Here is a 144,179-nt window from a genome sequence, read left to right on the forward strand (position 1 = left end):
GTCATTTATGATCTGGTAAGTTACTTGAAAATGAGTTTTAGACTAGTTGGCTTCTAATGTCCTTTATAGCTCTCAATCAATGATCCCATGACCATATATAAAATAAAAGGGCCTGGTGCTTTCAGTTTTGATTGGTTCATCAAATTCTTTTGTAAAATGCCTTTAAATTCTGGTAAGAGACTCTGAAGAAATAACTTTAAGCTTTCCTAAGTACTTTCTTTACAAGTCAGGAGCCGGGTAATACACATATCATTAGCTCCATTTGACTGATGAGGAACAGGTACTCAGGAGTTAAATGATTGTTCTAGGGTCACACATCTGACAAATAGAAGATGGTTGTTCAGTCATTTCAGTCATGTCTGATTCTTTGTGACCCCATTTGGGGTTCTCTTGGCAAAGATACTAGAGTGGTTTGCCATTTCCTTCACCAGTTCATTTTACAGATGAAGAACTAAAGCAAACAAGGTTAAGTGACTTGTCCAACATCACACAGCTAAGTAAGTATTTGAGGCCAGATTTTGAACTCATGCAGATGTGTCTTTCTGATTCCAAGTCCAGTGCTCTATCAACTGTACCACCTAACTGTCCTGACAAGTGGCAGAATAGGAACTCAAATTTGAGTCATATGACTGTTCTTTTACTATACCAATCCACCTCTCAAGAGATACTAAATAATGTTATAAAATAAAAAATGCAGGCAAATATACTATGATGATTTTATTTATAAATTCTCTTTTTCTGGAGTTTTGCAAGTAAAATATTCCCTACAAATCAGTCCTTTACTTGCACCAAATCCCACCATACAGAAGCAGATCATATCAAAATTGCCTGATGCATGAGACAACTTAATAAATACTTTACAAAAATAATGCAGTGTTTTTCTTAAAACATTAAAAACAATTTAGGATCCCCAGCCCCAAGCCCTTTTTAAAACAACAATATTTACTGGCAAACTGCAAACTGGGAGCATATGAGGGTGGGGGGAGGAGAAAGGTGGTGATATAAAAACAAAACAATGAGCTTTATTTTCTATTCATTTTTTCCCTCTTCCAAAAAAGTGCTATTTCCTTCTGAATACTCAAAATTCCTGTGATTTCCAGACCCTGCTAAGGCATAAATGAGAACTCAAAGTTTCAGTGCCTTTATGGCTTTTTCTAGAATCATCCAAGTAAACAAATATTCGCCTTACACTCCAGATGCTTTTGATGGCATTGCAAAAAACGGACTCCAGATTTGCCATGAAATGCCAAACTCAGCACTAATTTGAAACAAGGGGCCTATGGAAACCTGAACCTCAAGAAGGTGCCTTAGGACTAAATAATATTTGGTTTGAGGTTGTTTTTCTTTTTTCATTTTTGGCATTTGTGTTTGGTTTTTTAAAAACATTAATATTCCCTTTCTCTTCTACTTCCCCAGGACAATTCCTTTCTCTATTCTTAGAGATGTGACTAAATATTTTTATGAATATAGCTCCAGAGAAAAGGTTATGCTTGTCACATTCATATTAAATAAGTTATATATAAAAACTGTCTATAATGTTTAAAACTTTTAACCTCTCTTCTCCCTTTCCCTCCCTATACTCTGAAATACTGGGTCAAAGCATGAGTTCAATCACACCAACTACTTATTCCTGCATATTTTCCTGGCTTATTTTTTTTTCTTTCCACATAGGTTTGATCACCATATACATTATTCTTGGTATGCATACAAAGGTGTGTATGACTTCAGAGAAAAAGTCCCATGGCTCTATGCATACCCACACCGTAACTTATGGAAAATACACATGTATTATATACAAATATACATATATACTATAAAGAAGATAAACCCCATTTCAAGCAGATCAGTGCAGAAAATGTGCATCACAGGTGCTAGGTATATAATTACCACCTTCCCCTTCAAGGCTGAATAGCCCCGCCCTATTAATATTCCCTAGCTTCCTGGAACTGCTTGAAATAGTCTTGATCAGAAGGGTTTTCTGTACATTTCTGACCATTGTTTGGAGGCCTGGCTTCATTATACCTGCTCCAGTCTCCCTTGCAAATTATCCAGGGCAAAATGTCTACTTTGTAATGGAGCTCTGCAGAGAACTCGATGCTAATCAGGTTTGGAGTCCCAGCGCCTTTTCCCCTGGTAATGAGTTGCATATTGTCATCATAACAACAGTGCTGGGCTGCCAGTGTTGTGCTTTCCAAGGAGAGCATGGATCTGATGCAATATCGGGCTGTAGGCTTATAGATGTCCAGTTTCTCCTTTGGTCCACTTGCATCCTTCCAGCGGAAGTCTTTCCGCTTATTACGGTCAAAGATCTCCGCTGTGCTATAGGCGACTTCAGTTGGGTAGGAGCAAGGGCAGCTAGGAAGGTCATTGATCACTTTGTGCATATACTTCTTTAAAAACTCACTCTTGCAGCTCATCCATCTCTCACAACTGTCAGTGTCTGAAAAAGGAAAAGGCCAAAGGAAAATCACCTGATCACATGCAGAACCACAGTGACATATTACATCCAGTCAAACTATTAGATGAATTTAGAACTAAGAATGGTCAAGAATACCTCTCCTATAATGAATGAAAAACTATAACTGGTCATTTGCAGGTTGTTGTCCTGCAAATCAAAAGATGTCTGGAAAATTCATCTCTATTACAGTGCTTTATTTAATTGGCTCTCTAAGGATTGAACATGGAGTGACTGAAAAGGGGAAGCCAGGAAACCCAAACTCTAGTGCTGATGCTCTCATTTGTTTAAGTGTGTTTAGCTTCTTTGGGGCTCATTCATACTGTGGAAATTTATTTTGATTTGGGGACCCTACCTTTAGGCTGAGATTAGAAAGCCTTAGACCCTCAGGGTCTCTTCCCCCTCCCCCTCTGCTTCAGCTGAGCCAAAAAGCCCCGTGGGCTGTACAAGATGCCAGGTCAGACAGCTGGGGGAAAAAAAAAAGCCCCCAGCTCCCTCCGACCTGAGCGGAGCTATCTGAAAGATCCTGGATAGCCTGTGCTGAGGCACAGGATGCCTAAGTGTGCCCCCAGCCCCAGCCCCAGCCCTGGCTGGGGGATTAGCTTGGTCTGTGGGGGCGCAGGAAGCCCCGAGATTTGAGTGGAGATAAGAAAGGTATATATAGACCTGGGAGTGAGATTAGAGGAGAGAGGTCAGACAAGGTATGGGGGCTGACAGGAGGACTGGAGGCCTGCGGACAAGACTCAGAGGTTCCGACGGAGGAGATGAGGCAGAGAAGAGGTCAAGCAGGACTAGAGACGGGGCTACAAGGACACAGGAGAAGACGAGAAGGACTAGGAGCAGGGAAAAGAGAGCCCGAAGGGCAGACTGGTGGAGCAGACAGACAGAAGGTCGGTGAGAGAGAAACAGCGGGTTCAGCGGTGGCAGTAAGGAGAGGAAAGTTAGAAGCAGGGGGATTTACAAAGTGAAAGGGGCTCGGAGTTAGAATAAAGTGTAACATGCCCTGAGGCCGGAGGCGGCTAAGGCCCTTATTGTATTCAAAAAGTTTGAAGCTCAGCAGTTGGGAAAGAGGCGCAATGGAAAGAGACCACAGGAACACAGTATTTCCCTGTATTCTTAATTTTAAATAGTATCTCATAAATAAACTCTACTTTGATTATTTAGTTAAGAGGCTTCTTAATCCTTTGCTTATCAATTTTGGGAGTGGAGCAGTATGGTGGAACTTTATAAATGTCCATGTTAAATTAATAGCAGTCAGATAGCCAAATAGTCAAAAGTCCCAGATTAAGTACCCCAGTCAGCTTTAGCCCCCAAATTAGGTCCAGCTATTCATTCAAAATATTCTTACATTTGAATGGTGACCACGAAGGGACTTATGGCCCAATTATAATTTCTCTAAACCTATAATTTTTCATATAATCATAATTTTTCATAAGTCCAAAATTATATCATTTTTCCAGGTTAGATATAGTTAATAATTTTTTTTACAATACATATGGCAAATATTTAGTGATACTATGACTAATACAAAGATAAATGCATATGATCCTTGATTGTGGGAGAGATAAAATATGTGTAGCAATAACTAAGGTACAATGTAGAATGTGAGATGTATATACCAAATGCTGTGGTAGTTCTGAGGAGAAAGAAATTGCTCCTAATTGGAAGTAATCAGGGAAGCCCTCATAAAAGAGGTGACATTTTGAGATGGCTCTTGAAGGATCGGTAGGATTTCATTAATGGCAGTGGGATGGGGGAAGGGTACTACAAGTTAAGGGACTGAATTATACACAAGTTGAAGGAATAATTAACAGTCTAGTTTGGAGCATGGGCACATAGGGACATAGAAAAGTACATTGCGGGTGGATTGTGGAAGGAGGGCTTTGAATGTTAACCTAAGGAATATGGATTTTATTTGGTGGTCAATAGGGAACCATTAAGATTTGATTGAGGAGTGACATAATTAGAACTTTGCATTGGGAAAAACAACCTGGCAGTAATGTATAGGATGGATTGGATTGGAGAGAGCTAGGAAGACTAGTTAGAAGGCTTGGGACAGAGCCTGCCATTTAATAAATACTAGTTAACTTGAAGGCTATTTTGTAGCAGTCAGTGAGAGGCAATAAATAAGAGCCTGGACTAATTACATGGGCAGTTGGAAGGGGAAAAGAAGGAAGGATGTGATAGACAGGGAGGTAAAATCGATAGGATTTGACATCCGATTGTAGGAGACAGGTCAGAAGGAGTCAAAGGTGATGCTAAAGCTTGGAGCCAACATAAAGGATAGAATATTAACACCTTGACATAAATATGGATGTCAGGAAGAAAGGGTCTGTTCCTTTACTTGTAAAGTGAATCGGACTGGATTAAATGACTCCTAAGGTTCCCTGTAGCTTCAAATTATGTGCCTTCTGTGGGTTCAGTTAGCTACATGAGTAATCAGAGTAGATGATAGATCCTGTGAATTACACATCTGGAATGCCACTGAACATTTTCCACTAAGAGTATACACATCAAAAGCAAAACTAAACTACATTCGAAACACCATCAGAAATGGAGGGGTTAGCTTTCCCTGCCCCAGAGTGAAATTTCTTGAAAGTATAATATCTGTGATTGTATACTTAGAACATGCATGGTTTATATTGATTTTCCTCTTCAATGAAACTAGGCCAATAGATTAAGATGTCCAAAGACATCTTAATAGTGAAATAGACTTTCAGGGTTGCTCCAACAAAGAATTTTAGAACTGATAGGTACCTTAGAGATCATTTAGTCTAGATGAGTTGGTATGATTTGAAATATATTAGAAGACGCTTTTCTCAAAATATTGCTTTTAAAATCCTACTGTAGTACCTTTAATTTTCATTAGAATCATTCCTTTGGAGTAAAACACTGTGCCTCCTTAGAGCCCCAGTTAAAAAGAAGTTTGTTATCTGGAGAAATAATGCATTAACATAATAGCACTAATGTATTAGCACAGAGTCCCAGAACAAATAAAGGGAAATAAATGTTCCTACTATGGGGTATTGCCTGTAGAAGGTATATGAGGCTATGCTGTGGAGTGCCCCCTGCCAAATGAGGAGCTTTCAACACTTGGGACAACAGGATGGTACTTTGTATGGAGAAGAGAACTGGGTCAGGCCTGTAGACAGTAAAAGGTTCTATATCCTTCATATATTTTCCTTCTCTCTTCCCAGTCCTGACTGTAATCTTTCACAGAGAAAGGAAAGTAGCATTTGATAGATTTTCAAGCCCTAGACATTTGACACCTAATTATAGTGTTTAGGCAATGATTATCAATTACGGAATAAACAATGCTGGGTAAATAATTAGGCCAATCAGGAAAAGGAGACTGTATAGAGAGGAAGTAAAGGAAGAAAATAGAACTAGTACATATACACAAAAATATCCCTCTCGTGGGATTGACGGTCTCATTATCCAGATAGCCTAAATCAACACAGACGTGCAAGAACACGGGAGTGCTTGATTTGACCTAAAGAACTATTGGACTGATTTTCTATTCTCAGACTCAATTAAATCCTCTCTGCTATCCATTGACCATAAATTTCATAAGATCATAAATGCAGGGCTGGAAAGGACCTACCGGTCAAGCTCCTTAGGCCACTGAGAACTCACATTTGGGAAGTCTGGTGATCTTTTCTAGCAAGAAAATTCTGATTTGGTAAGGACATGTCTAAAGAGCTGATGGGGAAAGATATAATGTTTTGGAGCGGGGCTTTCTGTCAGCTGGCAAAGTGATGAATGGAAATGGAAAACAACACTCTATTTCTGAAAACTGTCTATTTAAAGAATTAGAGGGTAATAAGAAAGGGCATTTTCTCCAGGCTAAATTGCATAGTGCACGTTCATGACAATATTTCAGATCTAGCTCTAAGACTAGTTTCCTTCTAGTCCTAGAACTATTATACTATGATAATCAATTTTCCCACCTTCAAGGAGTGAAAAGTGTGAGGTAAGAAATTTATTAGTTCCATTTTATGGAAAGGGAAAATATGGCACAGAGAGACATTCCATCTGGTAGAGCCAGGGCACCTGATTCTCACTCAGGTTACTGTTTTTTATATGCAGCCTGATTGGTATCTCAAATTCAGCAAACATTTGTTAGGGGATTAATATGCATAAGACATTGTGTTAGGTACTTGGGAATACAAAGATAAAATAAAAATCTTGACCTCAAGGAACCTTCTTCCTGGGAGATACAATGTTTACACAGGTAATCCTAAAAAGGAAAGTAAGGATTTGAAGGGGCAGAAGTGGAAAGGGTGTGCAATCTCATCAAAGGTGGGGTTGGGTATGGATCTAAGCAAAGATATGGAGGTTGAAAAGGGAACCACAAGAAGGTCAGTTTGGCTGAAATATAATATGTGAACAGGGAGTAATATAAAATAAGTCCATAAAGGTGAGTCTGGAACTAGACTGAGAAGAGATTTAATGCCAAGCTAAAATGTTTATATTTTATCCTGAAGTCAAGAGAGAAACACTGAAATTTCTTGAGCAGGGACTGACATGATCAGACCTTTCTTTAGGAAAATTATTTTGGAAGCTGTGCAGAGAATGCATTAAAGAAGATCCTGGAAACAGGGAGAGCAATTAGAAGGTCATTGCTATTGTACACATGAGAGATGATGAGATGCTGTATTAGGGTGGTAGACGTGTTAGTGGATAGAAGAGGTCAGAGATTCAGGAGCTATTGTAGAGAGAGAATGAATAAGACTTGGCAACTGGCAAAAAAAAAAAAAAGACTTGGCAACTGACATTACAGGGAGTGGGGGATGGTGAAAAGTTGTGGATAATTTCATGATTATCAACCAGGATGACCAGAAGAATGGTGATGTCCTTAACAAAAAAAGGGGAAGTGCAGGGGTGGGATAGATTTAGGGAAAAGATGATGAGCTCTACTTAATACATATTGAATTTGAGATGCCTATAGGATGGATATCAAAATGAGATGGCCAATATACAAAGGATGATGTGGCACTGGAGTGGCTCTGGAGAGAGTAGGGCTGGATATATTGATTTGAGAGTAATTCACACAGAGATCATTACTGAATCCATGAGAGCTGATGAGATCACCATAGAAGGTAGAGAAAGAGGAAAACCCAGGACAGAACCTTAGTGAGTAAGACAGAAATGATGATTCAGCAAAGAAGACCAAAGAGTATGAAGAACTCACCATTGAATAGAACTGCTTATTCTCTCAATTATAGTATTAAGGCTTATGTTCTTAGCTAGTTTGGGGAATTTCTGTGGTTGAAATCAATTTCCTATCAAAAGAATACCCATTAATTGGGGAATGGTTAAACAAGCTGTGGTATATGATTGTGATGAAACATTATTGTGCTATAATAAATAACAAGCAGGATAATTTCAGAAAGGCCTGGAAAAAACTTATATGAACTGATGTATACTGAGAAGAGAACAGAACCAGGAGAACGTACACAGTGACAGCAATATTGTTTTATGAAGAACTGTGAATGACTTAACTACTCTTAGAAATACAGTGATCCAAGACAACCCCATGGGACTAATGATAAAGTATACTACCTCCAAAGAAAGAGAAAATATTGATTGAACACAGACTTAAGCATGCTATTTTTCACTTTCACTTTTTTCTTTTACTCAGGTTTTCTTATGCAAAATGACTAATATGGTAATGTTTTACATAATTGCACATGTATAACCTATATCTGCTTGCCACCTCAGGGAGAGGGAAGTTAGGGAGTGAAGGAGGCATAGAATTTGGAACTCAAAACTTTAAATAAAAATGTTTATTATAAAAAAATAAATTTCCTTCTACCATAACTTTAACTGAAGTGATGGCATAGACTGAATATAGGATATAATAAGGAATATGCCTATAAAAACCATACCACACTATTGATGATTGTAACAGCTCCTCAATTAATTAGGAGCTAATTAATATGTACACAGTTCTAGCCCATTCATGCCTTTTCCTCCTACCTGTTACCTGGCTGTTGCTCATTTAAGGCATTCTAGCTAGAGGCAGGGAAAGTAACTTAAATTAAAAAATCAGTCAACATGGTGACTGATAATTAGTTCTTCAGATGTGGGGTAGGAGAAAAAGATGGAATAAGTGGCTGGAAGAATATTTCGTGCTATTTCTGTTACCAGTTATTAAGGCTAATTGAGAACCTGGGAATAAACATATTCCTGTGCCTCATTTTGTATGTTTTCTTATTTATTTCCTTGATTCCCTTTTTTGGGGAAGGAGAAAGTATTGCAGAGCTGGAGCAGCAAAATCTGGTGTCACCCTGACCCAGGCTTAGGAAGCTTCCTACCCCTACTTACCTCTCTACCACCCACCCCAGGCATGGAAATGGCTTGGGATAGGGGGCCAATAGTTTCTGGCTCAAGCCTGAACCCTGCGATTCTCTCTCAGGGAATGTGTGTGGAGAGAAAATAATGTTCTGGAAGAACTGGGCCCAGTGAAAGGAAAATGAGGCCTTAAGATGAATCCAAAGATGGCTTTGCAAAGGCAGAAAGAAGGAAAAAGTTAAATCAATATTGGGATAAAAATCTTACAGTAACTTACCAACTTCAAAGAGTTTGGTGGCATTAAACTCTTCACTTCCTGCAAGTAGGCTTACTTCTGTGGCAGCTGTCCGAAAGGTGTCTTCAATTCCTAAACACAGACAGAAGTTCATTTTTTTTTCCAGTTATATGAAAAAGAGAAACAGCTTTAAAAAAATAAAACAACCAAAAGTTTAAACAAAGATCTTTTTGTGCTCTACATTGCTTCATTGGCCAGAATTTGTGGACAGAGAAAAAAATTAAAGGCAGATAGAACATAAAATATACTAAAACCTAGGATATAGTTTACAGCAAAAATTGCAACATAACTCAAATAACTCTGAATCAGTCCCCAGGGAATTTCCATCCTGTTGGTTTTTTTCTGTAGTGTGGAGGGAGATCAGGTCAAGATGGTACCTGAGGGAGGGAGGGAGGGAGAGAGAGAGAGAGAGACACATGCATGCACACACACACCGAGCAGAGAGCTCCTAGAATTTTTATAGGGTAGTGAGTGCTGACAAATAGGCATATATTTATGTGTAAAAATAATTTTACCCTACTGGGGAAGAGGGGTAAGGATGGGGTGGCATGTCAGATATTGCCATTTTGAAGGAGAAATAGACGTTCAATTTGATTAAAAGAATGGCTCAAAGTTACACAACTAGTAAATGGTGGATGTGGGACTAGAACTACTTTCTTCAAACAAAACTGAAGAAATAGAATTCTTTTTTACTAGGCCTAATTAATTTTACTGCCCTAATTACTCTATATGCTATTACTCCAAAGGTAACAAGGAATACCTAATAAGGTTTCCAAAATAACTAACAAGGTTCTGAGCAAGATTCCTCTTCTGATTCTTTCTCTTCTAAAGACTGATGTAGCTTTGAAAATTATCTCTATTATTTTTTTGTGGGGTGAGGCAATTGGGGTTAAGTGACTTGCCCAGGGTCGCACAGCTAGTAAGGGTCAAGTGTCTGAGCACCACCTAGCTGCCTCTGAAAATTATTTTAAAATATTCCTGAACTGCAAAGCATCCCTTTGGCCTAAAAATCCTGTTGTGGCCTTCTCCATGTTAACCAGCACCAATCTGGTCCCTTGACCCGGTTTTGCCTACTTCAGCTATGGCTTCTATGACTGGGCTAAAGGAATCTTAGAATCTTAGAACTGGAAAAGACATTAAAGGTTTTCTAGTTCGACATTTACCCAAACTGTCAACCTACATAAGGTCCCTACCAAATAGTTTAGCTTCTGCTTGAACATGCCAGTGAAAGGGAACTCCCTACTTTAATAGGCAGCTCATTCTAGTTTTGAATACCTCTAATTATTAGGTGGTTCTTCTATATACTGAGCCTAAATCTGTCTCTCTACAACTTTTAATATCATCAATTCTTTGGATTTAACTACCATGTCTATGCAGATAACAAAAGTTTAGATAGATAGACAGAGAATGCCAGTTTATATTCTATCCAGTCTTTACCCTCAGTCCTGCTTTACCAACTTCTTAAAAGATATTTTAAGCTGAATGTCTTGGAGGAATCAGGTGGTGAAGGTCTAAATGCCAAATGAGATTTTCTATTTGGTCCTGGAGATTATAGGGAGCCACTGGAGTTTATAGAGGAGGGTGACAGATCAGAGAGACTTGAAGCAAGGAAACCTATTCTAAAAGTCTAGGCGTGATGTGATGAGGGCTAGCATGAGGTAGCAGCTATGTGAGTGGAGAGGAGGGGACATATAGGGTGTTGTAGAAAACAAATGCTGAGACTTGACAAGAGATTGGATTTATGGAGTGGGTGTAAATAAGGAATAGAGAATAAAACTTAGATTGTGAACCTGGGTGGCTAAGAGGATGGTGGTACACTTGACAATAATAGGGAAGTATGGAGGAGAGAAAGGTTTGGAGGTAAAAACAAATTATATTTTTAACATGTTGAGTTTGAGATGTACATGAGATAGATATGCAGTTTGATATGTCCAATAGACAGGAAATAAGAGTGGAGTTCAGAAAAAAATGTATAGATCTGAGAATAGTGGCATAGAGATAATAATTCAATTCATAGGAGCTGATAAGGTCACCAAGCAAGATGGAGAAAAGAAGAGAACCCAAGACAGACCTTTGGGGCACATCCACAATTAGTGGGGGTAATGTGGAAGAAGATCCAACAAAGGAGACTGAGTAGTCAGACAGTAGCTAACTAGGAGAGAACAGTGTCATGAAAACTTAGAGGAGAGAATATTCGGGAGAAGAGACAATTGACAGTATCAAAGTCCGCAGAAAGCAAGAAGGATGAGGGTAGAGAAAGGACTATTATGTTTGGCAAGCAAGAGATCATTGGTAACTTCGAAGAGAACAGTTTCATTTGAGCCCTGTATTTCTAACTCCCTGCACTCTGAAGGCAGACTGCGGATTATTTAGAAAAGGAGCAAATGAACATAGTAAATTTCTTTGAGGTATCTGGTCTGATTTTCATTTGACCTGATTTCTTTTTCAAAACCTTCTCTCTAATACAATGATAAGAGTTTATTTTAATAATGGGTAAAGGTTAATGTTTCTCAGTGAGCTCTCTTTTAGGGTTAGCCTTGTTGGGGTTCTGCTCTTGGTTCCTCTCCTACTTTATCATAAAAAGAAAAGGCACGGAAAAAAGAAAATAGGGGGCTGAAATTCAACAAACCAATGGAAAAAACATTGGTTTCATTAAGTTCTTATACTAGTTCTGTCACTAACAAGCAGGCAAGTCATTTAACATATCTAAGCCTCAGTTTTCTTTCCTATGTATTTTGGGGCTTGAATTACTTGATTTCTTTTTTTAATGCATTTTTTTTCCAATCAGCAAGCATCTTCTTTCTTTCCCGCCTAACTACTCCCCTCCCCCACTGAGACAATGAAAAACAAAACCCCCGTTACAAATGTGTAGTCAAGCAAAAGAAATGTCCACATTTGCCAGGTCCAACCAAAAGTAAGCCTCATTTTACCCTCTGAGTCTTTTACTTCTGTATTAGGATGAGGGTAGCATATTGCATCTTTCTTCTTGACTTGTGGTTGGTCATCACCTTGATGAGAGACCCTTTCTTTCTTTCTTTCTTTCTTTCTTTCTTTCTTTCTTTCTTTCTTTCTTTCTTTCTTTCTTTCTTTCTTTCTCTCTCTCTCTCTCTCTCTCTCTCTCTCTCTCTCTCTCTCTCTCTCTCTCTCTCTCTCTCTCTCTTTCTTTCTCCCTCCCTCCCTTCCTTCCTTTCTTTCTGCATGGGGCAATGAGGATTAAGTGACTTGCCCAGGGTCACATAGCTAGTTAGTGTCAAGTGTCTGAGGCTGGATTTGAACCCAAGTCCTCCTGAATCCAGGGCCTGTGCCTTATCCTCGGCACCACCTAGCTGCCCCCAAGACCCTGTCTTTCAAAGTTGTCTTTACAATATTGGTGTCAATGTATAAATTTTTCAATGGCTCTGTTCATTTCACTCTGCATCTGTCCATACAAGCCTTCCTAGGTTTCTCTTCATCATTTATTTGAGTAAAATAGTATTCCATAATATTTATATACCATACTTGTATAGCCATTCCTTAATTGATAGGCAATCTGACAGTTTCCATTTTTTCTAACCACAAAAAAGAGCTAGAAATATTTTTGTAATCCTTAGAATTTGTTTTGCTTAGAATTACTCCTTCCCTTAATCTACCTTCCTCTTACTTACCCCTTTTCCTCTCTCCCCATTTCCCTCCTATTTCACTGTCTAGTGAAAAGTATTTCTCTACTTCACTCTTGTGTGTGTGTGTGTGTGTGTGTGTGTGTGTGTGTTCTTTCCTCCTTTGATGAGTTCAGATGTGAGTGAAGGTGAAGTATCAGTCTTCTCCCCCTCCCCCATACCTTCCTCCTTCTTTGTATAGTCTTCTACTTCTATTCTTTATAACCCCACTTGGAGTTTTCTTGGCAAAGATACTGGAATGGTTTGCCAATTCCTTCTCTAACGCATTTTACAGATGAGGAAATGAGGCAAACAGGGTGAAGTGACTTGTCCAGGGTTACACAGCTATCAAGTGTTTGAGACTAGATTTGAACTCAGGAAGATAAGTCTTGACTCCAGGTTCAGCACTCTATCTATTGAATCACCTAGCTGCCTCTGTGCAGCCTGATTATATGAGATAATTTTCTCTAACATTCTCCTTTCCTGCTTCCCCTCTCCCCAATGTTTTCCTCTTCTCCTCCCTTTCCATTCTTCAAGACCATCACAATAGATCCTTTCCTGGCCTTCTATATAATTAGATTATCTTTCTCCCCCCCCCCCCCGTCATTATAAGGTTCAGAGGGTACATATCTTTGATCTATTCTAAGAGTTCTAAGATCTATTCTAGGAACACACACACAGAGTTGGATAGAGAAATTCTTCACTCAACAGAGAAATTTCATTCAACAGGGAAATAGGAGGGAAATGGGGAGAAAAAGGGGTAATTAAGAGGAAGGAAGATTAAGGGAGGGATTAATGCCAAGAAAAAAAAACCTCTAAGGATTACAAAAAATACTTATTGATTTTTTTGTGGTGGAAATGATTTGGAAACTGGGGGAGTTGCTTGGACAATGTTTTATACCTCTTTTGCCAAGCTGTTAATTCCCTTAACAGTTCTGTCTTCCATAGCTTTCATTTATTTTCCAATTGTTTTTTCCTTTAGCAGTCTTATTTCATTTATAAAAACATTTTAAACTCTTTTTTTAAAGCTCTGATTTCATATCTTTCAGGAATTCTATTTGATATGTGTCCAAGTTATGTTTTTCTTTGATGCTTTACTTGTAGTTGTTTTAGAATCATTCTCTTCTGGATTTATGTAGTGAGTGTCCCTTTCCCCACAATAGCCCTTTTTGGTGGGATCTTTCTTTGTTTGTTTATTTTGTTCATTCCTGAAGCCTACTTCCTGGTTTTGGACTTTATATTAGGGCTAGACTCTGAATACTTCTTGATGGAATATCTAGGTTGGCCCAGTTGTTCTTTCTTTAGGGTATAAAATACTGTCTTATTCTAGGATCTCAGGAATAGCTCAGCCTAGGTACCTATAAGCTCTCAGTACTCCCAAAGTGGTCTGATCCAGGGCAAAATCTGATTGTTGCCCCCCTGATTTGAGCTCCAAAAATTCCTGATGTATAATTGGTTTTGATCAATAGGCCCATGTACTTTCCTTCTTTAGAGGTCAAAGGCTGTATTCAGTCACTATCAATCAGCTGAAATGCTTTATTGGTTCAGAGGCTTCCCTTTGGTTTGGGAGTCCTGTTCCAGTTATTCTACTATAGGCTTCAGACTGGACTAGACATTGAACTGAGAGCCTGTTCAGCTCCTAAGGTCACAGTCTCACAGCAACTGTTTGCTTCTAAACTTGGTCGTAACTCAGCACACAACCTAGGGCTTATGACTACTCCTTAACCCTGAATGCTACTACGATCTAGAACTGGGTAGTGAGTGACAAAGCTGCCAGTTTGCACTTGTCCCCATCAATGTAATTTTTATGGGTCTGGGTGCCTTGTTAAGGGTACAAAACCTCTACTTGCCCTAGTGTACAGCCTCTCCCTGGGCACTGTAGTGCTACATGCTACTAGCCAGACCCTATTCCCTAGTGACTGGAGAATTTTCTTTCTTTCTCCTTGTACTGACCTGGTTTGGAAAAATACTGTGACTTTTTTTTTTTTTGGTGGGACAATGAGGGTTAAGTGACTTGCCCAGGAGTGTCTGAGGTCGGATTTGAACTCAGGTACTCTTGAATCCTGGGCTGGTGCTTTATCCACTGTGCCATCTAGCTGCCCCCAATACTATGACTTTTTAAAAAATCCTATCAAGATTCAGTTTGGTACATTGTCTAGATCTATTATGAGAAGTGTTATTGAGGAGAGCTCACTGTACTTCTTTCTGCTTCTCCATCATCTTGGCTTCACCCCTGGCTTAATTGATTTCTATGAACCTTTCCCATTCTGACATGCTATATCCACTGAATAGCTCTTCCAAATGGAAAATGATGGCATTTTGGGGATAAACAGAAAGCCCTAGGAGTAGAGAAGCTTAGAGCAGGTTATACCAGAAAAAAATATATATGTATATGAGAACAGGTAAGAAGAATTAGGACAAGATATCATTTCTACTAATGTCTTGATGAGGACATGGAAAGGAAAAGCTTGAAATAAACCAAATGGGAGTGGGAATTCTCATAATAGGACAACAATCCATCATCTTGTTCCCTGGAGTTGGTAAGGAAGAGAACAGTTACTGCCTTAACCAAAAACAAGAATCCCAATTAAAGAGGAATCACTTTTTTCATGTGGTTGATTTCACTTTTGAAGTATATTAAGGGTGACAATACAAAATGAGATAGTTGTCCTGATGTATATCTTGCCACAGGTCCTAGATGGCTTGGAAGGACAGAGTGAGGGTGGTGACTTTGCACAGCCCTCCCTCACTTAAATCCAATTCACTGAAAATCATGACATCACCTCCCAATGTCAGGGTCCTTCTGAAGAATGATGGACAAAAAAAACCAACTTCAGCACTCTCATTTTATAGATGAAGAAATAGGCTTGGAGACATGAAGTTACTTTCCCAAGGATATACAGGTAATAAGGGACACGTGTGGTTACCTTCAGTTTCAATTTTAAAGTTAGTGTTGTAACAATTGGAATGACGCCACCTGCTGGAGACTTACTGTAGAAAAGTTCCGCCATGAAAGGAAGGTCTTTGAGGGCAAGAACATGCGTCTTTTCTTTGGCGTCAGGAAGTGACGTTGGTTAGTGGGAGGAAGAAGGAAGAGACTGGCGCTCTGTCTCGCGCTTTTTCCTTTGGACTCTGGTGGAGAGCAGAGCAGAGCTAGAAATGTGCTCTCCCTTTAATAGATAGGAATCTAGGCCTTTTCTTCTCTCTTTACCAAATTCTTATTCTCCTTAATAAATGCTTAAAAGTCTAACTCTTACTAAAGCTTATAATTGGCGACCACTCATTAGATATTTTAGACAGACTAGCTAGAATTTTAGCCTGTAACAGTATATAACATTACAGCCTTCAACTGTGTCACTCTTATGCACAGTAGATGCAAAAGCTATCTTTTTAGGTTCAATATATTTTACATATATTGAGTACATTTGTTTCTGGACAGGAGATTCCCATATCTCTAATATAGCCCCAATCTTTCTCCTGAACTCTAGTCATTAATTACCAACTGTCTGCTGGACGGTTATTCCTGGTTACTCTGTCCACATCTCAAACTCAGCATGTACAAAATGGAACTCATTATCATCACCTTAAATCTACACTTTCTACAAACTTCCCTATTTCTTTTGAGGGTACCATTATCCTTTACTTACTAAGATTGATAACCTTGGAGTTATCCTTAATTCTTTCTTTTCCCTGTCCCTTCCCATATCAAATCACTTGCTACATCTGTCCTCATATCTTTCCCATCCATCCTATTTTCTCCACTTACATTGCCACCATTCTAATTCAGGGTCTCATCACCTTTTGCCTGAACTATAGTCATGGCATCCTAGCAATGAAATACTATTGTTCCACAAGAAATAATGAAAGAGATACTTTCAGAGAAACCTGGGAAGACTTGTATGAATTGATGCAGAGACAAATGAGCAGAACCAGGGGAACACTTGGTATGTGCTACCCACCTCCCATCAGAAAGCTGATGAACTTCATATTTTTGGACATGGCCAATGTGGAAATTCATTGGGCTTGACTGAATATTTGTTACAGTGGTTTTCCACATGTTTTTTTATGTTTGTTAGCAGGGGAAGATATGGGAGAGACAAAAAATTATTAATTGGAAAAATTTAAATTAAAATAAATTCTTCTCTCTACTTTGAATCCCTTCCATTTCAGTCTTCCCTTCACAAAGCTCTCAAAATAATCTAAGACCCAAGTCTAACCATTAGGTCATTTCTTTTATCAAAAACATCCAGTGCCTCACCAGAATTACCTACAAGATAGAATATAAATTTCATGGATTGGCATTTAAGGCCTGCTATTATTATACTCTCCTTTCCTCAGCCAAACTCTTTGACAAAGCTGTCTATACTCAGCAGCTCTATTTACTCTTTTCATTCTTTTCTTAACCTGTTGTTCTAGGCCTGAATTACCAAGTGCCTTTTAAGATACTTTGAATAAGATGTAAACACTGATAAGTAAGGCATCTAACACTGTGTTGGAAACCAAAGTCATTACTTCCCCCCCTCAAATCCTCTTCTCTTTTGAACATCCTAAGGCCCATTATTATGGAAGGCACCACCATCTTTTTTTTTTAACATAGTTTAAATATATTTTTATTTGTTAAATATTTTACAATTACATATAAAAATTATAACACTCATTTTTAACAATTTCAAATTCCAAATTTTCTTTCTCCTGTCTCTCCCTGATCTCTTGAGAAGACAAGCAATATGATATTGATTATACATATGAAGTCATGCAAAACACATTTTCATATTAGCCATGTTGCAAAAGAAAACACACACATACAAATAAGAATAAAGTTTTTTAAAAGGTATGCTTCAGTCTGTACTCAGAGTTCATCAGTTTTCTCTCTGGAGGTAGATAGCATTTTTTATTATAGGTTCTTTGGAATTATCTTAGATCATTATCTTGATCAGAGTAGCTAAGTTTTTCATATTTATTCATCCTTACAATACTGCTATTACTGTAGGGTACTAACATCTTAATAATAGCTAATATTTACATAGCATTTACTATGTGCCAGGCACCATGCTAAACACTTTATAATTAATTATTATTTAATTTGATTCTTACAACAGCCCTGGGAGGTATATACTATTAGTATTATTATCTTCCTTTTTTTTTTTAACAGAGGCTAAGTGACTTCCTCAAGTTCACACAGCTAGTAAGTGAGGCCAAATTTGAACTCAGGTTTTCTTGACTCCTAGCCCAATCCTCTACCCACCTAGATGCCCCATCTTTCCAGTCACTCAAGCTTACAACTTCACTTTCACTGGAGTTCTCACTCACACTCATCCTACACATCTACACATCTAATAGTTTGTTCGGTCTTCTCATCTCTTGTCTACATCCCCTTTTCTTCACTCAAATTACCTTGATTCAGGTTCTCCTACTCACTCTGCTGGTTGATGCAATGCAATAATAGCCTCCTTATTGGTCTCCCTGCTTCATGTCTATAAACAGTCCAATGAGTTTTCCATAGTGCTGCCTAAGGGATTTTTCTAAAGGATAGGGAAGTATTACTTCCTTCTTCCATTAAATATACTAGCTCCCTATTGCCTCCTGTATCAAATACAGAGTCCTCTATTGAGCATGTAAAGGTCATAACCTGTCTCTTTCTAGACTTCTTAATTTCATTCTCTCCATGAGCTGTTACAGAGCAGCTACATAGTAATATCCTGAACTAGATTCTCTACCTCTTGCCTCTATGTATTTTCACAAATTATTCTCCATACCTGGAAAATGCAGTTCCTTCTTACATTTGTTTCTCAGATGCCTTACTTATCAGTGTTTCCATATTTTTGAAATGCAAATGCTCACACTGAAAATTTAACAATCAGCTCTAGTGAGCCTGTATAGTCTCACTCCAGCACACCCCAGGGTCCCATTCCTTAACCAACCTGGACAGTTTGGACGATCACATGTTCGGGACTCTGTAGCTGTGCAGGCATAGCCACATGACCTGGTTCGCTTCTGATTGCCACTTCCACAGGTTACACTGCAGACAGACCATGGGCTCCAGTCTCCTTCACCATCAATGTAATCTGAATGGGATGAAAGGAGATAGCCTCTGAGGCTAGCTGTACATATTCTAGGACATTACCACAGGCACACATGTATATAGAACTGGCCTTGTACATAGATTCAAATTAGCCAGAAGATTCCTTGCTGACTAATTTCATACTTACCAGGGGCCACGGTTAAAATGCCACTGGATCAGCGGGAGCCAGAAATACAGTACCTGCCATTTTACTTTTCAAGAACAGAGTCACAGAACTTTGATGAACAGAGTCATAGAACTTTAAAAATAGCCCTTGAAATCATCTAATCCAATGTTCTTTTTTTTCTTTTTAAGAGATGAGGAAACTGAGGTTTAGAGTGGCAGAGACAGGACCAGGGTGCTGGGATTCCTACTCCAATAAGCTTTCTGTTCTGTCACATGTTTTCCTGATCTCTACTCAGATCATCCTATTTTTTTTTAAGCTTTGAGGTTCAGGGCCTCTGCTCATTTGAAAAGGTGATCTTAGTATACAGAGATGTTTGTGTGCCTTGATGAATAGATAATATAAGTATACAAAGCTAACAAATCATTGGGGTTGGTATTACGTAGAGTAAGAATGGAATCCACATGTTTCTACCTGAGATGTAGGCCTGGTGCCAGCCTCACAGCCTTCCAATGTTCCTAAGGGCAGTACTATTTTAAAAAAAAGTCTCTCATCTTGATTCTTGGCAGCTCAGAATCTTCACCATTGAGCAGGGTGAAGAGGCATTTTATGGCTATGTCCTGCTCTCTGCCCATGAGAAGAAAACAACCCTTTTGTGGGCTACCCCCCCATCTAAAGACCTCCCTATCCTAACCCTTCCCCACAACAAAAGGAATTTTTCCAATCTTTGATTTTTCTGTTATGTAGAATTAAATTTTATGGGGCAGAGCAGAGTCAAGAAGTTGCCTGAGCTCTCCCAAATTCCCTCAGAAACAACATTTAATCAAGCCTCTAAACAGAGTCTGGAGCTACAGAACCTATGAAAAGATGGAGTGAAACAATCTTCTGGCTTAAGATAATTTAGAAGGACTCCAGGAAAGGTCTCATTTGGGAAAAAGGGGAGTACAGCACAGCACGGAGGGTGTCTGGTCAAGCCAACAGGAAGCTCTTGGCCACAGCACAGATCAGCAGCTGAGGTCCCTCATTCCTGGCTCAGCAGGCTAGTGACACAGCAGGCCAGTTGCAAGGCCCCCAGTCCCAATACAGAAAGCAGTGCCAGGAGGGGTATTCCCTACACAACAGGTAAAACTAGGCCATGCCAACCCAGTGCAATGAATAAGTTGTGAGCTGCTGAGACCTCCAAGCAGAAAACCAATAATCAGGACCCTTGCCACCAGCAGAAGAAGCTTGGGACAGTGCATCCTGTGCCCAAGAAGCAGAGCTCAACTTTAAAAGTCGCAAAATAGGTTGAAATATAGTAAGAAACAGAAAAGAACCCTCAACATAGAAAGCTACTATGCAACAGGGAAAACCAAAACACAAACTCAGAAGAGGATAACACTGTCAAAATGTCCATGTGCATTGATGAATTGATCTCAAGATCAAAAAGCCTTCTTGAGGGGCAGCTAGGTGGCGTAGTGGATAGAGCACCAGCCCTGGATTCAGGAGTACCAGAGTTCAAATCCGGCCTCAGACACTTGACACTTGCTAGCTGTGTGACCCTGGGCAAGTCACTTGACCCCCATTGCCCCACCCCCCAAAAAAAAGTTCAAAAAAGCCTTCTTAGAAGAGCTCAAGAAGGATTTCATAAATCAAATAAGGGAGTTAGAACAAAAATTGGGGAAAGAAATGAAATTTATGCAAGAAAAAGTTAATATCTTGGAAAAAGGACAAAAATTGACAAGGAAAACAATTCCTTAAAAAATTCAATTGGTCAAAGGGGAAAAAATCCATTGAAGAAAACAACTCCTTAAAAATTATTGGCCAAATGGAAAAGGAGGTATAAAAGCTGACTGAAGAAAATAGAAATAAATTTTCTAATCACATAACCAAAGTAAGTTTTTAAAATATCTTGCTATATAATCAGGATATTTTGGTCATTCTTCTTTTCTCTATCCTATACTTATTTGTCTGTATTTACTTATTTACTATATTTTACTTACTAAAGTAAAAACAAAAGTAGAGGACAAGATGTATTCTGCAGAAACAGAATTAAGGATCCAATTTGATATAAAAGAGTAGACTGAGTTTGAACCCTGTACCTGATAGTTACCAGTTATGTGACCTTAGTCAAGACATTTAACCTGTGACAGTTAAGTGATCTTAATTTTAGATCTCTCCAACTTTAGATCTCAGAAGGAATGATATCTTTCTGAGCCTCAGTTTCTTTTTCTGTAAAATGAAGCTAATAATGCTTGTTCTTTCTTAGGGGCATTGTAAGGTAAATGTTGTGCTATAAAAATGTGAACTATGGTTAGTGAGTGATTTGTTTTACCTTTCAGATCATAGGCATTAGAATGAGAAAGGACTTTGAAGATCATCTATTCCAGCCCCTTCATTGTATAGGCCTAAAGAGATAAAGTCTAAGGTCAAGAGTGATGGCTCTGGAGTCAAGGAAGAACCCAGTTCGAATCCAGCCTGGGCAATCACTTAACCTCGTTTACCTCAGTTTCCTCATTTGTAAATGAAATTGTAAATGCCTCCAAGTAAAAGGAAATGGTAAACCGCTTCAGTATCTTTACCAAGAAGAATCCAAATGGGATCACGAAGAGTCAAACATGAATCTTCAGTCTTTTCTTTTTTCTGGTGAGGTAATTGAGGTTAAGTGACTTGCCCAGGGTCACACAGCTAGTAAGTGTTAAGTGTCTGAGGCTGAATTTGAACTCAGGTCCTCCTGACTCCAAGGCTAGTGCTCTATCCACTGTGCCCCTAGTCTTTTCGACTGAACAACAAAAACCAAGGTCACACAGTTAGTAAATAGAGTGAGCATTTGAACACAATTCTTCTTGCTCACCTTTTTGTTTTGTTTTGTTTTGTGTGGGGCAATGAGGCTTAAGTGACTTGCCCAAGGTCACACAGCTAGTAAATGTTGTGTCTGAGGCTGGATTGGAACTCAGGTCCTCCTGAATCCAGGGCCAGTGTTTTATCCACTGTGCCACCTAGCTGCCCTGTTGCTCACGTTCTTAACTAATAGGACCTACCCATGAACATCAGAGGCATCTGTGGGACATAAATATTGGCACAGCCCCTCCTGTGTTAGGCAGAATACCAAGGGGAATGCACCATATGCATATTTGTGTGCATGTACACAAATACATAAACCACACACACACACATTACCCACACGCTGCACAGTTTGAACTTTTTTAATAACAGATTTTTTAAGGGGAGAGCCACATTAAGTCTAACTTATAGCTATCATTTTTAAAACCCATAAAAATTGACAATTGGGAAAGTCAGAAAGTAGCCTAGTAAATGACCTCATTAGATATCAGTTGTATAATAGGTGCCAGGCTTGGGAATCCTGCATTGGGACACCTGTGGAAATTACAAGACCCTCAAGGGTATTTCAACTGGATGGTAGCGGCATTGAATACTCAATGCCCAACCAAACATATTCTTGGGCATTTGGTCATCCACAAGTGAGTCAACTTGTAATTTTTCTTCTCTATTATACTGAGTTAAATTTGTGTCTTAATCCCCAACCCAAGATTGGAATGAAATAGAATAAGTGTTTATATAGTGCCTACTATGTGCAAGGCACTATGCTAAGAACTTCATAAATATTATTTCATTTGATCCACACAACCACCCTGCAGGCAGGGGCCATTATTATCTTCATTTTATAGGTAAGGAAACTGAAGCAAAAATAATTTAGATAACTTTCACGGCGTCTTTCTTTCTAAACTCAGTGCTTTATCCACTGTTTCCTGTAGCTGCCTATAAAATTAAGGGTTTTTTGCTCTAAATTCTAAACCATTTTGAAAAATTACATTGGAACCTAAGCTCAAATTTTATTGCCTTTCCCCTCATTTATTATTCCTTGTGAATTCAGCTATTAAGTCTAATTTGTTTAGATTATAAAATTATTAAAACATCCTTCAAATTTTCCCTTCCCCTTGAGGGGTAGAAGACTAGAGAGCTATTTATCATACTGGTAAGTAGGTTTTTCCTTGTCCTAATTTTATAAGCATGGAAAATTTTTATAGTTATATGCATAATAATTTCCACCAATGATCAGCAATGTAACAGCCTCTTGAGGAATAAACTAGTTTAACAGCTCCCCATAATGAAGACCTCTGCAGCCTACCATTATATATGAATGTCAATGAAAATGTCTTTTTCTTGGATATCATGCTTGTCTAATGATTTGTAATACAGAATGGGAATTTCTGAATGTAGAAAAATCTAGAAGGGCAGCACTGACTTTATGATATTGTCACTATATATAAAATGAGACCTGCTCCATTCTCCTGCCTATCACAGATCTGTACTTAAAACAGGAAATTCACATAGGAATAATCTTTCATTTATATAGTGCTTTGTGCTTTTCAAAGACAACAATTGTCTCATTTAGGTAAAAATCAAAGAACACTGTAAAGGAAAAAATAGGCCACTTTAGAATGGGGTGTGACTTTTATTTCTTTAAATGCCTTTTGGAGATTTAAAAGATAGCTACCATATTTCAGGATATTTTAAGTACCGACTGGTTCTATAAGATGGTTTCAGTCTTAGTGATGGGCAACTGAAGTCACTTGATTCTCTTAACTCAGCTGATGGGGGGGAAAAATCACCCAAAAGGAAAAGCAGTTTGATATAGTAGAAAGCTCACTGACATTCAGGAGCTCTAGCTCTGTCACTTATTAGCTATATGAACCTGGAAAAGTTGCTTAACCTCTTTGGGTCTCAGTTTCCTCACAAGTAAAATTATCTTTACATTCCCTTCAAGCTTGAATTTTCTGTTATTCTATGAGTTCTAGATGGAGAATCCAAAGATCTGTCTCTTCCACTTACTAAATTTGTGACCTTGGACAATCTGCTTAACCTGGTTTGGATGTCAGGTTCTATATCTGTATAATGAAGATTTTAATACTTATGGTACCCAAATTACAGAATTTTTATGAGAATTGAATTAGATAATGTATGTAAAATTCTTTGTGAGCCTTTGAATGCCAAAGAAATGGGATAATAGTTGTAAAAGTTATGATTCTCACTAACAGGGAAAATGAGTTACAGAAGTGGAAATGAAGGGAACCCAGGAAGGATATCAACACCCCTCTTCAGGTTTCTGAAAGAGAAGAAGAATATAGTCAAGTGTCATGTGACATGCACCCTGAATCTGGGTGGGAGGAGCAGATTTTATCAGGTTCAAAGGAAGGTTGAATCATAAGAATTCAAAATTCTACAAGTGAAGTCAGCCCAGGAAGAAAAGGAAACTCAGGAATGAAATCATGAAAACACCTAGGGCAGACACCAAGACAAGAAGGAAAAATGAGAGCCTTCAAGCAGAGGCAAGATGAATACTTTCCAGGGACGTTTTAGTAGGAATTTATTTTTGTGTGGGGGCTGGCCTAGATGGCTGCAGAGGTCCTCTAAAATTCTGTGACTGTGAATTGTTTGAACTGACTAATGTAGATGGACACAGATCTCAACAGCCACCAAAACATTCTTATGTTTTGAAAAAGTAGATACAGAATGTGGAAGCAAGGGCAGTTAATAGAAGATGAATGTACAAATGTATCATGGATCTGTAAAAAATAGTGTCAGGAATAGTAAATCTAGAATGAGCTAAGGCTGGTAAGCAAAAGACAAAGAGAAGAGGGTGTTTTGTTTTTGTTGTGTTGAACAAAAGAAGAGATAGGACAGTGACTTGGGGGTGGGTGGGATGATAGCTGACAAGAGAAAGAAGGCAGAGGTGCTTAATTTTTTTTTTGCTTCTCTTTTTTTCTGTAAAGGAGAATGACCTTTGCCCTAGAAATGACATACAACAATGGTTAACAGGTAGCTGATAATATCCAAGACAAGTAAGGAGATTTATAGTAAAAGAACATCTAACTGCCTTTGATGAATATAAATCACCTGAGCAGGGTGAATTGTGTTGCCACCTATTAAAAGAACTGGCAGATGTGATTGATGAGCCACTGTCAGTGATAACTTTGAAGGTTGTGGAGAATGGAAGATGTACTATCAAACTGGAAAAGGGAAAATATCCTAATTTTCCTCCCAAAATTAGCCATGTTCTAATAACAAAAGAAAAATAAGACAAAAGAAAGAAAGAGGAAAAGTAATATGCTTCTATCTGTACCCTGAGTCCATCAGTTCTCTCTCTGAAGGTAAAGAGCATTTTTATCATGAGTCCTTTGGAACTGTGGTGGGTTATTGTATTGATCAGAGTTCCAATTTTCAAAAATATAGGAAAAGAAAGGAGTCAGTACAACTAAAGGCCAATGAATGAAACTTTGATTCCTGGGAAAATTCTAGGAGTGATCATTTTTTAAAAAGGTAATAGATGTCTATAAAAGGAAGTATGCATTGTAAAGAGCTTGCTAGTATGGGTTTATCAAGAACAAGTCATGTCAGAAAAACCCCATTTCCTTTACTGGGTTTAGGGTTCCTAAGTTGCAAAATATACAGCTTACCAAAATTTTTCCAATGCTAAATTTGCTTAAGTTTTTCATACAATTCTTATGGAAAAGATGGACAAGTGTGGGCTAGATTATAAATACAGTTAGTGAATCTGGATCTGGTTAAATGACTGGATTCAAAGGGTAATTATGAATGATTCAGTGCCAATTCAGCAGTAAACCTCCTTTGGTTTGCCCCCCCCCTCCCTGTCCAAGATTTGTGCATGGTTCTATAATGATTACTACAATGATTTGGATAAAGGCAGAGGTGAAATGTTTAACAAATTTATAGATGACACAAAGATGGTGGGAATAGTCCCACACTAGCTAAATGGAGTCAGTATCTAAAAAGATATTTATTTATAAGCAAGAACACTGGGCTCAATCTGAGAAGAAATTCAATGGGGATAAATATAAACTCAAACACTGGTTAAAAAAACTATGTCACAAATATAAGATGAGGAACATGGTTAGAAACAGTGTCTAAAAAACTTTGAGTTTTAGTGGATTTCAAGATCAATATCAGCAGTGTGATATGGAAACCAAGAAATCTATTAAAACCTTGGTTTTTATTAAGAAAGGTGTAGCTTTTAAGAATAAAGAGACCATCCCATTGAATTTTGCCCTGGTCAGACCACATCTGTATTACTGTGCTCTGGACAACACAATTTAGGAAGTTACATTGATAAACTAGAGAGTATCCAGAGGAAGGCACCCAAGGTGGTAAAGGGACTTTTTATTCCGTGCCATATGAAAATAGGTTGAATAGACTAGGCATGTTTAACCCAGAGAAGACTTGGAGTGACATGATGGCTTGCTTCAAGTATCTGAAGGGCTCTTATGTGAAAGAAGGTTTAGATCTGTTCAGTTTGCCTGCAGAGGACAGAAACAGGAGCAGTGGGCGGAAGTTTCAATGAGGCAAATTTAGCCAGATGTCAGGAAAAACTTCCTAACAATTAGATCTTTCCAAAAGTGGAATGAGTTTCCCAGAGAGGTGGATAGGTTCCTTCTCACTGGAGGTCTTCCAGCAGACTGGAAATGGCTATTTGTCAAGTATGTTATAGGAAGATTGCTCTTTAGGATTTGCATTGAATTAAAAAGACCCTGAGATCCCTTCTAACACTAGAATTACATGATTTCATTCTGTAACCTGCCAAATGCTATGCAATACATCTTATAACAATTATTACGTTATATAACTATGACTAGTCATAGAATGTCATATACACATATATCTTTGTTTTTGTTTTTTTGTTTGTTTGTTTTTTGTTTTTTTTAGGCAATGGGGGTTAAGTGACTCGCCCACGGTCACAGAGCTAGTAAGTGTCAAGTGTCCGAGGCCGGATTTGAACTCAGGTACTCCTGAATCCAGTCCTGGTGCTTTAACCACTGCACCATCTAGCTGCCCCACACATATATCTTTAAACATATTTATATTAGTGAAACCCTACTTTTTCTCTACAGCCCTAGACCCAAGGCTGCTTTGATGTAGGTGGAAGGATCTACTTAGAGTTTATGGTCATGTGTACATAACTAATTTTTTTTTTTTAAGTGAAGGTTATTGGGGCAGCTAGGTGGTGCAGTGGATAGAGCACAGGTCCTGGATTCAAGAGCACCTGAGTTCAAATTTGGCCTCAGACACTTGACACTTACTAGCTGTGTGACCCTGGGCGAGTCACTTAACCCCAATTGCCTCACCAAAAAAAATAAGAAATAAAAATGAAGGTTATCTTTCAGACCTTTTCAAAACTTTCAAAACAAAAATAATTATATGATGTTAATGCTAGATTCTGATCTATCATTAACTTAAAATTATTTCACTTTTATTGGCTATTTGCTCACCTCAAGCAGATACCATGATTCTCAGGTCAAAATCCCTACCTATAAATTTCCTCAAGGGCATACAGGTTATTTAAAAATAATTAGCAAATCACTTTACCTTGTCCATCTTTCCTTTCCTAACCTTAAGATAAGCCCAAGGTATTGAAACCATAATGAGTGCTATGGTTGATGATGAATTCAACACTACAGTCAGTAAGTCTAAAACGATTAAAATTCCAAGCTACATGATTTTCTTCATCTTTTTTTCTCTGTGTCTCTGGAAGGGTACTGGAAGTTCTTGGGGTTATTCTGATTAAGGACATTTTCAGAAGTATGTTAATGTCTGGCACAAACATTTGTGGCTTTTATACTGACTTCTTTGAAAACCTGAGGAGGTCATCTTTGATGCAGTGTTAGCTGACATGTTGATGCTTTGAAGTTGTGATACATAGTAATAATAATAATAGGATATGTGACAGGAGACAGCTTGGTGTAACAAAAAGAATATTGGGTTTGATGTCAGAGGGACTGAATGTGATTTATAATAAATCTATTATTTATGATTGCCTATATGCTTATAGAAATATTACTAAACTTCTTTGGACCTCAATTTCCTCATCTGTACAGTGAGGAGGTTGTACTAGATCATCTCTGGTTTCCCGTTCTACTTAGAGAAATCAACTTTAGAATCATGTTTTTATGCCTAGAAATTTTTGTTTCCTACTTTGCAAAGTATTCTTTTTAAAAATTGTTTTGATTTCTTTTAGCTTTATGTCACCTATAGCACCCCTCACAGAGAGCCATCTCTCTCTCTCTTTTTTTTTTTTTGGTGGGGAAATGAGGGTTAAGTGACTTGCCCAGGGTCACACAGCTAGTAAGTGTCTGAAGTCGGATTTGAACTCAGGTCCTCCTGAATTCAGGACCAGTGCTTTATCCACTGCACCACCTAGGGGCCCCCATACCACCTAGCTGCCCCCTATCTCTTTTTATAAGCACTGCATTTTAAGTTTTGCTTGAAAGTTCCTGCAACAATCTTTGGTTGAAGTGATTTGAGTTTTGACAACTAAAAATTCTACCCACCTTTCAAACACCAATTTAAGTCCCACATGTCAAACAAAGCCTTTCTATGATAACCATGCTCATTTTTCTCTCTCTTCTCTCTAAATGATAGTTTTAGCCTACACTGCTCAGGGAAACATTTGTAACATTCTGGTGTTGCTTTATATTTAAACAAGAAATTATGTTCTTTGAAGGAAGGTACTCTATCTGTAAATGCTTTTGTATGCCTTATAGTACCTTATATAATATCAGCTGAATAGTATGTGCTCTGTAAATGTTTACTGATGTGCCAGTAAGAATTAGGAATTACCCAGATGTCCTAGGCTGTATAATATGTGGCAAAAACAGAACTTTGGGATGAACTGTTATATATCCTGTACTCCTTAGCTGCCAATCTGAAAAGAAAAATTTTCTTTCCTTAAATATTTGAGTGCTATGTAGAAAGAAGTGTTCATGTATTGGGCAACAATGATACAGAAGGGCAATATTTTTTCCTTTCGATTTAGAAATCCACATTGTCTATTCTCATGGATGAGAAAAAAATAGTCAGAAGTGATATATGCTATTTTCTCTTTGGACCAATTTTCTCAGTAGGGATCGTTAACCCTGTGAAAGTTTTGTCCAAGAAACTTTATATAGAAATATTCTGGGACTAAGTATGATGCCAGTTGGGACTAAATTACAGAATTTTGACCACCCCTGTTTCCTACACACATACATCTCCTTTTGTATCCTCCACATGTATACCGTTGCCCCTGTGATTCTGAGTATTTGAGGGAGAGTATCAGGAAAATATTTTGTTACTGCTTTCAGACAGTACTAGGCAGCCAGTTTTCTAGTATATTTATCAAAAAACATGAAACAAATGGCCTAGCTTGTTGCCATGGGAAATCAGAATAAATTTGGTGTTCTCCAGCTTACTAAGGACCATTACTTGCCATGCTAACTTTAACTTGTAAGACACATACATACACAAAATTTTTTAATATTCATCTACTTGCAATGTAAATCATAGTATAGTATGGCCCAGACAAAGGAAGAAGTAGGATAAATTTTCTTTACTGGCTCTACTGTAACTAGATTATTTATAGCATGGGTTTTTACAGTAAGAAGCTGTCAACTTAGTCCTTCATCTTTAGATATGAAACTCAATTTTGCTTCAAAAAACAGAACAAAACAAAACAAAAACAACCCTAAAGACCCCTAGCTAAAAATGCTTCCCTCATGGGGTAATTGGTATATGTTTTAAAATTGAAGTCTTACCAGAGAAATGTGGCTTGCTAGTGTCTCACTGGGGCTCCTGTTAAGTTTAGTCTTTATGAGGTATGCTTCACAAATGAACAAAAGCCACATATTGTAAACTGTGTTTTACTTGGCTCTGTGTCAATAATGTCTCATCATTCTCATTTCCTCCCCTAAATAGTTGTATAACACTGAATGGCAACTCACCATATTCTGGCTGTTCTTTGGTTTCAAAAGTCCGATGGCTTGGGGCATGGCGATCCCATCCCCTGGGGGGGTTGAGGAAGTTGCTGTCTTCTGTGGTGCTATCAAACTTGTAGTCCTGGTCACCACTGTTTACCCTTGTCAAGGTGGAAGACCTCTGCCACCAATTACGCCAATCAGGTGATGGGATTGGCCAGCTGGGCTTGTTTTCTGGGTGCAAGTCTTTCTCTGACTCTGTGTCTGGACCATCAACAACCTCTATGGTAACCTGGGGGATTCAAAGCACGCAGGGAGTGAGGGTTCATTATCCCAACTCACATCTCTAGGGAGTTAGGGTCTTGGAAAATCACAACCTGTTGTAGTAGAAGGAACAACATTTTGGGAATCAAGACTTGGGGCTTAATCTTAGCTCCTAGCTGGTTGAACTTGGGCAAGTTACAATCATTTAAGACCTCAGTTTCCTCACCTGTATAAGGATGGATTAAATCTCTAAAGTCCTCTGGTAGTAAAAAAAAGTTTGACATTTCTATGATTAAAACTTGATATTACAAGGGAAATGATGAATACCTTATTAGTTAAGAGAGCAGTCTGATCTTAAGGCTATTAGATTCCTACACATCCAAAGACAGGTCTTGGTTTCATCACTAATGAAATTCAAACCTCGATGGAAGCCGAAACATGGGGCTAATGCAGGGTGAGGTAATCTATAATACTGGGTGTGCTGAAGTTAGCTACCTGCCCTGCTACTGGACCCTGAAAACTCCTGGGCATTGTCATCTGCCCTACCTAAAAATCCCTGTTCCTTACTTTCTTTAAAGATGTCCAAACCCTTCATCTCCATTTCGGTAGAACTCTCCTATATGTTGTCTGTCCCTCATCTACCAACTAGAACATGAATTTCTTGAGAGCAGGGATTGTATCATTTTTCTGTTTCCATCTCCAAGGTATAGCAGAGTGCTCGACACACAGCAAGCACTTAATCAATACTTTTTCATTCATTCATACCGAGTGGGAGACAGTTTATGCCCCCATACCATCCACAGACTTTAACTCCAGTGTCAGAATAGAGAGGTACAGGATGGCTGAACTCTAACTAAGCTTTAGAGCTAAAAGACCCAGGAAGTTAGATGTCTGGACCAAATTTGATAGGCGTTCAGGACTTCAGGGTGATGTCTCTTACTCTCCCTGCAGCTAAAGATCATCACAGATTAGTGATGCCAAATTCCAGAAAGAAGTCCCTGAAGCTAGGGCATGTAGAAGAAATGCTAAGGTTAGAACCTGCCCATAAGTTAAAGCTTCTCTGCCTTTTAAGCCCACTCTGCCACAGCCACAGGGCTGACAGAATGGAGTTTCTTGGCTCTGAGAGACAATCAGCTTAGTGAGGCTTGTTCAAAAGACTTGTCAAACTTCTTTGGACATCACACAGTTCTTGCAACATCTCTCTGGATGAGTTATGTGTAAATGAATAAGAAACATGCACTCCAAAATAATAAGGGCAAGCTGTGCTAGGCAGATGCCTTTTTGGTTTTGCCCTAACCCGACGTTTGAGGAAGGATTGGAGCTGTCCTGCCAAATCAAACTAGTATTTGCCCATCCATGAGACAAACAGCCCCTTCCCTTTCTGTTAGGAAGGAGGAAATGTATTGACCAGAACAGTCTTCATATTGCTTACTTTGAAATTCCCAGCTAAATTATCCAGATGTTCCTTGTCTATTTAAGAAACCTACAAGGCCTCTCACAAGTTGGGAAATTGTGGGTTCCCTGGGACCTGGGAGATAAAATGTCATCAGCCAGAAAATGTCTCCTTAATTCCTTTCCTTGTTCTACTGACTACAAACTTCTCCTCCTTGGGGCAGCTAGGTGGCGCAGTGGATAGAGCACTGGCCCTGGAGTCAGGAGTACCTGAGTTCAAATTCCGCTTCAGACACTTAACACTTACTAGCTGTGTGACCCTGGGCAAGTCACTTAACCCCAATTGCCTCACTAAAAAACAAACAAACAAACAAACAAAAAAACTTCTCTTCCTTTCTCCAAAAGCCTTCTTCTCATCCTGAAAGATCCTTCTACCCCTGAGGTCCTATCCTGTGATCAACAAGCTCCTCCCAGAACCCCCATTTTGAAGAAATGCGCAGGACAGCCCCATACTCACTCCTTCAATTCCCTCCCAGCTCCACACCTGACTCTAAACTTCTCCTCTATGATTTTGCAGAAATGCCTTCTCCCTTTTCTCCCCTTTCCTTTTCAGCATCCTTTCATGTTCAGTCTTTCCCCATTAGAATGTAAGTTTACTGAGGACAAGAATTGTCTTTCTTTTTGTTTCCATCTCTATTCCTAGCACATAGTATATATTAAGCACCTAATAATGCTTGTTGACATGTATTGAAGATGCAGTGTTTTCAACGTTGTAAGGCTTTTCACAAACAAATAAGGCCCCTGTCAGACTATCCAATTAGGCACTTCATTGTTTGTCTCTTATGTAGGTAAAGTGATCTAACCAAATAATGATGGTGAGAGCAATGGTAGTGGTGATGATGATAGTCTGAAGAACCTGTCAGTGAAGGCAGCGAAGGCCCAAGGCTTCTGACCCCTAATTCTCATACATACACACTCCCCCAGTGATTATACAAATGTAGAAGCATCTGCATCAAAATAATAATGAATCTTCTCCTTTTTAAGACCTAGCATAGGCAGAGATAGAGAGCAAGATATTTGTGCCAAAGAAATATGTCTAACCACATAAATATAATAAAAGACTATTTATTAGAAAACATTTCAGTAGCACAGCAATCCATGAATCTGTGTCATTGGTTAGACTGCTGTATAATGCTTCTTTCTCACTCTAATACAGAAAGTCTGTTAGTCAGGTGTTACGCTGGTACCCAAGAGGAGGGTAATGTCAGAACTCTGTTGCACTGCTTTGATGCCTAGCATATTTTATATACATTGGCCTTTAGACTCTTTTTCAGACTCCCCCAAAAAAGGGAAGAAAAAAAGAAAAATATTTCAGTACCTATTGTTTCTATCTGCAATTAGTGGTAGGGGGTGGAGAGGAGGTTTGGGGGTGGAGAACATAACCCAGGAAGTGGAAAAGGCTAGAGCTGAAGAATCGTTGCAGTTCAGTAGTGCAGAACCAAGTTGGGCAGTTACAGGACAATGCACATATTTCCTCTTTGGCGACATAAAACTTTGCATTTACAACCTCATTCCCCTTTGACTACAGATGGAACAATTGAGATGCAGTGACTGTGAGGCTATTAAGAGACTGCAACAGGCCTAGACAGCCAGAGCCGCACAAACCTACAATTGTGGTAATAAAAGAAGTCTCTGGGTAGGAGATAAGGTGGACTGTGCCCAACGGTTTGGTATTACATTTGTATGCAGACTGGAGTCAAAGTGATTACTTCAACAAAACAGGCCCTGCAATTTCTCCAAGTTGGGAATAAAAACAATTTCATGTTTAAAGCTATTACCGTCAATCCATGTGTTTAGAATTGTGACACAGATCCAAACAAAATAGGCTTGTTGGTTGGCTATGCAAGGAGTAGCAAAATAAGAGTTTACTCCAGTTGTTATATCAATGACTGAATCTCAGCAGTTTAGAGTTTTCTTTTTTCCCTGTAATTTATACCCTCTCTGCTCTTATTAAAATAATTTTAAAAAAAAATTGTTCTCCCCCTTTATTACATTACCAATAGGAAAATTTTCACAATAATATATTTTTTAAAAAGAGGCTGGTTTTTAATCTAAAATTCTGCTAGGTCATGAGTAGAGGTTCTTCATTAGCAAGATTATTAATTTTATTTATTTATTAAACCTTTTAAAAATGTAGGGTATCCCAAAAGTCTTAGTGTAGTTTTCAAGCTTTAATATCTTCAGAAGTATAAAAGCTACATACAAAAGCATCATATGAGAGATTGATTATTTATATTTCTCTTATACTTTTAAGTTTTGTCACTTTTGAATAATAATATTTTAATTTTAGCAAGATGGGGCATCTTGTCATTATGTATTACATGCATGATAAATGACAAGTTTCTAGGGGACACTTTCTCAGACCAGTGCATAAATAGTGGAAGTTCTCTTGTTTGGCCACCTTGATCACCCGATCTATCTCCATTGGACTTTTTCTTCTCTAGTCATGTCAAAACTGTCACATATGCATCAGAATTTCATTTTTTGATGCTCTTAAGGCTAGGCTTACAAATACAATCCCTTTTCAGTCACTAAACCTTAGTTGATGAAAGTTTTTTTTTTAACAGATTCTGAAATTTGACTAGAGTAATACATAACATGGGATAGAAGTTATATTGAATATTAATTTTTAAATAGCAATATTTAAAAATTTTAAATAATTTGTATTTCCAATACTATTTTTGTATAAGTGTGTAGAATTTATACTTCTTAAATAATTAAAGCTTTAAACTGCATTCAGATTTTTGGGACATGCTATAAGAAATGAGTCTTACACCTTCATTACAACAATAACTACTGGCATAGAGTGCTTTAAATTTCACAAAGAGTTTTAGATAAGTTATCTCATTTAAGCCTCACAAGAACTTTGTATAGAAGATACTTAGCACCATTTTACAGATGAGGAAACAAATTTAGAGTTGGCTAAGCAACTTGCCCAAGTTTCCCATAGCCAGTAAATGTCACGGGCATTTACTCTGGATCTGAATCCATGTCTCTTCTGAATTCCCAGGTTGAATACTACTTATTGTCACAGTTTACCTATTTCTTCAGTGTCAAAGAATCTTGTTACAGAGCTGAAACAATAAATGTAGGGTTCTTAATGTCTGTGTCAAAGTACAGCAGATTTCCAGCATTGATACAGGCATCCAGTGCTCCTAATCCTTATTCTTCTTCCCCCTTAATGCAATTATTTTTTGCATTACAAATACATCTTGCATTCATCTCCTCCATTACCACATGTGAAGGAAGCACAATAACCAAAGTTAGAGAACTCTCAAACAGTATAACTCTTGGCAGAATGTCTCCAACCCTTAAGGGAATTTGCCCACCTAGTGTGCTAGTCTGGACAATTCTGTCTGAGCCCTGCCTTCCAAAGCCAAGAGATGCATAGGAGAATCCCATGTCATCCTGTCTTCTTCCAACCTCTTGAATATGGAAGCCCTTTAGAAAGATACACTTTGCTTCCCTTCTTTTCAGAAAGGTATTCTGAAGGAAAAGGGTAACTTCCACTCATTGGGGGCTGTTTTCATCATTATTTCTCTCCTCTCTCTCTCTCTCTCTCTCTCTCTCTCTCTCACACACACACACACACACACACACACACACACACACACACTCTCTCTCTCTCTCTCTCTCTCTTTCTCTCTCTCCTTCAAAGAGGATAAATATCTATCATCTTGTTGATCATCTAAATCTATGTGAAGTGAGAAGACAGATCTCATTTTTAACGAATGAGGAAATGAATTCTTCCAGATCGCACAGTAATCATCAGTAGGACTGGGATTCCACTGTCTCCAGGTGTTGCATGTATTATTCTGTCCACAAGATGACAGCACCACTCTGAGGCCCATTTCTGGATGATCCTTGTAGAAAAATCACTGAACAGATTTTGGAAAGAGAACTGATTGTTTTCGACACAATGAGATTATCCCCAATCCTAATTTGTACACAATTGACAGCATATAGATTTCCCCATTAGATTGTGGGCTCCCCAAGAGCAGGGACTGTTTGGTATGCCCAGAGTTTAGCACAGTGTCTGGCACACAGTAGGTGCTAACTGACTGACAATGGAACTTCCTTCACTATACCAGAGATAAGAGTATTTGGGAGAGACGATAAAGGTTGAAGTTTGTTGCTCTGGATCTGGATCTTTTTTAACTGCTTCAGGAAAATTCCAGGCTCCTATTTAAGACCTATCGTCAATGTTGACACTCCAAAATAGAGTGGTTTTTGTGTTGGGTTTTTTTCCCCTCAAGGGAGAGAGGAAATCTGAAGCAAAAGTACCAAGAGTGTTGTAGTCTGACTCACCTGATTGTATGTTGTGGAGCTTAAGAGCCTTGTGGCTATGTAAATACATTTTAGCACCAAAAAAAAAAAAACAAAAACCCACGCCAGCCATCCAAATGCTTTAAAAGTCTTTTTCAATGGAGAGAATGGAAGAAAATATGTATATTAGTTTAAATGAATGTTAATCTCAGGTCATTCCAGAAAAGAGAAATTATTGGTGGTTAAAAGCTACTGTAGCAATGAATTGATGCCCTAAGCCTAATTAAAAGTTTATTTTAGGGATTTTGTCTTTTCAGCTGGGATTTGCTATCTGACAATCAGTTGTATACTTAAAGCCAAGTCAGTACCATGGTTCAAGTAACACTTGTCCCAGGTGATTTACTTTGCATTCTTAAACACTTTTTAAAAAAAATTAACTTCTATTATTATGCCAGATGTAATATTGAGATTCAATTCAGCACTTTGAAGCAATTTATCTTTATTTCTCACTTAGCTGGGTTTTGTCTCCAACCAACAACTTCTACTGCCTCAAGGCCTGATTTGGGACTATTAAAGAAAAGGCCTGATTAAAGCCTGAAAAAAAGACTGTTTGGTTTATTGGGGGGGGGGGGGAAGGACTATAAAGGGAGCTGAGGTTGGGTCCTACTCAGTATCACTCTTCCTAAAAACTAGAAGCAGAATGGACTGGGGGTATCCCCTTATCCTTCCTCTGTGTGCTAGTTTTATCTTGGAAAGGTGTAGGCAGCTTCTGAAGGCCAACAGATTTGGGAAAACAAACTCCTTGAAAGACCTATGTTTCCTTCCCCCACCCTCCAGCTCCATAGTAGTGAGCGTGGGAAACCTTTCTAGAAACTAGAGGGGCAGGGGAGTCAGCAAGTTTAGTTGAAAGTGGAGTATCAAGTTCCAAGCTTGGGCTCCCTATCAGAAGTGAGGAATAGGTGGGGGCAGGAAGAGAGGGGGCAGGTTGCCAGGGAAAGAGAGACAGAAAAGGGGGGCATTGGTAATGGAAGCGGATTCATTGATAAACCCCTTCACCTGGCTTCACTCTGCTTCACATAGGAAGGAAATGCTTTGACTAGGCCCTGAAGTCACCAGCAGGGCTGTCTGCCCTGCTGAATCAACCATGTGTCAAACCAGTGAATTTCAACAAAAGAGTGGAGCTGTGAGGAAGGGGAGCGTGTTGCCAACACGGAAACATATCACCCCCTTTCAAAATGCACCTCATATTTTAAAGGACCACCAGGGAATTGGTTTACTCAAGTGCAATGGTGCATTCGGCTGCAGCCGCCACCCCAGTGGTCAGGCCAGCTCCGAAGCAGCCCCAGCCCGCTGCATGTAGCTCCGTGCATAAGCAGCCTCGAGGCTGGTGAAACAGCAGCTGCTCCATTCTTTCTTGACTGACCAAGGCTCAACGTCTGTTCTTTTGTGGTCTTCCACAGACATGAGGCCAGAAACTGGGTTCCAAAAAAATTTAAGAGATGACAGGTCATCGGATCAACAAAACACTCACCTCTGACTGCCTGCAAAAGGCAGATAGACATCAGAACTGTCTCAGGGGAAATAGGATGGCGCAGCTGGGAAGGGTGGGAAAGGGGGATGTCCGCTGGCTCTTGCCCCTATTTTTAACTTTAATTGTATCTGGACAGCGATCACCTGCATTTCCAGTCCATTCCACCAAGTGCTTTTTTGTTTTGAAATGATGCCATTTTTAACTCTGCTAGCCTTGGGGCAACCAATATTCTTTTGGCAGCCTGATGATCTCAGTTGTCCCCAACAGTAACCTAAAATATGGCAGCACTCTTAAAAATGGCACATCCCATTCTCTGGTCATAGTCTCAAAAGCACTGCTTATGAAAGGATCACAGAAATGTAACCTCAAACATCTCTTTCCAGGTGGAATTTTCAGAGAATCATGAAGTATCCACTTCTTCCTCCCAGGGAATGGGAAAATGAGAATATAAGGATAGTCACTCAAAGCCATCATAGGTCTACATGAGACTGTTTAGGTATGCCTATAGAGTGGCACAGTGGATAGACCACTGGGCCTACAGTTGGGAAGACCCAAGTTCAAATCTGGCCTCAGTCACTTAACCTTTTTTTCTTTAGTTTCCTCATCTGTAAAATGGACTAGAGAAGGAAATGGTAAACCACTCCAATATCTTGGCCAAGAAAACTCCAAATGTGGTCACAAAGAGTCCAATAGGACTGAACAACAAACAAGAAGAGATTAATGCTAATTATTTCCATTTGTATCACATCAACAACTACACCTCCACAATTTGAGGAAAAAGCAAAAAGAAACTGAATTCTGAAAGAGACTGAAGCTAAATGAGTATGAACAGCTGAAACAAGCCCTCTCACACTCTATGCTATTTTTGAAATTTAGCCCCTACTCTTTTTTTTCTTTTTCCTTCTCTTTCTCCCTGACTGGCTCCCTCTCTCTCTCCCTAACTCTGTCTTTCTCCCTCCCCCTCCTTTTCTCCTTCTTTCCCTTTCTTCAATTATCCCATTACTCTTCTCCATATACCCTCCAACCTTTCTTCTTTCCTAATTCCACTCTGTTCCCCCACCTCCCATGAATAGGAATGTTTCCAAAGCATTCTTCACTTCATATTCAGCTAAACAAAACAGCTTATTATGATGAAAAATGAATTGTAATCTTGGCCACTTTGGATACTCTCCACACAGACAGATTAGGTGTGCAAAAATTAGGGTCCATTCTTGTTTGTTGTCTCCTGCTTTCTTTGGAGAAGAAAATTTCTCAGTAATGAACCCCAGAGCAAGTAAAGCTGTAACCACTTCATACTAAACAATCTAGATGTCATGTAAAATGTACCCAGTTAAGTTCTGGATAGGCTATATCAGTTCCTCGGCTCACTGATTTATCTGGAAGAGAGAGGAGGAAACCTGGGAAATTTTCTGCTTAAACTCAGTTCTTGGAAATTATTCTGTATATTTAATAACTTCTCAACAAAGGAATACTTCCCTTTCCTCTGACCCACTCTTGCTCCCACTTCCCTCTTTTTCAGTAGCTTTTATTCGTATCTGATAATTTTTTACCCTACCCTTGAAGTCACTCTGGGGCAAGTAGGTGGGACAATAGATGGAGATGTGGGCCCAGAGTCAGGAAAACTCTTCTTCCTGAAAATGGCAAACTATTTCAGTATCTTTGCCTAGAAGATCCCAAATGGGGTCACAAAGAATTGGACATAGCTGGAAAAAAATGATTGAAGTGAATCCCTAGTACCTGATACAAGGCCATTAGTCTATAATTTATAGTCTTTCAGTCTCCCTTAATGTTAATGCCTCCCCTCTGTTTTTTAAATTAAATTTCATTTTATAATTATCAAAAACTCATCTTCTCTCCCCCAACAACTAAGAAAAAATAAAACAAAAGCCCTCCTTCAAACATGTATAGTTAAGCAAAATAAATGTCCACATTGGATGTGCCATGTATGTATGTGTATATATATGTGTGTGTATTATATGTATATATGCACACATATGTTTGTATAGGCAGGTATGCATATGTCTATGTACACACAGGTATATAGCATGTTATATACACAGATGTATATGTGTATAGGTGATATATGTATGTATATATTGAATATATATAATGTGTACATGTTTTATATATATACATACATATATATATTCTCATTTTGCACTCTGAGGCTTTTACTTCTCAAGAGGTAGGTGGCATTTTTCATCATTAGTACTCTGAAATTTTTCATTGTTAGAATTCTTGAGTCTTTCAGAATTGTTTGGCTTTACAATATTTTTGTCAGTATATAAATTGTTCTATTGCTTCTGTTCACTCTATATAAGTTTATACAAATCTTCCTAGGTTTCTCTGAAACCATCTTCACCACTTCTTAGAATAGTGCAGTATTCTATCATATTTATATACCATAATGTGTTAAGTCATTCACCAATTGATGGGCAATGCCTCAGATTCCAATTCTTTGCCACTTCAAAAAGAACTATAAATATTTTTGTACTTTTGAGTTTGTTTTGTTTAAAACTAATCCTCCTTCCCTCTAACCTAGTCCTTACCTTCCCTCTAATTCCTCCTTCCCCCTTCTCTCCATTTCCCTCCTATTTCCCTCTTGAGTAAAATATATTTTTATACCCAAACCAGTTCAGATAAAAGTAGGATTCAAGTGTCAGATGCTTCCCCCTACCTCTTCCTCCTTGTTTGTATAGACTTCAATCTCTACACCCAGATTATGACATAATTTTTCCTAATTTTCCCTTTTTGTTCCCCACTTAGTATATTCCTTTTTGCCCTCCCTTTCCATTCTTCTTTTACAATCACTAAGGCATAAAGAAGCCCTCTAAAGCCTTTGGTCTAATCAGCTTTCATATATGATCCCTGATAATGATAGGGTTGAGAAGGGACACATTTACCATCTCCCCATCTCCTTTTTTTATAGTCCCTTGTGAATAAATATTCATTCTTGTTTATATTTTTATGTTACTGAACTCCTGTTTGTACTTCAGAGTTTCTGTGTAGCTCTGATCTTTTAATTAGAAATGCTTGGAAGTATTCATTCATTAAGGATCCCCTTTTTCTCATTTAACCCTCATTGCCCTGCAAAACAAAACAAAACAAAACAAAACATCCCCTTTGTCTATCTGTGTGAACCTAGGCAAGTCACTTAACCCCAATTGCCTCAAAAAAAAATTCCCTTGTTTTTTCTCCTGTAGGATTATTTGTTTTGCTGGGTAAATTTCTCCAGGTGGTAAGTCTATATCTTTTTCCTTCTGGAATATCATAGTCAAAACACTCCACTTCTTCTAGTACCTTCCCTATTTCAACTATTTTCTAATTATCCTGAATATAGCTTGTTTGTACATATTTGTTTGCTTGTCATCTCCCCCATTAGACTGTGAACTCCTGAAAGTCAGGGACAGTCTTTTACCTCTTATTGTGTCCCCAGTACTTGGCACAGAACCTGGCACACAGTAGGCACTTAATAAATGTTTATTGACTAACTTGCCTTTATAGTGGTGGCTACACAATCATAAGTGATTCTGACTGGTTCCTTGGTACATTAATTCTTTCTTTCTGGCTGCTTATAATATTTTTTACTTTGACTTGGAAGCTCTGGATTTTGGCGGTGATATTCCTGTGATTTTTTTTTGGAGTTTCTTTCATGAAGTAACTGCTGGATTCTTTTTATTTCCACTTTGCCCACTGATTCTAAAAGATCTGTGCAGTTTTCTTTTATTGTTTCTTGAAATATTATGTTTAGGTTTTTTTTTTTGTCATGGCTCTCAAGTAGTCCAATGATTCTTAAATTTGTTCTCATCGATCTATTTATCAGTTGCTTTTGCTATGAGATAACCTTACATTTTCTTCTATTGTTCTTCAGAATTTTGAGTTTTTTTTAATATTTCTTGTTTTGGGGGAAGCTAGGTGTTACAGTGGATAAAGCACCTGCCCTGGATTCAGGAGTACCTGAGTTCACATCTGGCTTCAGACACTTGACACGTACTAGCTGTGTGACCCTGGGCAAGTCACTTAACCCCCATAGCCCCGCAAAAAAAATTTTTTTTTTCTTGTTTTTTTTCATAGAGTTTTTGGCTTCTCTTTGGACCATTCTAATCTTCAGGGACTTTATTGCTTGGGCAAGGTACTTCTGGTGCTAGTTCTCATTTCTTTTCTATTTTTTCTTCTTACAATCTTATTTCATTTATAAATAATTCTTTAACTTTTTAAAAATTATTTCATCTCTTACAAGAATTTAATTTGTGCCTAATGTCTGCTTTTCTTTGAAGCTTTGCTTATAGATGTTTTGGAGTTATTCTTATCTCATGGGTTCAGGTCTTGAGCATCCCTCTTACCATAATTGCTTTTTATCAGATTTGATTTTGTTTTCTTATTCTTCCAGCCTATTTTCTGACTTTGGACGTTATGCTAGGGCCAGACTCTATGAACTTGTGGAGGAAATATCTGGTCCTGCTGTTGCTTTCTTGGGGTACTGTATTATGTTCTTGCAGGATCTCAGGGACAGTTCATGGTCTGATCCAGGGCAGATTCTGATCACAGACCCCCTGGTCTGAGCTAAGTTCCTGACCTGGGTTTGGGTCTGTGCAACAGGAGACGGCTGATGTATCTAGCCATTATCAGCAAGCAGGAAAGCTTTGCTGGTTCAGAGCCATAGGAACCATAGGCTTCCCTTTGATCTGGGATTCCTGCCCTGCTTATTCCTCTGCAAACTTCAGATTGGACTGGGGGCTGGAGCTAAGACCCTGCTATGCTTCTAGGGTCAGAGCCACACAGCTGCTGCTTTCTTTTCAACTTGTTTCTTGCTCAGAGCACAGCATAGGGCCAGCAACCAACCATTTCTCACCCAGCACTGCACTCCTAGGTGCAGGTCCCCTTTTCATTTAGCATGGGATCTATGACTTGGAACTGGATAATAAGCAACAGAGCTGCCATTTGTGTACCTAGCACAATGTTAGGACCCTCTATCCTTGGACTTTTTTTTTTCCTTGATGCACAGGTTCTCCTTTGTATAAAATGGCTAGTTTCCATTCCCAGTTTCCACAGACTTCTCTGTTTATCTCCCTATGTCTACCTTGGAAATGATAGAAAATTATTCACTATGAGTTCCTCCCCAGAATTTCCCAATCAGGATTGACCTGGTATATTTTTCTACATCTCTTTGGAGGGATTTTTTGTAGGGGAATTCACAGTACTTCTTTCTGCTACTCCACCATCTTGACTCTACCTCTGTGTCTACTCTGTGTTGATTATCTCCAATGTATCCTGTATATATCTTGTTTGTACACAGTTATTTGTGTGCTTTCTCTCCCATTCAACAATTAGCTTCTTGAGAGTAGGGATTATCTAAACTAAGTGCTGGGGATACAAAGAAAGGCAAAACACCATTCTTGACCTCAAGGAGTACATGTTCTAATGAAGGCCACACCATGCAAGCTACACACACACACACACACACACACACACACACACACACACACACACACACACATATATATATAAATGATATATATGATATATATAATGCAAATCAGAGGGGACAGGACAGGACTAGGAATGACCTCTTGCAGGGGGGTAGGATTTGAACTGACTTTTGAGGGAAGCTAGGAGGTGAAGGTGAGAAGGGAGAACATTTTAGGCATGAAAGATGGCTAGTAAAAAGGCATGGAGTCAGGAAATGGAGCTTCATTTTGAGGGAAGCAAGAAGACCAGTTTCATTAGGCTGTAAAATACACAGAGAGAAGTATGGAGTAAGAAGACTGGAAAGACAGGAAGAGGCCAGGTGGTGAAGAGCTTTAAATGCCAAACACAGGATTTTATATTCGATCCTAGATCTAATAGGGAGCTACTGGAATTAATTGAGTTGCAGGGAGGGGTAACATGGTCAGACCTGTGCTTTAGGAAGATAACCTTGGCAACTGAGTACAGGATAGACTGGAGTGGGAAGACACTTGAAGCAGGGAGACCAACGAGGAGGCTCTTGCAATAGTCCAGGAGTAAAATGATAATGCCATGCATAGGCTGGTAGTTATGTGAGTAGAGAGAAAGGGGTGTATAAGGAAAATGTTAAGAAACAACAAGACTGGGAAAAAGATTGAATGTATTGGATTAATGCAAGTGAGAATTCAAGGATGATACAAAAATTGTGAGCCTGGGTGACTGGGAGAATAGGGATGGCCTTATCAATAATAAAGAAGTTGGGCCCTAGATAAGTCACCTAACCCTCATTGCCTTGAAAAAAAAAGAAAAGAAGTTGGGAAGAAGGAAGGGTTTGGAGGGAAGTAGCATAACTTATGGTTTTTGTCCATGTTAAGTTCACCCCACAGAAATAAATCTTACTTTGTTTGAGGCTTTTCTGTTCAGAGATAGCCCAATAGGAAGAGTGGATACTAGAGAGACAATATTGTCTGGAAGGGCCTACACTTTGAATAATGCCCCTATTTTTGGTAAGTCAATACTGATTAGAAATAATATTTAGGGTAGATGGTGATTTCACTTTATTCTTTAAGAGTCCCAAACTGATTTGTTTAAAGTCTCCTGAACACCACCTCTGCTTTTCTTCATGACTGCTTCTTCTCTTCCTCTCCTTTCCATCTACTGAAATCTTATTTACTAATTCTTCAAGGTTCAGTTCAATACATGCCTCCTCCATGAGGCCTTCCATAATCAACCTATACCATAATCTCCAATAGCATTTATTGTCTTAATTACTCAAATGTTGCTAAATTATCACCCATATCTTTCCCCCTAGGCCTATGTGTGCCAGAGGGTTCTGTCTTTGCCCCTTTCCTTTTCTCTTTCTACACTGTGTCTCAGTGATCAGTGATTTAATCAGCTCTCAATGGTTCAATTACCATTTATATGCAGATGACCCCCATATAGATACAGCTTCCTCACCTCTCCAGTTCAAATTATAACAACAATAATCACACCTGGCATGTATACAGTACTTTAATATATGCAAAACTCTTTAAGATATCTTATTTCTTCCTCAGAACAACCCTGAGAGGTAGGAGTTATTATTACCTCCATTTTACAGATGATAAAACTGAGGCAGAGATTAAAGTGACTTGCCCAGAATCACACAGCAGGTATCTGAGACCACTTGTAAACTCAGGTCCAGTGCTCTATCCACTGTGCCACTTAGTTTAAACTGTCTGCTATACATCCCTAAATCAATGTCTCAAAGGTATCTCAATATCAACAAGTCCAATACAAAACTAATTATCTTTATCCCCAAACCTACCCTTTTCCCCAATTTCTCTAAGGCTGTTGGGGGGCTCCACTACCCTTCCAGTCTCCTAGTTTCATCACCTTAGCATTATATTCCACTCCTCACTCTCTTATCCCACATATCCAATCAGTTGCTGTCTTATCAACCTCCACCAATTCATCCAACTTCCCCTTGAGGTGCTACTCACCTCTTGCCTAGCCTATTTCAGCAATTTCTAAATTGGTCTCTCAGCTTTCATTTTCTTCATTCTCTTCTTCAAGGTTGAGTGTCTTACATACAGATACACAGTAAATAAATGTTTGATTTGAGTTCAGTTGTGATTCTGCTTAGAACTTAAGAAAAAGTCTTCAATCTCTTTTTCTCTTGTCGTTAGATTGTAAGCTTCTTGTAGGCAGGGACTGTCTTTGCCTCTTTTTATATCCCTATTGCTTAGCACAATTCCTAGCATTTATTGTCTTAATTACTCAAATGTTGCTAAATTATCACCCATATCTTTCCCCCTAGGCCTATGTGTGCCAGAGGGTTCTGTCTTTGCCCCTTTCCTTTTCTCTTTCTACACTGTGTCTCAGTGATCAGTGATTTAATCAGCTCTCAATGGTTCAATTACCATTTATATGCAGATGACCCCCATATAGATATAGCTTCCTCACCTCTCCAGTTCAAATTATAACAACAATAATCACACCTGGCATGTATACAGTACTTTAATATATGCAAAACTCTTTAAGATATCTTATTTCTTCCTCAGAACAACCCTGAGAGGTAGGAGTTATTATTACCTCCATTTTACAGATGATAAAACTGAGGCAGAGATTAAAGTGACTTGCCCAGAATCACACAGCAGGTATCTGAGACCACTTGTAAACTCAGGTCCAGTGCTCTATCCACTGTGCCACTTAGTTTAAACTGTCTGCTATACATCCCTAAATCAATGTCTCAAAGGTATCTCAATATCAACAAGTCCAATACAAAACTAATTATCTTTATCCCCAAACCTACCCTTTTCCCCAATTTCTCTAAGGCTGTTGGGGGGCTCCACTACCCTTCCAGTCTCCTAGTTTCATCACCTTAGCATTATATTCCACTCCTCACTCTCTTATCCCACATATCCAATCAGTTGCTGTCTTATCAACCTCCACCAATTCATCCAACTTCCCCTTGAGGTGCTACTCACCTCTTGCCTAGCCTATTTCAGCAATTTCTAAATTGGTCTCTCAGCTTTCATTTTCTTCATTCTCTTCTTCAAGGTTGAGTGTCTTACATACAGATACACAGTAAATAAATGTTTGATTTGAGTTCAGTTGTGATTCTGCTTAGAACTTAAGAAAAAGTCTTCAATCTCTTTTTCTCTTGTCGTTAGATTGTAAGCTTCTTGTAGGCAGGGACTGTCTTTGCCTCTTTTTATATCCCTATTGCTTAGCACAATTCCTAGCACTTAACAGGTACTTAATAAATGCTTATTGATTTTTTCTAACTGGCATCTTTTTTTTTTTTTTTTTGCAGGGCAATGAGGGTTAAGTGACTTGCCCAGGGTCACACAGCTAGTAAGTGTCAAGTGTCTGAGACCAGATTTGAATTCAGGTCCTCCTGAATCCAGGGTTGGTGCTTTATCCACTGCACCACCTAGCTGCCCCTCTAACTGGCATCTTAAACAAAATAGATCTAAGAAAGGATATTTGGACTCTTACTGTACCTGGCAGAAATTTTTTTTGAAGAAGGACTCAGAGCATGAGAACACTGCCACTAATTTAGAAGTGATCAATCATTCCAGTTTCCATTTCAATGCTCTCTCTGCCTTGACTTATTTCTGGCATTTGTTGATGAGAGAAAGAATAGGGAAAGGGTGGGCAAAGTTGCCCCCAGCTCAATGAAAGGAACTGAAAATAACTTTGAAAATTAAGAGAGCATGAAAGTGGAAACATCTGCTGGGGGTCAGGAAATTATTATTAGCCACTGAGCCAAAGCCCTGTTCTGTGCAATTAGACAAACTAGTGATGGAAGATCACAGTGGAGAACTGAGTTTCAAAGCTGGGCTGGGCCAGGGTAAAATTGTGAAGCTGATGAAGTCAGTGTTTTTGCCTTCCCACTCCCCTTTTTGGTCACAAGCTCCCTCCAGGTCACAAGTTCCCTCTACTCTTTTTACTTACCCTTCTTTTAAAATGGCTCTCCAGGAATTTCTGTCATTCATATCTCAGAATGAATGAGTTTAAGTCAATGTGTTGCCTTTCTCAGGGCTATTTTCACTTTAATATGCTACCCAGTACTATCCCTATAATTAACAATATGCCCCCACCTTTCTTCTTCTCCCTATACCTATATTACTAAATCAGGGGCCACAGAGAAGCAAAATATCCACCCCCCCATTCTCTCATTTCTATTCTCAACTTTTTCCAATCCAAAGTCCACTACAATCTTGTCCACCCTTCGACTTACCTTCTAGGACTCATATTCTATCTCCTCTTCATTCTGGACCTCCTTCTCTTAGATTCCTTCCATCTACTAGTCCTAACTAAGACCTGGCTTCCCTAAGCTGTGGCTGTATCCCATACTGCTAAATGGAGCTAAAGGAAGTCACATAATTAGGCTGTCTGAGGACATTATAAATTCATGGTAACCATCTCAAATGATCCCTCACATAGACAACTGAGGCCTTTGAATATAAGCCTCCTTTCCCCCTTCATTTCATTTCAGATTTGCCAGTCTCTCCTTTTCTCCAATCTCTGACAATGAAGTAGCCTTATTCTTTGCCAAAGCCAGCCCCTCTATATGTGCCCTTGATCCCATCCCCTTCCATCTTCTCCAGAAGATTGTGCCCTCAATCACTCTCTATAGATACACCATCCTAAATGTGCTTGGATAGGAAACAGCCATTATTCACGGGTTGCTTAGGCAGCTATGTGTCCTGGGCTTGGAGTCAGGAAGATCCGAGTTCAAATATTGCTACTTACTAGCTGTGTGATAGTAGCAAGTCACTTAACCTCTCTCTGTCTCATTTTCTTCATCTGTAACATGGGAATGGACTTAATGATGTCTAAGATTCCTTCTATTTCTGAATCTATGACCATATGATCCCCTCTCCATAATTACATAATTACTGATTTTTCTTCTATATGTATTTAATTATGCCCATTCTTTTTTTTTTTCCGGTGGGGCAATTAGGGTGAAGTGATTTGCCCAGGGTGACACAGCTAGTGTCAAGTGTCTGAGGCCACATTTGAACTCAGGTCCTTCTGAATCCAGGACTGGTGCTTTATCCATTGCGCCACCTAGCTGTCCTCCCCCCATTCTTCTTTTTATTATATATTTTTTTCAGGGCAATGAGGGTTAAGTGACTTGCCCAAGGTCACACAGCTAGTAAGTGTGAAGTGTCTGAGGCCAAATGTGAACTCAGGTCCTCCTGAATCCAAGACTGGTGCTTTATCCACTGCACCATCCCCATTCTTTAAAAATAAATAAATAAAAAACCTCCACTAGTTTTTGCCATCCCTTCAAGCTGTCATCATATATCACTCCTCCCTTTCTCTGCCAAACTCCTCATAAGAGCTCTCTGTACTCACTTCTATTTCTCTTCCTCTTCCTCCTCCTCAACTTTTTGTAATCTAACTTTTGTCCTTGAAAATGGAAGATAAAGACATAGTTATCTGGGAAGAGACTCAGAAGCAACTTGAGAAAACAATGGGATCACATACTCCATTTAACCCCCAACAGTCCCACCTTCTGGTTACAGCACTTTACCTGAATGTTTGGATTTTGTCCATTGATATCAGCTTTTGAGAGATCTGGAAAGTTTGGTAGATCTAAGAGGAAGGATCTGGGGCCATCTCTCTGTAATGATGTATGGCTATGCTCCTGCCTGAACCGTTGCTTGGGGAATGGTCTGTGTGCAGCTTGGCGGTCAGGATACTCCCTCTGCTCTTCCCTGGTGAGTGAGAAACTGGGCTCTGATAAAGAGTGGCTGTCCACATTGAGGTTGTTCTGGAGGGGGAAAAAAGGAAAGTATTAAGAAGTAATTAGAGAAATAACAAACCAAATGGGCCACCAAAGTCAATCACATGAGTCCATAGATAGAAATAACTTGCTAACTTCCTGGTCCTAACACTGTATAACTAACTTGTTTTCATTCAATCAATTAAGAAATGTTGCCTCTTCATGCAGCATTTGTTTTCCTGTCTTCAGATGCTGGATCATTATTGATTTCCCCAGTTTATTTGAGAATTTTGTTGAGGATTAATGAAATAGTGGTGATTGAATTAGTACTTGAGTTGAATGGGAAGGGAAAAGACCGCAAAACAAAAGTACCATATTGAACTATGGTGGAAGGGCTTCTAGAACTAAATTAAGTAAAGCCAATACAGTTCACCACCTAAAAAACCAGGAAAGACATTCCCCTTTCTTTTCTCTCTAACTCTGGTATCATCAGTGTGAGATACACACACACATACACATATATATAATACATGTATATATGATATTTATATGCATGTGTATATATACATGCATATATATTTATATACATACATATATCTATAAAAGGCAAAATGGTTTTCCATGATTTTAGTTCTGTTGACTTAGTAATTTTTATCACTTTATTTGTTTTTAAAAATCCAAATTCTCAACCAGGTTATAATTTCTACCTCCTCTCCCCTTTCATTTGTCATATTTTTCTTGCACCTGCAGAATCTTTTTTCACTCGGTTTTTTTTTCAATTTTCAAGAATTTTTTTCTTTTGCCCTCCACACTGAAAACATATACCTTATAACCATAGGGAAAAGACAAGTAAGAAAATTACATGGAGAATCTTTTTTTTCCTGTGAAACTATTTGATCACATTCAAGAGTACCATTATCCTCCCAGTCACTCAAGCTTGAAGTCTCAGTGTCATCCTTAAACTTCTCACTCTTCCTCACTTCACGTGTATCCAATCCATTATCAAACCTTATCATTTCTACTTTCATTGCATCTCATTGATACATGCCATATCTCCACTCATACCTTCATTACACTTGTTCAGGCCTTCCTTCATCACCCTCTCACCTGGACTATTGTGATAGCCTTGTAACCAGTCTTCCTGCTTTAAGTATCTCTCTGATCTAATCCATCCTCCATTCTTCATCTGCCAATGTGATTTTTAAAAAGTCCGTCCATGCCACCTCACTACTTGATGAACTCCAATACTCCCTATTGCCATCTGTTTCAAATATGAACTCTTTGACATCTCTTCCTATCTTTTCAGTCATCTTACACTCTGTTCCTCTCCATATATTTTATGATCCAGCTACACTGTCCTACCCACAGACTCTTGACAACAACATTCCATCTCCTATCTTGGTGCCTTTGCATTGACTGTCCTCCCGTTTTACAATGATTTGTCCCCTCACCTCTACCTCTTAGTTTTCCCCTATTTCCTTCAATATTTAGCTCAAATTCCCCCTTTTGGACTTACCATATCCCTCTCTGCTAATGCCTTCCCCTCACAGATTGCCTTCTGTCTACTCTATATATTTTTACATCTAGTTTCCATGTTGTCTACTCCATTAGGATGATCCTTGGAGGCATGAACTGTTTTTTCTCTTTCTTTGTGTTCTCAGCACTTAACCCAGTGGCTGATACACAATACATACTTAGGAAATACTTGTTGATTGACCATTGACAGTAGTTACTGCACAATCTCAAGAAACTAAAACCGAAAGAGACATGAACATTTCTCCATTGGTGAGAAGCAAATGAGATGTTTGACCAGAGAGTCAAATAGCAAGTCTCCACTAAAAGCCTAATAGGGATAAAAGGAAATATAAAGGACAACCCCAGCACTCCAGGAAATTTACAACATGAGCTTACCAATGGTAACTGAAATGAACATAAAACACTCCCTACAGGGCACTCCCTCAGGACGTACTGTCAGTTAAGGTCACCAGAGGGATGACAGCTACCTTGGGTTTTAGAGATAACCATGCAGGAAGTTACTCCTGTTTCTACTACTATAGCTCTCAAATTCCTGAATCCCATTAACAGTCAGTCAGAAGACTTAATTAACTCTTAGCAACATTTATTAAAGTTTCATAACAAGAATGGTAGTGATCAAATATAATCCTAGAATGCACTCTCCCCAAAATACACAGACAGTCCATGGAAAGACTAGACTCAAACTTAGAGAACGATGGTAGTGAGACATATTTATAGGATATGTAAGAGATGCAAGGGTGTCTTTTCATGGAGTCCTCACACAGCTCCCTGATAGGTTGGCATCTGTGCTGTTTACCCTCAGGATCTAGACTGAGGTTACCACCTCCCAGGCAGGGTCATCCAGGCAAGCAAAAACCCTGTAGGCTTAATGCTTTCTTTTAGACCACTCTTTCAGGTTCAGGGGTGGGCCTATAGGTAAAAGACCTTACACTAAATTATGGTGATTACCCAGTACCTTTCCCAAATCTTCATCTCTAAAAGCTAAGCCCTAACCATTAATTTGCCATTTTCCCCCAAAAGCTCAGGGGTCCAGGCTTCCTTAGTTTTGTTTTTTCCAATACAAATGTCCTCATTGGTAGGAGGTAAAGTGTACCTCAGAGAAAAGTTCATTTTCTCTGCTGGCCTTTTCATATGCAAATTAGATTTTTCAAAGCCTAACTTCCCTTACAAGGGGCAAATGAGTCCATGGAAAGTTGAAAAATGATCCACTCATGTGAAAGAGGCCCACCCTCTATCTATGAGGCCAGAACGTTCTTTGAGTTGGTTGCACTCAGATAGCTCATGCATGGAGCCAATTGTTTCCATTATCCATCCCTTATATCTTGCATATTTGTCTGGAAGGGGCATACCCTTACTAATAGTACTGACAATAAATATCACAGGAATTTAGAGAAGGGTTTAAAGATAATTTCCAACTGAGATAGTCAAGAAAGGTTTCAGAGAAGAAGCGAGACTTGAGTTGGATGTGTAGAGGGTAGAGATGAATAGGTGTGCCCATTGAAGAGAATTCATTCATTCATTCAACAGACATTTATTAAGCAACTACCATGTACAAGACACTGTGACAGGTGATAGGAATACAAAACAAATTAAATAGTCCCTTCCCTCAAGGAGCTTACATCTTCTTGGGAAAACTATTTGTACATGGTTAAGTCAACATAAACTATGTAGAAATTTCAGGGGATAGCACTAACAACCTAGGGGGTGGCAGGGGTGTGTGAAGAAAAAGATTCTTGTAGGAGGTACCACTTGAACAGAACATTTAAGGAAGCTATGGGCTCTTTTTGGGGGGGGCAAGGCAATGAGGGTTAAGTGACTTGCTCAGGGTCACACAGCTAGTACCTGTCAAGTGTCTGAGGCTGGATTTGAACTCAGGTCCTCCTGAATCCAGGGCTGGTGCTCTATCCACTGTGCCACCTAGCTGCCCCCAAAAGCTATGGACTCTTAAAGGTGGTGGTGACAGAGTGCATTCAGGTATAAAGGACAACCTGGGCAAGGGGATGGAGGCAGGAGTTGTCTAGAGAATGGCCAAAGCCAATTTTGCTTGAATATAGATTAAATGAAGGCACATAATGTGAAATTAGACTGGAAAGATAGGTTAGAGTCATACTGTGAAAGACTTTTAAAATGTCAAACAGATTAGTTTGTATCTTATCCTAGAAACAACAGGGAACCATTGAAGTTTCTCAAGCAATTGAGTAATATGGTTAAACCTATGCTCTAGGAATATCCATTTGGCAACTGTGTGGAGAATGAATTGGAAAATACACAGTGATTAGAAGCAAGGAGTTCAATTCGGAGACTATTGCAATAATTCAGGGGAAAAGTATGAGGGTCTGAACTAGGGTAGGGACTTATAAATGATGGAACCAAAGGAATGGAGGCAGAAAAACTAAAGCTATGGAGTGGGGCCATGAGTAAGCCACTTTGTCTAATGGAATATTCATATATGAAAGTAGTTTAAACACAATGGCAATGAGATGGTACCCAAATCCTTAAATTGTACTTTGGCCTTGTAGGGACCAAATTTAATTTGGGGAGAGTTAATTGGGTGGCTCACCGTAATATTAGGGTTCAGAAAATAATGAAGGACTTCTAGGTCCAAAGTTTCCTCTCCTCTGAACTGCCTTTTTTAGTTATTTTCCCCAGGCCAATAAGAAAGGAGCTTAACAGCCTCTTTTCCACAAACAAATCAGGTTTTATTTAATGGGAATAAAATACACAGCAAAGATGAAATTAATAAGGTCAAGGACAAGGAAATAGGGAAAAAAAGAAAATGGATAATCTCCCTGGCTCTAGCAAGGGCTGTCTCAAACCCAAACTCACTTTTAACTCAGCTAATTCAAAGGGCTGGATTTAACTCACCACCAGGGGTCTGTAATTTCTATAAGAGTCTCTAGTCTGTTCCGAATGCTCCTCCAAGGCCAGAGAGAGACCTAGAGTAAGTGAGTCACTTCCTGTTGGGGTCCCTTTTTCTACCTTTTTCTCACTCCCCCAAAGGGGAGGTCATTCAAGTAGTGTGGCTGAGACTGGTTCCCTGTTGATGAAGCAGTCCACAGCCTCTGAGGACACTCCTTCTCAGGGTTGGCCAAGTTTAAACTAGGTGGCTAAAAATCTCATTGTCTTAAGTGGGTACTTAGTAGTTTCTCATTCACACCCAATTCAAACACTACTAAGTCAAACAAGTTGGACCCCTGGGTGTCTGCCAAATTCCATTATTTTATCACAGCCTCATCATACAATAGCTAAAATATTGAGTTCCACTCAGGGCACCACCCTTTAGGAAGGACATTGATAAGACTGACAACCAGAGGAAGGCAATCAGAATGGGTCCATGCCGTATGAAACACTTATATGTCTGGTTAGCTGGGAAAAGAGAAGACTCCAGGAAGGACAGGATAACTGTCTTCAAGTACTTGCAGAGCTGCTACATAGAAAAGGCATGAGATCTTTGGTCTCATTGGGTCTCCCTCTTTGGTTTCAGAGAATAGAATTAGGAAGAACTAGCAAATTTAGGCTAAATGTTGGGAAAACCTTCCTGATAGGAGGATGACAAGTGGAGCTGTCCTGATCTGGATAGTCATGAGAGCTATTCAAAGTTGAATGAGATACTTTGGGAGGTAGTAAGTTGCCCCTCTTTTTGGTGGGGGAAGGGATGGGATGGGAAATGGCCAGTCTTCAGACCAGAGCTGGATGTCCACTTCTCAGGTATGACTACTAAGTTCTCTCCCAACTCTAATTCTGTGATTTTGGAAGTCCTCTCAATTTCTTCTTCACCTCTACTAATGATCATTTCTTTATACTGACAAAAATAAAATTCTGTGTGAGGTTAAAGATGTAGAAGGAAGTAGTGTGGAACTCACTGGCTTTTCTTTTTACCCATCCTAACCTTCTTTTCTTAACCCAGTTTCTTTGGTCTCTCTCATCTTTCTTGGGAAGATTCCTTTGGGAGGTCATTTTCATGTTTTCATAATGAAGATGGGGCAGGGGGAGGGGAGAAGATAGGATTTCACCAAGCTTTGGGTCCGAGGTTAATGCTTTTGTTTTTGTTGAATGTGTTTTGGGGTTTTGCAGTATACATTACGGCCAACTGTCTCCAGGAATGGCCCCCTCCTCACCCCAAGTAGGAGAGATGCCACTGCCCTTGACCCAGGCAAAGGGATACATTTAGTATCAAAACATTCACCACCCTCGGGCATGTCCAAGGTTAGCAACAGCCCAAAGACAAGAAGAATCCGGCAGATAATGATCTTCTTAGAGAGTTAAAAATGAAGAGATTTAGTAGATTTTAAGTGAACAGAGATGAGACTTCTTAAGAAAAGAATGAACTTGAAAATGCCCTTTTCAAATGAAGGGTTCTGAAGTTCAAATTCATTATAAAACATTTGTGTGTATGAAGAAACTTGCTTATTGAATCAAGGAGGCCGAGACAAAGTATGAAAGACCTACATTTCTGTCTCCTTTCACAAAATGCAGGCTGAGTGGGAGAAGGCTGGCTATCCTTCAACAAGTTTTGGCTTGCCTTTGCCTTGAAAGCTGGAGACGTGGCCAGGGGCATCATTTTTCGTTCACCTTTCAAGCCATCTCTCTGCTATGGTTTTTGTCTTTTGGCACATCTGCACTGAGTAAGCTCCCTTGGCATTCTTAGGCATTGCACAATAGAATTCAGGGCCCAGTGAGTTATTGAACCAAACTCCAGGGCGGCGAGGGAGAACAATCTTTCCTTCCAAAGAAGAAGAAAAAAAAATCTCTTTCTAAAGCTCAACAGGAACTAACTGGATTAAACTCTTTCTCCACTTTTTTCCTACATTTGCTTTCTGCTTGCCATCCCCCTCCTCCCAAACATATAACTTTTCCCCCTTCCAGGCCTCCAACAGGGCACATTCTCTTTAGACCTTGGGTGGTTGTATTCACATAGGTGTGTAGGAAGAGGTTAGTCTCAGAAGAGGCCACTGATTTGCTCTTCTCTATTTTGGAGGTTCTATAAATGAAGCCTGAGCTTGCTTCACTGAAGCAAGGTACAGCCACCTGGTTAAAAATGGCATTAAAAAGATAAAATGCATCTCTCATTGGCGACTTCTTGCCATTTTGATTAGTTGATTAAAAATATAATTTTATCTGATTAAAATTTTATTTTATTGTCTTTTTCTCTCGGTTACAGATAAAGAATCACATGGTGTAATCCCTGCTTAGCTACTGACTTCTGTGTGACCCTGAGCAGATCACTTAACCTCTCTCCAGTTCAATTACTTGTTTTGTAAAACAGAGCTGATAATACATACTAACCTCTCACCTTCCCAGCAGGACTGTGAAAATTACTTAGATTGTGTCTACACAGTGGAAAGGAGAGTGTAGAGTTAAGGCAATTAGCTGGGTAATTCAGGCCACAAGTACTTTTGCCCAGAATATTCAGATAATTGAGGTAGATGTATTTTTTGGCAGGGGTTAGACACACAATCGCTGCATTGCTCTATTTCTCCTCAACACTCCTCCCCACTCCCCCCATCATCCATTCTCCACCCCCAGCCTGATTCTCATGTTTGAAGAGCATTTGGAAGATGTGATATAATACAGAAACTCAAAACTCTGGGTCTATCACAAGGATCCTCATGCAACTCAAGAAGTGATTCTGGAGGTCTGCTGGTAATTGACATGGGATTTAGGATATATTGAGGAATTAAGAGTATTAAAGTTTAGCTCTGCCAACTAGATATCAGGAGGGACACACCTAAGAAGTCAGGGGAGATAAAATTCTATTGCAGGAAAGCAGGCATGGTGGGGCCAGGGGACAGAGAAAACTCCAGAAGTCAGGACCACCATTCCTAAACAATAATCCTCCTCAACTCAGAAATCTTTTCCCTACCCCCAGAAGGAACTTTCCAATTTCAGGTGGTCACCCCATCTATCCTCTAGAAAAGCTTTGGCCTCCCATTCTCAGAGAAGAATGTTTCTAAGTCATCTCCTATCCTTGAAGCTAAGTCTTAGATTTCCCTCTCAGTCAATTTCTCTAGCACCCAAATAAAAGACCATTTTATTCTAATCGGACTTATGCAAGAATTGTAATTCTTTACAGAGGAATACCTAAGGATTCCCACCACCTAATTTCCCCTATGACATAATGCTCTCCTGGGGACCTTGCTATAGGACTGCCCAATACTGTACGTTCTTTCTTTCCTTTCTCCCTTCCTCCTTGCCTTCCTCCCTCCCTTCCTTCTTTCCAACTTTCTTCCTTCCCTCCTTTCCTCCCTTCCTCACTCCCTCCTATCTTTCCTCTTCCCTCTCCCTTTTTCCTTTTTCCTCTCCCCTCCCTCTTTTCTCCTCTCCTTCTCTCCTCTTCCTCTCTTCCCCCCTCCTCCCTCCCTCCATTCCTTCCATCCAGCACAAATACACAAACTTACTCTCCCAACACATGGGAGGCACTCCACCCCGACCCCCTTGTACCATCTCAGTCCCTGAGGAAGGAAAGGGCATTACATTATTTTTCTGCTTCAGCAACTTGACTCTCCCATGAATGCATTCCAACACAAGATAAATTCTACTCTATACTATGTTCTAGCAAAGTTCCAGTATAGTCAAGCAAGGTAGGAAAACCTTTTCTCAAATTATGAAATGAAAAGCCTGGCAATCACATGCCAACCAGAATTTACTAAAGATGTAAAATGGGTCTTTATCTGTTCTCTGCACTGCACATCTTCCTTATAAAGCACTTTTTTTGAGGTAGCTAGGTGGCCCAGTGGATAGAGCACCAGCCCTGGATTCAGGAGGACCTGAGTTCAAATCCAACCTCAGACACTTAACACTTACTAGCTGTGTGACCCTTGACAAGTCACTTAACCCCAATTGCCTTGTAAAAATAAAATAAAATAAAAAATAAAGCACTTCTTTTATGCTGCTTTTTTGGTTGATAGAAATATATCATATATGAGCTGTATTCATTAATTTTGTGCATGCAGTCATTCCACAAGCAAGTGCCTACTGTATACAAGACACTGTAGATAAAAAACAAAATAATTCTTGCCCTCAAGGTGTTGGGGGAGGGACTAAGGAAAGGGAATATATAATAATTCTATAAGGACTATTATGTGCCAGGCACTGTGTTAAGCACTTTTTTAAAAAATTAATTAATTTTTTTTTTCTGGTGGATCAATGAGTGACTTGCCCAGGGTCACACAGCTAGCAAGTGTCAAGTGTCTGAAGCCAGATTTGAACTCAAGTCCTCCTGAATTCAGGGCTGGTGCTTTATCCATTGCTCCACCTAGCTGCCCCTCTGTTCAGCACTTTTAACAAATACCTCTTCTGAGCCTCACAACTACCCTTAGAGGTAAGTGTTGTTATTATTCACATTTTACACTTGAGGAAACTGAGGCAAGAAGTTATGTGACTTGCTCAGGGTCACACAGCTGGTAAATGTCTGAGGCTGAATTTGATCTCAGATGGGCTTTTTTTTTTTTTTTTTTTTGGTGGGGTAATGAGGGTTAAGTGACTTGCCCAGCATCACACGGCTAGTAAGTATTAAGTGTCTGAGGCTGGATTTGAACTCAGGTCCTCCTGAATCCAGGGCCAGTGCTTTATTTACTGTGCCACCTAGCTGCCCCTAAGCTCAGATGTTCTTGAATGTAGCCTCCTCTCCCCCATCTAGTGTGTCAACAGCTGCCTCTAGAGGGGGAGGTATACACACAGGTAAATAAATACTCTCTACAGTTATTTAAATATATTGTCTACACCTGGGATTCCATGGGTGTAACAAAACTGTGCCCATGTAAATGGGCACCTATTTTACAGGTTAGTTTTACAGAGTTCCCTGGGAACACTGAGAAGTTGTGACTTGCCATGGGCCAATTGGCCAATCAACAAGCATTGATTAAGCACCTGCTATGCACTAGCCACTGTGCTAAGTTTTAGGGAAATAAAAAAACCAAAAAACCCCAAAAAAGTCAAAAGACAGTGCCTGGATCTTAGCGTACAGTCAAATGTAGTCACATTGTTTGTGTCAGAAGTCAAATCTGAACCTGGCCTTCCTATCATGAAAGTTGGTCCTCTAGCCACTAAACCAAATACAGGCCTTTCTCCACTACTGCCTTACTTTTAAAAAGGGTATTTTGGGGACACACCAGATTTGGGAAAATGCTTTATATCAATAAGCCATACTTGCAACTGGGCATTAAACTGGGAAATAATGTCAGCATTGAGGCATCCTTACAGCAAAAATAAAAATATTCCCTCTTGTGGCTCTAAAGTTGTGACTATACAGACAAAGCACAGAATTAAAACAGTTCTACAGGTAGCATGTATGTACAAACACACTCTTTCTTAAGGTAAACAAGCTTTTCAGAAATTGTCTTAATTGACTCTCCACATTGACCAAGTTATCCAAATAAATTTTGTTTAAACTCATTGGTTAATATTGTGTTGGAGGAAAAAAATCCAACCCTAGTTTTAAAATTTCTTAAGAATACAATAATATAGCAAATTCTATGCTTCATTTGTAACAACGATGTCTAAGCCCAGTTTTCTGTCTTTGGCATCTAGAAAAATCTTATGTCCTCCTTAGTAGACTACCAAAAGTTAGTCAGTCATTCAATAATTATTATCACCTGCCTGCCGTGTCCCATGCACTATATGCTAAGCCCTGGGAATACAAAGAAAGGCAAAGGGCAAAAGTCCCTACTCTCTAGAAACTCATAATCTAATGGGGGAGATAACATGCAAACAACTATGTAAAAGGGATATGTGCAAGATAAATTGGAGATCAACAGAGGGAAGGTATTAAGGGGATTTGGAAAAGGATCTGGTGAGATTCAAGGGAAGCCTGAAAGCAGAGAAAAAGATGGAGAAAATTCCAGGCTTGAGGAACAGGTAGCAAAAATGCCCCAAGTTGGGAAAGGGAATTTCTTTTTCCAGGAATAGCAAGGAGGCCAGTGTCCTAGGATCATAGAATTTGTTGGGGGTTGTAGGTAAGATATTGGATCAAAGGAGATAGGAAAGGTAGGAGGGAGCCAGTTTATAAAGGGCTTTTAAAAAGCTAAATGGAGAAAAAAAAATTTTGATCCTGGAGGTGGTAAAAAAAAAAGCCACTTGAATTGATTGAGTAGTTTGTGATTGATGGGTTGAGATCTGAGCTTTAGGAAGATTAGATTGCTGAGTAGAGGGTGGACAGGAGCAGTGAGAGAGACCTGTGGCAGGGATACCAATGAGTATACTGTTATAAGAGCCCAGCTGTGAGGTGATGGAGAGTGCACCAAGTTGTGGCAGCATTAGAGGATAGGAGGTGATGGATGCGCCGGATGTTAAGATGAAGTTGACAGAATTTAAAGTACCATACAAATGTTGGTATTGTTATTTATTCTAGTCTTATCCTTTTTGCCTTTGTGATTTGTTAGAGCATATAGACATAGCCATATATCCTCTCAGCCTTCATCTCTGCATATTGGAATCTCAACTTGTAAATTTTTATCTCATGTTTTGGTGAGATGGGGAATGAAAGGTCAGAAGTGAAAGGCAAGAGGGTTATAGAATTAGAGCTAGAAGGAATCTCTATACCTGTCTCATTTTACAGATGAGGAAACTGAGACCCAGAGAGTTTTGTTAATTGTCCATCCTCACATAGACAGCAAGTGGTAGAGCCAGGATTCATAAGAGAAATAGGAGAATAAAGGAAAAGTTTAGGAGACTAAAGCACTTTTTCTTCTAACATACTGTGTCCCTTTTTATTGTTTAGTATTCCACATGAAGTCATGATTCCCTACCCTTATAATTCTAAAGGGTTAGTTGACCTCCTATTTCATAAAATATATTGAGATTTTCTGTGATGAGGTATTTCAGATGTATTCTTCCAAGCTTATTAGCATTACTCTCTACCCTCTTTTTCTTCCCATGTGTGACAGTGAGGAATAAAGATACCTTTTCCTTAAGGTTAATACTATTCTTGGTGCTCTTCATTTTACTTGCTCCCAGTCTTCTCTAGGACTTTCTTCCAAAAGTCATCTTTTCTCCCTTAGTTATTTTCAGTCCTTCCATCTCCAGTAGTTCTTTTCTAGCTACGTACAAACATGGTTAGGTCTATCCAATCCTTTAAAAGAACAAAAATCAGCCCTTGACACTTTTTTACCCTATTTAGTCACCGTTCTATCTCTTTATCCCATTTACTACCAAACTTCTGATAGTACTTCCACTTTCTCACCACTCATTCTGCCTCTTGCAATCTGGCTTTCTTCCCCATCATTCTATTCAAATGTCCCTGAGGACTATACATTGACTTATTTGTAAAATTTAATATTATCTATGTCTTATTGTATTTTTATTTTGTCAAGTATTTCTCATTTATATTTTAATTTGGTTTAGGCAGAACTTTGTAGTGTTCTGAGCATCATTCCACCTGTGAGCTAAGGGCTTAACACTTCTGGTCTAGCCCACAGGTCTTTTTTCATCCACAAGAATAGCATGTGATACTTTATAAAAACTGATAAAATCTAGTTAAATCCTATCTAAAAAATCCCTTTCATCTATCAGTTTAGCTATCCTATCAAAAAAAGAAAAAGAATAAGGTTAGTCTGCCTTGTTCTTGTCAACGTCATGCTGATTATTTGTGCGAGTCAATCTAATTCAAAAAGCATTTGCTGCACTGCACAAAGTCCGGGGGCTACAAAAGGAAGAATGAAATAACCCCTGCCCTACAGAAGCTTTCAGTCTTTTGGGAAAAAGGAGAAAACATTCACATAGAAAATAATAAAGGCTAGACAATTACTTGTCTATTATGATGTACTGGAGATTCTTTCTGTGAATGGATTGGACTAGATGGTTAACAAGATCCCTTTTAACTCTCAAATTCTCTGATACTGTCATTTCCCAAAGAAACTGGAAGGAATCAGCATAGGTTTCCTGTTGGAAGTGTCACTTGCCCTGAGTTTTGAAGGAAGTTGGGCATTCTAAAAGGAGTAAGTGAGAAAAGACAGTTTTCCAGGCATGGGCTGTCAGCCTGTGCAAAGAGATGGAACATCATGGATGGGAACACACATGTAGGATATGTGAAGAAGAGTAATGTGCAGGAAACTTGGGGAGGTAGAATGTGAAAGTCATTGCACAGAAGAGTTTGTATCTTCTCTGAGGAGCAAGATAGAACTACTGGAACTTCTTGAGCAGGGGAATGATGTAGGCAGAACCTGTGCTTTAGGAATAACAATTTTGCCAATGTTTACAAAAGGAATTGGAAAGCTGGACTTGAGGCAGAGAGACCAATTTAGAGATTATTACAATAAGTCTCAGAAAGATGTGATGAGGTCCAAGTTAGGGCGGTGGTTGTGTGAGCAGGAGGGGTGGGGTGTGATAAAAACAACGTATATTGTGGGGGCGGAATCAACAAGACTTTTCAGATATAAGAGAAGAAACAGAGGACAGAGGCAAAAAATGACTTTGAAATTATGATATTCAGAAACTGTAAGGAAGATAATGTCCTAAGTAGAAATAAAGACATAAAAAGAAAGAAGGGGAGGCAAGGAATATAAAGTATTCTATTAGAGACATGGAATTTCAAGATGCATTTGTGATATCCAGTTGTGGCTACTCAATAAGCAGTTGGCAATGTGAGACTAGAATTCAGGTGAAAGGTAAGGGTTGGAAAAATAGATCTAGGAATCAGTTGCATAGATATAATTGAAAAGAATAGCTTCTCTTTCTAGATGTTCACTAGCTGTCCCATTAATAATATATCCTTTCATTTTGCCAGAAAGTTTGAATATTGGTATTTAAAATGTGGCCCTTTTTTAGAGAGAAGTTATTGCCACTGTTTTTTATAATATTTACATGTTTATTTAGAATAGACTTGGGATTTCATTTGTTTAGAGAGGGAATGTAGGTAAAACTATGCTATAACTTCCAGTCTTAGAGATTTGCCTGGGTTCCCTGAAATATCTTAAGTGATCACAAGGCAGTATGTGATTGCTGTAGGATTTGAACCCATCTTTCTGATTTCTTTGCTTGCTCTCTATGACACCATGTAGGTTCTTATATTATAATGTTATAACTTATATTGATAATTTATAATAATGATGAAATGGCAGTAAGGAAGAAGGCTGCAGAGCTGTGTGTCTTTGTGTTCTAAAGCCCTGTGAACACAGATCTGAAATAGGATGCATCACATAATATTCAGGTGAGAAGGAACTGAGGAGAGAACTATTTCAGGTTTTCCAGAGCTTGCTCACCTGTCCCATACCCCCTAGTGCTCTCTGTCAGTTCCACAGAGGGAAAAGTTTCCTTTCTCTGCACCTAGAAAATAATTATTAGTGCTCTTGCAGGTACTGGCCTTGGTCCTATTCTCTGTACTCCCTATACTATCTACCTTGGCAATCTTTTTTTACTCCCATGGCTTTAACTATTGCCTTAGCTCTTCCATAATCTTCATCCCTAGTCCTGATCTCTCTTTTGGGCTTCAAATATACATTTCCAACTGCTCACAGGGTATTTCTACCTGGATACCCCCACTGGAGCCTCAAATTCAATATGTCTAAAATTGAGTTCATCAACTAAGTCAAGACTGTTAAGTTCCATGGGGTTGTGAACTGTCTTATCTCAGCTCTCCTGAAATCTAGGACAGAGCTTTTCCATTATTCCTGATTGTAACTCCCTCATTGTGTATCCTTTTTCACTTATTACATGTCTCTAGTCCTTTGGAGAGTTTTTGAAAATGAGTTCTTTATAAGAAGTTCTTCTCTGTTGTTAAACTTGATCTGAAAAGGTTCTGAAATGCTGGTGGGCCAAGGTAAAAGCGGGTAAGAAAAACAAAGACATTGTAGGAAAAGACAAAGAAGTACAGGGTTCTAAAGTTTTTCTACTTGTGTCCATTTCCCCAAGCATATCACTAGTTAGAGATCAAAGATATGTAGCCACTGAATCAGACCACAGTTTGGCTGATCCTACTCATTTTGGTCATCTTCATGAATAACTTGGTTCACCACAGCCTCATCAAATATGAAGACATCCAGAATGGCCTAGTCTGGTAATTCTGTTCAGGCAAGCCCAAATGAAGTTGCCATATTAACTAGGCAGAAAAGTAGAAAACCATGCCAGAAAGTACAGGGTGTATATAGTATAGCTGGAAGACCAAGATATAGAAGCAATGGGCAGCTTTAGCCATATCTGGAAAAGACAATCTTGTGCAAATAGCTCCTTGCTCTTTGAAGCAAACAACAACGAATACCAGGCAAGTAGAAAAGAATTCTGAGTTTACTACCTCCAAACCTCATCAGGGAAAGACAAGCTGGTAAAAATCTGCTGTGAGCTAGGAACATTTGGTGCTTGGTTTTCCAAACTATTATAACTATTCCCAGATTAGCACAATCTGGCATACGTCCTGAAGCTACACAGGATTGTAAATTCCTAGAAGGCAAGGACCATGCCTAATCTATAGTCTATAAACCCCACACATCCCAGTAGAGAATATGATGAACACAGTGGGCACACAATAAATGTTAGCTGATGATATGATGAACGTGGGCCAAATTATATTTTATTTTAAATTAGTCTCAGCCTACAAGCCTCATGAACCCTAATTTAGCTTTTATGTGGCATTTTAAAGAAAAAAATCCAGGAATTTTCAATTGACAATATTAGAGAAGATATTATTAGAAATGTTTATGGTCTTATGACTTTGAACAATAAATAGCCACAACTGCCATTAGAGCTCTAGCCTTTCTCCTTGAAACATACTAATTATATAGCTAATTAATTGTCTGTCCTAATTTTTTGAGGGAGGCGAACATCTGCATGTTATTATGGTCAATGTTTATTTCATTGTTGGGGGGTAAAGGGAGTCATATTGTAAACTTGCTAATGGTTTGAGTCACTTCCATACGAAGATTCTGCATTTTCTTCTTCCCCTTACATGTGATAAACACACAAGACTTTATCTGTGGTGGCATCTATTATGTCTGGAAGGCTTCCACACATCTAAAAATAAGTTCAAGAACATAATTGGTGGCATTTCAAAGAGAAGAACAAAAGTTTCTCCTCTTAAGAAGATAAAAGAATAAAAGGGCATATGATTATCTTTATGCATGAGTGAGAAGAGAGCACTCCCAGGAATAGAGAGGATGGGGGGGTGGGGGAGAGAAATTAAATCAGTTTCAGACTGTACACTCCTTTTTCCTAAGGGGGAAGGGCTGACCTGTTCTTATTGCTCAGGAAAGTGGCACAAGGCAGATTGTCATGAATGTGGCAGGCTCAGAAGATTGTCAGTCACCACTGTAATTACCAAAGGGAAGTAAACAGGATATGGCAGGCAAAAAGAAAGAATGCAATTTTAATAAAAGGATGGGATGACAGAGGCTAACCACCTTCTGGTATTGCATGACCCCTGCATATGCGTGAGATAATTCATTTTAATCACTGTGCCTGAGGCAGTGGGAATGTAACTGATACCCAAAGCCATGATCCTCAGAGAACATGAAAACATAGTGTACTTTTAGGAATCACTCCTGGAGAAAAAGAAAGCAATCAGTAGTTTGCTTCACTTTGGGTTTGGGTGCTATGGGACCCTTAAGACTAGATATTAAGCTACTTGAACAAATAATATGCCAAAGGACTGGTGTGAACAGAGACTCATAGATAGAACGGTTGGCTCTATCCTAGGGAAGTACATCCCCTCACTGTAAAAGAAAACAATCCTTGTTTTTGGTTTGTTTTTTTTTAATGTTTTCATTCTTCTCCAGTGTGGTTGAAAGTGGAGTGTTGGAGTGTTACTTCACTAGGTGTAGGTAGATACTGAATTCTTGATTCCTAAGTTTCAAGTGTGAAGTCCCTTTTAAGAGCATTAAAGCTTAGGTCCTAAGAAGATAAACATTTCATTTCAATTTTATACAGAACAACATTTGGTCTTTAGGAGCAATGAATTCCCATCCATTCTCATTTATGTAGGAAATGACTATTCAGTTTATAGATTATGTAGGTCCAAGATTTTTCTACCCCCTTCCTGCTCCTCCTATGTTGTTTAAGCTTTATTAGTAAGTCCTCAAAAAGCAACATGAAAAAAGTGAAAACTCAAATAGGCTAATTTTGTTTGTGGGTTTTTTTTCACAGGGCAATGAGGGTTAAGTGACTTGCCCAGGGTCACACAGCTAGTGTCAAGTGTCTGAAGCGGGATTTGAACTCAGGTCCTCCTGAATCCATGGCTGGTGCTTTATCCCCTGTGCCACCATAGGCTAATTTTTAAAACATTTATTTTTAAATATATTTTATTCATTTTGTTAAATATTTCCCTATTCCATATAACATTTTTCAACTTTCTTTTTTTTTTAATTTTGACTTTTTAAAAAATTTGTACAACTGCTGACTGGATGCCTCCAAACAGATGTCTCTTAAGTATCTCAAACTAAATGTGAACAAAATGGAACTCATCTTTTCCCCCAAACCCACCCCTCTTCCATCATCTTTCCAGACATCCAGGTTCACAACCTCATATTCATCCTCAACTCTTCACTTTCCTTCACTCCCTATATCTAATCAGTTGACTAGTACTGTCAGTTCTATCTCCACCTGGCTTTTGTCTGTTCATTTTTCACAACTCAAATAGCAACCATTCTAGTTCAGGCCCTCATCACCTCCCATATGGACTACTGCAGTTGCCAATTAATTGGTCTTCCTGCCACCAGTCTCTCCCTTCTGCAATTCATCTTCCACAGAGCTCCCAAATATATATGTTTAAAGCACAGGTCCGATCATATTACTGCCCCACTCAAGAAGTTTTGGCTCCCTAGTATCTTTGGGATAAAATGGAAACTTTTCTCTTTGTCATTTATTCCTCCAAATCTAGCTCCAAGCCTATCTTTCCTTTACTCTCCCTCATGCAAATGCCATTATAACCAAATTGGCTTATTTGCTGTTTTGCACACACAACACGGTGTTCAGTGGCCAAGCTTGGAATGCTCTCCTTCCTCACTTCTACCTCTGAGTGGCTAGCTACATTTCAGTTCTCCTCCTACATGAGGCTTTTGCTCATCCTCTAAATTATTAGTGATCTGTGTGTGGGAGTTGGGGGTGGGAGGGGGGCTCCTCCCACACCACTATTTTGTTTCCTTATCTGTATACTTGTTCTTTCCTCCTCCTCTCCCTGATAATCTCTGGGATGTAAGCTCCTAAAGTGCAAGGGCTATTTAATTTTTGTTATTGTATCCTCAATGCTTAGCATTGTACCTGTGCTTAATAAGTGTTTGTGGAATCAAACTGAAATGACTATTTCTTTCTTTCTTTTTTGCGGGGGCTGGGCAATGAGGGTTAAGTGACTTGCCCAAGGTCACACAGCTAGTAAATGTCAAGTGCCTGAGGCTGGATTTGAACTCAGGTCCTCCTGAATCCAGGGCCAGTGCTTTATCCACTGTGGCACCTAACTGCCCCCCTGAAATGACTATTTCTAAAAACAATTTGAGTAAACACCATTGAATTTTGTTCTTATAGCTGACAAGTCATACTGAGGAAGCAGCAAGTTGAAACTAATGACTAAAATGAACTCTCAGTTAATTTAATCTATTCTCTCTTCCCTGTTGTCCTTGATAATTAAGAGTTAGCTTGAAGTTCTGTCAGATTTAGGATGTTACAGAATCACAGAATCTTCAAGTCTTCAAGGGACCACAGAAGACACTAGCTCAACCTATAATTGAATAAAAATCTCCACAAAAAAGCATCCCTAATGTTCCCCAGCCCTGAGTCATGGCAGCCTAATCCACTTTTATATAGTTCAGATTAATAGGAAGTTTGTCCCTCCACTGAGTCTCAGTTGACCTCTCTGCAACTTCTACTCACTACAGCTAGTTCTAATGCTTATGGCCAAATAGAACAAGTCTGATGGATGGGTCTTCCATATGGCAACTCTTCAAATATCTTAAGTTAGCTGTACTATCTCATCTCAAAGTTGTTCTTTCAATCAACTAAAAGGTATCCTGTTTCTTCAGTGAATTTGCAAATGCCATTAGCCCTTCACCATCCTGGACAACCTCCTCTGGATACTCTGGCTTTTCAATATCTCTCCTAAAAGGTGATACCAGAAAACCAAACCCAGTCCTTCAGATGTGGTCTGATCAAAATTAAGTACTTTGGATATCATCACTTCCTGGGAACTACACTGCTCTTAATTCAGTCAAAGATTGTATTAGCCTTCTTGGCCACCATATCATACTCATTGAATAGATTGGAGGAATGAATTATCATTTCAGATCTAAAGATATTGTACATTACTAGCTGTGTGACCCTGGGCAAGTCACTTAACCCTCATTTCCCTGCAAAAAAAAAAAGGTATTGTACAGAATAAGGTAGGGTAGGGAGTAAGTATTTGTATAGCACCTACTATACAAATAGATGTGGGACAATGTTAAGAAAACTCAAGGATTATTCAGTGTTTCATATCTAGCTACCTAGTGCCATTAATATAATTAGAGTCAAAGAAAAAGATGTGTGGATTTGTGATTTAAGAGGGGGTTTGTTATAACATAAAGAAAAAGGGGTTGACCTCGGATTGAATCTCATCTTGGTTGCTGACTACATGAGCTATGAGGCCCTTTCAGCTCACTCCTATGATGTGTTCAGTTTGGGTATGTTGATTTTTGAGGAGGTTGATGAGACACCCTAGTGGAAATAGCCAATAAGTAATTTAAAAATGTGAAGTTGGAGCTTGGAAGAGAAGTCCAGGAATAAATGTCTCAGAAAGATGTGGATTACATAGGAAAACCCAAAGTTCTAGAAACATCAATTGGAGACATTTAAAAATACATTAACACCGTGGATATTAAAGCTTATGACATACTATCAGGCTGTACATTGTAAGTGTTCAATAAATATTTATTGAATAGGATCCTCCCTACTTCTCATCATATTCCCCATCCTCCCCCCCTCCCCCCACTCTCTGCCTTCCTTCTACTTCCAATATCCAGGGTGGATACAATCCCAAGGGAAATTCAAACCCACTACACCCAATTTTATTCATTTATTTTAACTCCTTTGTTAAAATCACATCACCAGTTATTTCAAAGTTCTTGAACTGAAACTTAACAGTTAACTATTACACTTTCATGATGCACCTGTATAGCACCTTGGGCCGCCAGAAACCAGTAATGCTCGTTTATTAGGAAACCTCTACTGACACCATAAAAAGATTATATAGCTATCAGAGACCTAACATAGCCTTAGGCTAAGAAGAGAGAGCTTTGTACCACTGGGGCCAGTTCCATTCCCCACCTGCCTACACAGATTGTTCTGATTTGGTCCTGCTACATGTTACCTTCCACGGCTATTGTTTGATCCCTACCTTAAAAGCTAACAGCACCAAGAAGCAGCAAGTCCTGTGGATTAGCCTTTTTGCTTTTGCTAACCCTTGTTGTAAATGACTGAGGCTCTCATGCTGATGCTGACTTACACTTTTAAAGGTACCACCCAACATAGTGATGGTGATTGGACCTAGGTGAAGACATTAGCTTAGCCAGATCCTCATTTAGTTTTTTTCAGCTCCAGATTTACACAGCACTGGATCCTCCCTCATTTGGTAATTATTTGGCTCCTTCATTATTTAGCCTATACTTGAATAAGAATAACTCCAATAACACTATTTACAAATGTTGATCTGCTCTCCACTAGAAGACCTTCAGGGAGGGAAAACCCATTACAGCCCATTCCAAATTTGGATAGCTCTAATTGTTAGGAAATTTTTCCTAACATTGAGTTTAAATTGGCCTCTTTGCAATAGGACCCACTACTCCTACTTCTCACTTTTGGAGCCAAAAAGATGTTTGTGCCCCTTCTTCTCATGACAATCTTTCAAATACTTGAAGACAACTATCATGCCCCACCTAAATTTTCTTTTCTAAGAACTAAATTGCACTAGAGTGCTGGAGCTGCAATTAGGGAGACATAATTATCCTCCATTGAAGATCATGCCTCTATTTTGGTTCTGTAGTCACTAGAAGCACTGATCTCATCAAGTTGAATCAAATGAGAGTTCTCTGAACTAGCTACTATTCCTCATTTGGAGGAGAGCTTTGAAGTTAAATTTTCACCGATCTTCTCACAAGGGGGTGGGGGTGGGGGGCAGACCAGAACCATTATAAGGATGGGGACCAAGAACTGTAGGAGAAAGTAGCACAGAGAATAAGAGGGGGAGTGGGTAGTGCCTTGCTACCTACTTAGAGCTAGGTAGGGAACAGGCAATAATAAAAGTGGTTCTGAGTCTTCAAGTGTTTTATTGACTTCTCTTGTATAGACAGTTCATAACTTTAGAGAGGTGAATTCCTATGGCAGGGAATCAGGGCCTTACTCCTTCACAGTCTATTTATTAGGTTATAAGTGGCCACTGATTCAGTAGAGATCAGTGGTATTTCTTGATTATTTATGGAAAGGGCTCCACTAGGAGATTTTTGTACTTACCTTCCTAAAAGGAAGCACTATGATCATATTAAGTACTGTGATGTAAGAATCTATCACTTCCTGGGGAAACTAGGTAACCTGGAGCAAAGAAACCTTGAAGTGAGGACTGGGATGGGGTTAGCAACTGGTTGGAGGGCTATAATGAAGTACTAAAAGGGCTGTCACGTGGAGGAAAGATGACTTGGTTTAAGAGAAGGGTAGTTCTTAACCTAGAATTCATGGAAAATGGTCCCTAGATAGATTTCAGGGGATCTGTGAACTTGGATGGAAAAAAAAAGTTATATCTTCATTTTCACTAGCCTCTGATATTATTTTTAAATTCTTTCCATTATTAAAGACCTCTACAATACAAAAAAAGTTAAGAATTCTTTGCTTCAGAGGGAAAGAGTAGGAGCAATGGGTAAAAACTGAAGCAAATTTATACTTAATAACAACAATTGTAATGATTGGAAAGACGCCACCTGCTGGAGACTTACTGTAGAAAAGCTCCACCATGAGGTGAAGGTCTCTGAGGGCAAGACCATGCATCTTTTCTTTGGCATCAGGAACTGACATTTGCTGGTGGGAGAAAGAAGGGGGAGGCTGGCGCTCTGGCACCCTCTCTTTCGTGTGGACTCTGGCAGAGAGTGGAGCAAGAAATGTGCTCTCCCTTTAATAGATAGATGAATGTAGGCCTTTCTCTCTCTCTTTACCAAATTCTTATTCTCTATAATAAATGCTTAAAAGTCTAACTCTTGCTAAAGCTTATAAGTTATTAGCAATGACTCATTGGATATTTTAGACAGTATAGCTAGAATTTTAGCCCTTAGACAGCTAACACTTTATAGTGCTTACTGTGTACCAGACACTGTGCTAAGTGGTTGTTTAGTTTCTGTTTTGTTTTATTTGGGGGGGGGGGCAGGGCAATAAGGCTTAAGTGACTTGCCCAGAGTCACACAGCTAGTAAGTGTCAAGTGTCTGAGGCCGGATTTGAACTCAGGTCCTCCTGACTCCAGGGCTGGTGCTTTATCCACTGCACCACCTAGCTGCCCCCTGTGCTGTGTTTTATAATTATCTCATTTTACCCTCACAACCCTGAAAAGAAGGTGCTATTATAACCTCCATTTTACAGATGAAGAAACCGAAGCAGGCAGAGGCTAGATGACTTGCCTGGGGTCACACAGCTAGTCAATATATGAGGCCAAATTTGAAGTCCTGCCTCCTGGTCCTGAGCTCTATCCAGCTAAACAAAGAGGACCCCCCAAACAAGGTGAATAGACTCTTTCAGGAACTAGTGGGTTCTCACTCATGTGCGACGAAGGAGCAAAAGCTGAACCACTTGTCCAGTACACAAGAGAAGAGATCTTTGTTGTTATAAATTGATTTGGATGGTGTCTGAATTCTCTTCCAGTTCTGCGAAATCATGATATTTGGGAGGTTGGAAAGCTATAGAGAAATCTGTGTCTTCTCTGCCCCTCTCACCTTTAGCCCCAATCATTCCAGGACCTTCTCCTTGAACCTGATTTGCAGAACTATATCTAGGATAATTGTCTAGACCCCACCTTGCCCCAGTTATGTTCCTTTTGAGAACCTTCTGTGATATCTTCAAACTAACTTTTCTTCTCATTTTCTCCCTCAAGAAATACCATTTAAACTTGAATTCCAATCTCAGGTCTCTTCATAACTAGCTATGCAACCTGGAGAAAAGTCATCTATCCATCTGGACATCACCTTCCTCCTCTGAAAAATGAGATGATCAGACTAGATGATCTTTAAGGTTCCTTCCAAGCTTTAAATCCTGTGCTTCTACAATCCAATGAAATGTTGGTCCAGTCTGACCTTGCTTAACTTATGCAATTCAGTGAGATCATAGACTTAGAAATGACTCTCCAACAAAAACAACAAACATAATTAGGATGAAATTAAAAGGATGTGGTGACTAATGCATGAAGGAAGAAGACAGGAATGAAATGGCATGCATGATTTTGTGTATCTGTTATGAAAGTTATTTGCTTAAGGAGATTTAACAAGGCCCTTCCATCAACCTGCTTCCATTAAAAGTCAGAATCAAGTGGGCAACACAGAAAACTGAACCAGCAGTGGAGAGAAAGCAGAGTTAAGAACAAAGGGTTGCATATCCTCAAATATCAGTATTGCACATTTGGGAGAACTATTAAAGGACAGTATCATTGAGATTGCTAGAGACAAAACCTTCTTCTCTACCAGAAAACAAACAAACAAAACAAAAACACCTTCCTTAACTGGAGTCACTGGAGACCAAGAGAGAATGGCCTTGTTCTCATTCTTGGGATTAGGAAAGGAAACCAAGAAATAAAGGCAAAGTAGCAGGGGTTGGCAACATATCCAAACTGACCCTCCAGCCAAAAGCTCATTTATTCTTTCGGTCTGGAGTAGGAGGTACGTTTGGGGGTGGGAGTGGCAAGAAGAATGCCACCAGTAGGGGAGAGGTGAGTGCTTCATTGCTTAGTCTTAAAGGCTTTTCTGTCTTCAAGCTCAGCTATTAAAATGCAAATACCCCTGGGAGAGGTCACACCTTTGGGGCAGGGGTGGGGTTAGAATAAATGGGATACAAGATAGGCCCCTGGGGGGGAGGGGAAGGAGAATGCCAAGAGGGAGGAAAGTGGAGGAGGAGATGATAGGAGAGGCTGGAGGGTGCCAAAGGCAGGCTTGCTCAATTCTCAGTCTTTTTTAGGGCGGAGCCCACATTAAGGCCCTATCCCTAAAGAGGTGTTTGGTTCACCTTAAAACAGATTCTGAATGTTATCAGGATCTAGAAAAGGAGTTTTTTGCCTATATTCACTCTTAAGTAAGGATTCAAGGATATGTGCAACTTCTTTCTCTAGTGACCTAAGCAGTTCACCTCTTCCAACTGAAGCAAATAGAAAAGTTACTAATAAATCTGAAATATCTCAGGACTTGGAAGAATATGCCCCACCATAGAAGAAGGCCTGGGTAATTCTCAGGGACCTATTGTACTTACTGTAGAAAGTCTTTCCATGGGAATTTTGAAATTTTCTTCTAACCACAATGCATCTCCTAGTTTAGGCCATCTTGTTTGTTTATTTAGTTTATTTTGGCAGCATCGGGGGCAGGAGGAGAGTCCAGACCTGTAATTTCATTGGTACTTCTTCTAAGGCTATGCATTTAACTCTGAGGTTCCCTCTTAAACCTCTTTCACCTCTCCCTTCCCCCAGCATCCCCCAAGTGCCCAAGCAGGGATAGTTTATTCTCCACCCAGTCTCCACATACAATAGGACTTATTAAAGGAAAGGAACCACCACCATATTTTAAAACTAAGAGACATTGAAAAGTATTTAGTAGTCAGATTCTTCCCCACCTCTCCCTCCCACTTCATAGATGAAGAACTTGAGAACTAGAGAGGAAAAGTGACTTGATCCAAGTCATACAACTATTTGGGAGAACAGAGCTGAGAATGGTACCCAGGATTTCTGCTACAAAGATAGCAGGCTGGACTGGAGTTAGGAAGAACTGGGATTTGAGTCCTTACTGACACACATACTAGCTGTGTAATCATGGGCAAAGCACTTATTCTCTCTGGCCCTCAGTTTTCTCACCTGTAAAAGAGAGATAATAATACCTATATGAACTATCTCCCTACTAAAGTCCTACTTTGATGCCTGTGAAGCACAGGTAACCCTGGGTTCTTCAAGGCTATACCAATGGACCCCAAGCTCTGGAAGGTCCTACTAAACTGGAAAGGCTTTGAATACAGACTCAGGGTCTATTGTCTATTGTCTCAGAACCAGCCTAGCCTACTTTTAGAGAAAACCACCACCAGGTTGCCCATAGGGTAATTTATTTTTTGGCCATAGCAATCCTTGAAGACCATCTATTAGGTTATTAGGGAGTGATTATGATCTGCTTCAGTGCAGGAAATACACACACTGATGAAATTACAGATCTCTGAAACATTACCTGTCTTATAAGGTTAGTCCTGAGAAAAGCACTTTGTAAAATTGGAAGTGCTGTATAATGTAAGCACCATCTTGCCTTCAACTGGGGTCATCCTATCAGGCTCTAGAGTACTTGCCATGATTTAAAAAAACCTATTAAATCCACCAGAGTACTGGGTGGTTGTTTTTTTGTTTGTTTCTTTGTTTCCCATAAAAGAAATGATACCCTTGCTAAATATCATTAAATTGGCAAGTGCGGCCTCTGGTCCTGAATAAATAACCAAATGATTCATAATTATTTTCTCCCATCCAGGATTTCACTGTGTAGAGAGGATCAGCTTTGTTTTTTTTTCATGAAAGAAGACAGTAGTTTCTTTAGTCCTAAGGCTCATCAGTGTAGCCAGGCAATGCCTATGGGTACCACTGGGTGTCACTGGCAGACCTATAGCAGGTGAGGGGGAAAGAGTTCCCTTAAGTTAAAAAAATAAAAATAAAGGATGAAAGGAAAAGAAGAGGAAAACGAAGAAAAAAAAATTATAAGTGGAGGTGGTGGTGGGAAGGGGAGATCCGGAGAGTACCATTAACTTTTGTTGCTAATATTTTAGGGAATTAAACTTATAATTAAAACATCAGACCAATCACAGTTGAAAGAGTCATCCCCTGGGCTCCCTGGGCACTCTGTAGTGTCCAAACTAGTCCCATTAGCTAGTGAAAGGTATAACACCATAATATGGTACAACATCTAGTTTGCATTTTTATAGAACTGTTTTAATAATAATTTTTAATAAATAACAATTTTATAGAATAATAAAAATTAAGTTCATGAAGTCAAAGGAGAAAATGTCATTTATTATCATTAAATCACATGTGAACTTTTTTTCCCTATAATTTTTACTGACATTTAGCAGTATCTGGCACATGGTTGTTGTTGTTGTTCGGTCATGTCTTATTCTCTGTGACCCCATTTGGGGTTTTCTTGGCAAAGACACTGGAGTGCTTAACACTTCCTTCTCTAGCTCATTTTACAGATGATGAAACTGAGGCAAGCGGGGTAAAGTGACTCACTCAGGGTCACACAGGTAGTAAGTATTTGAGGCTGGATTTGAGCTCAGGATAATGAGTCTTCCTGATTCCAAGCACAGTATTCTATCTACTGTACCACCTAGTTAGCACATAGCCGGTGCTGTATAAATGCCTTTCTCTTCCCTACTTTATAGTTTACCAAGCCCTTCACTTACATTATTTCATTTGAGCTTCACAATCGCCTTTTACTCAGCTAATATAGTTATTGTTATCCCCATAGTACAAATGAAGAAGCTGAAACTCAGAGATATATAGTAACTCCACCATAGCCACACAGCCATGGCCACTATTAAGTATCTGAGGCAGAATTTAAACACAGGCCTTTTCCTGCACTCTATTCACTAGACTCCACTGCCTCTCTTTATATAAATAGAAACTATAGCAATGATAAACCCTTCTTAATTTAAAAGTTATCACTGGGCAGTGGTTCCTGACTCCTAGTCTAATCATAAAATTGGTCATTACTTCTCTAGGAAAGTTTTTCCCCTACTATTGATACAGATGAATTCATTAACATCTGTATACCATTCTACAATCTAGGCAGACAAACTGTACCTTACTGGAATCCAAACTACAAAACGCTTATTTTAAAGAATATTTTTAATTTCATTTTTTCATAATTACATGTAAAAGCAATTTTTAACATTCGGTTTTAATAATTTTTTAATTCCAAATTTCCTTCTCTTTCCCTTTCCTTCCCCCATCCCTGAGAAGGCAAACACTTTGATAGAGATTATACATATGCAGTCAGGAAAAACATATCTCCATATTAGCCGTGTTTCAGAAGAGAACACAGACCAAAAAAACAAAACAAGAAAAATAAAGAAAGCAAAAAAAAGTATACTTCAATCTGCATTTAGACTCAATCAGTTCTTTCTCCTTAAATCCTTTGGAATGGTCTCCTATAATTGTATTTGCTGAGAAGAACTAAGTCATTCACAGTTGATCATCATACAGTATTGCTATTGCTATGTAAGTTTTCTTGGCTTTGCTCAATTCACTCTATCAGTTCATATAAATCTTCCCAAGTTTTTCTGAAACCATCCTCAACATTTCTTATAGCACAGTAGTATTCAATCACAGTCATTTACCATTACTTTTTCCACCATTTCCCAATTGATGGTCAAATCTTCAATTTCCAATTCTTTGTCACCACAAAAAGAGCTGCTATAGATATTTGTATACATAGGGGACCTTTTCATTCTTCTTTGATCTCTTTGGGATAGAAACCTTATAATGGTATTGCTGGGTCAAAGGACATGCACAGTTTTATAGCCCTTTGGGCATAGTTCCAAATTGTTCTCCAAAATGGTTAGCTCAGTTCACAACTCCACCAAGAGTACATTAGTGTCCAAATTTCTCCACATTCCCTACATTTGTCCTTTTTCTTTTCTGTCATATTAGCCAATCTGGTAGGTAGGAGGTGATACCTCAGAATTCTTTGTTTTAATTTGCATTTCTCTAATCGATAGTGACTTAGAACATGTTTTCACATGACTATTGATAGCTTGGATTTCTTCTTCTGAAAACTGATCATTTATCTACTGGGGAAAATGATTCATATTCTTATAAATTTGACTTGTTATATATTTGAGAAATGAGGCCTTTATCAGAGAAATTTGCTGCAAATGTTCTCGGTTTGGTTTTGTTTGTACAAACCCTTTTAAATTAATGTCATTAAAATTATCCATTTTGCATCCTGTAATGCTCTTTATCTCTTGTTTGTTCATAAATTCTTACTTTATCCAAATATCTGACAGGTAAAGTATTCCTTGTTCCCCTAATTTGCTTATGATATCACCCTTTATTTCTAAACCATGTATCTATTTTGGCCTTAAATTGGTATATGGTATGAGATGTTGGTCTATACCTAGTTTCTGCCAAACTGCTTTCCAGCTTTCCCAGTAATTTCTGTCAAATAGTGAATTCAAAAAGCTCACTGTGGAAAAGTTACACAGGCTGAAACAACAAGGACTCAAGTTAGCAACTGGAATTTTTGCTTCCCCTCAAGTGAATTATAATTCTGACCTCTGAAATGATCATTTGCTTTTTTTATTCTATGCAGTCCCTATAGCTGTAGACAGAAAATAAGGTCTTTTTGAAAAATACTTTGAAAATATTCAATGTAGATCTGATAGTGCTAGTTACAAATAATAATATTTATTTATTCCTTCAAATTCCAGTCTTCCCCTCTTCTGTCACGCCCTCAAAATTTAGAGGGGGAGAACATTCCCCCCCAAAAAAACCCATCCTTCCAATATGCAAAAGTTCTTGGAATAAGATGAGTTTTATAAATTTCTGAATAATTTATTTAAAAATGTTAAGTTTACTTACCTATAAGCTAAAGAAGGTTACAGATAAAACATAAATGGTTTCTCCTGCTTATTGATTAAATTAGTTAGGCTGCTTGTTATTCAAAAAGGAAGAAAAGAGGCCTTTGCAATCTGCCCCTCCTTCATCAAACTTACATTTGCTGCCCTTTCTCCCTACTCCCTCTGTCCCTTTTAGAAAAAATTAACTCTCTTTGGTTTGGGGTCCTATAACAGATAATAATATTCCCCTGAACTCATGCCCTCTTCAAACTTGGAAATTCTCTTTTCATAAGTTTTGAGCAGAGATTCCATAATACATGTTTGATCTCTTCACGCTCCATTTTTATTCATCTTTCACACTCTCTATCAGTTGGGAAAATACAAACAGTATGGTTCAGTCTTAAGATTAAGAACTTACAGTATCCATAAACATTTTCACAATAAAAACTGATGTATCTGTTGCCAAAGCTCAGTGTCCATTGGAGTGGGGGGGAGGGGTGGTAAAGGTTTGGAAGGAGTGGGAAGTCTTCGATTTCCTAACAAGTTTTCTAATGCAGTAGACATGGTGAGAAAACCAACCCACAAACTGATGAAACTATTAATAAAGAATTGGGTTTATCTACTCCAATAATTGAGGCATTTCAGGGGGATACACACAACCTGAGAGAAATAAATGAGTATATAGAAGGATGGATCACTAACAAAGGAATGAAGAAAGCAGTCATCAGTTGTAAGCTATGAAACTGCCAGGTAATAATTATTTTTAAATGGTCACTCCCTTTTCTGAAAAGGTCATGGAATCATTCCGAAGCACCTATTGTAAAGGGCTTTTCTGAAGGCAGCCTAAAATGTGGCAGAGTCTCTGAGAGACAGGAGAGGAAAAGGACCCTCAGTGGATGGCAGTAGAAGAGAAACCTTCCAACTTAAAAACCATAATAGTTAAACATTCCTATTGTGCTTTAAAGTTTGCTTGATTGCAATTCAGCCTCAAAATGACCCTGTGAGCTAGGTTCTAGAGGCATTTCACAGATGAGGAAACAGAGGCTCATTCAGGTCAATAAGTTGTTCATGGTCACCTAACTAATAAAATGTATCTACAGGGGCAGCTAGGTGGTGCAGTGTACCAGCCCTGGAGTCAGGAGGACCTGAGTTCAAATCCAGCCTCGGACACTTGGCAACTTACTGGCTGTGTGACCCTGGGCAAGTCACTTAACCCCAATTGCCTCATCAAAAAAAAAAAAAAGAAAAGAAAAAATTTTTTAAAAGTATCTACCAAGGAAGAGCCAGGTGGTGAAATGAGTCATTTAGAACAGAATATGGACAGACAGGCACAGGTGCTTCATAAATGACTATTGAATGAATGAATGCCTCACCTTCTATTAAAATGGGGGGAAGAATTTTCTTTTTGATCATAACAATATACAGTACATTTCTCTTCTTTTGGACTGGTGGACCTGGGGGCTTCTCGCCTTTATTGTAAAGCAACCTTTGGAAGTAAGTTTCCCAGCTCTCATTCCATGAATGGAAAAATGTTAACTAACCCATCATTTCTAGGACATTTTTCAGCATTTCTCATTCAATTTTGAAAGGAGAGAACATGTTAAAACTCTTTCTCTAACTAGCATCAGGAATTTTCAAGTATGACCATACTGGAGAAGAGAGTAATTCTTCTTTGAAGTTGGAATGAGTATGCCAGAAAGAGCAATAAATACTGAAAAAAAAAAAGTACAAGAAGAGCCTCCCTTTGCTTTCCATCATGTGTTACAAAGGATGAAGTGGCTCTCTTCAAATAGTAGGAATCTGCCAATTGGCCAAACCAGAGGCATTCCATTACAGAGATTAAAACCAACTTTATGATTGTGGTGCAAATAATAAAGGGCCTGGCAGGATTTCCTTCCAAAATAAAAGCTCATTTATTTTCTGAGGTGTATAATTTGGTTGTAAATGTTTCCTTTGGGCCAAAATATCCTAGATTGGGTTTTAACCTGGAACACATCACTACTTTGCTTGAGAAGAATGGAGTCCGTGTGGTCCATCCACATTTATCCACTTGGGACATGTAGGGTTTCAAGTCTAGCTTACTCTTCTTCATGAGCCTTTCTGGCTGGACTTAGTGTGGTCTAGTGGGTAGAGCAGGAGTCTAACAGGCAGGAGGCTGTAGGTCTAGACTGAGTTCACTGAGCTGCTGCATGAACTTGGGCAACATTAAAATTCTTTGGCTCTGACTTTCTTCTCCATCTGAAAAATGGGTATTCCATCACTTGCTCTTTACTCACAATTATGTTGTGAGTCTTTCCTTCTTGGGAACAAGGAGAAGATGCTATGACCACCTTGATCACTATATTAGCCTGATCTTTCCAGTACTTTTGTGTTTGCGTTTTATTGATTTTTTAAAAGTCATCCAGCAATGACTAATATTTGTATAAAACCACAGCCAAATTCTGCCTTGGGTTGTGTGGGTGGCTTTCTGTGACTTCAGTGGGGGTTGACCACACACATTTGGGGTAGAATTTGGCCTATAATATTTAACCAATCTCACCCAGACATAAACAAATCTTTCTATTTCTCTAAGTAGCTCAAGAAAATAATAGCTTTTTCTACCATATCATGTTTGCCGATTGTCCTGACTTCCTATCATATGCTTTTTTTTAACCTCCTAAAGTCTCCACTTGTACATTTGTGTTATAGGTAGCCAAGAGAGCAAGATACTCATCTGTGTGTATACACACATATATATAAGTATAACTGCATATATATGTATATATAGATACCCACTGACTCTTCCAAATAACTACTAATGCAGACTTAAACTGAGCACAATGGTTAATGCCATTAGAAATAATAAAACAAATCTCCTTTAGAGTCATCAAAAACTGTCACCCCATAGTGGGCCTGAGAAAAAGTTCCAGAAAGGGATAGGTCAGTGAGGATAGTGGAAGGAGGAGAATTTCCAGTTAACCAAAGTGTCAGTGAAAGCCAAGTGGAAATGAGACTGTTAGCTTCCTAGAGCTCTGAATCTCTGCTCACAGAAAAACTCTCAGAGTTTCATTTATTGTATAATCACCTGCTGGGAGATGACAGGGGAGTGGTCTCTCTAGAATTGAGCTCCTCCAAGGCCTGACCCCAGAGCAGTATGTCAAGCAAAATGTTACATTAAAAACTAGCTCCCTGAGGAGCATGGAGGTCTCACTGCTGAGATTAATGGTCAAAACAAAGTTGACAAGATTCTATCATTTTCCAATCAATCATGGTCTAATAAGGACTATTCAAGCACTAACCACTTCATTGGCAATCAGCTTTTAGGATAATCACCTACTTTAGATGAGTAACTGGAGTTCTATAGCTAAAAATTCAAATGTAGCCATGGTAAATAATATAAAAAAGGAAACGGAGTGAGGACGTACTTAAAAAATAAAGGATCACCAGGGTGAGTTCACAAAAAATTTTGTTATCACCCAAACAAACAGTGCTGGCCTCTGTCTTCAAGCAAACTAATGACTGGAATCATTTGGGATTTAAATTCCTTGGGAGTTAAATTCAGCTGTGAAATTCCCCCCATGAATGCTGAAGTCACTTCCATTTATCCCACCTGGTGCTTAGGTATAGCAAGGAAGATGGAATGTAAGATCTCTCCATATTGGGAAACCACAATGCTGATGCATCATGAATAACTCATAGTGGGAGTATTAGCTTTAACTCAGACTCAAACCCACAAGAGCAAAGAATTCAGACCATGAGTGTTTGAAATGTCATTTTGTTTGTGGTTGTAGGGTTTTAGTCTAAGAGTCAATAGTCCGCTGAGATAAAAGTGATTAAGAAACAAACTGGAAAGTCTTCTTTTTCAAGAGGACACAAATCTGCCCCTATTTAATGCTAATGCTCAAACTACCTTTCATAATTCTGAAGTTTTTATCTCAGTGAGGTGCTTTTTTTTTAAGCCTTCTTATACCTCCCAGTTGAAAAAGTGAGTGCATATTGGAAACTTATTTGCTGTTGTTTTCAACAGTGTGGATTGTAGTTTCCAAGAAACAAGCATTTTCTTGCATCCAGGTAATCTTTTAAGTGCTTTAAAAAAAGAAAGAAAGAAAGAAGAGCTCTACTGCTACCCAAAACAACACTGCTTATAGAAGTGTCCATGGTTCTGTTTATGCTAGCCAGCAAATTCATCCGAGATGATTGCAAAATGTATAGCCCAGGTGAAACACAAGCTATATGATGATTTTGTCACATAATCAAATGTTAATAATAGAACAAAAAATGCAATTTAAATCACAATTTTCATGGGCTTTTGGATATTTTTTCCAGGTAAATTAAAAGGATAATTAATAAGAAACACAAAAATCAAATGTCCATGAAGTTGCTTCATCTGTTGCCTGTCCCACTCCCTCCTTTCCCCAAGAACAAGTGATCCTCTAGTGTCTTCCAAAGAACAAGTCACTTTTATGTTTCAATATAAATTGAAGTGGTTTGAGACATATTAGGAACAAAAGTATGAGAGACTGGGCCTGTAATTTCATTGATGGGAAGCTCCCAGGTAAAGGAACTCTCCTAATGCAGGTCATCACCCTTCCTGCAATTTCTAATCTCAAAGAGATGCCTTAAATGCCAATACTCATCTTTAGGGGCAGCTAGGTGGCACAGTGGATAGAGTACTGACTCCTAGAGTCAGGAGCATCTGAGTTCAAATCTCACCTCAGATAATTTGTAGCTGTGTGACCCTGAGCAAGTTGTAAGTCACTTAACCCCAGTTGCCTTTAAAAAAAAATCTGGGGCCATCTCTAGTCGTCCTGAGATATATATATATATCTTGCCACTGGACTCAGATGGCTGTGAAGGAGAGAGTGAGGTTGGTAACCTTGCGTTGCCTTCCCTCACTTAAATACACATCAGTGCAAGTCATGATATCACCCCGATGTCATGGTCCTCTTCAAGAATAAAAAACAAACAACGATTCCTCTTTAACAACCAGGCAACCTGCCTACTGACAGACAGAATTTCAAGATACACAGGTAGTGGATGACCAGATCTATGATTCCATCAATAGGAACTTCCACTGGAAGAATCCTTCTACCACTGTAGGCTGGCATATTGTCTAGGACACTGAAAAGTGAAATGACTTACCATGAGTCACACAACTAGTATCTGTCAGAGGAAGAACCTGAATACTTGGAATCAGGCCTTTCTGACTCCAAGATTGGCTTTCTGTCTACTGTGCCATATTGCTCTAGACATTATAATTACGAATTTTAATCTTGATCATTGTTAATGCTGTGATCATCACCTCAAGGTGTTGAAATAGAAACCATAATAAAGAGATTCCTCACAAGAGTGGTGGTAGTACAGGCATTAAATGACATAGGGACAAGGCAATGAGAGATTTTTGGAATGTTAAGTATGAAAATACAAGCATCATTATTTAGAACTGTGATTTTTCACTCCAAGTTTCAAAACACAGTCTCATTTTGTTTTGTTTTGTTTGGGGGGAACTTTTCACAAAAAGAGACTCACTTCTACCACCACTACCATCCCTGCTTCTTTTAATGCTTCCTAGGATTGATTAAAGAAGCATGACTTGATTTTCAATTTTAAACGTCTGGCAGGGAGGGATTCCAATTGACTACAGACAGGAAATGAATACCATACACATACCTAACAAAGCAGATGCTTTTGAATGTGACACTTAGGTAAAAGAGAACTATCTTTTATACTTTCCTTCTCCCCCTCCCCCTTTGTAGTTATTTCTTTGGGAAATGTATTTTGGGGATAACAATTTATTCTTCAAATTAATTAGCATCACTAACTATTTGGAACTACCTGGATGAGGACTAAATTTTAAACAGATTTTTTTTTTGGTGAGGCAATTGGGGTGAAGTGACTTGCTCAGGGTCACACAGCTAGTAAGTGTCAAGTGTCTGAGGCCGGATTTGAACTCAGGTCCTCCTGAATCCAGGGCCAGTGCTTTATCCACTGCGCCACCTAGCTGCCCCTAAAAAGATTTTTAAAAAAGAAAATAGGACAATTCATTTGCCTCAGAGCTATGGAATTATGAAACAAAGCAACATGTTTGTCAGTAGTATAAACTGCCATTTTATATTTTTAATATATTTCCCTAAGTATGGTATTTAGCAATCCTTTCTCTTGTTCTTATCTCTGAAGAAATCTGTATGCCAAAATTATTCTACCAACCAAAATGTGCCCCCAAAAAACAGCTTATAAAATGTATAGATCAGTTCTTTCTTTTTTTTACAATAAGCCATTATAAATTTGCATTATGCAGTATCTATTGAGTTCTATATTTTTGTGACAATTGTATAATATCTATATCTATCATAGGCACATCTGCTTTCCTCCCCAAGTTGTTGGTCCACCAAAGATCAACTATTTGTGTTGAAGCCTATTTGAAGTCTTTTTTTAAAGAATAAATTTAACATCTAAATTTTCTAAAATTCAGTTTGCTTTATTATTGGCTCTATTGTTCCTTTTAATTGAAGTATAGAGGTTACAAGCAAATTTCTAAGGGTTTTTTTTTTCATGAGATGCTTTACAACTAGTTAGATTGGACAAAGGTTCCTTCTAAACTATAGGTGAGCTATTACCCTAGAGCATTACAATTGTGGGAATGGATAGTGACACACTCACCATGCTGACATCACTTTGGGGTTCTGTTTATTGGCCCACTAAAGTTACTAAATCCCTACTTGTTATCTGGATATTTTTAAGAACTATGCCATGGGCTTCTCTAATGGATATAAGAAGCACTGGCTTAAATGTGAACTTCTTTTTTCCCCTTTATCTACTCTACAATCCACTCCTTGTTTTTCTCTTAGCTCCATAGATTTTCACTGGCTTTAAACACCTCTGCCTTTTGGCTCCCCAGCTTCCTTCAAGTCTCCCCTAGAATCCCAGCTTCTCCAAGAAGCTCTTCCCAGTCACCCTTAAAGCTAGTGCCTTCCCTCTGTGATTATCTACAGTTTATCCTGTATACATATTTTTGTACACAGTTATTTGTATGTTGTCTCTGCCATGAGACTATGAGATTCTTGAGTACTGCAGCTGCTTTTTGCTTTTCTCTGTATCTCCAGCACTTTAGCCCAGTGCTTGGCACACAACTGAAGCACAATAAATACTTCTTGACTTGAGTTGATTTGTTAAACTGGACTGTAAACCAGAGTTCCTCTTTTGGAAAAAGTTTGCACTAGGGAAATGATGAGAGGGGAATAGAAATGTACCATGTGGGCCTAAGACAAGAGATGGCTTTGATAGGAAATAGGATCAATGAGACTGAAAGTCACATGAAATTTTCAATGACTCTAACAATCCAGTAATAGAAAAACAATAAGAGGATAATAAATGCACCTCAATATCACCTAGATAGATACTAACAAGTTACCATGACCAAAAAATAACTATATAAATAGTTCAGTGAATGTAGCTTTTGACCTCAATTATCTGAATTATGTGTGTAGGTGGATCCAGCCAGACCATGGCTGAATTGGCACTGGTAGATTTAGCCAAGGGGCTACATTTCATACATAAAAATGAGATGAATGGAATGTCCAATTTGGATGCACCCAAATAAAGAAGATATATAAATCCCAAGGAATCCAGTCTTTTGGTTAAGGTGATGTGGTATAGAGGAAAGATCTAGTCTAGTTCATTAACTAACTATATGATCTAAGGCAAGTTACTTTATTACTCTAGGCCTCAGTTTACTTATTCATAAAATGGGGGATAGGTATTAAGGTACCTTCTAATAACAAAATCATATGGTTCTATGGTTTGATATAGGGAAGATTTCATTGCCCTGGTTTAAATGGGTTCTAATAAACACCAGCTATAATAATTGTATATGCTTTGTATTCTAAAAATCTTGTGAATCTATTAGTATTGTATTGATTTAGTATTAAATAAGGCTTAATGAATCTAGCTCACAATTATATAGTACTTTTTGGTTTGTAAAGGGTTTTCTCACAACAACCCTGTGAGGTAGTGTGATACTTTCATTTTACAGATGAAGAAACTGAGGGACTGAGATTTAGTGAGTTGGTCAGTGTCAGAAAATTAGTAAAGGTTAGAGCCGAAGATTCTTGGTTCTGAATCTAGCACTCACTCCACTGTACCATGAATATTTCCTTCTGTACAAACCATTTCAGGGGCAGCTAGGTGGCCCAGTAGATAGAGTGCTGACCCTGGAGTCAGAAAACACTCATCTTCCTGAGTTGAAATGTGACCTTAGACACTTACTAGCTGTGTGACCCTGGGCAAGTCATTTAACCCTGTTTGCCTCAGTTTCCTCATCTCTAAAATGAGCTACAGAAGGAAATGGCAAACTATTCCAGTATATTTGCCAAGAAAATCCAAATGGGGTCACAAAGTCAGACACAACTAGAAGAAAAAAAAAGGTGAACAAACTATTTCATGCCCATTAGCACTTAGGGAAATACTTTGTGAGAGTTAAAAGGGGGTATGGGGGCGTGGGGGGGGAGGCAGAAACAGAGTGTTGATGGTAGTTTGAAATTCTAGGCTCTCTAAACTACTTCCCCAGCTGTCAGAGCGGAGAAGGGTATGCTTCTTGACATGTACTCTGAGCCTGAATGGGGTCATATGTGAACGACCTCGGGGTCTTCCAAACTCACCCCATCATACTACATGGTATGGTTTTAGTAGGCAGAGTCCTATATCAGCAGGACAACAGGGTCAGGAGGTAAGTAGACAAACACAGCTGTGTGCAGATGTTTGAGCAGGACTTGATAAGAAATAAGAACCAAGCCATGAGTCTTTGTAATGAACATAATTGACACAGAATCCTAGCTCAAACTGGACTGTACCCAAGGATTCCCTACTGGAAAAACTACACTACATAAACTATTAGTGGGGGAGGAGGGGATGCAGAAGTGTATCATCTAAAGTAAAAGCTGGCTTTGATAAGAGAAATGACACTAAAAGTCTCATGATACTTTCAATTCTTGTAACAGTCCAGTCATAACCATCTGAACCCATCTGGATAGGACTGTGTAAATTATTCTTTAAAAATTTCAAGGGTGATGACAAAACATGCTACCTAGCTCCTAACAGAGAGGTGGTTAATTTAGGGAGAAGACTGAGCCTTATTTTTTTGCATATAGCCAATGTGGGAATTTGTTTTACTTGACTTCACATATATTTTTCTTTACAAGGGATCTGTTTTCCATTTCCCTCCCCCTCCAGTGGCAGGGATTGGTAGAAAGGAGAGAAAAAATATTTTTGTTAATTAAAAAACAAATTTACTTGTAAAATTTTCAAGGTGGTGGGGTAAGCAGTATAGCACTATGGAAAGAGCACTGGCCTGGCAATCCAAAGCCCTGGGTTTTAGTGATGGTACTTCTATGGACCAGCTAATAAGTCCTTTGGTGAATGGTTTCATCTTTTGTTCCTCATTTTTCTTATCTCTAAATAAGGGGGTTGAGCAAAATTCTCTCTAAGGACGTTATGAGGTCCAGGAGCCTGTGAGATTCTGTAACCTCTCTTGGTAAACAAGGTGTTAGATTTAGGATCTTATCTAAGAAACAGAGCAGGATTTCAACTCAGTAGGCCAAGACATAGATTCCATACAGTGGTGTGGCTATCTTGGCCAAGAACACTTAGGCCATCCAGTGCTAAAAGACTATCAAATTTGGGGTTATAGGGTTGGAACAGATCCTCTTGTGAAATAAAGTTACCAAGGAAGTGCTCTCCCTGGACTAAAAAGGAGGACCTCAGGTGGCCAATGATGTCACTTTTGGCTGACCTCTTCCTTTAAAAAAAAAGTCTGTGTGTTCCCTGTGTCTGTTCCTCCCATCCCAGCAGCCAGCTCTATCTTATTGGCAGGTTACCACAATGTTTCTATTTGCATGGTGCTCTAAATAGCATGAAAAACCCAAACCAGAAGGAGCCACTCCTGTCTAAAAAAGCAACAAAAAAGGTAAAGATGCCAACAAACTAAAGTATCTCAAGCTTCCCTGAACAATGGACATAATGATTCATCAAAAAAGAAAAAATAAATTAGAAAAGGAGGGATAGGGGAGATTTCTTATTAGCAACTCTGGGGCTTGAACATTTTTTCCCCTGTTCAGTGATTATAAGAATAATAGCTGTATAAACAAAAGTTGAGAACTATCTTTACATGTAACGGAAAAAATAAAATATCTCATAAAAAAAAGAATAATAGCTAACAACTATATTCATTTTAAGATGTTTTTGGTTTGATCCTCACAACAACCTTGTGCTGTGGTTATCTCCCTTTTACAGATGAGGAATCATTTACAGAGGCTCAGAGAAATGAACCAGTTTGCTTATAGTCACTCAGGAAGCATCAGGGCCAGGATTAGAATAGAGGCTCTCCCAGTTTCAAATCCAGTGGGCTTTTCACCATAGCACATTATCTCCTCAGCCTAGCTCTTACTAACATTACAAAGGTAAGGGCAAATTTTCTTTTAAAAGAACTATCAGAGCAGAGTCTCTACTAAGCATTAGAAAACTTTGGTCCACCATTGCAACTTAACACACTGTGTGACTTTGGTCAATCACTTTAGCTGTCTATACCTTAATTTCCTTGTCTATAAAACAAGGAGTTCAGGACAGATACTCTCTAAGGACCCTTCCAGATCAGCAGTGATAAGATTCTCTGACCTTTGCCCTGAAAAGTACTAAGCTTTGATGTCTATTTGTTTTGAACTGTATTTCTATAGGAAAATGAAAAGACACAAATTCCATTCCTATTGGCAGTGTGAGAATGCATATGGAAAGACATAAATTCTACCTCATTGCAATCAGTGCATCTTCTAAAAAAGGGTATGTGTCTCCCCATGTAATAAGAAAAGAAAGAGGGGGATGGGAAGTAGCCCGAAAGAAGACATGATGAAGCAGCATGCCATCTGGTTAAATGGAATCTCCTCCATCTGGAACCCAGCATGTTGCAAACACTAAGAAAACAGATGCCCGATGGATGTGCCGAACATTTCCAATGAGAATGGATAGTCTTAACAGGTCTCTTGGGTTGAGAGACCCATCTCCTCTCAAGGGCCTGAATCAGGCAGAGTAAAGGGGCAAAGTTTGAACAGCCCAGCACCTTAAAAATTAGAGATAGAAATGAGTTCAAGAGGCATCTTCCTCAAAATGCAGGATTAGTCTCCACCACAGATTGTGACTGAGCCAGGGGACACACACACACACACACACACACACACACACACTCCTCTTTCTATCTTCCTACCCAATATTTTCTATTGTACAGTTTCACTTCTGTTTCAGGGGACAGAATGGCTTTAAGAATGTGATGCTCTGCTAAGAATGGAATTGTGCCCAGAATCACAGTTTGCATACTTTTAGGATGACAGACCCAAGATCATAAGCATTTTCCCCTGGGAGTGAATTTCCTCTCATTGCTGATCCTCACTTCCTAGGAAAGGGAAAAATAAGAGAAATGAGGGAGGCATACTGAAGGAGGCCATGAGGGACAATGGAAAGTGTACTGGCTCTGGTGGCAAATCTTGTTCAGAGCTTGTTTCTGATGCTTACTAGCCCTGTGACTTTGGGCAAATCCCTAAATCTCCTTGAGCCTCAATGCTAATGCTCAAACTACCTTTCATAATTCTGAAGTTTTTATCTCAGTGAGGTGCACAGCTTTTCTTGTTAGTCATATTTCATTGTCCCTTGATTAAGTAATGCTGCTTTCTGGAAGTTCTTTCCATTTCTACCTAAACATTTTTACCTTGTCTGTAATTTGCAATTCAGTCTACTTCCTGTTGGCTTTCTATGGAGAAGGAAAATACCTGGTTGGAATTTAAAATAACTTTCTGTATTTTTGTATTTTTAAGGGCAGTTATCAGTTTGCTTTTTAAATAAATGAATTGTATTGACCATATCTAATTAGACTGTGATCCATCATGTGCCACAGACCTTTTTCTGCTATACTTGCAATTGGCTAGTCTTTTCCCTTTTCTGCAGCTTTGCTTGTTGTGTTTTGTTCTTACATCAACTACCTCACTCTCATTCCAATTGAACTTTATTATATTTTAAAGGAAAAAACAGACTGTTCCTTTAATTTAGCCAGGCCAATTGGTATTATAATCTTCAAAGTGTTAACAAACTTAGAACTTCATCTCTATTCTCCCTGGTTCCTTACCCCACCACCCAGTGCCCATAAATGACTGAGGCCTGACCAGTCTTATCATTTCAGTTGTCCCACTGACTGATGGGAATCATTACAAGATCAATTTGGCTGTAGTGATAGAAACTGATTGCAAGAATGGCCAAAACCATCAACTTAGCTATTATCTGTTTTGGCTTGGAGACTGTTTAGAGCCATCATTTGGGCATCATCTATTGTCAGAAGGGATGTCAAGATCTCTGGGTCCATATTTGACTGTGTTGTTAGATGTGACCTTGAGGAAGCCATGTACTCGGTGATTCAGTTTCTCCAACTGCATATAAATAAAGGATGCTCAATTATTTGTAAATGGTGGATTTCAAATCATATGCAGGATAGCAGAAGGAAGGGAAAGATAAATTAAAAAAATAAAATAGACAAGCATAAAGATGAGAAGGTCTTAGTTGCAAGGAAAGAGAAAGGGAGGTTTAGGGATCTTCTTCCTGGGATCAGTGTGCCTGCTATGCTGGAAATTATTCTCTCTCCAATTTTTAATGAATGCAGACTTGTTGTTCCTGTGTTATGGGGGTCCTAATCTGCCTCTGTGCCCAAGTTCTATTGTTAAAACATCAAAGACCAACTGCTGGCTGAGATACAGTCCATATGAAAAGAGTGACCAGTGAATTTACTGCTTGACTTCATTCCCTTTAAATGGAACAGGCCCCATGGTCCTCTTTCAAAGCCCAATCATGGACATATATCTTCTTTATAGGACATCATGTACAATAAAGTGAAGCAATAACTTCTTTTTGTTAAAATAAAGAATACCTTTGAGAGTCCTATGAGATGAACATTCCATTTAATAAACATCACTGTGGTTACACATTCTCAAACTCTCCTAGTATTCTAACCAGAAGGCCTAGTGTGCCTTCCACTCTATGGGATCATTTTCCTTTACTAATTAAGTTATATTTTAGAACTTCAACCCTATGCCTCAGACTTACCTTGTTTAAGGAAAGAAACAATTGAATGATTTCAAGGGCAGCATCATTGAAATAAAAGCAAACTGAGTTCATACCCCACTAATTATTAACTGACTTCTGACTACCCTATTTGTGAAGCAAACATTTTTATTGAGAGCCAAGTCCATATTAAGTGCTGGGATCAGTTACACAGAGTACCACCAATGTCCACGAGAACATTGTTTCTTCATTTAAGACCCTTGAATTCTGAAATCCCAGGAGATCTTTTAAGTATTTACAGATGCTAGAATTGTGAGCAATCATAATTGGTTTTAGTATTGAGGGGAAACAGAAGAACTTCAGTCCTGTCTTAAAGGAAAGGGAAAGTTGATTGTATACAAGTGAGAATTCACTGTAACATGAAGGATTACTTCAGCATGGCATGGTGGCCCCCAATGCAGGCTGATAATGGAGGCATCTGCAATAAAAACCACTCAGCTGGTTACCACTTCCCTGCCCTAGGACTACTTTTTTGGTGACTGAATCACACATCAGCACAGAGGGAACATAATATTTAAAATACTAGCAAATTCATCCAACCTCATCTGGCTTTGCCTTCTGCTCAGTTCATTATTCCAGAAAAAGTTCAGTTCTGCATACCTTGCTTTAAATAGGCTAAATAATGATCGGATATTTTCTTTTCCTCTCCCGTCAGAAACCACATACTGTCTGAAAACCTAGCCTCAGAGCCGAGTCTAGACTTTCATGGGGTAAAGCCCTATATTAGAAAAACACCTGTTAAAAAGAAGTCGTTCTGGTGATCCAAAAATCCAACAACAAGAAGGGATCTCTTCATTTCATTTGGAAAAGCAACAAAATCACAGGAAGATAATAGTAATAACAACAATTTCTGAATAACAGGTGATGAAATGCTGGGTGAAAATTTCTATATCATAGACTGTTTATGCATACTCTAGTGAACCTATAATTTAAAGTGGGGGGGAGAAGAAAGGCAAGAAAGAAGGAAAAGAAAGAAATCTCTCTAGAAATTATTCACCATGCTTTTTACACACTTAGCAAATGCCCTGTTAAGACATATTTGGTTTCAGCAAGCACCTAACAAATTAGAGTTCTAGTACTGTAGGTTGCATTTTCTATTTTAATTTTAGTTTTTTCTATACCTGTAGCTTATCTTCTGGTCTTTTAAATTGTCTTTGGGTCTAGAGCCTACAGTTGGTATTGATAGCTCCCAGGACATTCCCTAATAGGCTTAATGCTAGTTTCCCAGTGCAAAATTGGGATTCCCCTGACACCATCACAAATTTGGGTTTATGGTGGCCTTGGGGCAGGCTTGAATATTAAACCTGAAAGTGCACTGCTCCAGCAAACCCCCTCCTTACCTTAAAAAAAAACCTCTCTGTGGGTTTATTAATAATAATAGCTACCATTTATACAATGCTCCTTTGGGGGAGGGGAAGGGAACAGGCATTTGTTAAGCACCTACAACGTACCAGGCACTATGCTAAACACTTAGCAAATACTATCTCACATGAGTCTCACAAACAACCTCTCTCCACACTGTACCACTGAGCTGCCACTAAGCTTTATGGATATTATCTCATGTGATCTTAATAGATAGAATTTATATAGCACCTCGAGGTTTACTAAGTGTTTTACAAATATTATCTCATTTTATCCTCACTACAGCCCTGGGAGGTAGGTGCTATTATTGCCCCCATTTTACAGTTGAGAAAACTGAGGCAGACAGAATTTATGTGACTTGTGTGGTGTCATACAACTATTAAGTGCCTGGGGCAGGATTTGAACTCAATTCTTCCTGACTCCAGACCCAGCACCAGTGTGTAGATGGCTGGGGCAGCAAATATAAATATGACACATGTCCTATATGATTGTAAGCTCCTTTCCTACTAAACTCTATGTGTTAGGGAGGGAGGGAGTGTTCTACTTTGTAGTTTCCTCACAACAATCCTGTGCATTAGCTGCTATTATTATCACTGTTTCATGGATAAAGAAGCTGGAGCCCAAGAGCTTAAGTGACTTATTCAGGGTTATAGAGGCGGGATTGAATTTAGCTCTTCCTAATTCTATGTCCACCAAAGTCCACATTTATAGCGACATATTCTTTCCTTCGAGTGTGTGTGTGTCTGTGTGTACTAGAAACTGACTGAATAATATTTTATAAACATGTGACTATCAAATGGTTATTTCTATCTTTTTTTTTTTTTTGGTGAGGCAGTTGGGGTTGAGTGACTTGCCTAGGGTCATACAACTAGTAAGTGTCAAGTGTCTGAGGTCAAATTTGAACTCAGGTCCTCCTGAATCCAGAGCTGGTGCTTTATCTACTGCACCACCTAGCTGACCCCTCTATCTATTTTATTCAATAAATAACTGTATGCAAATATTTGATGGCAATCATTATAATATCAATTTGGTCGTGGTGAAAGGAATTGATTGTGAAGATGGCTGGGATTGTAAAGATGGATAAGACACAGACCTTACATGATTTTATGATCCTTCCTATTAAACTCTAAGTGCTAGGAATGGAGAAGATGGGTATTTTGTAGTTTCCCATAATGCCTAGCACAGTGCCTCACATAGGCTATGGCTAGACATTCAATAAACATCTATTGAATGAAACTTACCTGTCTCCAGGACTTGTTATATTTTGGCTTGTCAGGTTAATAAAACATTCCCCTTATCTCATGGGAAATGTATCTACTTATACATATCAGTTTTCATTATTAAACATTTTGAGAAATCATAGAATTTTATCCACAAACTTATCTCCAAATTTATTTTGGTGTTCTTAACCTACTTTCAACTTGCTAGGCCATAAGGTACAGGGTGGGCCAATAGTCATGATGCTTTAATAAATTTTTGAAAAATATTTTTTCTTTATTTTTTACCATTTTTGAGATTTGATTTTTCACATATAATCATCATCCATTTCATATATCTATATCTATATACTGTATGTGATGCTATGGAATTATAAATTAAAAACAAAAACTAAAAGTGTTATTAAATACTGAAACACCTTCATGACTTTTGGCCCACTCTCTACATGGTGGTTTAGAAGACTGAGGTTCTGTTTCTTATCCTTTTCACTGGTACTCCGGAAGGAGGATGCCAGCAGTTATTTCATCAATTAATGGAGAGGGATGGGGAAGAGGAGCAACAGTTCTCCATGTGGATGGTTTTCTGGGCCAGTACTTTTGTTAAATGCCTTTCTCCTTCTAGCATATAAACAACTATATATGGAAATTAAATAACTAGAGAATTGAGCCCTATGAGATTATTCAGATTTAGAAATTCCTTTGGGCTGTAGTTTTTAGATTTTGAAAGATTTAGATTTTGATCTAGATTTTGATAAATTAAAAAGTACTTGACCTCTGAATCATCCCAAGTGTTATTGAATCATACATTTAGAACTGGAAGGGCCCTTAGAAGCCCTTGGGTCCAACCCACTTATTTTACATATAACGAAGTTGAGGTACAGAGAGGCTAAGTAATTTGTCCAAAGTTACAGTCTTTAATTGCCTGAGGCAGGATTTGAAATCAAGTCTTCCCAATGCCATAGTCGGTGCTCTGTTGCTGTTTCCCATCTCTGTGTGTTCTCTTCTTTCCAGGCTCACCTTACATGTTACTTTCTCCATAGTCTTCACTGATTCCCAACTGCAAGTATGTGCTGCCTTTATCTGGATCTCACTTTTTCTTACAACCTTCCGTTATAATCATCTCTACCCAGCATACCCTTCCTAGGAGACCATAAATTTCCTGAGAGCAGAAACATCATTTTTTTGTTTGTGTATATCCAATACCTTGAACAGTGTTTCATATATACAGGTGTTTAATCAATGTTTCAAATGAAACATTATATTCTGTAAAAAGTATGTCTATTATATCTGAGCTTGTTTCTTTTTAATCTATAAAATTGGTATATTTGTGCCACTTATCAGACAATGCTGCTGTGAGGAAAATGCTTAGTAAATTACATATCATATTAATGTGAGCTATCATAATTAATAACTCATCAAATAGAAATAGCAGATCATATTTACATAGTACTTTCCCACTCTCATCCCTTTGAGGTTGGTAATAAGAGTATCAACATTTTGCAGATGAAAAAACTGATGATTAGCCTCCAAATTTTGTGGATTCTACCACATCGAATTCATCCACCCCCTTTCTCTTCATCCATATGACCACTAACCAAGTCGAGAACTTCCTCACCTCTCACCTGGACTATTACAATAACCTCCTAATTGGTCTCCCAGCATCATTTCTCTCTTCCCCTAATCCATTCTCCACTAAACTGCCAAATTAATATTTTTAGTCTAACCATGTCACTTCTCTGTTCAGTGGTTTTATTGGTTCTTTAACGTCTCTAATTTAAATGTCTACCTAAGTCTAATTGCCTCTAATATAAAACACAAACATCCACTGAACATTCAAAGCCCATCACAGCCTTTCCCCTTCCTATCTTTCCAGAATGATTACATTTAACTTTCTTCAAAAACTAGGTGGTCCCCCGAGACTGACGTAGTTATAGTTCCTCACATCTGATAGTCCATTTTTTGTCTCCATGACTCTTCCCAGGCTGTCCCCTATGCCTAGAATGAATCCACTTCTTCCTTTTCTCTTCTTGGAATCTCTGACTTCCTTCAAAGCTCAGCTCAGTGTGACCTCCCTCACTAGGCAGTTTGTTATTCACCCAGTTGCTCCTTAATTCCTCTAAATAACTTTGTATCTACTTATCTGTATACATATCGAAATTGCTTCCTGTCAATTGGAAACTCCAGAAAGAGTAGAGGGATTCTTTGTAACTGCATTTATGGATTAGTAACTAGCCCTCAGAAGATGCTTACAACTGCCTGTTGAATTGAATTGAAAGATGTGACTGAAGTCAGACAGGTAAAAAGCGCAAGTAGCAGAAATTGAACCCAGTTCTTCCTATTCTGAGTCTCGCAACCTTTTTGTTACACTGTGAGAAAGTACAAAATAATCTGTTGTCTTCACAGATATTTCTTACACAAGCCAATCCCACTGAAAGAGAGTAGGAAGATGTCTAAAACTATGTTAAATTAAGCTCCAGTGTTGTGCTCATCATCATTGCTGTTCAATGTCCTACCTTAATGTAGGGCATTGAGGTTGCATAGTAGGCTTGGAGTCAAGAAGATATCTTCCTGAGTTCAAATCTGACCTCAGATACTTACTAGCTATGTGACCTCAGGCAAGTCATTTAACCCTATTTGTCTGAGTTCCTCCTCGGTAAAATGAGCAGGAAAAGGAACAGGCAAACCACTCCAATATTTCTGCCCCAAAAAACCAAACAAACAAACAAACCAGATGAGGTCAGGAAGAGTTGGACTCAATGGAGGTAATTTAACCACAACACCTCAGTGTAGCTAATGCAATGGGCTGGTCAAAGGTAGTCATTTTAAAAAGTATGTTAAGAAAGTAGAACTGTTCTATTCTCTATAGACCCTACAGTGTCCTTTCCTTCATGGGTGGTATTGCCCACTGCTGCATAGACAACATAGGATTAACAACAATAGAAAGAGTACTGTGGAAGTTGTTTGGGGGTAACAGAATGCATGGAAGGGAATATGCCAGAAGTGTTTCCAAGACTAGAAAGAAGTAGTTAATACTGCTGGCTTGTTTTTCCTTCTTGCTAGTTCACAAATGACGCACACAAGTCTGTGTTTGGGGAATTGATGCTGTGCTATATTTGTCAAGGAACCCTGGGCTGTCTTTTTCTGCAAATAGCAAATGTTCCCACTCACAGTCGGGGACTCCCCACCACTACCCATCCTGTCAACCAAAAACAACTGACCACATTTGGGTTTCTCCAAAGATAAATGACTCATCACCTCCTAAAATGGGACTATATTAAGGCTCCCCAAATTGCAGGTGTCATCCCTGACACTTGAAATTTGGGAATTCTCTTCACAACAGTTCTGGTAGGGATTATGACATCTCACCTCAGATATAGTCTGAAGTATCTTTCCACTCAAATCACACTAATTTTACCCTTGTTCCTAGCAACCTACAATTCTGCCATAGTTTTGGATGACCCATCAAGGACTGAGTTGAAACTCTGCCATTATTTCTATTCCTAGAGCTTTCTCTATAACTTCACCACGATACAGGCACAACTATCACCAAGTACCATCAGTCTCACATAAAGACAAATGGAATCAACCAACATTACCAGCACATTTTCATTGAGTTGTTTTTACTGGAGTGGGGAAGATCTCACCACATTTATCATCTTTTGGTAGGTATTCCGAAAAATAACTGGTTAGTTTAAGCTAGAAGAAGAGAACCAGATCATGGAAAGTGATGAAGGGAATCAGTAGAATCACACTCTAACCTCTTAAATTAACAGGTATCATGGTAAAATAAACCAGTTTTATCCCTTATATGTTCACTGTTATTTATAGAATACTTATAGAAAGAGGAAGACCAAGATATAATGAGAAGGGAAATAAAACAACCAAATTAAACAACCTCCCTTTCTTTGCATACAAATCAAGTTTAGGACTTTTAAACTGACACCCCTCTTTCCTTCCCCCAAACAAGCTCATGTCTTTTTAGGGATTGATTATGGTAGAAGTAAATAAGGAAAAAGCATCCTTGGCTGCCACTGGATGAGGGAATTTTAATACCAGACTTTTCTGTATATAGTATTCAAACCTGGAACAAGGCCTTGCAAAAGATCTCTCAAGTAGAGACAGAAATGAAAGAACCACAAAGATGATCAAAGGATTATAAAGTAAGCCCACTGTTTATTTTTTTAATCCACAAAAGGGGAAGATTTGCACTACCTATATCACAATGGTGCTGTGAAAATAACTGGGAGAAGGCAGAAGGGCTATTCATGATTTTCAGGTAGTGTATAAGAAAGTCTTCAAGAGAGGCTAGTATACTGTTTTCCCCCATGTCTCACTGCAGACAGGGGGAAAAAAAGCCAAAATGACTAATTTGTAACATTAGGTATTTAAGTTAGATGTATGAAGGGGGAAAATTGTCAAAGCATGCTGCTGAAAATACTGGGAGTAAATCAGAAGTGATAAAGCTTATATTTGTAAGATATAATGCTCAGATTTGTTTTAGATTCCAAGCTAAAACAATACAATTTAGAAATTAAATTGTGCTACTAAATTTGGGAAAACTTGTGATCACTTAAGAAATACTGGTTGAATTAAGGTTCTGTAAAAATCAAGGAGGATGGAGTTCCCTGAAATACCATGGGGGGGCATCTAGGTGGTGCAGAGGATAACGTACCAGCCCTGGATTCAGGAGGACCTGAGTTCAAATCTGGCCTTAGACACTTGACACTTACTAGTTGTGTGACCCTGGGCAAGTCACTTAACCTTCATTGCCCCATCCCCATCCCCGCCCCCCCCCTCCAAATACTATGGCAAATCAAGCCATAGAAGTTGTCCATATTGTACTTGTCATTGGTGATTGTACACACCCATGCCCTTGACAATCTGGGGGGAAAAGATTAAAAAGCCTGACAACATGGTATATTCTGGCAAGAAGAAACAGAGCCACACTTTTAGCTTAGGAGCAGAGTGAAACTTGTTTATTTTCTTTTTGAAGTGTCCTGTCATAGAGGATGTGGTCCCTTTAAACTTTCTAAGGCAGTTTGTAAAACAAGCAAGTTGTTAAGGGGTTACTATGGAAAATCAGACCAGATCTGAAAATTGGCATCAGTATTGCATGCAAATGAAAGTCAAATAAACAACCTCAAACCTGAAGAAGAGAAGGGAGAGAGTTCCTCAATAGTTAAGGAGAAAAGTGGAAAAAATAGATGCTTGAGATTGGAGTTCTATACTTAGGCAGGACAGTCTTTTGTCTTCCATGTGTGAATAAAGGAGAAGAGCAGCTCTTGGAGCAGGAAGTCAGAAGGACAGACAGTACCTCTTTCTCATCCTCCCTGGCAGCATTTTTTGTCTGAGAAAGGGAGAGAATGTAAAAGAAGAGACTTTGGACTTGGAGAATTGCTGAGGGGATTTTAATGATGACCAAGTTTTAAACCTAGAAAATTGAGTATAAAAAAGCTGGGAGAAGCTTTTTCCACAAAATTTTTAGCAAGTGAATGAAAGAAGCCAATACTTTCTTATGACAGCCAAGTAACTGAGATTATTTTTAGAGGGGGAAAGGATAAGGAATGACAGTAAAGAGGTAAAGAGCTTTAACTGTTACTCTAAACAGTATTTCTGTACTGCTTTTTAAAAAATGTTTTCTCAAGTTTAGTTTATTTGTAAATGTGAATGAAGTTTAGGAGGAAGCAACCTCCTGGGATCTTGATGATGGGCAGAACATCCTTACTGCTCCCTAGTGAGAGCATAGCTGAGGCAAAAAACATCATTTCAAGTGTTAAAAGTGCAACAGCAGGGGCAGCTAGGTGGTGCAGTGGATAAAGCACCGGCCCTGGATTCAGGAGGACCTGAGTTCAAATCAGCCTCAGACACTTGACACTTACTAGCTGTGTGACCCTGGGCAAGTCACTTAACCCCCATGGTCCCGGGGGAAAAAAAGTGCAACAGCAACAACAGAATCAGTAGCTTTTATCTTTTAAGCTTTCAACTCTAGATCAAAAGGTAAATTTTTTAAAAGATGGGGTAAAGATTTTTTTTAATGAAGCAAAATATCTCCATAGGATCATAGAGATAGGGAGATTTTACATACATACATATATGTATGTATATGTATATATACATAAATACACACACATACACATATAGACTTATGAGAGAGAGGAGGGAGGGAGGGAGAGAGAGAGAGAGAGAGAGAGAGAGACTGAGAGTTGGAAAGGATCTCAGAGGCCATTTAGTCTAACCTCATTTTAAAGATGATGAAACTGAGTCCCAGGGAGATTTAACACTCTTGACCAAGGGAAATATAAGTAGCAAGTGTCAGAGGAGGAAAGAAATACTATAGATTTACTCCAGAATTCATTTAGTCTGCCAATATATAGTCCATCTATAAACATTTATTAAGCACTTTCTATGAGCCAGACACAAGGAATACAACGAAAAGTAAGACAGTCCCTGATCTCAAGGAGCTCACAGTCCAAAGGGGGAGGGAACATGTAAACAACTACATAAGGTTTTTTTTTTAAATCATAACTATACAGCACGTACATAATATGTTCTCATTATTCAAAATCCAATTTCTCCAATAATTGCAAATGGTTCTTTTCTCAATATAAGCCACTAAGGGTGATTGTTTTTTCAAAAGGTGAATGGTTAATGGGATTAATGTTCCTTGCCTTGTGTCAAAGGTAGAAAAATGACCAGATTAAACATTTTACAACACTGGAATACAAAAACACTTCAGATGACACAAAAACAAACTAAGCAACTGTATAAATAATCTTGACTACTGTTAGATCAGTTGCAAGTCTCAATTGCCAAAAACAACAGACCTTATATAGAAGTAGGCTTTAGAAGCAATGGCTACTTTACCACCATTTATGTAAATAGAGATCCTTTGGTATAGTTGGTTCTGGCTTCTACCCTCATGGTTCTGTTTTTATTTTTTTTTAAACAGTGAAAACAAAACAAAAAAGTAGATATATGCTTTCTAGCTTGCCACTATGCAGGATTTGAAACAAAGTTTATGATACCTAAGAGATGATTCACTGAGTCTACCTATCTAGGAATAATTGACATTATTTTATTAATAATGAATAGAAAACTGAAATAATAAAAATGCAAAGTACAAAGTCATTTGTTTGACATTTAAAGCCCTTCAAAATTTGGCTTCAAGCTATCTCTAGATTGATTTCGCCAGGGATTGATAATAATATCCTTTATACTTTCTGTATTCCAGCCAAACTAGCCAATTTGCACTTTCCAGTTTCCATCTCCTGCCCTTATGCCTTCAAATAAGCTGTCCTCCATGATTAGAATACTCTCCCCTTACCTCTACCTCCTGGAGCTCCTAGCTGTATTCAAAGCTCAGCTCAATTTCCACTTTCTATAGGAAGCCTTTCTGATCCCCCTATTTACTTTCTTTTAACTATTTGTATAAAGTTAATATGAACATAAACACACACATATATACACACACACATGTATGTACATATTGTCCTCCCTTGACTCCCATGCCCCCAGCAGAATGTATGCTCTTTGAGAGCCTGAACTGTTTGTTTGTTTTTTTACTTTGTTGATCTATTGCCTACAAGTGCCAAGTATATAGAAAGTACTTAATAAATGCTGCTTTTTGTGGTTGTCATAAGGGTGAGTCTCCCTCTGGTTCAGTTTTTAAATACACCTGCTACTCCAGAATTTACATTTTTTTTATCCTGTCTGTTGCTATGAAAGCAACAAATAAATTCCTTTTTTGGGGGGGGGGGGCGGGGTCAGGATCCTTCCATGTGGCCTGCCACTATTCTTCATGCCTTTATAGGGTAAGATAGCCAAGTAAATTGCTATATAATAACATTTCAGTCAGGAAGAATATAAAAATTTTATAACAAAGGACAAAATGAGGGGAAATGTGAACCAAGCTGCTAAACTCATCATGTTGCTTAGGAGAAGACTTTGTATTTAGCACACAACATAATAAAACATGGTTATAATACTTCTCAAAAAATTCAATGTATTGGTTTTTAGCAATCACTTTGTATCCAAGATATTCAGGAAAGCATGCCTCCTAAATTCTATCTCTTTTCCCCTTTAGTGTAGCACTTTAATTCCCACTCCTCCTCCTTGGAGAATAACATCCTTGCTGCACCCCCCCCCCCACCTTTCCCATTCCTCAGCTGTTTCTCTCATTATGTTACTGGCCTGTCAGAAAAAGCAAACTCAAGGTTATTCTAATGATAGCAAACACCTCATAAAGAAACCCGCCAAATTTACTTTTCCACAGAACATCATTTTTATGGCTTTTCATGAGTCTATGAGGAAAGAAAGCATCATGTAGAAAATATGATTACCAGAAATCTTGAAGATATTAAAAATTGTTCCAATAATGTTAAACTAGTAGACATTTCAGCCTATAAGTCTGTCTACATTATATTCTTACCTACCTCACAAGGACTCTCTCGAAGATCAATTGTGGTTCCATCCTTGGAAGACCTTAAAGTGCTTTATAAATGTCAGCTCTTATTAATGTTATCATCCTAGATTTTATTACATGAATTGTGTTGTCAGATGAACTGATAGTGAACAGTGAAACTGTTGACCAGAATGAAAGGATAAAAGGGTAAAATAAGTCATTATAATTTCAGAAATACCTAAATTCTAAAGGACTTTTAGGTTTAGGGTATATTTTCATTTTTTTTAAAACCTTTGTGGTTTTAAGGATAATCCGTATATTGCTGATTATCTGGAAAGTTACCCTTACTGATCATCCTCCCTTTAAAATTTTCTTTTTATACATAAAGATATTAAAACTGCTTTTAGAAGGGGGCAGGTTAGGGGTGCAGTAAAGATTTCTCCCATCTGAATAGTATTTAATCTTAACCATCCCCAAGTGACCTGAGAACTGGAAGTCAGAAAAGCCAGGTAGGGTTATCCCTAGACAACTGAAAAGAGGTTGGCCTGAGAGAAAATGCCCAGTGGCTTCTTAGACATCATCGAACGTGTTTTTCCACCCAGGGCTCTGATTTGTCAAGTGTTGTAAACTAGCCAAAAAGAAATAATTGCTTATTGAAATTATAAGGGCAAGAGGGAAAAGACAAAGTCATGTCAGAAAGTCTTGACATGTGCATTTAGTTTGAAATGGGAACTTCCACACATTACATTCAATATTTTCCCCCAAACCCATTCTTTCCCCATATAACACTCCTCACCTTTATACCCACCTCCCATCGTTGTCAGGGGAAGAAGAAAGTCCAAATTATTGCAATTACTGGGAAGGTGATGCTCTGGGAAAACTAATTTATGTAGGTCAAAGAGAGTCCCAGAGGATGAATCTGACCGAAGATAATCAGGCAAGATGGGGATGACAGGTGCAGCAAGGAGCTTCCCAGCTTCCTTACTTCCAAAATTGGCTTTCTCACTCTTTCTTCCCCTCAGAAAACAGGAAACGGTGGACGTTGCACATACCCAGGGCAATTAGAAGGGGGCGGGGCGGGATGAGGAGCGCAGTAAATTTGGTATCAAGAAGACCTGAGTTGCCACATTCTGAGATTTTGTTACCTGTGTGCCCTGGGCAAATCACACCCCCCCCCCCTCAGTTTCCACATCAGTAACACAAGAAGTTAAACTAGATAATCTCTAAAGTTCCTTGCAGTTCCAAAGTCTAAATACCGCCTTCAGAACCAGTCACTTTCACCTAGTGGCCAATTTCCCCAGGCCTGGGATCCAAACACAGTGAACAGCAACAGGCACTGGAGATTGCAGGGTCAGTGAAGAACTCAATAACACTGTGTTCTTAGAGTGGCAGTCGGGTTCTTTGCTGGCGCCCGAGTATCCAAGAGAGCCAGTTGGTCGTGTCATACTTACAGCTCCACCATGCCCAGGTTTGGCATCCTTCCTCCCCCCCAATTAAAGTTGCCTTTTCCTCCTCACTTGCCTCTCCTTTAGGCCTGAGAACCTAGAATGGATGAAACCCCTAAACTGTGAAAATCCACTATCCATTAAGCCCTTCTCTCCTGGGGTCTGACCCGTGGGCTCATGCTGCTTCTCCATCCCCTTCTATCCATTCCAATGCCCACTCTCTTAACGGTCTCACCTAGCACGCTAGCCCTAATCCACCACCTTGGCACTCTCCCTACTGACTTCTGTGGTTTGGGGGCTCAACTTTGTCCATTTCACGCCTCAAATCTAGTCGGAGTAACGGGGAGTCCTACCTCCCAGCACAGATCCTGCTCCAGCCTAGCCCAGCTCAATTTACCTGCTCACCTAGGCCAGAATAATTGCAAGCGACGCACCTTCCCTAGGGGTAACTTCGTCCCTCTCCCCCAAGCGCACATGGCACCTTGCTCTGCTCGATCTCGGCGGAAGCTGCAATCTTCACGCCTGGCAGCTCTCTCCGACCTCAACCGCCAAGGCTTCAAGCATCTTCCCCTCTATGCTGCGTTCCTCCTCCACTACAGCAGCCACTCCTCTGCATCCTTCCCGCCCCCCTCCCCAGCCCCCAGCACTTCTCCGGGGTGGGGGGCCCGCCCAGGACTCACTCACCTGCAGTTGTCCCCGGCTAGCGTTGCTGGGGGCTGCGTCTGGACCGTCCGCGCCGTTACCCCGTAGTACAGTGATGTGCAAGGTGAGCAGCAAAAGTCCCAGAAGCAGCAGCAGCTCGGCAGCCAGTCGGACCATCCTCTTCAGCCGAGCGGCTTTAGGACCCCGCGGGGCGGGCGGTGGTAGAGGCGGCGGGGGCGGAGGAGGTGGCGGGGGTGGAGCCGGGGCCGGGGCTGCTCCGGGGGCTGCTGCTGCTGCCGCCGCCGCCGCTGCCGCCGCCGCTACCGCCGCCTCCTCCGCCGCCAGCGCCGCCCCCGCGGGACCCGCACGCTCCGGATCCGCCGCGCTAGGGGAGGCGCAGGCGGTGGCGGGTGCAGCCGGGGCTGGGGAGGAGGAGGACGGGGTGGAGGAGCAGGAGGAGCCGCCGCCGCCGCCGCCACACCACGGCGGAGCCACTGCGGGGCAGGGAGCGTCCAAGCCGGCGGAGAAAACCCCGGCGCTGCCCGACGGGGATGGGGTAGGGGGCGGGGGGCTGCCGAGAGCCCGCGCTGGGGAACTGGACACGGTGGCCACCCTGCGGCCAGCAGGCTGCGGAGGCGACTTTGCAGAAGCACTGGAGACCCCGAGTCCACATGGGCGCTGCGAGTGTGGCAGCGGCTGCAGCAGTGGCAGGGAGAGGAGGAGGAAGAGGAGGAGGAGGAGGGCTTCAGCAACTAGTTACCTTCACTCCCCCCCAATCCCCCTCGCCGCCCCAAACCACTCACCCGACAAACCACCTCCCTCCTCCGTCTCTCCCTCGTCTCCTTTCCCTCCCACCCAGGAGAGGGGGGAGGGAGTGAGAGGAAAGTTTCTCGTTGGAGCCCACGCCACTCCAAAGTCTGTCCAGGTGGCCAAAGGCAGTGCTCAGCCCGGGAAGTTCAATCCACCTCTAGGGAAGAAATGAGCTAGTTGCTGGAGGATGATTAGAGTTGGGGGAGCGGTAAGGGAGATTAACTTTGACCGGTGGTGGTAGTGTTCGTGGGGGGTTCCCTCCAGCTGCTGCTTCAAGGGCTTTAAACGCTTTCAAATCCTGCCGAGCTCTGTGCCCGTGGTATGGGTATGTGTGTGCTGGGGTAGGGAGGTGAGCAGATGGGGTTTGTTTAGAAACTTTTATTTGCAAACGGTGGTTGGAGTCTTGGGGAGCACACCACCAAGTGTCTAATTCCAACCCCTCCCCCTGAAGGTCAAAGTGCCTTTTAGAGGTGTCTTGACACTTGCTTATTATGCAGCCCTGATCCACGCGTCTCGATGCTCCTTCTAGGTCTCCGTGGCACTGTCTTCTCTGAGAGGACAGTCCAGCCGGGGCAGGTGTAGCTGCCCCTCGGGGACTTGCCCTTCCTGGCCCGCGGCTCAGCTCCTCTTCCTGCTCCTCCGGAGGTTCGAGGGGGGCAGACTCAGCAGACAAGAGCGGGTGGGATGGCCGCGGGGCTCCTCGCTTTCTTCTGAATCTCCGTGGGATCTGTAGCCTCCGAAGCTCTCATCCTGGGTACCCGGGGGCAGAAAGCGCAGGCAGCCGAAGCAGCAGCTCCTCTAGCTAAACCTCATTTCTCCGAAGACCCCGACCCAGGTTTCACTAGACCACTCGTAGCCCGGCAATGCCGGTAAGAGAGCGTCAGTGTAGCGTTCTCTCCTGGAATGCAGGAACACTGTCCTCGAGGGCGGGTAGAGGCAATCGTCCGCAGCAGCTAGAGATTAGGCTGTGCCCAATGTCCTTCTCCGGGTTTCTGCTGTGCTCCCTTCACGCCCTACTCCTCTAGTCACCTCTTCAACACGGCTTTCCTGCCTTTTCTTTTTTTCTTTCTGCTACTGGGGTTCCTTCTGGTTACTTTCTTCCTCTTCGGACTACCTCTCCTGCTGCTGCCTTCAACTCGCAGGGGCTTTAGAGACGTGAACGCACGTTGGTCTAAAGCTTTTATACCACTCTCCCTCCTCTGGTTTGCTGTCCTTCCCACTCCCCCCCTTCCCTCGTCTTCCTATTGCAGGCCGATCACTTCCCCTCCCCCTAGTCGCTTTCTCCCTCTGCTTCCCGGCCACCTCCCCATACTAGTCCACTCGCAAACTCCCTACACAGTCTGAATAGTGCCCCCTACGCAGACTAGGAACGCGATCCCAAGACGTATCAGGGCCCCGAGGCTTTTTTCCAAGTTCGACCCTCAAACCACCTATACCTTCTACCTCGACACCTCCATCTCCATGCCTCCAATTTTCCTTCCTACCCCTAATTCATCTTATCTAGAAGTTTATCTACAATTCTAATTACCCTGGCTTGTGAAAGCAAGCTCAGAACTTTCAACCCGAAGAGGCATTAAGACAAAGTATAATCACAGTTCCAAAAATGTCCTAGATCAACACGGCATTTGTAAATATTCACTTAACCGTTAACTTTTTCCGCAATCTACCTGATAATTTTAGGTCCAGGTACATAAGCATCTTTAAATCTCAATCATCTTACTAAAAGATTGAAAGTATGTTTACCGAGCCAGCGCTGGGATGCCCTTTTCTTTTTCAGTAAAATTTTGTGGGGTTGTTACTTTATTTTTAAAGGCAGAGGGAACTCTCAGGCAGGCAGTCTTTTGCCATCTAAATTTGAGACTCAAAGCCCTAAATTGTCAATAATTGTCAGATGGCTCGCTGGAGGAATACTCTGAAACAATAGTGTGCCCTGGTTCAGCTGGTAGATCAAAGGATGAACCACAATAGTGTCTCATATCCTTCCACTAAGACCCCCTTCTATGTTTTCTAATTAGGATCACTTTAAAGAAGAGGAAAAAAACAATCAAACACAAGGCATGAACACACAAAATAAGCTATTAAAATAGTAAACGATGATTCTATAGTAGCTAAGGAAATCAGAGACAGTTTCAAGGGTTCCTCTAACCAGCAACCCGGGGTCAAGTAATGTTGTGACACAATAGAACAAATGGTTTTCTGTTGCCTTGAGCAGGTCAATTTAAATCAGATTTTTTCATTCTCTTTTATCCCCTATTTTCATAACATTCGGTTCCCATGTACTAATGAACCTTCTCAAAGACATCATCATTTATTTTAGTGTCAAACTCTTGGATTATAAGGAAAATAATTTTTTAAATGTATCAGCAGTTTAAAATGTAGACTTGGAGAAGGGAGTTGTAATTATGATTCAGCTGGGAGACTGGATTAACAACATGAGTATACCCAGCTGGAGAAGTCTGTTTCTTTGAACTTTACCTACTTCCTGATTTTAACTCTATCTAGCTTCATTTAATCATGGTCATCATTGTCATTTATCCCTGCCTCAAAGCTGTGAAATCCAAATGTCCCATTTTCATTTTACACCCAGCACACAAAACTAGAATTGCTAAACTCAGCCACCATGTAATCTTTGGATGAAGGGAAGGGAATTGGCTCACACTTGTTGAGATCAAATTTTTATTTTAAAAATCCAAATAAATTAACGACTTATTACTTGCTTTTTCCTGCTTAAAAGTTCAAATTTGAAATCATTTTGAATAGTTAGGCAAAGCTTTAAAAATCCCAATGCTATATACCTTTTGTATTGTATTTGTCCTTCATGGCATCTCATGTTTCACAAAACCTTAAGTCATACTGAATCACTAACTTCGGCAGCATTATCTTAAATCCATCTTCCAGATGAGACTTTTCAACATCGATAAAAATGCAAGGATAACCAGACTTAGAATAGTATCTCAAACAGGAAAGAAAAAAATGGCCTAAATTCCACTTTACATGAAGAAAAAAATGGTTCTTGTTAAATTTTACCTTTCTGAAATTCCTTTTTAAACCATCCTTTGCTTAGGAAACATTTTAATTTAGAAAATATGTGTGTATATGTAATTTGGAGGTATGGTGAAATGTTTAAAACTAGTATAATGTTCTACATGAACTCTTTTATTTTTTCTTCAAGGTTGAGGGTTAAGTGACTTGCCCAGGGTCATATAGCTATTAAATGTCAAGTGTGAGGCTGGATTTGAACTCAGGTCCTGAATCCAGGACCAATGCTTTATCCACTATACCACCTAGCTGCCCCTAACACTAGCCTAATGTTAACCTGTAGAGATGGGTTGGGCAGGAGAGTGAAGAGTATTTTTGACAGATGATATAATTTGAAAGAGAAGGACCTCACCAATAATTTAGGAGCCCCTCAAGTATGACACCAATGCATGAGTACTCTTCCCAATGATGGTATGTATGTTTGAAGGGGAGTGTGCTCTTCATTTATGGGAGACTTCTTGTATTGCAAATCTTTAATACTTTTGGCATGTGTGACCTTGGGCAAGTCCCTCAGCCTTGGTTTCCTGAGCTGTGAAATGAGATTGGACCAGATAACCTCTAAAGTCTCTTTCCATTCTAAATCTGTGTTCTTCTTACTCTTCTATTTTAAATGTTAGCTATATGACTCTAGGCAAGGCAGTTCAGTTCTCTGAGCCTGTTTCCTCATGTGTAAATTGGAATTATAATAGCACTCTTATGAAGGACTCTTATGAAGACCAAGTGAGACCACATAGATTATATACTCTATGGACCCTTGGAAGGACTTGGACAAAAGTCACCAAGGGTGGATAGTCATGGATGTGTTGCTATCTGCATCATGAGATCACATATTCCCCTCAATATTTCAGTGACATGCTATCAACGTGCTAATAATGAAATAAGAAAAGAGTGATTTCTTGTAATAACAACAATAGTTAGCATTTGCATAACACCTTAAGGTTTGCAAAGCACTTGACATATGTTATTTCATTTGCCCTTTACCACAACCATGTAAGGTAGGTGCCATTATTATCCTCATTTTACAGGTGAAGAAACTGAGGCTGTCATGGAAATTATTCGTTCAGGGTCATCCAGCTAATAAAGGGCCTGAGGCAGGATTTGAACTCAGTTTTGGCCAGAAACTGAGGTCTTCATTTCCCAGATTGATTCTTCTTTTTTTTTAATTTTATTGCAGGGCAATGAGGGTTAAGTGACTTGCCCAGGGTCCCACAGCTAGTAAGTGTCAAGTGTCTGAGGCTGGATTTGAACTCAGGCCCTGCTGAATCCAGGGCCAGTGCTTTATCCACTGTGCCACCTAGCTGCCCTGATTCATTCTTTTATGAAGGCAAAGTAGGGCATCTTTTGCCTTTATTCTTACCTAGCCTTTAATTATTGAATGGGCTTTGCCTCAGACCAACTGAGACCTGGGAAAGACCTTACCTTAAAAAGCCCAGGGTTCCCACCCTGCAACTGCATCCAGGGCCATCACCAATCTTGGCCTATGTCTTGCCACTGGACTCCAATGATTCTGGAGGAGAGGGTGGGACTGATGACTTTTCAGAGCTCTGCCCTACTTTAATCCAAGTCATTTGCAAGTCAAGATACCATCCTCCTGATGTTATTTGTCCTCTTTGAGAACTGGTGACAAGAATATCTAACTACCTTTTGTAGCATTCCATATTGGGGAGGAGCACAGGACTTGGAATCAAGAAAGACCTGGGTTCAAATTCCTGTTCTGATACTGTCAGACATTTAAGATTTCTTGGTCAGCCAACCAGCATTAAATGACTACTGTGCGTTAGTCACTGTGCTAAGCATTGGCGAAACAAAAGCAAAAGTCAGATCCTACACTCAAGGACTTAATAGTTTTATGGGGCAATGAAGTAGCACAATTCATATGGCATTGGGCCTAGAGCAAATACTGCCTTGCTGAAGTGATCCTGAGCAAGTCATTTATCCTTCTTCAACCTCAGTTTCTTCATCTGTAAAATGGGCATAATAATAGTATCTACCCCATAGGGTTGTTCTGAGGATGAAATGAGATAATGTTTGTAAAGTTTGTAAAGTCATAGCGTCTGGCACATAGTAAGTGAGAATGTGCAAATAACTGTCTGCAAATGATATTTAGAGGATAAATGGGAAATAGCAGAGCAAAGGCACTAACAGAGGGGACTGGGAAAAGTTTTTTGCAGAAAGTGTGACTTTAGCTGAAACATGAAAAAAAAAAAAAGCCAAGGAATCTAGGAGGCACAAATGAAGAGGGAGAGAGTTCCAGGAAGACAGGTAGGTGGCACAATGGATAGAGTCTTGTGCCTGAAATCAGAAAGATGCATCTCCCTGGCTTCAAATCTTTCCTCAGACACTTACTAGATGTGTGACCCTGGGCAAGTCACTTAGTCCTGTTTGCCCCAGTTTCCTCATCTGTAACAAGAGCTGGAGAAGGAAATGGCAAATCAGTCTAGTCTCTTTGCCAAGAAAACCAACATGACTAAAACAACTGAACAACAACTAAAGCAATAAGAATTCCAGGCATGGGAAGACAGCAAGTAAGAATGCCTGAAGTTGGGAGATGGAGTATTTAGTTCAAGGATCAAGAAAGAAGCCAGGGTCACTGGATTGGAGAGTACTTTGGTGGCTGTAAGGTAGAATAAGAAAAGAAAAAATAGGAATGATCTAGATTAGGGAGGGCTTTAAAAGCCAAATATAGTTTTATATTTTACCCTAGAGGCAAGAAAAAGCCACTGCAGCTTACTGAATAGGAAGGGTGACTTGACCAGACTTCCATTTTAGGAAGATCACTTTGACAGTTGAGTGGCGGATGAATTAAAGTAGGGAAAGACTTGAGGCAGGCTATTGCAATAGTCCAGGAAAAAGATGATGGTCCCATTGTAAAGTGATGAGGGGGAGAGGAAAAGTGGAGCCCTTGGTGAATAGCCTCAAATTTTCAATAAAATAGGAGGCAAGGTTCTTAGCTGAACAGGCAGAAGATTCATTTGGAAAATATGCTGTGTAAATGGCATAGTGAATGAATTAGGAAGGTACAAAAGGTTTGCCTTGCCATGGGGGTTGGGGTGGGGCACAGTTAAGATAATGTAACATAAATTTGTAGTGGATTTAGCACAGTTTTGTAATTTTCTCCATCTTCATTCAGTAGCATAGGAATGAAAGCAGTGGATGGATGGTAGGAGTAATCCAGCATTAAGGTTTGGCAGGGCAAAATCTTAGATGAGATAAAGAGGCAAAGGACTCAAGAGATGAAGACTTTACAGTTGAATTGGTTCACCAATGGGTCAAGACAAAAGGAAAGCTGGAGGAGAAGAGAACAAGCATTTATTAAGGACTTACTGTTGTGCTAAGCACTTTATAGATATTATTTCATTTTATCCATAGTATAACCATGTGAGGTAGGTACTAAAATGTGAAGGGAGAAGAGGATAGCCACAGTAGGGTGATGACCTGGGAAAGAACTGAGGATTGGAGCTATGAGGTCTCAGCACATCAAACAGATTTTGGGGTTGCAAGGCAGAGGGAAAGATGGGATGATGACAGATTATGATCAGATAAAGGAATTTGAGAGTTCTTGAACATGATAGTGATACATCTGTGGCTGATGGCAAGATCAAGCTTATGATAATATGCTAAGAGATGGGGTACAAAGAGTATGAAAACACTGTTACTACTCTCTTTGGGGGCTCTCATGGTTTAAACAAACTGGTTCACTGAGAGTAGATGAGTGTCTAAAGGAGTTCTTAGCTTATTTTGTGTGATGGACCCCTTTGTCATTTTGGTTAAGTCTATGGATTTCTTTCTTTAAAATAATGTTTTAAATGCATAAAATAAAATATGAATATAAAGGTAAACAAAAGTTAGTGAAAATGAAGCTACAGTTATCCCTTCCACATCAAGGGAATTAGAGGCTCAGCACTGTGAAATATTTTTGATGACTAGGCTAATTTGGGGGGCTACTCTGACTGGAGGACTAATCTGGGGACCTTTGACTAACTGGCTATCTGACTTCGTTTAATTTAATTTGGGCCATTCATAAAGTTCCACCACACTGCTCTACTCCCAAATCGATAAACTAAAGATTAAGAAGGCTCTTAACTAAATAATCAAAGCAGAGTTTATTTATGAGATACTATTGAAAATTAAGAATACAGGGAAATAAAATGTACAACCTGACTGCTTTCCTGTGGTCTCTTTCCACTGCATCTCTTTCCCACCTGCTGCACGCTTAGAAATTCTTGAATACAATAAGGGCCTTAGCCACCTCAGGGCACTCAGGTACTTTATTCTAACTCCTCTTAATCTTCACTTTCTCCAACCTATACCCTGTGCTGACTGCTTTTGTGCTCTCCTCTGCCTCCTGTTCAGTCTGTCTTCTGCCACCTTTGCTCCTAGTCCTGCGTTGCTGTTCCTCTCGTCCCCTGTCTCTCCTTTCTAATCTTGTCAGCCGCCCTCTTGACCTCTTCTCAGCCCCGTCTCCTTGTCCGAACCTCTTCTCAGCCTCTCTCGTCCATCTTTGTCCAACTGAACCCCCCTTGCTGTCTAACTCCCAGGTCTATATATACCTTTCTTATCTCCACTCAAATCTCGGGGCTTTTTGTGCCCCCACAGACCAAGCTAATCTGCCAGCCAGGGCTGCAGCTGGTGGGGGTGAGGGGTGTGCTCCAGCTTTACGTGCCTCAGCACAGGCTACGCCAGAGCCCAGCATCTCTCAGATACCTCTGCTCAGGTCAGAGGGAGCTGGGGGCTTTTTCCTCCCAGCTGTCTGACCTGGCGTCTTGTACAGCCCACAGGGCTTTTTGGCTCAGTTGAAGCTGAGGAGGAGGGGGAGAGACCCTGAGGGCCTAAGGCTTTCTAATCTCAGCCTAAAGGTACGGTCCGCAAATCAAAATAAATTTCCACAGCACCCTTGAAATCTGGAAAATCTGAGTAAAATTTTTTGACCTTTCTTTGTACCAGAGAAAAAGAGATTGTGTATGTTTATGGTATTAAATGATAAAAATATTGATACGAACATTTTTGGTGTCATCTACTGGCCTTTGCATGTCATCTGCATCTTGCATCTTATACCAACCTGAGATATATCAAAACTGCAATGGGGAAAATCATGATGTGGAAAGGATGATTGTATTTCTTTTTCCCTTCTAAGTTCACAGGTCCCTTGAAATCTCACTGTAGCATTCAGGGAACTCTCCTGTTATTCCTTTCTGATCATATTGTTTCCATAATGATGAATAACATCCTTTTTACCACTTCTTACACTTCTATCCTAACTGGAAATATTCTGCAGCATATTTATACCCCCATGGGCCTCTTTAATGTCATTTGAGTTCCTTCTGCAATTTAGGTTCTTTGTACATTGAGGTAGAAGATTCATAGTCATATAAAACCACTGAGAGTAATTGGTGTCAAAAGGTGAGCTTTTTATCCTGGGGAACAAGGTTGGGATCATTAACATCAGTCAGTCAGTAGACATTTAAGTTTCTACTTATATGCCAGGTACTATGCTAAGCACCAGGAATACAAATAAGAAAAAGGAAGACAGTCCTTGCCCTTAAGGAGCTCACAATTTAATGGGGAAAGACAATACACACACAAAAGATGAAAAGATCAGGGTGCTGGGGAAGAACAGGCCACCTTGAGGGCATGGTAGAGTCCAGTACCGGGACTGTAAACTGTTATTTCCCCCATTTTACAATGAAAAAAAATGAGACAGAGGTTAAGTGACAGCTAATAAGTATCTAAGATGAGATTTGAACTCGGATCTTCCTTTTTTGTGGGGAGAGGGTTGACTTGGATCATTGTATTGCTGAGAATATTTGAGTCGTTCATAGTTCTTCATCAAACAATATTGCTGTCTTTATGCACAATGTTCTCTTGGTTCTGCTCACTTCACTATACATCAGAAGTCTTCCCAGGCCTTTCTGAAATCATCCTGCTTGTCATTTCTTATAACACAATAACATTCCATCACCATCATATGCCACAGTTTGTTTAACTATTCCCCAATTGATGGACATTCCTTTGATTTCCAATTCTTAGTCATCAGGTCTTCCTGATTCCAGGTCCAGTGCTCTATCCATTACAACACCTAGTTACTTGAGCAAGACACTTCACTTTTCTGGGCCTCAGTTTTCTCCATTCATAAATGAGAGGAAGGTAAACTTGCCGGATTCAACTCTAAATCTATGACCTTATACAATAAATAATGATGATGATGATCAGTCATATCAGTATGATAACCATTGACATTTGAGTCTTAGAACTATTCTGTGAGGTGGGTACTTCAGGTATCATTATCCTTATTTTACTGAGGAAGAAACTCTGAAAGGTTCATTGATTTGCCAAATGTCACACAGCTAGTGGAAGTTCAAGTTAGAATTCAAATCCACATCTTCCTGATTCCAAGTCCAGCACCCTATCCACCATGCTGAGTTGCCTTGCATTTACAACTGCTTACTTTACAGTATAGGTTGTCCTGAGAAAATCACAGAGTGTGTGTGTTGGGGGGAGGTAACCTCTTTTAGTTATTGCTGGCAAGATTTTTGCCAGAGTCCTTCTTTATAGGCTGATCCTTTACCTGGAAGATAATCATCAACCCAAGAGCTAGTATGACTTCAGAAGGGACCAAGGTATGGTACCTGCTGCTCAATAACTCCAGGAGAAATGTCACGAGCAGAAGTCTATACAAAATGTTTGTTGATCTGACCAAGCCTTTGATACTATCAGTCTTGAGAGCTTATGGAAGACCAGAGCAAAATTTGGGTGTCCTGAGAAGTTCATCAGTATTATTTGTCAGTTCCATGATGGCATGCTTGCAGGGTTTCTAGGTAATGGACAGTACTCTCATGCTTTCTCAGTCACCAATTGAGTGAAACAGGGCTGTGTGCTTGCTCCCATGCTTTTTAGCATGTTTTTTAGCAATGTTGTCAGATACCTTTGATGAGGATGAAAATAGCATCAAGGTCAGCTACCAAACTGACAGTAAATTGTTTAATTTGAAAAGGCTACAAACCAAGACTAAAGTGGAGGGAAAGTTGGTGCATGACTTTTAATTCCCAGATGATTGTGAACTCAGTGCAGACTCGGAGCCTGAAATGGGACAAAGTATGGATCCATCCTCTGCTATTTATTTTTGGCCTGACAATTAACACTAGCCTGCACTGTACCATCCATATGTGGAACCATGGCTTACAGCAAATGTAGAAATTTTGAATGCTGTGGATAAGTTAATTTATGTTGGCAGTATATTGTCCAGGGATGTCCACATAAATTATGAGGTTGATGCACTGAGATAGCTCAGTATTTGGGGGACTCTGAAGGAAAATGTGGGAGAGAAGGGGCATTAGACTGCCTACCAAACTGAAGGTTTACAGAGACATTGTACTGACCTCATTGTATGCCTGTGAAATCTGGACACTATACCTGTGACATTCCAGAAAACTGAATAACTTCCATGTTAATTGTCTTAGGAAGATTCTGAAGATCACCTGGCAAGATAAGCTACCAGACAATGAGATCTTTTTTCAAGTGGAACTGCCAAGCATTCAGACTCTCCTGCAGAGAGCACAATTCCATTGGATTGACCACATTGTTTGAATGACAAAACTTTGTTTGCCCAAAAGACTATTTTACAGAGAACTCACACAAGGCAAATGCTCACATGGTGGTCAGAAGAAGCGCTATAAGAACACTCTCAAGGTCTCTCTGAAGAACTTACAAATCATTTGTGACACATAGGAGACACTGGCACAGGACCAACCTCCATTAAAGAAGATGCTGAACTCTATGAACAAAGTAGAATTGCAGTAGCATAAAGGAAACATGAGATGTGCACATTTAGAGCCATCTCCACTCCAAATGTTCATATGGACTATTTGTTCCCAACCTGTGGTCAAACCTTCCAAGCTCATGTTGGTCTGATCATCTACAGTTGGATATACAGTACCTTGACCCCAACATAATGAAGTCATTTTTGGTCCTCTTCAAGAACAAAGGACAACAACAAACCAATCAATTTTAAAATAACTTTATGAGAAAGGTAGAGGTATTTTGTAGAGTCAAACAGGAAGATTTTGATGCATTTCATTGTGTTTGTTATTGCAAGTTATATTATTGCTTCAGGAAACCCTAAGTTCATTGATGTAAATACTTCCATGAACTTAGAGTGAAAGTGATCCTGCTTTTAATAATAGATGGTATTTTAGAGTTGCTTCATTTAAAAACTAGACTTTCCTGTGCCCAACTTGGTATAACCTTCTCTGCACCAAACTCTGCCGGTCCTAAGACAATAGACATAAAATCCATTGGTGGGTCCAGACCCAAGTGCTTTCTAGCATGGTGGGATCTGCCAAGGCTTCTGCTCTTTTTGCCCAGCTTTTTTTTTTTTTGGCTGGGTAATGAGGGTTAAGTGACTTGCCCAGGGTCACACAGCTAGTAAGTGTCAAGTGTCTGAGGCCGAATTTGAACTCGGGTCCTCCTGAATCCAGGGCCAGTGCTTTATCCACTGCGAAACCTAGCTGCCCCATTTTGACATCACAGGGTGACCTTAGCACCATGATGAGCTGTTGGAAGAGGTCTTTAATAGATTTATCATAAAGTGGTCACTGGTGGAAATGGAAGATTTTTTTTGATGCGCAGAAAACCACTACATCTTTTTCCCAACGAAATGCTTCCTTTATGGCAAAAAAAACCTTGTCAACATGGACTAGATCCTTCTATTCAATTAACGGTGACTACATTAAGAGGATTGCCCTCAGAACTTGAAATCTCTTTGTAAATTAGTTGTATTGATTGGTATAATCAGGAGGTGTCCCCAAACTACCCCTAAGGGGTTGGCCCTGAATCTCCCCTGTAGCAAACCTGATGTAAGGCGAAGGAAACACAAGGTGTGCTACTAATCAAAACTATGTTAGGGATTTTTTTTCATAAATGCCTTAGCTTTACGATGCATTTTTGTTTTATACCAGAAAGCTAAATGGACCTTGGGGAAGGTAAATGGGACTTGGTAAAATGAAAAAAAGACCAGAAGGCTTGGAAAATTTAACTCCTTTTTGACTACTGGTTTCTAGAGGGTTGGAATAATATATTTCATAGCTTTGTGGGGGGTAATGTCTGAAGCAAGCTCTAACTAGTTAATCTGCAAGTGAATTTAATGACAGTCTAGCTCCTCAAAAGGAAAAGAGCCTAATTGACACCTGTTTCCTCTATAGACTAAAACGTAAGAGGAATAGGCACTCCATTCAAAATGCAGTGACCAATTTATTCTAAAAATCTTTAGTAAAAACCATAGAATCCCAACCACCAGTGCTTGTGGCAGAGGATTTCACAATGATTGAGGGAGCAGTGTTTTCCAGAGAGCTTCATTTGCAGGCCAGATGTCAGAGCTGAAATCTGAAGATTTTCACTGTACACTTTCTAAACAAGATGATGAAAGTTAAATGAGAAATGGCCTGGTGAGAAAACAAACATGAAAACATTGTTTACACTTCTTTGGAGGACTCAGTGTGTGGTAGTTGTGATTTTTCAAAGATAAAGCTTTTCTTTTATTTACCTGCTGCCTAACTTTGCTCTTTTTTTTTTTTAAAGTAGCTCTATATATGCCATTGCAAGTGATAAATGTTAAAAAATCTGTTTGCTGGAATACAAGTTTTATTCATCTGTGTTATAAAACAAAACAGTACTTTTTGTGGTATTTTGATTCTTAAAAGTTCTAAGATAGCTTTTTATTTTAAAATTTTCTTTCTGAAGACTGCAAACAGCTAAAAAAAGAAAAAAGATCATATTTAGCACTATTGAGGCAATACTTTTATACTACTGATTTTTTACCATAACTGTAATAATAATAGCTAGCATTTATATAGCGCTTTACAGTTTGCAAAGCACTTTACAAATATGATGTCTTTATCCTCAAAACAACTCTTAGAGGGAGGTGTTACTATCATCTTCCTTTAAAAAATGTGGAATCTGAGACAGATAGAGGTTAAACAGCTAGTAAGTATTTGAGGAGACATTTGAACCTGGATCTTCTTGACTCCAAGGTCAGGACTCTATCCATTGTGCAACCTAGCTTCTGCTATTACTCAAGCCTCTTTACCAAACTAAACAAATTTCAAGATAATACAGCACAGTCAATTACAATATGCCTTTTCTTGTGCCTACTGCATGCAAAGCACAATGCTGGGTGCTAGAGGACATGCAATGTTTTGATAAGAAACAGTCTCTGCCTTTCTAAAGCTTACAATCAAGTAGGGGGAAATGATCCAAATACAGATAACTATAACACATAATTCTACAAGAAGATTGCATCACAGACTTGCAAAACAAAGATGTGAGGTCTGAAGGAGAAGATTGTTACCAACTTTACTAGAAGGATGAATGAAGGCTTCCTGGAGAAAATATCGTTTGAAGTGGGCTTTAAAGGATGGGAAAGAGTCCAATTGGCCCCAACAGTGAGGCAGGGCATTCCAGTCACAGTAACAGTCCTAGCGAAGTCCTGATGGAATGTTTGATGCTGTAATCGGTACATGTGTGCACGCACATGCATGTGCACACAAAAAAACCCAAACAACTCAAAAGATGGGGCTTTCTTGTTTAGCTGAGATTTTCTTCAGATTCTTTGATGACCTGATTTTAGTTATAAGTGGGACTTTTCAGAGAGTATTTCTTACAGTTTTATAAATGACAGATGAGGTTTATTTAGATTTTTAGCAAAACATTTGACTGTCTTTAATGCTATTGTTGTGAAAATGTTTTGAGGGATGTGGGTTATATGAAGCAATTTGGTTGCCAGACCTGGAGTAAGAAATACCTGAGCTCAAATCTGGCCTCAGATAGTTCCTAATTGTGTGACCTGGGCAAGTCTCTTAGCTGCTCTGTACCTCAGTTTCCTCATTTGTAAAATGAAGATAATAATAGCTTCTTTCTTAAAGTATTATAACCAGGATGAGGTCATATTTATAAAGTACATTGCAAATCTTAAAGTGCTATGTAAATTCAGGGTATTATTATTATTATTATTGTTGTTGTTGTTATTGTTGTTGTTGCTATAGATTCAGTACTGATTCATTGTCCAGATGCTGAGCACAGATTTAATTTCAGCTTGTAAAAGAAGTCTCCAGTGGCTTGCCCCAGGAATCTGTGCTTGGCCCTTTGCTACTTGACATTCTTATCAGTGGCTTGGATACAGATAAAGATGACATGCTTATTAAATTTGTAGGTGATAAAAGCCAGGTGGGATAGTTAACACATGAGATGTCAGACTCAGAATACAAAAAGCTCTTGACAGGTTAGAACATGGAGATGATTTTAATAAGATGAAATGTAAAAAGTACAAAGTATTACACTTACCTTCAAAAAATCAGCTTTATAAGTACAAGATTGGGTGTGGCTAGGAAGTAGTTCTTGAAAAGATCTAGGAGTTTTGAGTATAAGCTCAATATGTCAACAATATGATGTAAAACCCCAAAAGCTAATGTCTTCATAGGCTACAGGAAGAAATGCAGTGTATGGAACTAGGAAGGGGGTATCCTAACCACCCAGATTATATTTAGAGTACTGTTTTGAGTTCTGGGTGCCATATTTTAAAAGGAAGTATAGAGTTTCCAGGGGAGAGAAATCAGGATTAAGAAGGGTTTTGATATCATGATAGATAAGAATCAATTGAAGGAACCAGTCATGCTTAACCTAGAGAAGACTTAGTAGGGTTATAATATCTGTCTCCAAATATTTTGACCATTTTAAGAGTTGAAATCCTTCCAGAATTTTCCATTTTGCTACGTGGAAAAGGGATTCAACTTTTTCTGTTTGCTCCCAAGAAGAAAAACTAGGGGGGCAGCTAAGTGGCACAGTGAATGAAGAGCTGACCCTGGATTCAGGAGAACCTGAGTTCAAATATGGCCCCAAACACACTTACTAGCTGTGTGGCCCTGGGCAAGTCACTTAACCCTCATTGCCTTGCTTTCTTCCCTCCCCCCCTTAGCCCCCCCCAAAAAAGAAAAACTAGGAATGGGTAGAAGTAGGCAAAAAATACAGATTTAGGAGCAAAGCAAGGAAAACTTCCCTAAACTTTGCCTTAAATTTTGCCTTACAATTAGAGCTATCCAAAAGTAGAATGGTTTACCCCAGGAAGTAGTAAGTTCTTCATCACTAGAGGCCTTACAAGCAGAGGCTTGGTCACCACTTGTTACGTATTCAATAGATGGAATTTTTGTTCAGCTATAACTTGGACCAGAGGGCTTCTGAGACCCAATTCTAGGCTGAGCTTCTAATTCTGAGATTCTGTGATTCTGTTACTTTGATTTTAATAGATTCAATTCAACTCAGCCAACATCATGTTTAACATGAACACCATACTAGGTGTTAAAATAAAAGACACTAGATGCTAAGACAAAAGCCAGAATCTATGCCATTAAGGAGCTTATAGCAAGGAGTATAGAACATGGATAAATCAGTAAATACAGGGGATATACAAAGTCATTTCAAAAGCTAGCTCTAATAACTGAGGGCCATCAGAAAGGCTTCATGAAAAAAGTAGCACCTTAACTGCTTTGAAGAAAGCTAAGGATTCTAAAAGGGAGAGGTGAGAAGGGAAATTAATCCAGATTTGAGGGAACTCTTGTGCACAATTATAGATGCAGAAGATAGATGACTGTATAAAGGAACAGCAGGCTGCCCACTGTGACTGGAATAGATTGTGTGAAAGGGAATACTGTCAAATGACTGGAAAATTAGTTATAAATTGAGTTGTGAAATGTTTTAAATGCTAGGCTGGGGATTTTGTATTTTATCCTAGAGTCAAGGAGGCTTTTTCATAGTGGGGAGGGAAAGTGATATTGGCAGATGTGTTTTACGAGGATTCGCTGGGTAAATAATAGAATGGAGATGGAAAAGTCTGGAGAACCGAGGTTAATTGAAAGGCTAACTATCAGGTCATTTCATGTGCAAGATAATAAGGGATGAGAGTAGAGAATGTGTGAATAGAGGTGATGTGAAGAATGTATTTGAGGGAAGGTCAACAAGGCTTGGCAATTGATTAGATATGGGGAGTAAGGGAGAGGGAAGAATCAAAGGTGATACCAAGGTTGTGAACCAGAATAAATTGAAGGATGTGGTGCTAGCAACAGAAATTGAGAAAGTTAGAGAAGGTTGAGTTTAGGGAGAGATGTGAGCTCTGTTTTGGACATGTTGAGATCAAGATGCCTTTGGGACACTCAGTCAAAGGTATATAGTCCTGGAGTTCAGGAGAGAGATTAGGGATGGGTTTTAAGAAAAGAGTAATGAGTTTGAAATCAAAGAACCTGAGTGCAAAACTATCTGTCACTTTCTACCCTCACTACAGCAAGGCAAACCCCTGTTTTTATTTCCTTTCCAATTCCTCAGAGGCAATTCCAAACTTTTCCTCTTCTCTTCAGATCTCCCACACTTCCTTCCCCATTCCCTTTTAGTTGAAGACCTAATACTTTGATGAGAAAATAGATGCCATTCACACTGGACATCTCTCCTCTTCATCTCAAAGCTCCTTAACATCATCTTCCTTGATCTTTTTTTTCCTTTACTCTAGATTTTGGTAATTCTACTCATAGTTATTCTCCCCAAGGCCAGCTCCTCCTACATATACTTTTGTTCTCATCACCTCACATCTTTTCTAGCAGATTGGTCATCTCAGTCTCCATCCTGCTAATCTTTAATCTCTCCCTATCTGCCAGTTCAGTTTCTTCCTTGCTGCCTACAAACATGCCTGTTCTTCCCCATTAAAAACAACGCAACAACAACAACAACAAACTTCATTAGATACTACCATTATTTCAAGCTATTATACCATATCTCTCCTTTTCTCATTCAGAATCCAAGAGAGAGAAGGTGGGGTGAGAAAGAAAGAAAAAAAACATTCCTCTTATGTATTGTGATACCAATTCACACCTATCAGAATAGGTAATATGACAGAAAAGGAAAGGATAAATTTTGGAGGGGATGTGGAAAAATAGGAACACTAATGTATTACTGGAAGAGTTGTTAACTTGTCTAACCATTCTGGAGAACAATTTAAAACTATGCTCAAAGGCCATACTCTTTGATAAAGCAATACCATTATAAGCTCTGTATCCCAAAGAGATCAAAGAAAAGGGAAAAGGGCCTATGTGTACAAAAATATTTATAGTAGCTCTTTTTCTGGTGACAGAGTTGGAATTTGAGGGGATGCCCATTAATTGGGAATTGTAGAACAAGTTGTGGTATATGGTCATAATGGAATATTATTATGCTGTAAGAAATGGCAAACAGAATTATTTCAGAAAAACCTGGAAAGTTGTACGTGAACTTATGCATAGTGAAGTGAACAGAACCAGGAAAACATTGTACACAATAACAACAATATTGTTCGATGAAGAACTGAATGACTTAGCTATTCTCAGTAATACATTGATCCAAGACAATCCCAAAGGACTAATGATGGAGCATACTATCCACCTCCAGAGGAAAAAATTGACATTGTTTGAATACAGATGGAAACATGCTATTTTTTACTTTCTTAAATTCTTTTTCTTTTATTCACATCTTCTTCTTATTCTTTTTTGCAGGGCAATGAGGGTTAAGTGACTTGCCCAGGGTCACACAGCTAGTAAGTGTCAAGTGACTGAGGGTGGATTTGAACTCAGGTCCTCCTGAATCCAGGGCCAGTGCTTTATCCACTGCACCACCTAGCTGCCCCTTTATTCACATCTTATAAAAAATAACTAATATGGAAATGTTTTACATGATTTCACACATATAACCTATATCTGCTTGTTTATTGTCTCTGGGGGAGGAGAGGGAAGGAAGGATAGAATTTTGAACTCAAAACTTTAAAAGAAACAAATATTAAAAATTGTTTTAACATGTAATTGGGCAAAAATAAAATAATATATATTAGAAAAAAAAGAAAAACTGATCTCCCAAGACCTCACATAACACTTTATACACAGCAGGTACTTAACACCTGTTTGGTGAACTGAATCCAATAATAAACTTTTCTCTTAAAAAAAGAAAGAAAAATCTGGGAAGATTTATATGAACTGATGCAAAGTAAAGTCAGCACAACTAGGAGAACATTGTACACAGGAACAGCAACATTGTAACAATGATCAACTTTAAAAGACTTACCTATTCTGTAAAAGACAATGATCCAAGACAATTCCAAAGGATCCATGATGAAAAATGTTATCTACCTCCAGAGTTGTTGTTTTTGTTTGTTCTATGTTCTCAAAGAGGACCATGACATCAGGGAGGTAATGTCATGACTTGCAGTGAATTGGACTTAAGTGAGGGAGAGTTGCACAAGGTCACTAGCCTCACTCTCTCCTCCACAGCCATCTGAGTTCTGTGGCAAGATACATATCAGGACAAGTGGAGATGGTCCTAGATGTTTGAAGGCAATTGGGCTTGTGACTTGCCCAGGGTAACACAACTAATAAGTGTCTGAGGTGAGATCTAAAGTCAGGTCCTCCCAACTTTAGTACCAATGCTCTATCCACTGTGCCACATAGCTGCCCTGCCCCCCAGCATGGTTAATATGGAAATATGTTTTACATGATTTCACAGGTATAATTGCTTACCTTCTCAATGGTTGAGGGAGGGAGAGAATTTGGAACCCAAATTTTAAAAAAGAATATTGAAAATAAATACATTAATTTAAAAAAATTCACCATTTCTAAAATAGAGTTCATTTTCTTTCTCTCTAAACTCTTCCCTCTCTATGTTTTGTACTTCCATAGTACTATTGAGGGCACCACCATTTTTAGTTTCCCAGGACTATAACCTCTGCATTATCCTTAATTCCTCACTCTCTTTTACCCCATATAATCAAACCTAACTTAATAACATCAATCACATCCATACTCCTTTAATGAGTTACAAAGTTTCAGGACCTTATTGCCCCTTATCTAGTGTGTCAAAATAATGGAATGTGGTAGATGAGGAGATTTAGCAGATACTCAGGAGCCCACCTGGAGATTGATCTAAACTGATTCAATTGGGGGAGAGCGACTGACTGCTGACTGGCTTACTTCCAGTTAACTAGATTGTAAGCACATCTGGCTGTTACTTAAGAGGGTCCTTAAGAGGATATTGTTCTCAGAAGCTAAATACTTTGAACTTTACATCGAGACCACCTTTGGGCCCAGTGAACCAATGAATTTGAATGACGCTAGCTAATCAGCTTGAAGGACCTCCCATTTTTGGGAGGGGAACATGAATGAGGAAGCGGACACTGGCAAGAGGGTTCTTCTTTTGGTGGCAGAGGACTTCAGAAGTGGGAGGTTTAGGAAGGCGAGGATTTCCAGGCTATAAGAAACCTGTTCTCAAGCTTTCTCTTTCTTTTACTATCTTTCAATAAACCCTTAAAAAACCTAAACTCATTTATCTGTGATTTTAGTCAGTTTCCTCCCAAAACTGAAGGGACAGATTAGAACCCACATTTAGAATTTTAAATTACACACTAGACTATTGCAATGGCTTCTTAAGTTGTTTCCCTATTTCCAGTTTCTCCCTACTCTAATACATCTTGCTTACAGCTGACAAAGTGACTTTCCTATAAAGCTCAGATTCACTTTCTTACTCAGTAAACTCAAATGACTTTCTATTGCCTCTAGGAGAAAATATGATGTCCTTGAACTTTTCAAGTGCTTCAGAATTTGTCCACAACCTACCTTTCTAGCTTCATCATATATCTTTTCCCATACTCCGCAATTCAGCCACATTGGCTTTCTTTCTGTTTCTCCTATCTCTATGTCTTTGCATTGACTATTCCTCAAACCTGGAATATATTTCCTCCTCATTTTACTTCCTTCAGTATTCAGCTCGTGTTACCTAATAATAGCTCTAAGAAATATCTCACAAGCTCCTTTTGAGGATCAAATGAGATAAGGTATATGATTTCAAGCCTTAAAGCACTCTATATGCAATATATTATGTATCTCAAAGAGGATAACTATTTTTGAAAATATCAATCGTAATATATTCTAATATCATATTTCCTTTTTTCCATTTTATGAATAATAGAGGCTTACATATCTATTCTCTTAACTAAGTTCATGGTTTTCTGGCTTTCTTTTACTTCTCATTTTATTCCCTTTTTGAGTGATTTGCCTTCTTGTGTAGCCATGACCAAAGAATCCATCACTTAGTGATCTTCCTGATGATGATAAGCTTTACCATGGGGATGGAATGGAACAGAGTTTGTCCTTAAGCAGCAGATTCAGTCTGTCACTGGGATTGTATGTTAAGACTTTCCAGATTGTTAGAACATGTCAGACCACTCCTACCCTGCTGGCATAGCCTTTGGACTTTGAGAATACTGGGTCACCACCATGAAAGATGAGATATTGGCATAGGACTTCTTATACAATAAAATTTTTTAAACACCAGTGTTCTCCTGGTGATGTTGTATGATTTGGAATCTTGAAATATCATAATCTCAGAATAATCAATGTTGCAGGTTGCCCCAAAAGGCAGCAGGAAGATAATGGGTCTAAGTAAGCTAGACATGGGGCAGCTAGGTGGCACAGTGGATAAAGCACCGGCCCTGGATTCAGGAGTACCTGAGTTCAAATCCGGCCTCAGACACTTGACACTTGCTAGCTGTGTGACCCTGGGCAAGTCACTTAACCCCCATTGCCCTGCAAAAAAAAAAAAAGTAAGCTAGACATATTTTAAAGACCTACACATAAGAAGCAATGTATTGGATATAATTTGAGAAATATACAATTGGAAAAGGAGATGGGCAGGTCAGGTAATGAGAGCAAATAATACAACAGATAGTCTAAGCCCTGCAGTGGTAGACAAATAATGTAAAAAGGCTTAAAGAAAATCAACCATGTGGGATAGATCCTTTATTTAGGCTACGAGATATTAAATTATTTGCCCAACATCACATAAAAAGTCAAAGTCAAAGCAGGATTTAAACTCTGGACTTTGTCTTTATATATAGTGTTGTATTCATCATACCACACTGCAGTATACCTTCTAGAATCTATAATAAATTTAATAACTAAATAAATTCTATATGTTGTAGAAAATGGTTTATTAAATACAATTTTCTTACTTCTTGAAAGATTTTGTGGCTATATACTTCTTGAATACAAGGCCTATGTTGACATTGTGGACCAGGCTTGACTAAGGCCAATCCAGTGGTTTGGACTCAGGACTAGAATGACTTGAGACCCTCTAACACTTAACAAAAAGTTTAACTATAATAGGGAAAGTAAAGTCAACATCGATTTAGTATTGGGTCAGATAGATGCCATCCCATTCATCTCTATAAAGAAACGCATCTGTTTAAAATGATGTGTTGACTCACATAGCAATGGAACATCTATCAAGTCTGAGGGGCACTGGCTCCTTGTGGACTGGCCTTTTATGCCCTATATGACCAGGAAACCTAGAAGAGGCTTGAACCTTAATCCTCTGAAATAATCAATTCTCAGGGACAGTTTTCTAACTTTTAAAGCAAAACTAACCCAGCCTTGAATTTCAGCTTGAATTTTAGCCCCCTGGACCAATACAGTCTCAGAGATTTGATGTCTTTTAAAAAACACACACACCAAAAAGTGGTCTAGTTTACATGACAGGAACCATAATAGATATTGTCCTTATCATAGCTCTCTTCACTTTTTTCTTATTTTTGTTGATATATTTTGTTTTTTAGCACTTTGATTTCCAAAGATGTAACCCTTTTCCCATAAGTTATCTCTTAAAATCAAGAATAAAAATTAAAGGCTTAAAAAGTAGTGCATAACTGTATCTGACAATATACATGTAGTATTCCATACCTTAGTTACCCCTCACCTTTGGGGAAGAAAAAGAACAAGATATATTTTTTTCAACTCTTTTGTGTGGTCAAGATTTGTCATTAGAATTACATATATATACATTTTTATTAAATACTTCTCTACCACTGGTCTCCAGTCCCTTATTACAAATATTATATATTTTCAAAGTATCATGGTGAATCTTATAATGGGAAACAATCACTCAAACTTATTTTCTAAATAGGACTACACTGATTTGCCCAGGGATTATTTGCAGTTAGGAATTAGAACAAGTGCTCTTCTAATAGTGAGAGGCCACTGAGGGTTTGACTTAGAATAGGTAATTTAAATGGTACACAGTGGCACTTTCTTAGTTCTCAATCCTACCCCTATCCTCAACTCCCTCCAAAAAAAACTGTTGAGTTGTGCACTCTCATCACCCAGAAGGGGCAGTGACTTTATCGTGGAGTTTTACTTCCCTCTTTACCCCTAGGGGTTATCCTTCAACATTAAAATTTCACAGTGTCCTAGAGCACACTTCATTCTCCTGGCATGACATATAACTGCCCACCAATAATTTTTCCCTAGACACAAAAAATGTTCCTTATAATTTTAGTGAGAATTTTTGTATTCTGTTCTGAGATACAATTTTACTCAATTTAAACAGGTCCTATCTTATCAAATACAACAAGTATTTATCAAGTACTTATCATGTGCAAGGTACTCTGCTAGACACTGAGGGTACACAGACAAAATGAAAAATGGCACCTGACCTCAGAAATAACATTCCATTGACATTGAGATGGTGATTGAGTTCTGTTTGGGACATATTAAGTTTGAGATACTTAGCATCTAGTTGGAAATGTCTAGTAGGCATCTGATGATGCAGGGCTTCATTCCCACATCACCTATCACATCTGCCTAGTGGACATTTCCAACTTGATATCCAATAGGCATCTCATTCTCAATATATACCAAACGGAGCTTATCATTTTCCCCATAAACTCTCCCTATTTCCCAAGTTCCCTTGTTTTTGTCAAAGACATGACCATTGTTCAAGTTGCCCAGGTTCACAATCTTGGAGTCATTGTTGAATCTTCACACTTGCTTACTGTCCCATCTGGCTGAGCCTCATACTCATAAAAATCAAGCAAGAGATTCTAAAGCCATTCTTTCTCAGCCATTCAAATCTAATAAAGGTCTGACATGAATATATACCATCAACTGATAAATTAATCTATAATTTAATCATTAGTGATACCCTAGCATCAAATAGAGCAAGTATTGACTTACACACTTGCAATATTCCTGAAAAATTATGTATATGTTGAATTATATTCTAAATCCTCTAAGAGAACTTGATTTTTGAAGTTCCTAGTGATTTATCTTTTCGGAAAGGTAAAGAATCCTTTTGTCAGGGGCAGCTAGGTGGCGCAGTGGATAGAGCACTGGCCCTGGAGTCAGGAGTACCTGAGTTCAAATCCAGCCTCAGACACTTAATACTTACTAGCTGTGTGACCCTGGGCAAGTCACTTAACCCCAACTGCCTCACTAAAAAAAAAAAAAATTAAAAAAAGAATCCTTTTGTCTGTCACCCCAGATGATATATTTAGTAACCCTAAATTTTCACCTATTGGGTTAGCATAAGGTGAGATACATGCTTGCCTTAGCTATAGTTTTGAGTTATACCAAATGCCTTTTAATAAATATATTTTGATTTATTAATAAACTATTTAAATATATTTTATATCAATTAATAACTACCCAACAGATATCCAAATGGACATCCACAGGCATCTCAAACTCAGTATGTTCAAAATGGAACTTGTAGCATTTCCCCTCCCCCCACAAAGCTACTGATCCTCAAAAATTTCCTACTTTTTTGGAAAGAAGTGCCATCAACTTTGAATTTATACTTTACCTGAATACTATTCCCAATAAGTTCTCAAGTCTTATTGATTCTGCTGCCACACTAACTCTTCATATTGTAGCTACTAGGTGATTCAGTGGCTAGAGCACTGAATCTGGAGTTAGGAAACCTGGAATTCAAAGCCTGCCTTAGACATTTAGAAGCTCTGAGCATCATATAACTCCAACTTGCCTCAGTTTCCTCATCTGTAAAAATAGGAATAATAACAGTACCTTTCTCCCAGGGTTGTTGTAAGGATCAAATGAGATGATACTTGAAAAGCACCTTGAAAATCTTAAAGTGCTATGCAAATGCTTTTCTTGTTTAGCTGTTTCAGTTGTGTCTGACTCTTCAGGACCCCATTTGGGGTTTTCTTGGCAAAGAGACTGGAGTGGTTTGTAATTTCTCTGACTCATTTTACAGATAAGGAAACTGAGGCAAACTGGGTTAAGTGACTTGCCCAGGGTCATACAGCTAGTAAGTGTCTGAGGCCAAATTTTAACTCAGGAATATGAGTCTTCCTGACTCCAGGTCCAGCATTCTAACCACTCCATCACCTAGCTTCACCCAGCTAGCTAAAATAATTATTAGCTGTTATTATCCAACCTTCTATTTCTACTTAACATAGATATTATCTATGTCCTTTACCAGCTCTGCCTCCTAATTTGGCCTTGCTGCCTTATTTCTCTCCTGTCCAATCAGCTGCATGACTGACACTTCTAAATCTCAGATCTAATTATGTCACTCCCCTGTTCAAAAGTTTCCATAACACTATTGCCTCTAGAATAGAATATAAAGCCTCTGGTCTGGCTCTAGCATACCTTTACAGGCCTATAACTCATAATTACCCTTAATGGACTTTACTTTCCAGCCACACTGGCTGACTTGTTCCTTATGAATGACATTCCATCTTCCATTTTTATACCATTGCAGGTTATGTCCTGTTCCTGGAACCCATTCATCAATTAGCTCGCCTCTGAATCCTAAAATCCCTATGTTCCTTTAAAGCTCATCTCAAGTGCCACTTCTTACAGGAAGGCTTTTTTTATTACCCCAAGTAATGCAAGTCTAATCTGCCTTCCAGGTAAAAAACAAACAAACAAACAAACAAAAACCCAACAACAACAACCACAAAAAGCCCTTCGAGTATTTCAAGATGACTATTAATTTTCCTGCTAAGTCTTTTCTTTGGCAGGCTAAACATCTCCAGTTCAGCAGATACTCATGTAACCTTGACTACCCTGGCCTCCAATACCTGAAAGCTAGATATGTTACATTTCACAGCTCCCCTATGGTTATCCAGTCCCCTTAAGGAGGTTTGGGATGTCTAGGATGTCAGTGATTGGCTCTGACCCCCACCGGTAGTATTCCCTCACTTGTAGGGGGTGAGTCTCCTGCACCCACTTGCATTTAACTAGTAAGATGAATTTTTCGGAAGGAAAATTTACTTCAAAAGAATAATAATGAATATACGAACATATGGGAGAGGCATAATAGCTCCCCCCAACAACCCCTCAGTCTCTGGAGAGGGGAAGGGGATTAAGTTTATAGTTTATCACAGTCCCAGTTCCAAGTCCAAAACCCTTCTTGGGCTCTAGTCCCAGTCTCCTTGGCTCCTCGAGGCTTCTCTGCTTGGCTGTCTGGCTGAAACATCCCACCTGGAATCCTGCCTACAAGGTCGCCATGGTTCAAACTCCTGGCCAGGTGGGGATTGCCTCCTAAGCCTGAAACGGGCACCTGGGCTCTGGACAAACTGTGTGAGATCATTACTTTCTGGACATGGTAGAAAGAATACATAGGAAAGAGAGGGAAACCGTTCCAGTCTGGAAGTTTTAAAGACATAGCTTGTTCTGATAATGCAGCCAATAGGAGGCTACTCCTACTCATGTGGTGAGGGAAACACAAGGAATGAGAGTGTCCCCATGTTAGGTGATATGGGCATGCTCTGATTTCCCATTATACTTGTATGGCGCAGTCTCAAGGCTCCTCTTCATTTTGGTTTCTTTCCTTTAAACACGACAGAATTTATTAATCTTTCCAACAAAATATGTCATCCAGAAACTACTTTGTAATTATAAAGTGTTGGATATTCTATATGCAAACTGCTCCTCCTAGACAATAGAGAGGTACTTGGACATGTCTCTTTAAGGAAGATAGCCAATAATGGGAATTTCAGAAAGTATGGCAAGCCACACTAGTTGGGGACATGATGGAGTAGGAAGCCATAATTTTGGATAAGGAAACTTTTCAACACTTCTCAGTTCATACCACATGGGTATTTACCTATTCTTTCTATGGATAATGTTCTTCATTACACGGCTAGATAAGAAGTCCTCCATGTATTCTTCCACATTACCTATCAAATACAAAATAAATTCAAAGTAAATCTCGGAAAGGGGACAAAGAATACGAACTTTTTCTTTCTTTTTTAATTTCAAAAAATGGTTTATCATATCTATCTATCTACAACTCTTAAGTTTTCATGTTGTTTCAATTTTTAAGTACTTCAGTGTCAATATTATTCCTGGGTAAAAGATGTCAGCCTCATTCACCCTTATCAGGAATGCAAGTGCTGCTATGTATGGCCTCTGCCTCCGTTACATATATGCTTTAGTTACATACTCTTGATCTCCTCTCTTCTGGACTGCGAAGGCTTGGTTAAGTCTGGCTCTCTATCTCTGAAGTGCTGTCACATCTGGGGGCTAGGGGCTAGCTTTCATAAGTGGATAGCATTTCATTCCATCCTAGGTCGAAACCCTTAAAAATCCATGTAACTAGCACCTCCTTCTAAAGTGAATTTAGTCTAGCCTGAGGAAGAAAGTATGACCACCTGATTAGAGACTGCCCCAGAGCACACATTTCCTGTTCCCTTTTCCTGTCTCCATACTTTGCCACACACCAAATAAAGAACTTCTAGCACAACCCCCCCATTAAAAGTTACTAAGTGGGGGGGGGGGTAGTAATGCTTCTGTTCTTAGGGGAGGGATGTGGTTACCGAAGGAGAAAAATCTTGCCCTGGAGAGCTGGGACAAGGGAACAATCCTGGAATGTGCAAAGGCAAATCTTGAGCTCAAAATGTAAAATAATTGAATAAAAATTGTCCAGACAGCAAGAACAACTTTTTTCCCAGGTGGAACCACTGCCGCCTGACTTCCTTTAATATGGTGAGTTCTATAAAACTGTATTTTGTGTGCAGTTGGGTTTTTTTTGGGAAATATGACTTCTTTGAAAGAAAATAAAACCCTGGAAACCCAAAACCAATTGGTGCTCAAAGGGCTGATCAAATTTGTCATTAAAAATACACAAGTTTTAGAAACCCAGTTATCTGAATGACTGTATACACCAGGGCTGTGAGCAGTATTGTGGAGTTAAGTTTTAATCAAAATAAATTTGTAAAGTTATAATATGTGCGATCTAATGTGAGAAGCACATGGTGGGGTAAATATTTTCCCCTCTAAGGAATGAATTTATTTTTATTTTAAAGGATTTTTAGAGTATAGTCAGAAATCTTCTGAGAACTGAATTTATTGTTGGAGATTTTTTCATTTCTTATCATTTGCCTATAGTAAGAATTCCGTAACCTGAAATTTTAGAAGGTGGTTGACCAAATAAATCACCTTATTTATTATACATTTAGTAAATTAATGAGCTGATTGTTCTCTCTGTAGGGAATTAAAGCATTAATAACACTGAAATCACTAAACGGTAGGGGAAAAAAAAGTAGGGAGGGAGCTGTTTTAAGCTTCCTAGAGGTATTACAATAATTGTCTGTGGGATAAAATGGTCCTGCTTCCTACAACAGTGATGGAGGAGTCAAGTTGTAATTTGCTGTTCATAACATTACTTTAATATTTTATTTTTCCACTTTGAATCATATTTTGTTATAAATAAAGATAGTTATTTTGATGGCTTCATGTGCAGCTGGAAAATGTAGGAAACTAATGTGTTCAGTAGCTTGATTTCTGGACAAACTCATGAAGTTGAGTCAGAGTAAGATTACAGGACCCTAGAATTTAGACCCAGAGGGGACCATGGATATAATTTCTTTAGCATTTTGGCACTGGGTGCTACATGTTTTCATTAATTGATAGCATCTCATTCAATTCTTCTTTGAAACTCTTTAAAAAACCCATGTAACTAACTCCAAATCTAAAGATTTATTCTACATTGAGGAAAAAAATGTAACAATATTATTAGAATCTGTCCCAGATCACATATTTCCTGCTCCCTCTTAGTTCTCCCACACTTTGCCACACACCAAATAAATGTCTTTTTGGCACAGCCCCTATTAAAAAAATTATTAAGGAAGGCCCCTGTAACGTTTCTGTATTTAGAGAAGGGATATAATCACAGAAATAGAGAAACCTTGCCCTTGAGAACTGGGATATTTTGTAGATGCAGAAACTCAGGGCCAGAACTGAAATGATTTGTCGGAGGTAATATAACTAGTATTTTGTCCACGTTATCTCTTTTGGTATCTGCCTCTGGGCCTGCTGCTTATGAACACAGCTATTATGAATATCCTTCTATAATCCATCAGGATCCCCTCCCTCCAGGAGAATAAAGTTAGGAGATTTAGGATTAATGCTCTAATTAGGAAAGGGAGTGTGATGGAATGGGAAGGATATGGCCATGGAATGTGGAAACACCCAAGTTCCAGTAAGATCGCGCTACTTGACTATGTGCTATGGCTAGCCAATTCACTAAGCATTTATTAAGTCTCTATAATTTGCCAGACACTCTGGTAGGTGTCAGATATGGAGATTTCAAACTAAACTACTCCTGCCCTCAAGGAGTTTATATTCTACCAAGGGGGAAAACATGCACACAAATAAACGAATATTTGTATATACACATGCACACATAACATATATGCACACACATGCATGCATGTGTGCATAGATACATATGCACGTATGTCTATGAGACATGTGTATATGCGTATAGTGCAATGATGATAGGTGTATACATGTGTGCAAACATATATACATGCATACATATATATTATATGGGGCAAATAATAATAATCTGGACCTATGATTTCATTGCTTTGGTGAACTTACAGTATAGAAATAATTTCCTAGGGAAATGACAGGTTAAGTGACTTGCTCAGGATCACATAGCTAGTATATGTTAGGTCTTCTCAGTAACTCCAAGGCAAACCCTCTATGTATTCTTCCACATTACCTATCAAATACAAAATAAATTCAAAGTAAATCTCAGAAAGGGGACAAAGAATACGAACATGCATTTCTCCAGAGGAGAAATCCAAGCTATCAACAAACATAGGTAAAAAGTTCCAAATCACTAATGATTAGAGGAAAGCAAATGAAGGAAACTAAGGTTCTACCTCATGCTCAGCAGATAGGTAAAGTTGACAAAAAAAATGAAAATGACAAATGTTAGAGGGGCTACAGGAAAACAAGCATGTTAAATCACTATTGGTGGAGCTGTGAATTAGGCCAGCCATTCTGGAAAGCAATTTGGGACTATGCCCCCAAAGCTACTAAACTGTTCATACCCTTTGACCCAGAGATATTATTACTTGGCCTGCTCAGAGATCAAAGAAAGAGGAAAAGGATCCATATGTTCAAAAATATTTATAGCAACTCTTTTTGTGGTGGCAAAGAACTGTAAATTAAAGGAGTACCCATCAATTGGGGAATAGATGAATAAATTCTGGTGTATTAATTTAATAGAATATTATTTTGCTATAAGAAATGATGAAAAAGTTATGTTTAGAAAAACCTTAGAAGATTTGTGTAAAACAGTGAAAAGTGAAGAGAGCAGAATCAATAGAAAAATTTACATTGAATATTATAAACACAACTTTGATATTATCAACTCAAAATGAAACATTATTTATATGCACTTTGTGGATATGTCATGTTCTCTACTTTCTGTATTCCATGTGATAAATTATGTAGTTCTCTCTTCTTTGTGGGTCACCTTTCCAAAAATGTATAACATAGCATCTCCATACTTTCTTTTCCTGTGTCATTCTTGAATGAGTCTTTTCATAAATTTAGCTAATGTACTCTTGGGTTTCCTTTGAATCTTTTGTTATCTTGGTGAGTTCCATGTGATACTCACATGCTCTAATAGGTCTCCTGTCTTTTCCATATGTCTCTTCTTTCTAGCGATACAGATCTCAGTTGTCATTCTATGCAACTCTTGTCCATGTTGTCCTTTAAATTTGCCCAAACATAGAGGACCTTCCTTAATTTCTCTTTATATGTCAAGGATACCAGTGGAGTCATTCAGAGGCAACTAGGTGGTCCATTAGTTACAGCACTAAGCCTGGAGTCAGGAAGATCTGAGTTCAACTAACTTTTGGCTCTTACTAGCTCTGTGACCTCAGGAAAGTCACATAAAGTCTATTTGCTTGTTCTCTGTTGTCTCCTTCTCTGTCTCTTTCTCTCTCCCCATCCCTCTTCCTGCCCCCACCCAATCTCTATGTGACAGTGATTGATGTGGGTAACTATGACACAGAAAGACTGAATTCTATTTAAATCTGTGTTTGATGACCTTGGTCAAATCACTTAACCTCCAGGCACCTCTGTTTATCCTTCTACACAAATGACATAAGGGCACTTACCTGACAGGAACTTAACCAATTAAAGTTTGAAAAGCACTTCAAGACTTAAGGATGAAAGACACTTTGAAAGTGCATATAATTATCATTATGACTAATCAAGTTCATTCTTAACCATTCACCCCACTGAAAGGGTTGCCATTTATAATATAATCCAGATTGAGTTGAAATGTGATTCATTCCTACCCCCGTTCTTGGTCATTCTGGGAATCATTTTTGTATTTTTACTGTGAATCTTATGGAAATATGTTGTCTTTTTAATAGTTAAATAAATGGTTTTTAATGATTAAATCAAAATTTTTTTAAGTCCTCGAGCTATTCTCTTCTTTTTCTCAGACTCCTAAATTCAAGTAGTACTAGGTCCTCTAGAAATATCAGGCAAAGTATTTTGATGCCAGGCCACAGGAGGCAGAAGTTCCAGGTTGACCAAAGTATTCCTCTTCCTTTGAAAAAGCATAAGAAGGACATAGTATCCTATCAGTTACCATGGAAATGCTTGATTTATTTCTGAAGTGGACCAACCATCACCCATTTTTTCTATCCTTTTTAATGTCTTGCACCACACTGTGCCTATGTTAACTAAAGGAAGATTTGAGATAAAATGATGACATCCACACTGTGCTAGGTAAAACCCTACTTTTCTTGATTTTCATTGAATTCAAGAATTGCTATTATTAGAAAATGTTTTCCTAGGATTGAAGGTCATAATTCTCTTTCTGCATTTGAGCTGTGTGAAACACCTGTTAAATGAAAAAAAAAAAACTCTTGGTAAACTTGAAAAAAACCAATGGGTCACTGCATCAGAATAAGACCAGCAGTTCCTTTCCAAAGAGATTATGAATGTCAACTAGCCACCAGTTTACCCCTGAATTCTTCTCAGCATGAGTTGGCATCAGTGCTAAATCTTGATCCACACCCCAAGTCTGAGCCCTGACCCCTAGCCCAAGAGCCTTGGTCTGCTTAAAAACCCTATAAAAACCCACATCACTTTCCTCACACTGGGTACCTAAATCCATCTACATAGCTTTCTTCACACCAGGTTCCTAAATCCATTCTTGATCCCCACAGATGGCCCAGTCTATGTCTATTTCTGCATTGGCTGTCCCTGCACTGTGAATGCATGAATACATATTCAGTAAAGCTTGCCTGTTGTCCTTTTTCTCTGCCCATCATTTTTGTTTTTTCTTGGGGTATTGTGTCTCTCAGCCCAGTCAGTTCTCTACCTGGAAACAGGAACCTGATGCCAAAGGTACAACAAACAATTAGGCAGCCATATCTTATCTCTGAGTTTTTTGACCCAGGAAATTCAGTGTGTCTCAAAAGTTTTGTTGCACTTTCCAATTTTAGGAGCTTTTGGGGTGCCTTATATCTAGAGAGATAGGGCTGATCAGGAACCATGCGCCTCCCAGCATATCATACACCCTAGGGTTGTGACTAAGATCTCTGCCCTAAACTATGTATCTGAAAATCTTCACTTTTTCCCCTTTGACAACATATTTTAACAGATGGGGGAGATTGCTGTCTTGTCTGTCCTTGTACTAGACCTTGGCATTCCAAACCTCCCCAAGTCTAGTTAGAATAAAGAGACCTATAGAAAATACCAATTCTGGAATACCAGCTCTAATCTCATCAGTCTCTTGAGGCCTTCGCCCTTCTCTGAACTATGACATTTAACTGTATAATACATTTGAAAAGGAATCTTGTATTTATTGCCTTGTGGCATCTCTTCTATTGTTGTTATGATTTATTATTTAAACTTTTTATTGTTCAATTTTTCTATGCTAATGTCTTCTCTTCTTAACTAGATTGTGCTACTGACCAGTATCCTATATTTTTTTCTTATCTCTCACAGGGCATAGCACATATCATATTGTGAACAGTATTTATAAATATGATTTGATATTTGATAGAGAAACATTAAATAGATGTCAGAGGAACTGAAGAGAAATGGAGAAAATGGAATTAGATTTTATAATTTCCAAACTTTAAGATAATGATGATGGTGGTTACTGTTATTGATATGTATTTCATGGTAGTGTTATGCTAAGTATTGATATGGAACATACCCATAAGAGAGTATGATGAGATGGAATGGGGCAGCTAGGTGGCACATTGGATAGAGCACCGGTTCTGGATTCAGGAGGACCTGAGTTCAAATCTGGCCTCAGACACTCGACACTTACTAGCCGTGTAACCCAGGGCAAGTTACTTAACCCCAATTGCCTCACTAAAAAAAAAAAAAAGATGGAATGGATTATTTAAAAAGGAAATAACTCCCTATCATTAGAAGTGTTTAGGCAAAGTCTGTACATTAATCTGTCAGGAACAGGTTGTAGAAGTCCCAGGTTAGAAAGGTAGCTAGCAGTCAGGTTGTACCAAGAGGGACATATAGTTCTAGGCTGAGGGGTTTGTATTTTATCCTAGAAGGAATGGGGAGTTACTGAATGATTTTAGTTATAGGAGTGACAGAGTCTGACATTAGGATTATTTTGGCAGTTTCATGGAGAATAAATAGGCAAAATAGACTAAAATTTATTTAGACACCAAGACATGTCTCAGAATTCTACATTCATGAACACAAAGCTACATTCTATCTCTTGGTACTTGGGTAATATTTATTCTAGAATAGGAAAATAAAATTAATTAGCAGAGTAATCCTACATCATTATGATTTTCAAACTCTATATCTATAGCTTGTCTCTATAAGACAAAGTTATATGAACTAATTGAATTTCAAGGCAGTTCAACTTTTTTTTTTTCATCTTGGCCTGAACATATCCCCAGACACATAGATCCGAAAATAATAGTATCAAATAAAGTGTGAACTTTATCATTTATCTCAAAGGAGGTGTCCATTTGGAGGCTTAATTATGTCACTTAAATAACATTATTAAGAATTTAATAACAATTGTGGTAATTAGAGAGAAACAATTAGTCTGTGACACTGAGGTCCAGGCTGGTACTTCAGACAGTGTTGGAACATTTAACTGTTATGGAAGTAGATTCTATGAGCCAGAATGTTAGTGTGCAGGCAGATTGGTGTAGTGCAAAGAGAGATAGACTTTGAGACAGGAAAAACGCATATTTGGATTCTTTTTCTGGAACTGAGTGATCATAGACAAATCATTAAATCTCTCTGAGTCTCCATTTCTTCATCTATAAAATGTACATAATAATTCTGTTGCTCAGTATTTTTTCAGTTGTCTGACTCTTCATGAACCAATTTGGATTTTTGTTGGCAAAAATACCAGAATGGTTTCCAGTTTACTTCTCCAGCTCATTTTACAGATGAGCAAACTGAGACAAACATGGCTCAGTGACTTGCCCAGATTCACACAGCTAAGGCCAGATTGAAATTCTTGAACATGAGTTCTCCTGACTCCAGGCCACTTGGCTGCCCTGTACATAATAATACCTAAAGACTAAAACAGAACTCATTATCTTCCTCCCAAACCAGTGGTGAGTGGGTACATGTACAACAATTACCTGTCTAAAAAAAAGTATGTGTGTATATATATACACATATATGTATATGTACACAAGTTTATTATAAATACTACTAATATAAAGTATGTATATCATACCATTTATAAGTAATAATAATAATAGATGTAGCTCTTTACTGTAAATTCTGTATAGCCAATTGATTCTTTCATAATGATTTTGTTGCTTTTTGCCAAACTCTTATGTCTACATCCAACCCATGGTTGCAGTTCATTCTATGATTTGGCAAATAGAGTTATATTCCAATGTGCTCTTTCCCCAATAAACTTACTGTCAATACATCTGATATGTGATCTACTGATAAACTATTTTTTAACCTCATACAAATTGTATTCATTAAACTGAAACCTCTTGAAGCTTCAACACTCCTCATTATAATAGTACTATCATTTCAGCTTTTTGTATAATTGAAAGGATGGGAACATTGTTTAATCCCCCAAATCCCCAAAATTGTTCAAATAAATTTCATGTTTTAAAGTTTCTCTTAAATGATGCATTTTTCCCCCACTGGCTATCCATGCCAAAGTTAGTTTTTGAAAGGACCAAGTTGATGGTTCTAGTAAATCAAAATAACAAAAAAATGCTTTCATTGTTGTTTCAGTCTGATGTTAAAATTATGTGTTGAATTGTATTTTCTAGTGAAATATTCCTAGTAAAAGCATTAAATTTGTCATTTTTATTGAATTAAACTTATTGAAATTTGCCTGCATTAATCAAAATTTCAACTTAAGATTCATATTTTAAAGCTGTCAAGGTATATTTGGTTAATTTTTAAAAAAATAAACATTTTTATTTAGTTTTGACTTCCGCCTTCTACCCCTCCTTCCCTTCCTCTTGTCCCATCAGATAGTGAGCAATCAGATATAGGTTATACATGTGCAATTATGTAAAACATTTCTAAAATTAGTAATTTTGTATAAGAAGGCTCGAATAAAAGGAAAAAAAGTGAAAAATAGAATGTTTCAGTCTGTGTTCAATCAATATCAGTTCTTTCTCTGGAGGTAGATAGTATGTTTCATCATTAGTACTTTGGCATTGTCTTGGATCATTGTATTGCTGAGAATAGCTAATTTCATTCAAGGTTCTTAACTGAACAATATTGCTGTTGCTGTGTACAATGTTTTCCTGGTTCTGCTCACTTCACCATGTATCAGTTCATTTAAGTCTTTCTGAAATCATGTACCCATTTTGACCTTATTTTAGTATATGGTGTGAGATATTGGTCTATAGTTTCTATTATACTATTTTCTAGTTTTCTCAGAAGTTTTTGCCAAATAATGAGTTTTTGTTCCAAAAACTTGGCTCTTTGGATTTATCATATACTACATTACAATAGTGTAATTCATACCTATTCTATCCCACTGATCCACTACTTTGTTTCTTAGCCAGTACCAGATTGTTTTGATACTTACTGCTTTATAATATGGTACAGCTGATTTGGCTAATTTTTGTGTTTTGTAAATGTTAGCTGATTTTGAATCAATTGCCATTGAAAATACTGAAAATTCTCCAAATCCCTTCAAATGATGCCATAAGACAATTCCTGGAGCAACAGAACCCACAAAAGGATGGGGTGAGGTCATTCTCCAGCCAAAGACAGCTTGGAAGGTCACCAGGAAAGGTCTGTTGTACCAGGGTGAGAGTGAAGCACAACCCTAGGGCTGCATGTGCAGATCCAGCCCTAGGCTGGCTGTGCCATAGAAAGAGACCCCCAGAGCCTCTGAATCAGCTGCAGCACCAGCTTATTTTGTAACTAAGACTACAGCTTGGTGAGAGGGCTGAGTGGTTGGCCTGGGGGAGATTACAGGGGTCTCTGTTGGCACTGAGGTAGAACACTGTTGTTTAACATGTACTGGGAACCAGGAAGCATTCTTGAGTGGCAATCCATGGTGGAGGAGGGGTGCAGGCTTACAGAAGCTAGCAACCATAGTGAATCAGAATTTTATTTCTGGATTAAAGAGCTAGTAGGCCTGGGGTTATTTACAGACCAGAGCATAGGTCAGGCAAGTGGAGAACCTGTCTCTCCTTAAATTGTATCACCTGGGACCCCCTGAAGCTTGGGACAGTGCTCCCTGAAAGCAGTGCCTCACTTTAAGAAGGACTTAAAAGTCAAGAAATAGGCTAGGAACATGAACAGAAAAAAAATGTGGGCCATAGAAAGTTTCTTTGGTGACAAGGAAGATCAAAATACACCCTCTGAAGAAAATAAGAAAGTCAAAGTTCCTACACCCAAAGCTTCCAAGAAAAATATGAATTGGTCTCAAGCCATGGAAGCAATCAAAAAAGACTTAGAAGATAAAGTAAGAGAGTTAGAGGAAAAAATGGAAAGAGAAATGAGAGTGATGCAGGAAAGTCATGAAAAAAAAAGTCAAAAGCTTGAAAAGCCAAGTGGAAAAGCTCTCTGAAGAAAATAATTGCTTAAGAATTAGGATTGAATAAATGGAACCTAATGACTTTATGAGAAGTTAGGACACAATAAAGCAAATTGTGAGAATTAGAGTGCTACCAACCTGTTGAGAAAGATACTACAGGGAAGCTCCACCATGAAAAGAACGCATGTGAATTAGCATCTGGAAGTGACCTTTCTGGGGTTTCCAAGGTCAGAAGTCATGCCTGCTACCTGTTAGTTGTGTCAATCAGTACTATGAACCAATTATCTTGGAGGTGTGGGTGAGGATGGCCCTGTTTCCTGTTTCACAGGAGGCTTCTGGGAGAAGCCACCAGAGGAGTGAGGTCTTTTTTTCAGTTCTGGACTTTGGTGTGGTAGGGGACTTCACGTGGACTGCTAGGAAAGGAAGATTTTTTCTCTCTGGCTATACCAAATAGATCTAAGCTAGGATTTTCAATGCTATAAGGAATCTGTTTTCCTCTCTTACTCTCATCACTAACTTCTTTTTTTTTTTTTAATTTTTTTTTTAAGATTTTTTTTTTTTGTGTGTGTGTGGCAATGGGGGGTTAAGTGACTTGCCCAGGGTCACACAGCTAGTAAGTGTCAAGTGTCTGAGGCCAGATTTGAACTCAGGTACTCCTGAATCCAGGGCCGGTGCTTTATCCACTGCGCCACCTAGCTGCCCCCATCACTAACTTCTAATACACTTCCATATATACTTAAAAAGCTAAACTCTTGCTAAAGCTTCTAATTTAAGGTGACCACTCATTAGATTTTAGACATCACAGCTAGAATTTTAGACCTTACAAAATCCAAATGAATGAAAAAATAGAGGGCAATGTAAAATATTTCCTTGGAAAAACAGCTGACCTTGAAAATAGATCCAGGAGAGATAATTTGAAAATTATTAGACTACCTGAAAACCATGATGACAAAAAGAGCTTAGACATCATCTTCCAAGAAATTGTCAGGGAAAATTGTCCTGATATTCTAGAAGCAGAAGATAAAATAGAAATTGAAAGAATTCACAGACCATCTACTGAAAGAGATCCCAAAATGAAAGCCTCTAGGAATATTATAGCCAAATTCCAGAACTCCCAGGTAAAGATGAAAATACTGCAAGCAGCCAGAAAGAAACAATTCAAGTACTGTGGAGCCACAGTCAGGATAACACAAGATCTAGCATCTTCTACATTAAAGGATCAGAGGGCATGGAATATGATATTCCAGAGGGCAAAGGAATTGGGATTACAACCAAAATCACCTACTCAGCAAAATTTATTATAATCTTTCAGGGGAAAAAATGAGATTTCAATGAAAAAGAGGAATTTCAGGGATTCGTAATGAAAAGACCTGAACTGAATAGCAAATTTGACTTTTAAATACAAGACCCTAAAGAAACATAAAAAGGTAAACAGGAGGGGCAGCTAGGTGGTGCAGTGGATAGAGCACCAGCCCTGGCTTCAGGAGGACCTGAGTTCAAATCCAGCCCCAGACACTTAACATTTACTAGCTGTGTGACCATGGGCAAGTCACTTAACCCCAATTGCCTCACCAAAAAAAAAAAAAAAGGTAAACAAGAAAAAGAAATCATGAAGGAGGTTAAAAGGTTAAACTTACATTCCTACATGGGAAAATGATACTTCTAACTCATAAGAACTTTTTTTAGTATTAGGGAAGCTGAAAGGAATAAATTTAGACAGAGGGCACAGGTAGGAATTGATTATGAAGGAATGATATCTGTAAAGCATTTATTTTTTATTGTTTTGCAGGGCAGTCAGGGTGGATCTGGTGAGTATCTTGTGTCTTAGGCCAGATTTGGGTTCGGGTACTCCTGGGTCCAGGGCAGGTGCTTTGTCCACTGTGTCACCTAGCTGCCTCATGATGGCATCTTTAAAATAAAATTAAGGGGTGAGAGGATTGCACTGGGAGAAAGGGAAAGGGAGAGGTGGAATGGGGTAAAGTATATCACATAAAAAAGCAAGAAAAAGCTTATGGAGTGGAGAGGAATATGGGGGAGGAGAAGGGGAGTGGAGGAGCAGGGGAGTGAATGAGCTTTACTCTTATCAGAATTGGCTCAAAGAGGGAAAAAAACATACACACTCAACTGGGTACAGTAATATATCTTGCCCTTCAGGAAAGTGGAAGGGGAAGGGGATAAAGGGGGAGGGGTGAAGGAAGGTAGGGCAGATTGGGGGAGGGGCAGTCAGAAGGAAAACACTTTTGAGGAGGGAAAGGGTAAAGAAGATAGAAAATAGAGTAAATATCATGGATAGCAAATAGGATGAAGGGAAACAGTTATCAATAGTAACTGGGGAAAAATTTTGAAGCAGAGGCAAGAGCAATGTAGTATTAGAATGGCAATGATGAAGATGATGATGATGGTACTTTCTTTGCTGGGCTATTGTGAAGAAAATTCTTTGTCAGGTATAAGGTACTATATAAATGTTAGCTATTATTGTTGTTGCAATAATCAACCTTATGGGAATTTTGTAAGGAAATTTCCCTTTAAAGTACTATATATAGTTTAGTATGAAAAAAAAAAAGATGAGCAGTATGCTATCAGAAAAACCTGGAAAGACTTACATGAGCTGATGCTGTAAAGAATTAATTGTTATTTGAGGGTTTTATGTCTCTGCACACATTGGCCTGGGGCTCTGCAAACCGCAAGGTGCTCCACCCACTGGTTGTAGCCGTTGCCAGGGCTCTGGCACCTCAAGTCATCACCATTCACCGATGCCTACATAGGCCTGGCAAAATTATAATTATTGGAAGCCTAGTGAGGGCAGTCATGTGACTGTCAGAGTGGCCATCCCATTGGCTGGGGCTGTGTGGGGTGTTTCTAGGTTTTGGGGAGGAGAATTGGGCATTCTAGGTGGAAGCTGGAAAGCGACAGGCATTCTGCTGCGTATTTTCAGCTGATTCCTGGGTGGTGGTATTTTTTCAGGTATTATAATTTCCCTTTCCCCATTTTATTTCCTTTCCCTTGATCCTACTGATCCTGTTTGTGTTTTTTTTTTAAGTTCATTCTTGTTAAAATAAATCTTGTTCTGTTTTGAGGGAGGCTGCTGGTCTCCTTCGTTGCCCCAATATTGCAGTGAGCTGCTTAGCTAGCACTCCCCAATTAAAAATTGGTCCCCACAATGCAAAGTGAAATGTACTGTATACAAAACCGCAGCAATATATAAGATGATCTTCTATGAATGACTTAGTTATTTTCAGCAATGGAATGATCCAAGACAACTCTGAAGGACTTATGAAAAAGGCAATCCATCTATAAAGAACTGATCGTATCTGAATACAGATAGAAGCATATTTTGTTGTTGTTAGGTCCTTTTTCTAATGTATTATGTTTTGCACAACTGCACATGTATAACATATTGAATTGCTTGAGTTCTTTAGGGGGAGATAGGGAGGAAGGAAGCGATTTTAGAATACAGTTTTAAAAATTGATGTTACAATGTGTTTATACATGTAAGGCAGGGAAAATCCTAAATAAATAAATTACTTAATTAAATAGTGAAAATTAATGCAATTGAATGTAATGAAAATTTTTAAAGAATGTCAATCTTCAAATCAAATTTTTCAAAAAAATTAATATTAGTGGGGCAGCTAGGTAGTGCAGTGGATAAAGCACCAGTCCTGGATTCAGGAGGACATGAGTTCAAATCCAGCCTCAGACACATGACACTTATTAGTTGTGTGACCCTTGGCAAGTCACGGAACCCTCATTGCCCCCCCCCCCATATTAATGTTAGCTGATCTATTTGCCAAACCAGAATAAGAATTAAAAAATTTATACATAATTCAGGATATGTGTATCATACATTAGTGGCAACCAGTAAACTACATTGCCTATCTCAGTCCCAATATTCCACAAATTTTTATAATTTCAATTTCAAATTCTTTAGCTATTGTTTTTTTACTTGATTCAATGTTTATTAGACTAGAATAAATAGAATAGAATAAATTAATCATTTTAAAATGTTACTGGATAAAATTTATTTCAGATAATGAATGGTCAAGTGATCATTGCAATCAATGATTTAAATATCACTAAATGATGATTTTAGGAAAATTCTTTAACTTGGTAGCTACTCTAGACTTTTTTTCTTAGCATTGTATTAGCACTATCAGGACAAAATGAAATTAAGTTTGACTTCAAATACTTGTTATGAAAGCCATATTCATTTCAATTAGACATTAATGTGTTGAGATTACAATCTGCTGTGGTTGACTACAATTCTTTTAAAGAAATAAAGAATATTAGCAATGCAGGAGCTAATTGAACTAAACACTGGAGTTAATAAATCACTAATGTGCTTTCCTTAGAAATTGTTGTTGCCTCAATTACTATTCACATTTTGGCATTCTTTTTTATAATAGACTTATCTTCATATTAATTTCTTTCTTTTTTTTTTTTTTTGCAGGGCAAT

At 39.0% G+C, this 144,179-nt stretch overlaps 1 protein-coding gene across 1 annotated transcript; it reads right to left on the bottom strand.

The window, feature by feature from the left end:
* Positions 1-736: 736 nt before the first annotated feature.
* On the bottom strand, positions 737-102,956 carry ISM1 (isthmin 1). Its single transcript, XM_043985406.1, has 6 exons — positions 102,773-102,956; positions 48,101-48,340; positions 29,640-29,904; positions 18,604-18,747; positions 9,030-9,119; positions 737-2,440 (listed from the first exon to the last, which is right to left on the bottom strand). Exons 1-6 carry the CDS (start codon positions 102,905-102,907, stop codon positions 1,923-1,925), a joined length of 1,392 nt encoding a protein of 463 aa, XP_043841341.1. The 5' UTR covers positions 102,908-102,956; the 3' UTR covers positions 737-1,922.
* Positions 102,957-144,179: the final 41,223 nt, after the last annotated feature.

Source organism: Dromiciops gliroides, chromosome 2 (genome assembly GCF_019393635.1).
Source record: "Dromiciops gliroides isolate mDroGli1 chromosome 2, mDroGli1.pri, whole genome shotgun sequence".
Classification (NCBI taxonomy): Eukaryota; Metazoa; Chordata; class Mammalia; order Microbiotheria; family Microbiotheriidae; genus Dromiciops; species Dromiciops gliroides.

What these genes read in the sequence shown, in the direction of transcription:
- ISM1 (XM_043985406.1), bottom strand. Translation starts at nt 102,907, where the DNA reads ATGGTCCGACTGGCTGCCGAGCTGCTGCTGCTTCTGGGACTTTTGCTG. An exon ending in CTAGCCGGGGACAACTGCAG is followed by an intron (nt 48,341 to 102,772) that starts GTGAGTGAGTCC and finishes TTCCCCCTCCAG; the next exon opens with AACAACCTCAATGTGGACAG. An exon ending in CACCAAACTCTTTGAAGTTG is followed by an intron (nt 2,441 to 9,029) that starts GTAAGTTACTGT and finishes TTCCTTTTTCAG; the next exon opens with ACACTGACAGTTGTGAGAGA.